This window comes from Lissotriton vulgaris, chromosome 7, assembly GCF_964263255.1.
Source record: "Lissotriton vulgaris chromosome 7, aLisVul1.2, whole genome shotgun sequence".
Taxonomy (NCBI): Eukaryota; Metazoa; Chordata; class Amphibia; order Caudata; family Salamandridae; genus Lissotriton; species Lissotriton vulgaris.
Genome location: NC_141695.1, coordinates 985,783,271 through 985,927,449, shown reverse-complemented (window position 1 = coordinate 985,927,449; position 144,179 = coordinate 985,783,271).

Here is a 144,179-nt window from a genome sequence, read left to right as displayed (position 1 = left end):
CGGGCACAGTGGGCAACTGGCGAGAATAAATGTGGAAACTGTTCCCTGAACGCCGTTTAAGATGTAATCTCCATTCTGGCATTTTAGTCACTGCTGGGAAATGAATGTTAACAAGATTCGGGGCTGGAAGGCTAGCTTTCAGCTCTGCCAGTCCTTGGAAGAATTTGCCATCTGGCTTTCACTTTGAAATGGAAGCTGCAGTCTACCCCTTCCAGCACGCGTAAAACTGGCATCTAATCACTCTTAGCTCAGCATATACTCCCCCAAAATATTTCACAATGCATTGCTTTGAGAATCTAGCACCTGCTAAACCTTTCTTTTTGTAGTGCGCTTTATAAACGAAGTTAGTAATAGTAATCAGTAGTAATTTAAGTAGCAGTATTAATGTAACATGAAGAGATAATAGTTGTGAAAGCAAAAGTCACAAATATAAGACAGCTAGGTTCTAATATTTGTCTTTATTAATTTGAGTTTTATAGAGCGCGAACCAGACCTGTGAAGGTATCAGATCACTACACAGGATTGACAGGTAAGATACTTGAACTTGTGATGGTTGGATACAGTTGGGGTAAAAACAGATAGGTGCAAAAGTAACAGGAAAGGGAACAATAACAGAAATAAATCATGGAAACAGTTGGGATAAGAGCATATAGCACCATTGTACAAATAAAGTAGTGTGAAGTCCAGGGAAGGATGTCCAGAAGAGCCTGGTGGGTACCATCCAGGTAGCCGTTGATAAAGCTTAATAGTATGAGAAAACAGTCGCTGAGGAGATTAATATGCGAGCATTAGCAGAGGAATTTGTATGAAACAAGGAAAAGAATAAGCAATAACACATTTTGGAAACATTTGGGATAAGAACAAATAGCACATTATACAAATTATACAAATGTAGCAATCTCAGTTCCAGGGAATGCTGCCCAGAGGTGCCGGGTGGGTATACTACGGAAGACTGCAGGTAAGGCCATAATGGTAAGAGAAAACAAAGACATTGAGGTTATTGAATGCGAGCATTCGGAGAGGAATTTGCCCATTAGGAAAGTCTTGACCTCCTTTTTAAAGTGTGCCAAGGACGAAAGTCTTCTAATGGTGGGCGGGAGTGAGTTCCAAATTCTTGGGGCGGCTCCAGAGAAGGCCCGATTGTACGTTTTTTTTTCTGCAAGCGTTGGAGCAACATGTCTCTGGCCGTGAGTTTCTAGCTCCTCTGGAAATCACGAGCTTTTGGGCGAGATATGCTGGGGAAATAGAGTATAGGGCCTTGTGTGTGATGCAAGCCAGTTTAAGTTGGATTCTGGCCGCAAGAGGGAGTCAATTTAGAGCTTTGGGGTGGGGAGAGATGTGGTCGAATTTCTTTGAGCCTGTTAGGAGTCTCGCAGCTGCGTTAGGCAGGCTTTCACTGTAGCCAGAGAGTTCTTAGGTAGACCTGCAAGGGTAGAGCAGCCATATTCCAGTCTGGAGATGACTAGTGCCTGGGTTGCCATTTTTAAGTCGGGAGTGTCAAGGAAAGGTTTCAGGTGTCTTAAGTAGTTCGGGTGAAATCTGGCGGTTTTGGCCATCAAGTTGATATGGGAACGCATATTCAGGTTGCAGTCAAGGGTTATTCCAAGGGATTTAGCAAAGCCTACAATGGTAGGAGGGCAGTTTAAGGCTGTAATTGCCGTGATCCATTCATGAATGTCCGGGTTGGTTTTAGGAGGGGAGATAAGAAGAAATTCATTTTTTTTTGCAATCAGTTTGAGCTGGTTAGAGATGACCCAGTGCACGGTCAGTTTCAAGGCTTAATTTAGGGAGCAGATTGCCTCAGGAGAAGAGATTTTAATGTAGATCTGTGTGTCGTCTGCATACATGTGGTAGGCGATGTTGGAGCTGAGTGTTACTTCTGTGAGCTGTTCAAGGTAAAGCTTAAAGAGGGTAGGGGACAGGGTTGATCCTTGGGGGACTCCAACCGTGATCGGCAAGGGAGCGGATAGGTTACCGTTGATCAGTATTATCTGTGAGCAATTCTGGAGGAAGGACCTGAACCACTCTAGGAATGTTGGTCAAATGGTCAAACCTAATACAAATGCTCAGGAGGATAGGGACATCAGTCACAGATGATTTTGAGTAGCACCAGGCTATGGAACAAATCCCATCAGCCCACCACTCTGGCGGAGCATCGTCATTTGGGAGATGATGGAATGAGATCTGTGTCACCAACCTACCAGTAAAATGGCAGTACAACACTAAACTTCTATCCAATAATTGGTTTGGCCAAAGTGTTCTCAAGACAGTAGTGCTGATGGTGTGCAGTGCAAAGTGAAAGTGGTAACTAAAAATTACTATAAGGACAAAAAATATGTTTATTCAGAATCGTCTAGATGCCAAGATTAAAAACAACCTGATAGTATGGAAAAATGACTATCTTTCAGCAATAGATGAAAGGTCAACATGTTTCAGCCATAAAGGTAACAATGACCGGCTTTCGTCAGGACCTAAAAAGAGTAATATGCTACTGCAAATATATGTAACAAAATTCAGAATGTCTAAAGGAATATTTTATACATCAGTGGTTGTGAACCACCCTACCAGGACCTGGTGTGAACAGTGGTGACCGGTAGGTACGTATGTAGTCTTCCTTCCTGTAAAAAAGAATTTTGATTTGTGACATGAACATACATCCTCAAGAGCAAAATGAGTAATTAGGTGCTTATCTGAAAAGATATATACAACCAGGCCCAAAAAGTGACCGAATAAATTTAAGGAAATGGTACTCACCCAGCTTTATGTGGGATTGTGCTTCACCTTACCAGGCAACTGCTCTGTAGATGAGGCCCGCTCTATTTGTGGGTAAAAAAAGGGGGAACACAGGTGAGAGACCCCAAGTGTGTTCCTTATTACACAACTACATCAAGTATAAAACCTTAAATTGTTTATTGAGTTCCTAGCAAACTGCCAGGGAGCTTTGAAATCAACAGGACCGCTATGAATTTTAGGTAACATAAGGGATGTTAGTATCATGCTCATCTATGCCTGTATTATTGGATCAATAAAGAGATTTAGAGCAACCAAATTGTCTCTTGTTTCACATGATCCAAGAAGAGAAGAAAAGAATTACAATACAGCATCTTTTGAGCATAATAGCGCTAAGAACACCAGTCTAAATCAGCAGAATTGTTAAAAGAATGTCAAAAAGTGCTAGCAAGCTGCTTACCTGTCCGTCGGTACCTCTGGATGAGATCCAATACGAACGGGAGGTACCAGACGGCAAGTCAGCTTGTCTTATATACTGTCTACGATTGATGGTAATTGACAAGCTAATTTGATTGGAAGCTCTTAACAAATAGGACTCTGAGTTTAGCAGTAAAATCAGCCTCCGATTCGGATACTAGGTGCATGCCCGCACTCTAGATTGGCACTGCTCATGCACGTGTCTCAAACAGTTCATCTGCATTAGCCGCGCATGTTTGAAGATCAGCGGACCAACGAGCACGCATGCGCGGCCGGCCAAATGCGTGCTGCTAAACAACAGAGACAGCACAAGTCGCCCAGTCACACAGTAACCACTCACAAGAGCATCTCAGGATGGGTTAGGTGAATTAACCTATTATCACACCTATACTCGAGGAGGTAGTATATTTCTTCCTGTGTCTCCGAACACAGTGAAACTTCTAATAGATGATATCATAGATAGGTTCTTTGAGAAAGTGGTGAACCTAAACAGAGTCTGAATATACAGAAGTAAGATTGTACCCAACTCACAGCGAGACCCACGAAATGCTGTCATTGAGACTGTGTGTGTCGCACTTTAGTTTAAAGATCCACTTTTGTTCTTTAATAAAGAGAAACCTTGAAATGTCACTTACATGTGGTGAAATGAAAGGACGTTCTAGCAAAAGCCACCGCATATCATCTGCTTTGTGTTTCAGCTTAAGGAAATGGTTGGTGAGACAAGTAGATTGCTTATTGCAGCGTACCGTGCTTTTATGTTTGCTGATTCGAAGTTTGATTTTAAATGTGGTATGGCCAATATATCTCAACGAACAGGGGCATGTGATCATGTAAATAACTCAATCTGAGTTACAGTTGGTATGGGTCTTCAAGATCCATGGCTTCCCTGTGCCAATGTCCACAGATTCAGTCTTGCATGTTTGGGGGCACACACTACACGAACCACATGGATGATGGCCTCGAACAGGGGGCAGATTCCATAATGTGTTAGTGTTGTCATGGAGCTATAGCCTTGTCCTGGTATGTACCAGGCTGTCTCGTAGACTAGGGCCCTTTCTGAAAGAGCACAATGGCATAGGGATATTCTCAGTTGCCACGTTCAAAATTCTACAATGTTTACGTACAGTCTTTTGCACTCTATTGGAGAGTGTAATAAAGGTATTAACAAAAGTAAGTCTCTCCATCGGTGGTTTATCAAGATTGTGATCAAGCAGGGCCTCACGGTTGTTGTTGGAGGCCATTTTCCATGACTGGTGAACTAGACGTTTCGGGTAGTCACGAACGATCTTGTAATTGTAATGACAATTCTTTGGCATGTTTATCAAAGAGAGGTTTCATTGAACAATTCCTATGGATCCTAAGGAAATGACCTACAGGCAAATTCTCACGTAGAGCTTTAGTATGATGACAATCAAATGCTAGTAGGGAGTTCCTGGTCATAGGTTTTCTGAATAACTCAGATTGTAGTTTACCATTCTCTGGAAAGATGAGAATATCGAGAAAAGGCAGTTTGATCTTACTGAATTCCACTGTGAATCTCAAAAATCTATTCTGTTGGTTCAACCATCTGTGGTTTTATATTTGATGTAGTTGTGTAATAAGGAACACACTTGGGGTCTCTCACCTGTGTTCCCCCTTTTTTTACCCACAAATAGAGCGGGGCCTCATCTACCGAGCAGTTGCCGGGTGAGGTGAGGCACAATCCCACATAAAGCTGGGTGAGTACCATTTCCTTAAATTTATTCGGTCACTTTTTGGGCCTGGTTGTATATATCTTTTCAGATAAGCACCTAATTACTCATTTTGTTCAGAAGGATGTATTTTCATGTCACAAATCAAAATTCTTTTTTACAGGAAGGAAGACTACATACGTACCTACCGGTCACCACTTTTCACACCAGGTCCTGGTAGGGTGGTTCACAACCACTGATGTATAAAATATCCTTTAGACATTCTGAATTTTGTTACATATTATTGCAGTAGCATATTACACTTTTTAGGTCCTGAAGAAAGCCTATCATTGTTACCTTTATGGCTGAAACATGTTGACCTTTCATCTATTGCAGAAAGATAGTCATTTTTCCATACTATCAGGTTGTTTTTAATCTTGGCATCTGGGCAATTCTGAATAAACATATTTTTTGTCCTTATAGTCATTTATAGTTACCTCTTTCTCTTTGCACTGCACACCATCAGCACTACTGTCTTGAGAACACTTTGGCTAAACCAATTATTGGATAGAATTCTAGTGTTGTACAGCCATTTTACTGGTAGGTTGGCGACACAGATCTCATTCCATCAACTCCCAAATGACGATGCTCTGCCAGAGTGGTGGGCTGATGTGATTTGTTCCATAGCCTGGTGCTACTCAAAATCATCTGTGACTGATGTGCCTATCCTCCTGAGCATTTGTATTAGGTTTGACCATTTGACCAGTAATCTCCTTTGTTGTTTTATATGTATTTGATCGGGGGTTTGGAGATTATTTGGTCGGTAAAAATTATCCCCTCGACCCTCCTTTATAAAATTGTTTTCATTTCCACTCTAGGAATCTGCCATCTTCCCCCATCCTAAATTTGAGGCGATCAAGGAGAGTTTTGTGGTTGACTGTATCGAAGGCTGAGGATAGGTCTAGGAGGATAGGAGACAGGTTTTGCCTTGGTCAAGGGCTTGGAGGGTATCCTCCACAATGTGGAAGAGCGTGGTTTCCATGCTGTGTCCAGGTATGAACCCGGATTGGAAGTCATCCAGTCGGTGGAAGTTGGTGATGTGTTGGCTCACCTGCTGTTGCACACATTTCTCCAGAACGTTCGCTAGAAGTGGGATGTTAGATATCGGTCAATAGTTGTCGGGAAGGCTGGATCTAGCGTAGGTGTTTTTAAGTTGGGGACACTTGGCCCGCTTTAAGGGGGTCAGTTATTGATCCCTGTAGGAGGGATGCATTGATTATAGCAGTCCAAGAGGGGATGATCACTTGAGAGATGGCAGTTAGGCAGTTGGAGGGGAGGGGATCTTTGTAGTGATTGTTCAGGTTTAAGGAGGATAGGATTTTCGAGTGTTCATCATAGATTTTAGAGTTGGACCAGTATGCTTTTTTGTTAAAGTCTGGTAGGGAAGCGAGGCGAGAAGATGTAGACCTGGTGTAGTAGTTTGGGGGTGTGTTGCAGAGATGAGTTTGTTTCCTAAGGCCGTGATTTTCTCTATGAAGAAGGAAGAAAATTCCTCCCATGAAATTGGTGATATAGAGGTTTCTTTGGATGTTTTAGCCAGCTTGTTAGATTGGTCTTTAACTAGCTTGCGACATCTGTTTTTTGCGTTCTCCAGTTCAGTTCGGAAGAATTCTCTTTTTGAGTTGAGGATTTTCCTATTGTAGGCGTTTCTGGACTGGCGGAGGCGTTATAGATGGGCTGCTGATGGGTGCTTTTTCCACTTACGTTCTGCCTGCCGGAGGGATCTCCTCTCATTGTTGAGGGATCCATTGAACCAGGGGTTTCTATCTTTGATTTAGTTTTAGCGGGGCAAGGTCATTGAGAATGTTGGAAATAGTTGTGGAATAATGATCAGTGAGGTTGTTGACTGTAGATATATGAGATGGAGGGGAGCTCAGTCTCACAGCGGGCAGCCCCTTTCCATTGATCAAGGTTCTTGGTGTCTCTAACCCAACATTTAGGAATCACAGGTTGTGGTGTCCAAGCTTTGTTGGAGCCAGGTAGAAGGAAGGTGATCCAGTCAAGAGTGGCACCTTTCATGTGAGTTAGGAGTGAGCAGGCTTGGGTAAGGGCTTGGTCGACCAAGAAATCTCTGATGGCGGTGACCTGAGGGTCCTTGGGATCGTTCCAGAGCAAGTTGAAGTTGCCAAGGAAAATGTCATTACAGTTGAGGGAGGTTTTATCTGTCATGATTTCCATGAGGAGGTCAGTGAAGGTGTCGTTCATGCCTGGGGGGTGGTAGTAGATGTTCAATCTGCACAGTTGGGTGGAGCTGTTGCATATGGAAAGTGCAAGGTATTCACAGGTGTCTGTAGGATCAGCCGAAAGTTCCGTAACAAGGAGGTTAGAGCGACAGATGCAGGCAATGCCTCCTCCTTATTTTGGGATGGCTGGTCCAGGCTTACGATGCTGTAATTGGGCGGTACTAGGTGGTCTAGTCTGGGCAAAGTAGACTAATTGAGCCAAGATTCGGTCAGGATTGCAAGGTCCGAGATTAGGCTCAGAATGAGCTCTGCAACATCAGAGGCATGCTTAACTGCAAAGCGGCAGTTGATTAGGAGGTCTGATAGAGGGGGGTCTTAGTGTGTGCCATGTGTAGGGGCAGAGATAGGAACTAGCGCTAGGTTACTCTGGATCAGTCTTATGTCACGGAGGGTGGTTGATCTGAATCGGTTGGTTGCAACCATGCAGATAGGGCGTTTGTCACTCAGATCTGAAGGGCATGGGGTTATCAGTGCCGACTCATATCTAATGAGGAGGTCCGCAACTTCTACCCCATGAGGTCTAGAGGGCTGGGCGTAGCAGGGGCAGGTGTGTAGGAAGTATGTAGTTCAGTTTCACTAATCGCACTTTAATAGCTGCATATGATACAATAAAAACAATTTAGGGCAGATTTACCAAAGATGCAGCTGATTTCTCTCCCTTATCCCGGGTGCAGTTTAGACTGACACGAACCAAGGCACACACCCTGTATGGTGCATGGGTGTGTGCAGTCTGTCAACCATATTTTTTGTACTGGTATGGGATATTTCCAGAAAAAAATATGCATGGAAAGGTTTCTGTGTTCTCCCCCTCCATGTTGTAGCGGACTTTGGCAGTGGTGTCCCAGTGTAGCTCTCTAAGAATGTCGATCAGACCTGGATCAATTCCCATGTTACTCATCATGATCCATAGCTTATTCATATTTACCTGGTCAAACGCAGCTGCTAGGTCCATGAACCCCAAGTAAATAGCTTCAATGCTGGCTTTGGTATATTTTGCTACCAGCAAATAGAGGTTAAGACACTGGTCACTAGTGGAACTTCCAGACCTGAAACCATACTGGGTGTCCGAGATGGTATGATGCTCTTCCGTCCAGTCCATGAGCCATTCCAAGATTACCCGGCCCAAGATTTTGTCTGAGACGTCAATCAGTGACATTGGTCCAGTCTTAATAGCCGCATTTAACACCCTCGTGAGGATGGGGGCCCATAGGTCTACATTACTCAAATACAGGCCTGGTTGAGTGCCATCAGGGCCTGGGGCTTTATTGCGGGTGAGGCCTTGGATCACCTTGGTTATTTCTTCAAGGAAAAATTCTACAACCGAGCTCCATTTTCTATCCCACCCCCCTCCTGGTCAGTATCCTGATTGTGATTATAAAGTCCCTCAAAGTGTGTCACCCACTGTTTGGGTAAGATATTCGTTCCAATCCCAGGGGCGCTACTATCCTGAAAACATGGCATGTTGATTATCCTCCAAAATTCTGTCGAGTCCCTTCATTCGCCAGCCTCTCTTAGGTCTGCCCACACTTCAGCTTGAAGGGAAACCTTTCTCTGCTTCAGCACAGTTTTGTATGTCTGTCTGCAAAGGGCTACTCTTAGTTTGTCCCTAGGGTTGGCTTTAAGGCTAGATTTTAGGTCTCTCAAAGCTCGTGAGCAGTTGGTATTGAACCATCTTGACTGTGTTGTATTTCCCATGGGGCCCTTTGTCTTCAATAGCCCCTCTACCAGGCTGGTTACTGACCCGAACGCCTTGACCATGGAACACCCCTCCATCGTCAGATCTAGGCATTCAGTGTCGAGCGTGGACTTGTATCCAGGCAGAATCCCAAGTCACTCTACAGCTATTTTTCCTTTTTGTAGGAAAAATAGCTGTAGCCGGATTAGACCACAATTCCCCCAGCCCCATGTCATAGAGGGAGGATCTTAGATCTCTCAACCAGCCTATCTTGTGGGAACCCTGGTGGTCCTTGACTTCAAGACATGCTTTTGCATAAAGCGAGAGTTCTGGCGTAATCCACAGACGGCGCCAGAACGCAATGGGTTTGTATCTTGCTATATCCTCCACTGGTTGACACCCTAAATCATAAAGGAGGGGTATACGTGGTGTGGATTGGGGTAGTCCTACTGCCTCCCTTAGATTTTTGTTTTGGGACACTTTTAAGGCATCTAATTTACTAAAACCCCATAACTCAGCACCGTACAGTACTGAGGGTAAGATTTTTGAACCATACATTTTCATAAGAGGAGACATAGGCCTTTTATAGGAGCTTTTGTATTCTTCAAGTAGAGCTCCACCAATTTGAGCATGTTTTAAAGCTAAAAGATCGAGCTGTGGGGCCCAGCTAAGATTCTCACTAAAGGTTACGCCGAGGTAGGTAAATAGAGAGATCTGTTCAAGGGTGGTTCCGCCCATTGTTACCCTGGCTGTGGCAGATTTCTTCCCACGTAAAACCAAGAACTTAGTTTCGGATACATTTACCTCTAACTCATGCTCGCGACAAAACAATTCAAACAGCTCGCGACAAAACAATTCAAAAAGGATGGGCAGTTCCGTAATGAAGGAGGCTGCAGATTGAAGATCGGGTCTCTGAGTCTTGGGGTTAGTCGGGGAAGAAGAGGATCCGAGGATGTCGGGAATAGGTGCAGAACCCTGCAGAAAACAGAACCCTCGGTGCGGAGCAGCAGAGGAATGATAATCAGGAATGAGGAATCACAAGGAGGGTCTGGCAAGAAAACCAAGCGTCGCCATCTTGGTAGGAGGGGTTTATGAACCTCCCTTCTTGTCTGTGATTGGTATTCATGCATCTCAAGACTGTATATCTTTTGCTGCCTACCGCAATGCATTCTGGGATATGTAGTGCAGGGGGGTTAAGTCAGAATGAGACAGCAAATTCTATCTCCCTGTTATGGCATTATGGGAGTCGTGGTGTAAGGAGGTCTACACGTTCCTATTCCTAACAGTACCCCCCCCCCCAAAGGCCTTCTAACTGGTCTGGGTTTGGAGGGGTTTAAAGCATGAAACCTCCAAATCAATCTGGGGGCGTTTACGTTTTCAGCTGGTTCCCAGGTTCTGTCTTCTGGAGGATAACCTACCCAATCAATCAAGTATTGCAGCTTCCCTCTGTATCGTCTTGAGTCCAATACTCTTTTGACTTCGTATTCCATTTCTTCCTCTACATTCACAGGAGGTGGTGGTGGCTCAGGGTGAACAGGATCTAAATAGGGCTTTTCCAGTGAAGTGTGGAAGACAGGATGTATCAGTATTTCTGGGGGGAGACAATTTGATGGCTACTGGGGATAGTACTTTCATGACTGCAAAAGGTCCTAGGAATCGTGGTTGTAGCTTACGGGGACCTTCTAATTTCAGGTTTTTGGACGATAGCCATACTTTATCCCCTACTTGATATTCGGGAGCGGGTCGTCTATGCTTATCAGCCTGTGTCTTCATGTCTTCCTTGGCCTGTAGTAACTCTCTCCTAGCTTGTTCCCAGATGTTTAGGAGATGTTTATGGTGATCTACTGCGGCTGGGGTGTGTGTGACAGAGGGAGGTAGTTCTAATGGGAGGAATTTGGGATGGTAACGTTCATAAAATAAAAGGGAGTGGACTTGGAGGCCGAGTGTGTAGAGTTGTTGTAGGCAAACTCCGCGAGGTGCAGAGCTTGTACCCAGTCTTGACAGGTGGTACTGATCAAACATCATAGGTACTGCTCTAGCATTTAATTGGTCCTCTCAGTTTGCCCATCAGTTTGGGGATGATATGCGGAGGACAATCGGTGGTTGTCAGAACACCAAATGCGATCTCCCCAGGAACAGACGCTAGTCCCCAACACCCCCTGACCAAACACAGGAGACAGTGATGAAAACACTCGTCCTCTGAATTCAACCAGAAGGGAAAGGGGAAGTGGAAGACAAACAAGAGAGACTTCACTGGTGAAGGTACCGACCAGAACTCGTCTTTCTTTGGTTATTTCTCCTGGAAGTACCTGTAACAATGACAACAATGTAATTCTATTCTAGACTAGTAAATTCTGACACAGTATTATTCTTTAGATATTACTCTCATTACCTTAATCACCAATGACTTTGCCCCTCTCTAACGTTTGCCTGAGCTGATTTTTGATCAGTTGAAAAGAGCTTCAGTCCCCGCTCAAGAACTGAAGATGAATTGGAAAATAATGTTCTTTCAAGCTTTCGTGAAATGAAGACTTTGAGCAGTTTTAAAATACAATTCTCACAAGAACTAAGAGCAGTCTCTGAATAGTACTCCAAGTCTCTTACGTGCTTCTGAGCATAAATATTTTTGGAAGCAAAGTCTTTGAACAGTCACTAAACAGTCTTTGTAATTGCGAAGCGCCCTTAAATCAGTCACATTGGATGGATCCTCACAGAATGCTGAGGTGGCGCTGTATTCTACTAGTAACGGAATTCCTTACTTGGTTCTGAAGAATGGAAACCCTCTCTTCACAGAAGGTGTTCCTCCAAATGATTACGCATATCTCAAATCCTCGACTCCTTCTTCTCTTGAACTTGACAGACGAAAGTTCTCTGACGGCAAATGAACTCTGAAGATGAATTCGTGAAAGAAACAAATTACCACACGCACTCGGTGGAAACACAAGAAATAGCTCTGAATACTTTCCTAAGACACTACTGCTCTGAAACTCTGAAGAAGCGCACTCAAACTCATGCGCGCTGAGGAAACGCTGCTCTCTCCGTCGATCTTTTCCGTTGAAGTGCGCAGTTACCAGAGCGCGCGTGCGCTGAATAGACGTTACTGGTCTCGCGCTCCAGAAGACTAGAGCGAGTACCTTTGTTTTCTCGCAATGGCATAGCGGGTGCAAATGAAGACAGACTCAAAACCCTGAGAATGGTTTTCAGAGTGGTCTTCCAGGTAGGAACTTGCCGCAACCAGTGTGGATATTTATTGAATGACCTCTGGTTTTTGCAAATTCGTTTCTTGACCTTGCCGAATGTAGGACTAAGCACTGGGGTCATGACAGTGGTCTATGTGAAGAGCTTGACACAGTCCCTGCCAGAATCTAGAGATGAATTGCGGACCTCTGTCCGAAATGATCTTGGAGGGTAGGCCATGAAGGCGCACAATGTTTTGGATAAAAGCATCCGCTAGTTCCATTGCCGTAGGTGTCTTTTTAAGGGGTATGAAATGGGCCATCTTTGATAGTAGATCAACCACCACCATTATAGTGGTGTATCCGCTTGTCATCGGTAAGTCAGTAATGAAGTCCATGCTGACAGAGGTCCATGGACTATTGGGTACAGGGGGGTGTTGTAATAACCCAGCCGGTGCAGCATGTGATGACTTTTGGCGGGCACAGGTGGGAAATTTTTTAACATAGTTAGTTATGTCCTGAGAAATTCCCTGCCATCAAAACCATCTCTGACACAGTTGTTTAGTCTTGACTTCCCCAGGATGCCCGCTAAAGGTAAGTCATGGCACCATTGTGTGATAAGCTGCTGTGTTTCTTTGGTGGGCAAAAACTGTTTCTGGTTATGGAACAACTGATTGTCCAGTATCGTATTGCTTGTATTCTGTAACCATTGTTCACGATCAATATCAGTATAGGATTGTTCAAGATGTACTAGGAAAGTGTGGGCATCTTCTTCAGCCTCTCCGACAGCAATGTTTTTATGCTCAGGGATGATAGGTAAAGGTTTGTCAATGACATGTTTTTGCTCTTTTCCCAATCTCGATAAGGCATCCACCTTTCCCTGCCTTATTCCAGGAAGAAAATGTATCTGGAAACCGTACTCGCTGAAGAACGAGACCCATCTTAGTTGACGTGGTGTCAAGGCTTTGGCCGTACGGAAAAATTGCAGATTCTGATGGTCTGAATAAACAGTGATCAAATGGGGTGATCCCAATAAATAATGACGCCACTCAGAAAAGGCCATTTTTATTGCTAGCAATTCTCTCTCTCCTATTGTATAATTTTGTTCAGCCTGGGACAGAGTCTTAGAATAGTAAGCGACGGGATGGCGTGTTCCCTTGTCACTTTTGCGTTAAGAGAGAAACCCTCCCACTCCATATTGAGACGCATCTACTTCTAGAAACTATGGTTGAGTTTCATCAGCATGTTTGATTACTGGAGCAGAAGTAAAACTGTTCTTCAGTGTCTGAAAGGCTTTTTCAGACTCGCTATCCCATTTGAACTCCACCCCCTTCTTTAGCAACCGGGTTATGGGGGACACAAGGTCTGAGAAGTGATGGACAAACCTCCTGTAGAAATTAGCAAATCCTAAGAAGGATTGGATCTCTTTGACAGAACTAGGACTAGCCCACTCGACAATAGCAGATATCTTTGCAGGATCCATATGGATTCCGTTGGGTGAGATGATAAAACCCAAGAATGCCACACTTTGAGTGTGGAAGATGCACTTATCTAATTTCGCAAACAAATGATGTTCATGTAGTTTGCTCAAGATGGTTTGTACATGAGTCATGTGTTCCTTCTCATCCTGGGAGTATATCAGTATATCGTCAATATATACTATGACGAATATATCTAAATACTCTCTCAGGATTTCATTAATGAAAAATTGAAATGCTGCGGGAGCATTGCATAAGCCGAATGGCATCACTGTGTATTCATAGAGGCCGAACTTGGTTCTAAAAGCCGTCTTCCACTCATCTCCCCCTCTGATGCGGATCAGGTGGTCGGCCCCTCTTAAGTCCAATTTGGTAAATATGGTGGCCTTCCTCACCTGATCCAACAGGGAAGAGATAAGTGGAAGAGGGTACTTGTTTTTGACTGTCACTTTATTCAAGGCACGATAGACCAGATACGCCCTGAGTCCTCCCTCCCGTTTAGGAATAAAAAAAATGGGGAATGAGACAGGAGATGTAGAATGTCTAATAAAGCCCTTTTTTAGCATGTCTTGCAGATAGCCACGAAGATACTGGGTTTCCATCTCTGTGAGGGCATATATGCGACTTACAGGTAACTCTGTACCCGGGACCAAGTCTATCCTACAATCGTAGGTTCTGTGGGGAGGTAAGGCCACAGCTTTCACCTCATCAAAGACGTCTGCATATTGTTGATACTCCTTAGGTAGGGAGGCACCATCAATAGTGGTAGATGCACAATACACCAGTGCATTGCAATGTGAGATATCTTGGTAACAGTGGGTCAAGCAATGTGGGGAACACAAGGTGACAGTTCGAGCTACCCAGTCTATGTGGGGATTATGTTTTTGGAGCCATGGAACTCCTAAGATGGCCCCAAAGTTCGGTGTATCTATTAGATCAAAAAATAGGCTCTCAGAGTGACCGTTGTCACACTTGACTATGATTTCAGGGGTATGATACACTATCATCCTGGACGACAGTTCCGACCCATCTACGGCTCTAACCTTTTCGGGGTTTTTCTTGGTTATAAATTCTAACCCCAAGGCTCTAGCCAATGTTATGTCCAGAAAGTTACCTGTCGCCCCTGAATCCAATAGTATAGCCATGGTGTGTCTAAATTGAGAAGGCAATACAAAGACAACATTGATAGTGGATGGCTGGGGAATAGGGGACCAAGCATTAGCTAGATATTGAGAGGTCTGTACAATGGATGGACTTGGAAGAGCGACTTCACTAGGGCATTTCGCAAAAGAGTGTCCAGTCAGGCCTAAAACACCTGTCCGGGATACACAGAGTAAGATTACAAAAAGCATGCCTTCGGGAAACTGAAAGACTTGGGGAGCCTCAATGTACTTTCATCGGATTCGCCCATTATGACGTTTTCCTCCATAACTATCTTCACTCGGGAGGAATAAAAAACTTGGGCTTGGTTTTCTGTCGACCGTGGACTTGTATCCAGGCAGAATCCCAAGTTCCTCGGAAGTGAATATAGTGTCACTCTCCTTCGATAAGATACCACTCTCTAGGTGACTCAAAGAACACCAAAGAGAAGGTAACTATGTCACCAAAAGAGAGAGACCAAACCAACAGGTCTACTCAGCAGGGAAGGGGTAGTGGAGACCGGGCTTCTAGTCAGCGCAGCTCACTGCAATGTGGAGAAACACAAACACAACATAACAGCTATTAGTGGCAGGGATAATAAACAAACTTCTACACTTCTATGCAATAATGTGCTGTCTCAAACTCACCAGACCAGTAGACTCACGAAGCCTCAAAAGGATCCAAATTGTTCCAAAAAATATAAACGAACAGATCAAAGAAATTCGTTTGGTCTCTCAGAATGCAGTAAACATATTTATATGAGGATATCTCCTGGAATCTTTTTTGTAGTTCAGGCTCCCAAAAAACAGAGAACAATTATACTCGTAACAAAAAAGAAATGAAGAACGCAATCTCGCGTCTTGAAATAATCAGTGACATCGTCCAGGAGTCTTTTTGGCGCCAAACATCACTTCCCGGTGTCACTTTCTTCGAATGCTTTGCAAAAACGCTTCCTCGCGTTTTTCCGAAACCGGAGATTAAATTTAATCACCCAAAAAATAAAACATGTCCTCGCGTTAACAAAAAAGGTTTGTTTGCACAATATTCCTGATGTGCTGTGCCACAGAAGTTCCAGGAAGGGAAACAATAGGGTGGGAATCAAAAAAAGGACAGTCGTTCGCCTGACTCACTACGGCGTTGTCAATAAAGTTTTTGTTTCACAAAGGACGGGTTATTCCGTAATGAAGTAGGCTGCAGATCGAAGATCGGGTCTCTGAGTCCTGGGGTTAGTCGGGGAAGAAGAGGATCCGAGGATGTCGGGAATAGGTGCAGCACCCTGCAGAAAATGGAACACTCGGTGCGGAGCAGCAGAGGAACGGTAATCAGGAACGGGGAATCACGAGGAGGGTCTGGAAAGAAAACAAGGCGTCGCCATCTTGGTAGGAGGGGTTTATGAACCTCCCTTCATGTCTGTAATTGGTATTCATGCAACACGAGACTGTGTATCTTTTGCTGCCTACCGCAATGCATTCTGGGATGTGTAGTGCAGGGGGGGTAAGTCAGAATGAGACAGCACATTCTATCTCCCTATAATGGCATTATGGGAGTCGTGGTGTAAGGAGGTCTACACTTTCATATTCCTAACAGTCATCAATCAGTTCTTTCCCCTTAGCTATTAATGATTTATAAAATGCCTCACCGTCAATTTTCGACCACCTGAACCGTCTTCCCTGATCGGTTGCCCTCAGCTCAGTGTCTGGCTGTAGACTCTTCTTGGGTCGACCTCGGTATAGGAGTTCCAGAACTAAAAGATTGTGGTCAATAAATATACACCATTCAATCCTTACCGAGCTAATCCAGTTTTTTAAAATACTGGACACTAGAATGTAATCTATAAAGGAAGAGCATCCTCTTCCTATAAAGGTTGGTGTAAGAGACCTATCTTTTTCCAAACTAGCCAAGTCAATGGTATGTTCTAGGACATGAGTTCTTAAGAGCTTGCTAAAGGCTGTTCCCTCAGTGGTATGTTCGAAATGTGGACCCTTCTCGATTGGGCAACAGGACCAGTCTCTATTTAAGGGATACAAGCTTTGGCATAGGTCGCAATTTAGGTCACCCATAACTAGTACAGTGGGTTCTACAGCCCCTTTCCAATAGGCTATCTCCTGACTAAGCCTGTGATCTAGTTCCTGGAGTGCAAAATTGTTTCCTTTCGCAAACCCTGTGTTATAAATGTTGAACATGATCACCCTCATCCCGCTACCCGAAAATCTTGCCGCCTGGAGAGTGTGCGATGACCAGGATGGAAGTGTCCAGACTCCTTCCAGATTTAGATCTACATGTAATGCTAATCCTCCAATTGCTCTTCCTGATCTAGCATCTTGTGCTGGTACAAAAAAACACTTGTAACCTGCTATTTGATTGATTGATTGATAGGCTTTATTTCGATATAAAAATATCATAAAAGCTTGTTAGAAAACACAACATTTACAACAATCATTTCTCAATTACACAGAAAGGGAGAAAAGGGAGTAAAGTGTTAAAACAGTTAAAACAAGAATTAAATTAACAAGGACAGCCTTCTTGCACGGGTCAACCATGACCACTTTAAAAATTTTGAAACACCGCAAACAACCAAAGCGGATGTGTCAAACATTAAAATGTGTAGCGCCACTGTGTGCTGGCGGGTGCCTAAAAGTCTACATAAGGGTTTGAGCAAGCGCCTCCTAGGTGCACAGTAATCTGAACATTCAAAAAGAAAGTGGGCTACCGACTCTACTCGAGTGGGACAACGCGCACAAAAGGGGGAGGACTGGTGAGAGGATTTCCATCAGGCAATCAGTTCACCTACAGGTAGGGTCCCCACTCTGAACTTAAAATACAGGGCCCGGTCAAAAGGGATAGAGATCATATCTAGATATCGTTCATAAGCCACCACATCTTTTACCCTCACAAAGGCTACAGTGGAATTACAATGACGTGGATCTATAGATAGTTTGGAAGAGACCCAATTCCAATACAATTTCTTTATCATGGCTTTAGGTGGGGCAGTTCTCGATGCCCACGCATCACCAAGCCCTAACTCCAATAATAGCCATTTTACATCCCTCAACCATTTAATCCTGGACCAGCCTTCCATGGCCATGACCTCTGATAGCGCCTCTGCATAGGAAGCTAATTTGGGCACCCGCCACAACCGAGCCCAAAGAAGCAAGGGGCGGAGTTGTGCTTGGTCCTTAATCGACCTGCAACCTAGGTCCAATAGCACGGGTACTGTACTCACGGGTACTGTGCTCAGCGGGAGAGCCATCAGATCTTTCAGAAATTTACTCTCCGATTTTGCTAATGCGTCCAGGTTGCAAGTACCCCACAACTCCGCCCCGTACAAGGCAGCACTAACCCCTCTAGCTTTGTATATCTCCACTACTGGGGCGATAGGTTTGCTTGTGGAGGAGCGTTGCTCCTTAAGTAGTACACCACCCACCCTTTTGTGGCTAAGGAGCATTTTTTGGATGTGCGGGTTCCAGCTCAATGCATCGTTAAGGCGAATGCCCAGATAATCAAACTCAGATACCCTCTCCAATGGGACACAATTCAGAGCCGGAGGACGCCCAGGTTTTTAAGGCGGATTCATAATCAAATACTTGGTTTTATCAGTATTGATTACCAATCCCCTTAATGAGCAGAACTCCTGAAAGCTATTCAGGAGACTCTGAAGGCCCATGGGGGTCTTTGAGAGAAGAAGGTCATCATCTGCAAAGAGCAATGTTGGGATCCGTTTACCTGCCAGGGACGGAGCATCCGAGGGATTTCTTAACAGATGCTCACCACTCCTTTCATGTAGAGAGTGACCAAAGTGGGAGCTAGCACACATCCCTGGCGGACGCCCCTTCCCACAGGGATCCTGTCAGTTTTTTCACCATTTGTGCCCCATCGCACCTGCGCAAAATTGCCGGCATGTAGTCTCACAAGGAGGGACAGGATGTACGGAGGCAGCCCCAGTTCTAGCAAGACCTTCCACAACTCCTCCCTTGGTACCAGGTGAAAGGCAGTCTTAAGGTCTATAAAGGCCAAATGCAGACTGCCTTTGACCAGCACCACCACCTTCCAATACAAGAGAGCCAGTCTAAAGGGCTGTTCAATGGTCCTGGTTCCAGAGCGAAATCCAGCTTGGAAGTCCGACAAGATGTTGTTGTTGTCCACCCACTGAGGCAACCTCCCCAGGATCACCTTCCCTGCCACTTTTTGTGATGAGTCAATGAGACTTATGGGCCTGTAGTTGGCGGGGTTGTCCCGACACCCTTTTTTGAATATCGGAGCAACCTCCGCGCCTTCCAGGATTCAGGTACAGGCGCACCGCTATTGATAGCGTTGAGCAATGACGAAACCAGCTTCCCCCATTCCTTGGGGTTTGCGCGTAGCAGGTCACCCGGTATCCCATCAGGCCCAGCTGCTTTTAGGGGCACCAATGATTCAATTACACCTTCCACCTCTCTAGCAATGAAGGGAATACCCTCAGTATCCCCTATGCAGTCAGCTAGGGAAAAGGTGGTATGGGAAGCCACCTCAATAGGGGTATAGAGGGCCAAGAAGTGGTTGAACCAGTTCTGGGCTGGGATGTTACACGTCATCAGGGTGCTGACTGGCCTATCCCTAGATCTTATAAGGTTCCAAAAACCTCTGGCATCCCTGCCCGCACTTGCTTCCATGAGATCCGCCCAGAACCCATCCTCCCATTCTCTCTTTGCTGCAATAGTTGTCTGGGTGTACTCTTTCCTAGCCAGCCTCATTGCAGCCTGGGATTTACTTTTGACAGCACCTATCAGGGCGTTTTTCTTCCCCCTGCATTTTTTAATAAAACAGCCCGGCGGTTTGGATGGCTTCTTACTCTTACCAGCTCGGGAGGCCTTGCTTGGGAGAATGAAAAGGTTACTGAAAGCCTTCATGCCCATGGCGTAAATATTAATAATGTCCAAGATCAGCCCTCTCCGCGGTCCCTTAATTGATATACTGAGTAGATCGGGTGAATTTGTCGCATGCTGAACAACTTGGTAGCCGAGTGAGATAGCGACCCATATGAGGAGGCCTCCTGAGGGGCGGCCCTTTCCCGAAAGGGGGGACATTGCTGGTACAAAAAAGGATGAATAGCCTACCTTGTGACAAGGCGCCCTACTCCAAGTTTCTTGGAAGATGCAAATAGAGTAGCCTTCCACAAGGGTGTTCCAGTCGGGTAGAGCCAGCTTCCTAGAGATACCCGCAACGTTCCAGTTGAGAATCCTTAGGCCTGGATCCGCCACAGCAGGCTCCCTGCGGGGTTCAGAGCTGGATACCCCCTCCCTCTCAGGGGTTGTCCATGGTGCACTATCTCCTTGTTGAGTCCCGACAACCAGGTTGGGATACTGATCTAGGGGGCTACATGCAACTGGTGAAAATGGTAGATTAACATTACTTGGGCCTCGGACATGAGACTCAAACACAAATCCCGGACTCAGAAGCAGCGGAGAAAAGGGGTGCTGTCGACCGCCCAAGTCTCCTGCAAACTTATTATCTAAAACTCACTGATATACTTTCGCCATTCTTTATTATCAAATTTCCCTGCCAAGCCCGCTATGTTCCAGCATAATATTTTTAGCCCTCCCTCAGTAGGTTGTTCCCTGAGTGAAGCTTTTCCACTCAGGTTCTCAATAATTGGCCCGTCCTCAGATCGTAAAAGCACCAATTGTACCCCTGTCCCTTCGAAGATGGAAGTGCTCAAGCCACCCTCGGCTGGTGTTTCCCTGGTGTTTCCTGTGAATTAATTTTATCACCCTCCTTCTCAGTTGAATTGTCTGGATGATCCGACGACCTACTTAGTCAGTCGTTCTCATCAAGGGACAATAAGGGGCTAAATCTATTTGTCCAGTCCGCTAGACCCTGTTCTTTTGTCGCCAGGCCATCCAAGGTGTAATTCCTAGCCCTGGGGCCATTTAGACCCGTTCCCGTTCTACCAAAAGTGTACCTTGGGTCGTGAGTGACACGTTGTACAGGGTAAAAATATCCCAGTGGCAGCGGTCTTACAGTACTTGTCTAATTTATATTGCCCCTATTTAATATGTACTCCACTAAACTGGTATCCCTGATTTTCACAATAATGCAGTTGCCCGCCGTATCTTTACTTCTACTGCCCAACCAGTTCACCCTTCTAACATGTAAGATCTCCCCACTTTTCTTGTCAGGTAGTGGCCTGTTCTGGTATAGCCAATTTATTATCTTGTTTTTTAGTTCTGTATGTGTCTCTTTCTGTTCAGGCTTCAGTTCCGGTACCCCCACAAGTACAACTACATAGGGGCATGCTTCAGGTGGTAAATTTATGGTTGGCACAGGACTGATAGTTCTTCCATTAATCTCCCGACTTGTATGATGTGTCTCTACCAGTTAAGGAGTTGGGAGCTTTTTGTTTTGCAGTTGTGATTTTGGCTGACTCTGCCCTCTATCTGAGCCCATGATCCCTGCTCCCGGCCTATTATCAGCAGCCACTTGTATTGGGGGGTTGAAGTGAGTTGGTGCCTGTTTGACAATTTGTTGCTTATTACTGACACAATTATTTTGTGTGGGGGGCTGAGGGCCCGAAATAATGTCCACCATGGCAGTATTGCCTAATGCTCTGGTATTTGGAGTGGTGCCCTGTGTCCTTCCCTGCTTATTTAGTTCATTTATAATTGTATCTAGCCTGCTAACTAATGGTTTAATCTGGCTAGTAATAAGCAGTTCTAGGTGATTTTGTAGATCTATGACTACTTGGGCCATCCAGCTCGGCGGGGCTGGGTGCTGTGATACTTGTACTTCGATAACCTCATCCTCTATACTTCTTGTTTGGGGGAAGGGGGGGCTTGATTTTGTTTTCTTGGTGCAGGACTTCTTAGGGCACGCTCTTCTTTTTCTGCTAATGGGGGCTTTCTTATCAAACAAGGGTGTAGTCTTTTCTGTAACAACAGCCAACTGTGCGCAGGGGATGTCATGAACAGGTGACTCCAGGATGACATGTGGGGAAACAGCCATTATCTCATTATCATTATCCAGTGGGGGGGGGGTAAATAGATCAGTTGTTTGCTTTAGAGATAGGCGTCTCTCCGTGCGCTCGATTTCACTGGAGACTGCTCCAATGGCTTTCCTCAACATGAGGTCAATTGCAGTGGGCTGTACATTTAGGAGAAGCGATACATTAGGCTCGAGCACTGTTATCCGGGGTGTGAGAGGGATATGAGGTTTTCCCTTTGTTGAATGAGTTTTCGCTTTACTGGCCATACTGTAAGCGATCAGTCTAATGTGCCATGGGTACCCCAATTGCCACACTTAAACACACCCGTACAATGCCAATGCCCCCAAACTCTAACCATAGAGCATAGAACTCAAACCCCCTTCCAGCCCTCACTATTAGTTTACGTTTTAGAGACCCAGTGTCCCAGTCCAAAGTTTCTTTTACTCCGGGTCGTCTTGCTTTCTGTAATATCTTGACTGCAGCAAGATGTGGAGGTTTCAGTACCACGTTGGGCCAAGGGGGGAGGCCCAGCCCGGCCTCAATCAGCCTCGGACAGCCACAGACTGCACGCCTTTTGTCCGGGCTTCGCCCGGCATGACCCGTGCGCGATCCCGGGACTCGGGGGCTGTCCTCAGTTTAACGTGCCTCCGGGTGTGGAAATGGCGGTGGCGGCTTCTGCCGCAAAGGAGCCTTGGAGGTGTAGTTCCCCTCTGCACTGAGGCCGCAAGATGTAGAGCTGCGGCGGCGGGAGGGAGACCAGGACGACCAGCGGAAAAGGCAGGGAACAGGTAAGTTTGAAAAATTCCACCACAAGTGTCCAGACAGCGCCCGCTCCACCGGGGCTGTCCTCAGTTTAAAGCACCTCCGGGCACGGAAATGGCGGTGGCGGCATCCGCCGCAAAGGAGCCTGGGAGGTGTAGTCTCCCTCCGCACTGTGGCCGCAAGATGTAGAGCTGCGGTGGCGGGAGGGAGACCAGGACAACCAGCGGGAAACGCAGGGAACTGGTAAGTTTGAAAAATTCCCCCACGAGTGTCCAGACAGCGCCCGCTCAACCGGGGCTGTCCTCAGTTTAAAGAACCTCCGGGCGCGGAAATAGCAGTGGCGACTTCCACCGCAAAGGAGCCTGGGAGGTTTAGTCCCCCTCTGCACTGCGGCCGCAATATGTAGAGCTGCGGTGGGGGGAGGGAGACCAGGACGACCAGCGGGAAAGGAAGGGAACAGGTAAGTTTGAAAAATTCCCCCACGAGTGTCCTGACAGTGCTCCCATTTGAAGTCCCATGGTGAGGTGTTCTTATTGATGATAACAACTTCTGTTGTTTTGAATTTTGAGACAGTTTTCTTTCATCCAGTTTGCAACTTCGTTCGTACAGGTGGTGAACTTGTTTCTGTTCTGTGTCATCCACATAGGAGAGGAGGTTGATGTTGTGTGAGTGTTTGTGAAAGCGTAAAAACTTTATCAGTTTGCAGTTCATTTGGGAATCGGTTGAGTCCAGATTACTCTTATAATAGCAGTTCTACACGATTTTATGCCGCTGTCCAAGAACGCTCTCAGTAGTAATGTAATTTGCGCTGGTTGCAGTATTTTACAGGGGCATACAAGATTAACCAAATCTTCCTTTTTGTTGCCACAAAGCCGGCATTTTTGGTTCTCCATATGCTTGCATTGCGGAGCGTCCGCAAGAGTAGGGAACTTTCAGACCTGTAATGCCTTTAATTCTCTTTTTTCATGAATAGAAAAAGTGGTGTCCAAACGGCCGCTTGTTTCAGTATTTTATAGCCATTGATCACTGTCCAAGAATGAGATATTTTAGAAAAAAGACCTTTGTCAACCAGTAACGAATGGAACTTTGCGTCTTAGTTTAGTACCACCTTGAATGTTGGGTTGGGCAATTTTTGGTCCAGAGATGAATAGTACAAGTAGCCTTTAGGGCGTGTTCCAAGAATTTATAGGCTGGCACATTTTTATCCTGTTTCAATTCCCATAGGGATTTGTTAAGACTATTTTCCTCTACATTTTGGGGCATATTACCAAGCAATAGCGATAATTAACGCTATTGCTTGGTTAGAGACAAAAAATTACCGCTGAGCTGCGGCGATTTTTATCGCAAATAAACCTTGGTATTACCAAGGTTTATTGCAAATGCGATAAAAATCGGCCACAATGCATGAATATCGCTGAAAAGTCAGCGATAGTCATGCATTAGCGAGCTAATGCTCTTAGCCATGTTATCCACCTCCCATTGGATAACATGGCTAAGAACTGCTCAGGGCAGGTGTTAGCTTTTGGAGATATTCGCGCTTAGCGCGAATATCTCCAAAAGTTGGTAATAGGAGAAAGCGATGTTAGCGACTATTTCCAGTCGCTAACATCTTGGCACGCCCACTTTGCATGTCATTAGTGATAAATATCACTGACATGCAAAGTGGGGCCCAAGACGGTCGCTATCTCCTACTAGCTGTCGCTAACTGGTGTTAGTGACAGCTAGGTAATAGGGAGATAATTTTATCTCCGCTTTCTTGGCTTTCAAAGCCAAAAAAGCGGAGATAAACCCCCTTGATAATATGCCCCTTTGTTTTATCTGATACCACACATTTATGTATGTGTAGATTCTTCCCAATGTTTCATTCAATAGCCCAAACTCTAAGCACATTTGCGCTGGTGAGGCGGGCTTGGGGAGCTGTAGAACCTATTTATAAATACTTGTTATTAGCTTGTTTTAAGTTTCTGAATCCTTACCAAGCATAGCGGCACTGGTGTATGAAAGTGTAGGCAGTACTTTAGCAGAGATAGTCATTGGTAGTGGTATTAACGAAGGTATCTCCAGTTTCTTTGCAAGTGTTTTAAGGGCAAATGTTAGGGCCCCCACTCGCTGGGTCATATATTTTTTCTGGTGATGAAAGGATAGTTTGTCATCAACTTAAAATCCCAAATACTTGTAGCATGATACATTCTCTAATAAGTTGCCTTTTAGCCTGGTGTTATAATTAGAGGCTATTCGGTTTGTAATCAGCATTGATTTCGTTTTGGATAAATTGAGTTCCAATATATTTATAGACAGAAATTCAGAGAATTTGTTTAATAGTCTTGTCAAAAGAACAAAATTGTCTGCGTAGGCAAGATGCAACAATTGTAATGTGCCCAACTTCGGTGAATGTGAGTTAATTCCATCAAGCTTTTTGATAAGTCTGAGATGAATAAATTAAATAGGTGTGGGGCAAAAATGCACCCCTGTTTTAGACCCATGTTTGTATACACCTTTATGGTTTGTTGTGTGAGTAGATGACGTTAGACAGTGGGATCATGGAAGTGCTGAAGATGATGAGATCGAGAGATGATCCTTGGAAAAACTCCACAGATGAATTTGCAGGTTTCTGAGAAGTGGGATACCAGGCTGACAGCTTGTGTTCTGCCCATTAACAAGGAACACATCTAGAGGAGGGGAGGTCCAAGGATGCCGATCTTATATAGGTGTCTCATGAGGATGGGGTGTGAAATCATGTTGAATAGCTCTGTTAGTTCCATGAGGAAGAGGGAACAGTGTCTTCTCTGTCCAAGAGCATAACGATGTTGTCCATTGCAATGATGAGTACTGTTTTAGTAATGTGGTTGGGCTTGGATCCGGATTGCAAGCTGTCAAGGAGCTGATGGTTACTGAGTTGGCTGGAGAGACATTGGTTGATTAACTTTTCTAAGACCCTGGCCTGGTAGAGTAGCAGGGAGGTTGATCTATGTGATTGGACTAGCTGGGTCCAATAATGATTTGGTGTGTAGGAAAGGGGAAAATGGCATATTTCTGGGTGTCCTGGAGGATTTCTGAGTGATTTGAGAGATTGATAATGTATTTCAGTGTTTGCTGATCAGTAGGAGTCTTTTGGCGAATGTGTGGTGGGCAGGGGTCATTCTTTTAAGAGCTTCTAAGTGAATAGTCTTTATCATTGCTGATGTTTCTTCCATGGTGTTGATGGGCCATGAGGTTAGGATTCAATCCTTGTCCATGCTGGGAAGTTGAGATGCAAGTGTGATGGGATCCAGTTGTGAGTTAAAGTTGCTGTATACTGAAGTGATTTTGTAACAGAAGAATTATGAGAGCTTGTGGCAGAGGACATGTGAGTGGGCGATGTTGCTGTAGGTGGCTGGGGTATGGTGAAGTCTTTGATCATGATGATAATTTCCTTGCTGTTGTTAGAGCTGGCATCAATGTTGTCTGAAAGGGCTACAAACTGGGTGTTCCAGGTTTGCTGGCAGTTGTGCCTTACAGCGGATCTGAAGGTGTCTTTGCCTATGTTGTCCTGGCTTGTTCTCCACTTACATGCCAACTTCTCGAAGTGGTGTTTTGTCGTCTTAGGTTCCTCTGTGTAGCAGCTGTCTTGTGGTTGGATTGTTGGTGTTGGAATGCACTTGAGGAGAGCTAAGGTGTTGGTTTAGTTGGTTATCCCGCTGTTGGAGCTCTTGATGGCTTTCAACAGGTTGTTGCTGGGCTCAGGCTGATATGTTGAGAGGGCAGAGCTCAAACCATGTCTGTGATCTTTTTCAAACTAGGGCAGGTGAGTCTGGATTTGTGCTGGAGCAAGACTGGAATTTTGAAACTGAGGAGGTCATGTTCTCTTTAGGTTATTGTTGTTGGCTTGTTGGTTGTGATGATGATAAGGGAGGTGAAAACCTGGTCCATTAGGTGTCTTAGATGTTGTATATTTTCTGTAATGGTCTAGAGTACGGGTCAGTTTGGTCTTCCAAGTGAAAGTTGTGGTCTCTGAGGAGGATGAAGGAGGAGAATGACACACAGTTTCTTTGCACACATTGGTTTTGCAAAATAGACCACAATCTCTGATAATAATTATACTAGCACACTTTCTGCAGTTGTGTATTTTTTCTAGCTGGTGCAACTCATTTATACAGAATAGAGCACATCACAAGCAAGCCTCTTCTCATGAGCAACAATAGCTTTAATATCCTCAGTATGAGCTTACTCGTGCACACTACTCAAGGGGACTGCAATTATTCGACCCTACTCTTGTAGTATAAAGACTGTGTTTTCTATGAGGATGACTTTTAAGCATGGACGAATTTTGCGAATCTGGCGTTCGCGAATTTTGCGAATTTGCGAACTCGCAATCCGCAAAATCCGGGAATTCTCGCAAATTTGCGGATTTTTTTTTTGTGTGTTCGCAAGGATTTCTGCCAGTTCGCGAGGGTTTTGTACCAGTTCGCAATTGCGAACTTACATGTCGGCTCGCAACGGTCGCGATTACGTTGTTTCTACTTCTGGTTCATCATCACAGGTTCCCAGCACCCTCTGTTTCACCCCTGCCACCCTCTGGTACATCAATGCCACCCTCTGGTTCATCATCACTGCAGATTATGGGGGGAAAAAGCAAGCACACCTGCCCTGCTTCAACTGACATGAATTAATTTGGGGTTGATTTATTAATGTGTCACTGTTTTAAAATTCCAGTCTAGCACCTGCTTCCTTATCTGTAATTTGCTTTCTGTTGCAGTGCAATTTTTTTTTCCAGGACCTTTGTGGCCTACTTGTAGCGATTCTATGATCCGGCTGTGAGGGTCAGGGCAGGGTCATACAATTGTTGCAACTAGCAACTGAACTCTGGAGGGGCCCCAGTCAGGAAGCACTACAGGGAATGGTTACTAATGATGAATTTGAACTTTTGCACCTGCTGCTGAGTGCTTTCAGCTTAGCAAAACTCGTTTTTCTGCAGAACAGCATTACAGCAACTGTAATTCCCCAAACAAGCTTACTTGTGAAAGTTGATTTCTAATCCAAAAGTGATCCAAAGAAAGTCAAAAGGCCTCAAATCCAAAAAAGAGCAGGCAAATGTCAACCTGAGGAGTTATTCTCATAAAAATCATCATTTTCAGAAGGTCTATGCTGCTTGCTCGTGGATTTCTTGTGCAGAATTGCAATTTTTGTAATTTCACGAGTGCGAGATTGTTGCTGCCTGCCGCACCTACATGTTCACAATTGCGAACTTACACTGCACGCCGCAAAATTGTATCACCAAGAAAAAAAAATCCGCTGCGTGCGAATTTGCGGATTTTCGGTAAATTCGCGAGCGTTCGCGGATTGCGAATTTACCGAAAATCGAAAAATCCGCGAGCGGAACGGATTTTCCGCCCATACTTAATGACTTTAATGGGGTGGGACGAATTGATGTATGCAATACACCCATCAGGTTCTCTTCAGCAAGTCAGAATTATGAGGTACTACTCCTTGTAATGATCAACGGAGTGTCCCAAGAAGACACTTTGAGTATCAGCCTTGGCCACAGCTCCAAATGTTTGCAGGAGTGCACTGCCAACCAAACCTTTGACTTGTCCCTTTTCATGGAGATCCTGTGTCCTCATTGCATGCACCTGTGTGCCTCTTGGACCACATCATCCGGATTCTAGTCTAGGCCACAGCATTCAGAATGTATGCCAGTGATGTATCTGTGCATCACAGATTGCAAAAGTGTGAGACGGTTCCATACACAACCACAAAGTTTGAACAAAAGGCACACATTTTAACCAATCAAATCTGGTTTATGTTTGATAAAATTATACACCTCATCAAAGTAGACTTTACATACTCCTAAGAACGACATGACCGCTATGGGAAGAGCAGTTATTCTCGTTTGTCGCACACTGAGATTTTGACCATTGGTTTGGCTACCATATGACCGCATTAAAGAGATATCCAACTTTGGGGACCATGCTAGGCCAGAGTGTGAAACCTGTTGAATAGTTTTGGTTTCCAGAGATAATTTAAAGCCTGAGAGTAAAACTAAACATAAAGGTGGCAGCTTTTACTGAAGGGAACACAATAGTTTATAAGCATAATGTCACAGCAGTAAGCAAAACCAAAATATATTGCTGGGGAGTTAGGGAAATTGTCAAAGCAAAGAGTAGACTGAGAAAACAGGATGTTCTTTATCAGACAGATCCACATTAGATAATGTTTAAATGATCAGATTAACTTTTCAACAGTGTTGCAAAAGCCCTTCTGTAATACATTGACATAATAACATAGATTGGCTTGACATGAGCTTTACCTTGCCTGCTACTTGATTGCATGAATTGGTTTGATGTCTGATTAGACTGAATAACTGTTACTTGTTTGGAAGTTGTGAATCAGCTTTGAGAGAGTGAGTGATTCTTCTCTGATGACAGAAGCTACAATCTGAGCTTCTTTTTCTTCCGGTCAGCCTAGTGCTGAATTCTCTGCAGACTTTACTTGCTTATTGTTGTTTTGGCCTAATGCTGAAGGGATTACAAGTACACATGCTTTTCTATTTGAGATTGGTATACCAAACATGTCTTCTGATTTCTCACACTTGGTTCTCTCTCGTAGGAGAGAGAAGAATGAGTGGAAAGAGATTTAGCTCTCAGAAGCTAATAGTAGATTTGAGATGCCCTCCAAGCCAGCATAAAATACATTCTATCATAGTGCGTAGAGCTATTTTTGAAATATCCCTATGTGTTAATGAGGATTATGTTCTCTTTCCAAAGTAGTTTACCTTGAACTGGTATGTGTTTCTTACTTTCAGATCAGGGCATTGGGCAGGTGTTGGAAAAGGCCCTCTTTTGTAATGTAGTTCTAAAGGTTTTTGTCTTATTTTACTGAACCCATTTTTATTAGGCACTGTACTCTGTGCAATTTACTACTACTAGCCAGTCAAAAAGTGCTTGTGCACTCCCTCTTAAACATGGTAGAATTGGCCCACACCGAATCAGCATATGTCATTTACTTATAATTCACTAGCATATGGTACTACTTCATGTACCTAGAACCTGTAAATAAATGCTGCACTTGGGCTGCAGAACTAACTGTGACACCAACTAAAGAAATACTGTACACATGTCTCTAGACCTGCCTTTGCAGTCTGTGTGTAGTTTTACATTGCTATTTTGGTCTGATAAGATAAACCTTTTGCTAGGCTAAACCTCCCTTTTAGTACATATCGGTCACCCCTAAAGTAAGCCTTTAAATGCCCTAGAACAGTGTTCATGGTATTTGAAATGTTGGACATGTGTATGTATTGTTTTACATGTCATAGCAGTGGAAACACCAAAGGTAATTTTTCCCAGTAGCAAGGCTGGTTCTCAATTAGGAAAACACTGGGTTACATTACAACAAATTATAATGCTTACTTTGAGTTTGGAAGCAGCTAGAAAACTAATTCAAGGATTCATTTCAATAGTTATTTAAAATCCTACTCAATGGTAAAATTGGATTTTATATTACTATTTTGAAAATGACACTTTTGGAAAGATGCCATTTTCTTGCCCAACCCAAGCATGCCTTTCTGTCAGTGTCGCCAGACTATTAAAGCGAAAATCATTGGTGGGATGTGTATTGCTTCCATACAGGGAACAAAAGGATTGGACGTGGAGAGGTGATTTTCATCCTTGCTGGATTGCTCAGGGCTATGCCCAACCCCTTTCTGGGCTTCGAAGGGTGCCTACCCTGTCCGTGGCAGCTTTAGCTCTCACCTATGCCTGCTTCCCTTTGTCTTCCAAGTCAGCTTCACTCCAAATACAGTGGAGGGGTAATCTACCCCAGAACTAGTTTTAAGTGGCCATAAGCAAGGGTCTGTCCATTTCCATAGCCACACCCCTGGGTGGGCATAGGGAGATCTGAACAGGGAAAGAAGGGTTCTGTCATGTTGGTTTTAGAGGAAGAGGGATGTTATGGGATAGCTTATAATAAAAGACACATTAAGTGCTGTACAAGTAGAGAAGGTCACCCCTGGGAACTGTTACCTAATTGGTTAGGAAGTAGCCAGGAGTTTCCCCCACCCACAGGTTAGCACTTGGCTGAAACGTGGAAACCTCAGTACCCCCTCAGAACACTCCTGGATCTGTGAAGATTTAGAAATATGAATTCCCTGCTGCCTGAAGAACATGAAGGAAGACCGAACCCGCTTACCTTGAATGCAGGATGGCAGAATTTACTCCCAGGGTTAGCTGTCTGACCTCCTGTTTGAGCTGCAGGACACACCAAGGTTCGAGAGACCTTCCCTGTAACTGACCAGCTGAACAGTTCCAACCAGTCTTTCCCTGCGTCCTGCTACTGGCCTCTGCTGAAGAGAAACTTGACCCCCAAGTGATGTCCCCAATGTCCAGGACCCTTGGCTGCTGTCAAAGTATAATCCTCCTGAAGTTTCCTGAAACCTGGAACTTAGAAACCTTTTGCTGACTTTTCACTCAGAGAACCGACAGGGAGTGGGAAGAACTGGCCAAGCTAACCCGACAAGGTGCAATGTCACAGGGTCAAAGATTCACATTGTTCCTGATACAGCCTTTTCTTCTGCAAAAATAACAGTTGATGGACAGAATGCAGAACAATGTCATACATTCACCCCAGTACAGAGATCTTGGCCAAAATCCATCGTTGTTTTTGCACTCCACACCACCCCAGTTCAGGCATGGCCATATGCAAATCAGCCTTGACCCTGTGCCTCATGGGAACAGTCCAGCCCGAACTGCCAAGCCATGTCTTTCCTGGACTGGAATCATGCATCCTAGGACCGGTTTCTGGCTATCAGCCGTCTTCAGCCAGGATAGCTTGACTCCAGTGGTGTGGAGAGCATGGGACTCACGTCTGAGCATACCCATCCAACTCGGGGTGACAAATGCAAAAATAACAGTTGATGGACAGAATGCAGAACAATGTCATACATTCACCCCCCAGATCTCTGTACTGGGGTGAATGTATGACATTGTTATGCATTCTGTCGACCAATTGTTGTTTTTACATTCTATTCTTCAACAGCGAATCCAATCCAGGAGTACTTTGCTGATAAGGTGTCCAGCCTTGTGGAACCCCCATTGGCTGCAGTCTGCAGACTTGCCCCTTTTAAAGGATTCGGTCTCCAAAAATGTGACTAATTTTGAAGGCAGAAACCTCCACTAGGCGAAGGTGAAAAAAGTATGCAGCCAGTGAGGGACCTTTTCTCAGTGTGAAATCCAAATATCTCCCACTTTGAGCTTTCCCGCCAAAAGTCAATGGCTTCATTGGGACATCATGCAGTGGCCATCTGATGACATGGAGCCCACTTCGGTAGTAGCCATGGCCCACTGCTGATTTTTTAAAAGATAAGACTAGCCCTTTTGTTTGACGTGTGCTCCATCGTCATCAACCTTAAACCTTCCTCATGTTCCAGTCAAGCACAGCCAGATTACAGTGGTTGGCGCTTAATGCTTTATTATGCCTAATGCTTTTTGGTGCTATTCTGAACTATAAAATTAAAAAATTCATGAATCCAGTTCTACTGATTGGATTTTTGTCATTTTGGTGTTATCAATTAAAATATTCTATTTTCGTCTACATTGGGTTGGGATATGTTAGACCCAGGATCCCTGGTTGGCTGAGGTAGGTACCTTAGGCCAAATAGGGACCCATGATTCTACGTCAGGGAAAGGAAGGTCACCTTCTGAGATAGCCCCGCTCACCCCCTTGGTAGCTTGGCAAAAGCAGCCAGGCTTATCTTCAAGGCAAATGTGTAAAGTATTTGCAACCACGCTCACAGCAACCCAATGATGGCACCACAAATAGACTCCACACGAGTTGTATAAAAACGAGTATACTTTTTATATAAAAAGTTATATGATAAGACCACACAATTTAAATACAACATAGGAATATGTGTACTATCTCTCCTGGCCGGTTGTTAGGTCAGCCAGCCCTTGTAAGTTCTGGTGGTATTAATGAGGACTTCTAAAAATTCTCTTGTAATCCTAATATCATGTCATACAGTTCGTAATACTAGAATCAGGCAGTTTTGAAATGTAGAAATATTGTAAGGCATAATGCAGCAATCAGGAACTTTGCAAGGTAAAAATAATGCAATGCATAATACAACCACCAGGTAGTTTGTTATGCATAAATAAGTCAATGCGTCGTCTGACAATCAGATAGTTTGTTATGCAGAAATTATGCCATGCGTCATACACTAATCAGGTAGTTCATTATGCAGGAATAATGCAATGTGTAATACTCTAATCAGGTACTCCGTTATGCAGAAATGATGCAATGTGTACTAGGACAGTCAGGTACTCAGTTATGCAGAAAGGGAATAATGCGTAATACGCTCAGGCATCGATCACTGCACCTTAGGCGGTCTCTTTTCCACTCCTTCTGACTTGTAGTCAGCCTCTCAACAGTTGCCCCCAACACGGGTATGGTGTAATCAAAAAGTGCAGCTCCGCACTTCGGCACCTATACTGCCACTCCCTTGGCAATACAGGCCGAAATACGAGCCAAAGCAGAGGCGTGCGCTGCCGGAATGAGAGAGAGGCCGAGAGCGTCTCCCTCCAAACCCACACCCTGTCCCAGGAGTCGACACACATTACCTGGGGGACGCAAACTCACTCTCCTCATCCAGCAGCTGGGCCTCCAATGCAATCCTTGTGAATTTGCAACTGTGGGCTAGAGCCAGCGGCTCAGCTCCTCCAGAGCTGCGGGTCTGGGCTGCTCCGGTTACGAAGATCTCAGGCTGCCACAGGACACACACCCATAACGTTGCTGAGACTTCCTTGAACTCCGATCACTCCACACAAAGGTCTCAGGCTGCATGAAGATCACGCGCCCAGCATAGCTGAGACTCACTTAAACTCCGGGTGTACATTAACAAGGCAAATACTCACGATGGTCTCACAGTGCAACAAGCACAGGCAGACAGCATCAATGAGACTCACTTGGATTCCGGTGCACATAGAATGAAAAAAAAAACCTTTATAAAAAGATGTGTTATTACATTGTGAGTTCAGGCATACTAAACTTCACCTTTCCATCTTTAACCTTTAGGAAGATAGGCTCGAAAACATTTTACCCAGCCTTCCCACTCTATCCTATGGGCAAGATGGCCTTTCAACAGTGAAAAACGAAACTGTCAGGACATGGTACACACCTTAGTACATATTCTACCTTTCACATGCACTGCAACCTGCTCAGGGGGTACCCTGGACCTACCATAGGGGCTTCTGATGTGCATTGAACTGGAAGGGTAAGGTCTGGCAAGTGAGTGCACTTGTCAGAACAACATGGCAGTTTAACAAACTGCACTCAGGCCCTGCAATGGCAGACCTGTGTTCCCTTTTTAAGGCTACTTGTGTGGGTGGCACAATTAGTGCTGCAGGCCCACTAGTTTGAAGAAGTGGGGAGTTAGGTCCTGGGACGTGGGGTCGGCTGGACCATGGGTTATATTTTGTAAAAAACAATGTGCCAACCACACACTTAATTTTGATCCTCTCCTTTTGAGGAAGAAACCAAGAGAAAACTTCAAGGTTTATCTGGGTATTCAACTTTTACCCTTTTACTTTTTTTTGTTTTCAAATTCTCAATTTCATGTATGAGAAGAACACTTTTTCGTTTTTTTGAAATCACATCAAAAGACAATTATTCACAACACAAAACATTTTTAAACATACAAACAACTAATTGTATATACATGCTAGATCGCTTTGATATATATACACATATATTTTACAAAAGGCCAGAGTTTTGGTTTATATAAATCAGAGATTTTCAATAGACCATTGTTAAAAGTCAGAAAAAATTAATAGAAACAACTTAATCAAGTTCACAGTTCATTTTACAACCATAGACCAAATGTGAATTTCTTTGGTCTATCAACAGACTACTATCTGATCTCTTTTTATGCCAACGCGTTTCGAATCCGGTGTGTTCACTCAAGGGATTCTCATCAGGGCTCTGTCTTTCAAGAACGTATCTGCAAGGTGTATAAAACAAAGCTAGTTTTAGCTTCTTAATCTAGAGCTAGTTTGCTACCTTCTATGCAGGTTCAACGTTACTACTCTTACCTGTACACCAGCTGTTGTTGTTCCTCAGGAAGAATATAGTTTTGACTGGAATTCTTAGCTGTATATCTACAAGCAAAATGAAGGTGTTATCACTTTTCTGACTTCACTACTATTATTTAACGGGGCACAAGTTTTTTGACATACCTTTCGGCATCAAATCTTTATTCCCTCTGATATGTCAATGTTCCTTTTCGGTATTATGAGTTGGAGCCTGCAATTTGCAAAACATAATTTGTGAAACTCTGTATTTGCACAGACCAAAGAGAAAAGGCACTCACTGCTTATCAGGGCATACCTGGTTATGTTTATTTATTTACTTCGGCTCTCCTCATAAGTAGTGGGCACCACCCAAAGCTGTTCGCTTCCCCCTTGCCGGTTGTTACCCTGCATAAATTATAAATATGTTTCAATTTCCCTGTCGATTACATCCGTTAGTAAAATCGTTTGTGAAATCGTTTATAACTTACACATTTTCCGCTGGCGGCGGAGGACCTAAGTCTTTGAATACAACGGGAGAATCTGTTGTCGCGCTGTGAGCGCGTTCCGATTACGAATTAATAATCGTCTCTCTGCAGGGAGAAAACGTGAATTTTTTACTATCTCGCGTAGCAAATTATGAACATCAAACCCTCTAAGAGTCACTCGACTTACTTGTGCTCGTGGCAGACCGGCACTGGAACTCAGTCACTAGTGGCGGCTGAGTTCCAGTGCCGGTCTGCCACGAGCACAAGTAAGTCGAGTGACTCTTAGAGGGTTTGATGTTCATAATTTGCTACGCGAGATAGTAAAAAATACACGTTTTCTCACTGCAGAGAGACGATTGTTAATTCGTAATCGGAACGCGCTCACAGCGCGACAACAGATTCTCCCGTTGTATTCAAAGACTGAGGTCCTCCGCCGCCAGCGGAAAATGTGTAAGTTATAAACGATTTCACAAACGATTTCACTAACGGATGTAATTGACAGGGAAACTGAAACATATTTATAATTTATGGAGGGTAACAACCGGCAAGGGGGAAGCTAACAGCATTGGGTGGTGCCCACTACTTATGAGGAGAGCCGAAGTAAATAAATAAACATAACCAGGTATGCCTTGATAAGCAGTGAGTGCCTTTTCTCTTTGGTCTGTGCAAATACAGAGTTTCACAAATTATGTTTTGCAAATTGCAGGCTCCAACTCATAATACCAAAAAGGAACATTGACATATCAGAGGGAATAAAGATTTGATCCCGAAAGGTATGTCAAAAAACTTGTGCCCCGTTAAATAATAGTAGTGAAGTCAGAAAAGTGATAACACCTTCATTTTGCTTGTAGATATACAGCTAAGAATTCCAGTCAAAACTATATTCTTCCTGAGGAACGGCAACAGCTGGTGTACAGGTAAGAGTAGTGACGTTGAACCTGCATAGAAGGTAGCAAACTAGCTCTAGATTAAGAAGCTAAAACTAGCTTTGTTTTATACACCTTGCAGATACGTTCTTGAAAGACAGAGCCCTGATGAGAATCCCTTGAGTGAACACACCGGATTCAAAACGCGTTGGCATAAAAAGAGATCAGATAGTAGTCTGTTGATAGACCAAAGAAATTCACATTTGGTCTATGGTTGTAAAATGAACTGTGAACTTGATTAAGTTGTTTCTATTAATTTTTTCTGACTTTTAACAATGGTCTATTGAAAATCTCTGATTTATATAAACCAAAACTCTGGCCTTTTGTAAAATATATGTGTATATATATCAAAGCGATCTAGCATGTATATACAATTAGTAGTTTGTATGTCTAAAAATGTTTTGTGTTGTGAATAATTGTCTTTTGATGTGATTTCAAAAAAACAAAAACGTGTTCTTCTCATACATGAAATTGAGAATTTGATAACAATAAAAAGTAAAAGGGTAAAAGTTGAATACCCAGATAAACCTTGAAGTTTTCTCTTGGTTTCTTCCTCAAAAGGAGAGGATCAAAATTAAGTGTGTGGTTGGCACATTGTTTTTTACAAAAAAAGCAGGCCCACTAGTAGCATTTGCATTACCAGCCCTAGCACACATAATGCACTTTACTAGGGACTTTACTAGTAAGGCAAATATACCAATCATGGACAACCAATTACCATTACACTTTACACAGGGAGCACTTGCACTGTGACTCTGTTTAGCAGTGGCAAAGTGTCTAAAGCATATGAGTTGGCAACACCATGTCAGAAAAAAAGGTCTAGTGGGTAAGCAAAAAGTTTAGTGACTTTAGCCAAAAGGGGCCCAGTCCTACAGGACTCTTTTGTATTGTGTTTACATTTTTTTACTGTTTTAGTACTGCATAAATACTTCAACAATTGCCTGTAAATTAAGCCTGACTGCTTTTGTTCCAAGCTACCAGAGAGTTAAGTACAAGTCATTTAGTGACTTTTGTGGTGTCCATGTCTCTCATAAATACAGGTTAGAGAATCAAAGTCCGAATGGGGCATAGTGTTATTAAAATTTTCCATTTGGGTGGGATTGTTTGTCTGTATTTAAACACAAAGATTATGTTTCTCATCTTCACATTTTATTTCTCAAGTTGATAAGGGATTCAAGTGTTGTTGCTTTCTTTTATTGTTTGGCTTTCTTAATTAGCATTGTTTTCTGCTATCCGAGGCTTGAAAATGCCATATCAAAAGTGGGTCTGAGTACTATTATGCTAACTGCATTAGGCTTTCCTCAGGATTAGTTGGACTAGATGTGTTTTTTTCTTTTTAGCTTAAACAATGTGTCACCTCATCAAGTGTTTATTTATTTATTTGTGTTCTTGTATAGCGCCGGACTCGACCCCTGTAGGGGTATCTCCGCGCTTGTGCTTCTACCAAATAGAGTCTGACATAATGTTTACACTATAATCTAGCTGATCTTTTCATTTCCTTCTTCTTTTAGGGTGTGGAGAATAGATGGGTTTTTAGAAGTTTCCTAAAGGACAGATGGTTGATGGTTTGTTTCAGGGCGAGAGGGAGTGTGTTCCAAAGAATGGGGCCTTTATAAGAGAGAGCTCGGCCTCCTTCTCTGGCTCTCTTTATTCTAGGAACCTCTAGTAACTGCTGATTGCTGGAGCGCAAAGAGCGTCCTGGGCAGTAGAGGTTGAATTTTTTGGTCAAGTATTTGGGACCGGAGCCGAACAAACACCTATGTATTGTGCAATAGATTTTGAATTGGATACGTTTCCTAATCGGTAGCCAGTGGAGCTTGGTTAGGAGTGGACGTGATGGGGTCCTGGGCAGGGCATTGAGGACAAGTCTCGCCGCAGTATTTTGCACCACTTGTAATGTATTTAGTTGTTCTTCATTGGCTGAGATGTACAAGCCATTGCAATAATCACGTCTACTGATGACTAAGGTCTGGACCAGTGTCTTCCTGTAGTTGTCAGGCAGGAATGGGAAGACCCGACGTAGGAGTCCAATGACACGGAAGCAAGATCCAGCAACTTGATCAGTGTGTTCTTTCAGCAGTAGTGCCTGGTCTAACCGTACTCCAAGGTTTTTTACTGATTGTTTGGGTTTTGGTGCCGGTCCAAGATCTGTGGGCCACCATTCTGGAGACCATAAAAGAGTGGCCTCTCCGAACAGCATCACCTCAGTCTTGTTTACGTTGCACTGGAGGCAATTTAATGCCATCCAGTCCGCAACTGCCCTCATGCCATCTGCGAAAGATTTTTGTAGTGCGGGGGTGAGGGTCTGGAAAGGGAACAGGAGTTGGGTGTCGTCGGCATACGAGATCGGGGTGAACCCATAGGCTCTCACGATGTTTGCCAAGGGGGCCACATACACATTGAATAGTGTCAGGCTTAGACATGAGCCTTGTGGCACTCCCTTGGTGAGCTCCCTTGAGGTGGAGTAGAGGGAGCCCAGTCTGACACCTTGCAGACGACCTGAGAGGAAACTCTCAATCCAGGACAGAGCCATGCCTCCTAGGCCCACCTCTCTCAGACGCCCGAGAAGTATCTCATGTGACACCGTATCGAAGGCAGCGGATAAATCCAACAGCACCAGAATCGTGGTTTTAAGGCGACGGTTAATAAGGCTACAGTTTTTCCACAGCTTAGGCCACTAAATGCAGGTATGCATCTTTTAATCTTAAATTAGGTTCAAGAAATCTATTGTACACTTCTCTTTCTACCTCAGTTTAGGGAACCAGGAAGTGCAGACAACGATATTGAAGATGAAACTACCTATATCCATAGCAGAAGAAATATTTTTATATTTAATAGAACATATTTTTAATGGGGAATATTTCTCACTGTGTACTAGTTTCATATATCAGTGAAAAGAATAAAATGAATTGAACGAGTAGCTGGAAAAGACAGATGAAAAGTAATGAAGTTAAAAAATATGGATTAAAAAGACGACAATTTAATGGAATTTAATTCATTTGATTCTTTCAGTAAGGAGGCTGTGCGGCTTGATGGAATCCGATGTGGTTCCCCCCGTGCTAAGCAGAAAATGATAACAGGATAAAGGCTCAGACCATCTTGAATTGGGACTTCAGGAAACAAACACTGTAGAGATGACGATCTAGGAATGACACAGATAAAAAGCTAATAACACCTACACTTCCAGGAGAATCGAATTTCCAATGAAGGAAGAACTCTTCCAAGAAATCGCCAGTGAAGGAAGACCAACTCCGTATTTGACGTCCTTTTTGTTTCTACTCACTAAAAATAACCCAACGCTCCATTGCATGCAACACTCCCCACCCAGTGATCATTTTCGTGGTGGTGCTGGTGACATTTAACTGTTAAATCAGAAAATTCCCTACTACTTGTAAGAATCATGGATGCCCTGTTTTCCTCTTGAAATGCATAGGTTCAACAGAACACCCTATTGTCTCTAGTGAGTATTAAAGACGCACTATCATCCTCTTGAAAAGTTCGAACCCAAGAGAACTTTCGACAATCTCCAGTGAGTCTTGCTCTGGGAAGTAACATCTATCTCACTTGAAACTCAGCGCTGTTTGACGGCTTCAGACTGAAATAAGCCACTTCTTCCACTCAGAGCATGGAGTACAGGACTACGGCTGAGTTTTTCCTTTAGTATTGATATGTGGTCAGTACGGTCTTTTTATAACACAACAGCCCACTTAAAACCTACACCTAAGGGTTTTCTCTTAATCATTCACATGGGGCGCTGCGTATAAAAGCAGTAGCAGGAGTTTCACTTTCTCAGCTAGTATGAGAGTTAGGCAGTTAGAGCCCTTCTAACATAGTAAGATTATGGGGCATATTACCAACAACTAGCGATAATTATCGCTATGTTGGCTTAGCGGCAATATTTTTATCGCCGAGCTGCGGCGATTTTTATCGCTTAGGAACCTTGCTATTATCAAGGTTTATCTCCTAAGCAATAAAAATCGGCCGAAATGCATGAATATCGCTGAAAAGTCAGCGATATTCATGCATTACCGAGCTAATGCTATCAGCCATGTTATATACCTACCATTGGATAACATGGCTAAGAACTGCTCTGGGGCAGGTGTTAGCTTTTGGAGATATTCGCGCTTAGCGCGAATATCTCCATAAGTTGGTAATAGGAGATAGCGATGTTAGCGACCGTTTCCACTCGCTAACATCTGGGCACGCCCACTTTGCATGTCATTAGTGATAAATTTCACTGACATGCAAAGCGGGGCCCAAGATGGTCACTATCTCCTACTAGCTGTCGCTAACTGGTGTTAGCGACAGCTAGGTAATAGGGAGATAATTTTATCTCTGCTTTCTTGGCTTTTAAAGCCAAAAAAGTGGAGATAAACCCCCTTGATAATATGCCCCTATGTTTTCTATGCATGTGGCCTGAGTGAGTGTAAAACAATATTGCGATATTAATTACCTCAATGTGGAGCATTCTTTCAGTTGTATCCTTTACATATATACACACACTTATGAAAGCAATATGGAAATATTAGCATATACAATTCTGTTTAAACTTGTATACATCTTTAATATGCGTGTATACAGTAATCTAAAACTTAAATAATGCAAGACAAGCATAATAGTTAAATTTAACACAATTAATACACATATTTAAATATTTCACTTCACCAACCTACATACATGAAAATAAATGATTCACTTTTCAAACACTGAAAGATGCTCTAAATACTCTCTATGCTATCTATTAATTGTGCCAGGTATTAGATAAATAAATAGTTCTCTGTATATAATTTACCAAAGTTCAGGTGCTGATTTGAGTACCTTTAATGTACATCATATATATTTTCTTGGTGCAGGATAAATAAGGCCCATAATTGAGTTCTTACAACTGGAAAATGCCATGCTGTCCATGAAATATGACTTTTAACTAAACTGCAGAGAGTTAGCTGATTAACATCACTTATAACTCAAAACATCTTTTTTTTTCAAATACCATCATATGTGTTCATGAAAAATTATTTCTTTAGACACTTCCACTATTTATCTAACTAGAAAGCACTAAATCCTACTGTTTTCACAAATCTAATGATGGTTAATACAATTAAATTATTTTCTAAATGGAGCATTCAAAAAAGCATGTTGAAAAATGGTCAGTTTGCTCTGGCACACTGGGAACATAAGTGTATAGCATTAACGAGTCATGGCACTCTGACCTTTGTTCAGCTTGCTAGGGCAGATCAATCATGGCAGCTTCTACACTGACATATTGGAATTGACCAACGCGGAGATACTATGCTTTGACGCTTTCTGTGAAGTAATTACTAATGGTCAATGAAACAAAAAACAAAAAAAGAATCTCAGAAATAAAACGAAAACAGTTTAATAGAAAAAGAACAGAAAGGAAAGAGAAAAAGTTATAATTAAACAGAGCACTCCCCCACAGTGCATCATTGTACCTCTCTGAAAATAGCATTTGGCATCTTACAAGAAGTATGAAGCAAAAGTAATTACAATTACAGTTACTGTTACACAAGTAGACCGTGGCATGGTTTCCTGTAGCTTTTTGTCTTCAGAACTCCTGTTTTTGCTGACTTCTTTATTGCTGGCGGTACTATTCTGCAAATTGTACCACAGCTGACGAGTGCAAAAGTGCTTGTGCTCTTTCCCTAAAATGTGGTAACATTGGCTTATACACAGTTGGCATACTTAATTTACTTATAAATCACTAGTAAAGTATGCAACATGTCCAGTGCCTGTAAATTAAATGCCACTAGGGGGCCTGCAGCACTGATTGCGCCACCCACTTAAGTAGATCTTTAAAAATGTCTCCGGCCTGCCATCGTAGAGCCAGTTTGCTCAGTTTTAAACTGCCATGCCAACCTGGCAAGTTAAACCTCTAACCAGGCCTAAACCTGTTTTCTAATACATATAAGTAACCATAGGGTAGCCCCTGGGCAGCCCAAGGACAGGGTGCAATGCATTTAAAAAGCAGGACATGCACTTTTTAGTTTTAAAACACCTGGTAGTGAAAAGCTTCTAAACTAGTTTTTCACTATTGCACTGCCTAATTTTCCCATAGCATAACATTGGGATTATCTCATTACAATCCATAAGTGTCATTTCCAAATGGGAAGATATGACTGATCAAGTTTTGTGTCTCTCCAATCCTATTTCAAAATCCTAACTTATGGTGAAGACGGAATTTATATTACAATTCTGAAAATGCCACTTTTAGAAAGTGGGCATTTTCTTGCTTCAGTCATTTGGTACCTGCAGCCTGCCACTGATCACATGACTAGATGTGAATCGTACTTGCGTTTGGGTATTCTACCTAGACAGCCACACACAATGGGACCTTAGGGGTGTCTTGATGGAGAAGCTGGGCACAGCCTCACTTATACTTGAATAGGCACAGTCATTCATACTCGTATAGGCTGTGCCCTGTCCTCAACAAGGGGCTACATAACCCAGCTGTTGTGTGTCTGGAGGCAAGGCAGGAAGGGAGGACATCTGTGCACTTCAAAGGCATCTCTTTGAAGTCTTCCCCACTTCAAAGGCACTACTGAGTATAAGTACTGGACCTCAGACACCACCACTTAAGTACACTTCTGAACCTGTGGATGCTCTGCCAGGAAGGACTACTGTGCTGCTGATAGGACTGCTGCTCTACTGGACTGTGACCCCTGGACTCTGGCTTTGCTGTGCTGAATTGCTGCCTCCTACCCACTTACCAGGGTTAGAAGATCTAGATCTGCATCTTTTGAACACAGAACCCACAGTAACTCAAAGGGAAGTTGGCTGGCAACCTGATCCGTAGTGTCAGGGACATAATAGGCTTCCAACAACATTGCAACTGCACCTAGACTTTGTCATCTGTTAGTCTATCCAGCTGAGTGGGCCACCCCTGTCCTGAACCCTTGGAAGTGGACCTAAGGTGCTTAACAGTGGAACCAATGCATCTCCTCTGCAAGAGGACACATCCTGGAGCCAAACTGATGCATCTCCTCTGTTGAGCCGTGCATCCTCAAGCAGAACCAACACATCGCTACTCTTGCGTGGATTGGGCTCAGTGCAGAAGTTCCACATCAACCTTGCATCTGCAGCACCAATGCATCGCCGAAGGCATTGCGCATCTCTGACCCAGGTCCTTGCATCTCTTGTCGAGGGCAGCAAAATGGCGATGTCAACCTCAGCATTGCAGCCGCACTGCTCCTCGCTACTGACACATTGCCTCAGCTGGCCACCACATTCTCTATGCCAAGACTGCATCGCAAGCGCCATCAATGGAATCCTTGACGATGATACAACAGTACCTCAGACCGCAGCCTCATCTCTTCTCGAAATCGATGCATTACTTTCACCTCAGATCCACACAATGCTCTGCAACCAGGATTTAAGGAATTCTCTTCGGCAGACCTAACTTAGTCCTGGTAGCTGACCCGCACTACATCGTGGTCAGCCTGAACTTGTGACTTGATTCCTGTCCAGCATGACCATATATCTCTTGCTGGTGCTTTGTGCTTTTTGGCACTATTTTACCTTAAATCGAGAAATATTTCAAGTTTTGCAAATTGGATTTTTGTCATTTTGGTCTCGTTTCATTGACTAAAATCTACTTTATCTCTATAAACTAGAATGGGAACTTTTTGTGTGGTGTTTTTACTGTTTGAAGTGTTTCACAAATTGCCTTCAAGTTAAGCATGACTACTTTGTGCCAAAATACCAGCGGTGAGCCCAGGTTAATTTGGGGTTTGCATGTGCCCTACACTGACTGATTGTGGTAGCTGCTTGACCAGGGCTCACACCCAGTCAACCAGTAACCTAATTTCTAACATTGGGGATCAGCTGTGAGGAACAGACTTGTGTTTGTGCAGTGCCATACAGTAATTTGGTGAACACTACCATCCCATATCTAAGATCAATTCGAGTAATTTCTCACTGATTGGCATATTTGATTTTTCCAAATGTATTCTCTATCTACTTGACTGTGACCTATCCTGAAAAGATGGAATTTAATCTGGGCAACCCGGAGAGCTACACTGTGGCCCAGCTCAAGCAGTTTTGTAAAGGAGAGGGTGTTGCCCACCAAGAGCAGTACTAAATAAGGAGAACTCCAGAAAGCTTTAAGGGCATGGTCAGAGGCCCCTCAATTCCCAACCACAGCAGATGACCAATGAGATGAGGAGGGGTTAGAGTAGGACCCACAGGAGGGCTTGGCCTGCAACCTGTTAAGGAGGGGGGTAACATCCTTCCAGGACTGGAGACCTATTCACGTGCAGGGAGCAGTGCGTCATCCCGCATCCTATTTCAGCAGAGTTGGCAGAGATGGAGTATAAGCTGGGAATAGCTAAGCTTATAATGCAAGGAAAGAAGCTGGCCATGGAGGCAGAGCAAAAGAAAATGGCACTGGAAACAGAGGAAAAGAAATTGGCTATGGGTGAGAGAATTTGCCTTGGAGTGTTTGGCTCAGAGAGACGCCTAAGGAGCTGGACATTATGGCCAGACAGGCAGAGTCCAGCAGTGATGATGGCATCATTTCTCCAGTGCCCTCTGGAGACAAGAGGGTCCACATTCCCAATGGCATGGTGCCTGAATTTGTTGTGGGAGATGATATTGATAAGTGATTTACTGCTTATTAGATTATCCTGCAGATGCACAAAATCCCTGAGAGGAGTTAGGGGACTAGTGTGTGGAGGCATATCCCTGGTGAGGGGAGGGACACCCTACTGGCCCTAGAGGAGAACAGAATGAGGTATCCCATATATCAGAAAATATGGCCTGACCCCAGAAAAGTACAGCCTCAAGTTCAGGGATAGCCAAAATATGCTCCAGCAGTCCTGAGTGGATTTCTTTTGTAAGGCACTAGACGTTGAGTAAAGGACAGTGAGGTGAATGATTACAAAGGGCTGTATGATCTGTTTGCAAGATAGCAGATGTTCAGCAGCCAGGGTGGGTAGTGGGAGTACCTGCTGTGCGGTGATGTGGGGAGGGGCATGGTGGGGGGTAGTAAACTATGGATTAAGGAGGTTTGCAGGTAAGTAAACATATAAATTACATCCCCAAATGAGATGCAGTGTGCGCAACGAAATTCATTTTATTTATTTATATGTTTACTTACCTGTAAAACTCTGTAATCCACAGTTTACTATCCCCCACCATGCCCCTCCCCACGTCACCGCCCAGCAGGCACGCCCACTACTGACCGTGGCTGATGTTCAGTAATAGTTTCCAAATCTTCAGCAGCACCTGATTAATAGTAAGCTCACTGACCCAGGGAGCTTGCTAAGGAGGCAGTCCACTTGGAGCAGCACCACGGTCCACAAGAAGGTATATGCGGGATTACCACAGGGGTAGGCTAGGTCCCATCAGAAGAAATATGGTGAGATAAAAATGAATACAAAGAATTCTCTCAAGGGCCTCAAACTAGTTCTTCAGGTCAGGGCTTCCATCCCCAACTGAAAAGACAAAGAGATGGTTCCCTGACAGTAAGTCATCAGGGATGACACCCTAAAGTGCTCTGAGTGCCAACAGGAAGGCCACTTCAAGGTGGATGCCAAGTACCCCAAGCAGGCACAGCCCTCCCATCAGTGAGCAGTCATTTAGATTGGCTAGTGTAGCACATGGGAAGGAGATTGTCTCAGATAGTGTGTGGGACAGAAGAGAGGTTACCCTAGTGTCCCTGGACGGTGGAGAGACTGTGCAGAGAACTTACATGCCTAGTAATTATAGGAAATACAGGCACTGGATCACCATCAATAGGCGGAGGGTGAAATCTCTGAGAATCACTGGATCCTGCATGGCAACTGTCAGATGTCATCTGTTGACCTTAGAGCAGGTAGTCCCTAATGTATTCCAAGAAGATTTTGCAGCTGACAACCGCGAGAGTCACTATCCAGTGGCTCTGGCTCCCTTTGGAAGGGTGGGAGGGTTTCAAGTTCCTTGAGAGTAGCTGTGAGTCCATCCATGTCGGTGGATTTTCTTCTTGGCAATGGCCTGGCTCATACTGCCTGGAAGGAGATGGAGCTCAGGTTCTACTTGGAGATGCTAGGGCTGCCTGAGTGGGTGTGCCTGACAACACAGTCCATTGCATCCAGAGAGGGTAGTCAGGACGACCTGAAGCCTGGAAGAATGGCCCAGGTGCGCGTGTGTGGAGGAAGGGCAAGGGGCGCAGGAACCCTGCCCCTGAGAATGCCACAGTTTGGGAAGAGGCTCAGCCCGAAGGGGACATCCTGGAGGCTACAGGGAAGGATGCAGCCAATCTGTGGAAACTGCCTGAGCTTTCCAACTGGCAGCAGGAATGGGGTACCACCAGGGAGGAGTTCTGCAAGGTGCAGAAGGAATGCCCTACTCTTGTGGGTCTTCGACAGGAGACTGAGACCCAGGCGGCTGGTGACATCTCTTGTGCTCACCTGATTTACTGGGGGAATGGACTCCTGTATAGTGAGCTTAGGGTTCCTGAGCCTGGTTTAACCTCTATGGTGCCCCAGTGCTGCAGGGCCGTCCTACTGGAGCTGGCTCATGATGTACCCTTGGCAGGTAATTTGGGGATGAACTCGGCCTTTGACAGGCTTGTTACCCACGTTTACTGATCTGAAATGAAGAAGGCCTCAGATGCGTTCTGCAGGCCTTGCCCCACCTGCCAGGCTAGTGTTAAATCAGGAGGGAAGTGCAAGGCTCCCCTGCAACCATTTCCTGTCACTGGCATGTCCTTTGAAAGGGTGGGCATTGACAGGGTTGGGCTTCTGGACCACAAGACAGTTAGGTACACCAGGTTTGTCCTAGTCTTGGTGGCCATTCCACCCGGTACCCAGAGGCCATCCCTCTTAGGACTGTGACGGTATCCACGATGGCCAGAGCACTGAGGGGGATCTTTACCCATGTGGAATTACCCAAGGATGTCTTATTCGACTGTGATAGAAACCTCATGTCAGGATACATGAAGACTATGTGAAAGGAGTGTGAGTTCACCTACATGTGATCCACTCCTTACCACCCACAAGCCGATGGACTAGTTGAAAGATTCAACATTCTCCTGCCATGCCTTTTGTTTGCCTCCCGGGAAGTACTGCAGAAGGTGGGTAACTTTAGCCTTTTGAATTTTGTTATGGGCACTCTGTGAGAGAACCTCTCAGTTTGTTGAAGGAGGTCGGGGAGCAAGCTACCGGAAAGGACCCTCAGGATGTAGTTGGCTATATGCTGCCATTCCACAGCCATACAGCATACTTGCAGAAGATCGCACAGGAGAAGCTGAAAGCCAGCCAGGAGGCCATGAAACAGGATTATGACCAGAATGCCACTGGACAAGTTTCAGCCTGGTCGATAAGTGTGGGTGATGGCGCTCAGGGCCCTGCACAGGTTCAGTGTTGACTACTGTGGGCTTTATATCATCACCAAAATTGCTGCACACCACATCCCTGAGCTAATGATCTCATTTATCAGCTAGGAGCTGCAAAGTTCCACAGCATGTTTGGCTTAACATCTGGGTACTGGCAGATTGCCTTGTCCCGTAGTGGCCAAAGAGAGGTCTGCACTCTCTCCGCCTGAAGGGCACTTCCTGTTCTGGGCCTTTGGGTTGAAGAATGCCTATGCCACCTTCCAGAGATTGGTAAATTAGGTCCTGGCTGGGTTGGAGAACTTTAGTGCCTCCTACCTAGATGACATTGCTATCTTCAGTTCTAGCTGGGAGGACCACCTGTGCCTCCTCAAGGAATTGCGTCAGGCTCTGCAGAGGGCAGGCCTGACTATCAAGGTCAGTAAGTTGCAGATAGAGCAAAATTCAGGGGAGTACTTGGGCCCAGTAGCGGCTTCTCAAGGGAGTACTGCGGGGTGTTGGGTTGGGGCAGGGTGGGGGGTAGTAAACTTTGGCATATGGCTGAACAGAGGTAAATAAAGAAATAAAGAAACAAATTGCATTGTGCTCGCTGTATTGCCGCTTGGCGTTGCAACTTGCACAATGTAATTAATTGTATTTATTTATTTATTTACCTACCTTCGTTTGGCCGTTTGCCAGGGTTTACTACCCCTCACCCCTCCCCTGCCCTGCCCCATAGCACTCTCTCAAGGAGCCGCTACTGCTTGGGCCACCAAGTGGGAGGAGGCGGGTTGCAGTCCCAACAGCCCATAATTGAAACCATTCTGGCTTTGGAACCCCCAAAGAACCAGACAGAGGTGAGAGCCTTCTTAGACCTCACTGGCTATTACAGCAGATTTGTCAACGAATATGACACTATTGTTGCCCCTTTGACAAAGCTGGCATCCACAAAGCTTCCCCATCAGATGATCTGTACTGAGGCATGTGTAACGACCGGATTCTCGAACCAGATGGGATCAGATCCTGAGAGCCCCTCCAACCCAGTCGGAACGTAATCACCTCCCTCCTTAGAACGTATTTACAATGGGTATATGTATATGTATGTACATCTCGTACCTAAGGATGGGGAAAATAGCAATACACATGCATAGGTTTTCTACAATATCCCATTCATACCAACTAGTCTCACGGCCACTTAGTCCCAGACTAATCTACCCTGGGGCAGTTCTGATTATCTACCATTACACACTGATCACCCTCAGTGCTCACTCGACACACAATCCGGCGTGCCATACACACTGAGCTGCAGCCCCAGTGCTCTCTTTTTATCCGGTCCACAATCCGGCGGACCTACACACTGGTTTCCCTCCCAGTGCTCGCTTACTTACAACCCGATCCGCAATCCGGCGGATCTAAGCACCAGTCTCCCACCTGGTGTTCTCATTAACTCCGCTTACCAAGGACGATCACTCTCCTATGAATACCTTTGGAAGGAATCTCTCATTGGCTACTCGGGATAATACTACAGTAACATGAATTAGCACAGCTTTCCAAATTGAATCATGTACCTTCTGCTCTCAGCATCAAATGGTCCCTCTCTCCCTCATTATTCAGTCACCTCTTACCTGACCGGGACTTACATCCGTTCATGAAAACGATGTCTGACTAGAAGACCAGGTTACCCTGATTGAACAAGAATACAAGGCACATGTCGGTTCACTAAGAACTGGGGTATTTTATTACAATAATTATAAACACAGCACTATACTATAACATATATTCTGCAAAGGAAAGTGAAAGGTTAGAATGTGCACACTATAAGCACTGGTCAGACATCACCTTGTGGACACGAAGTCGGGGTTCAACAGTCATCTAGGTTCCCTTCTCGTCTGTGCCTTGGCTCGTCTCGGAATCACACCTCAGCAGTCACGAGTACACGTCAGCACTGCTATGCTCTGTCTCCTCTGCTTCCCTCCAAGTCACTGGAACCTTCCTCTTTATTAGCTGCTGTCTCTCTCTGTCTCTGATCGCTCTGCGCTACTTCTCCTTCTCCTTCAATCTTTCTCAGAGAGTATCAGCTTCATGATCTTTCTCAGACTTCAAGATGGCGACTGTCTGCCTGGAAATAATTAATGAGTTTGCAAAAACAACAGGTGATGGACCGAATGAGGATCAATGTCACACATTCAACCCAGTCAAAAGATCTGGGTCCTAATCCATCGTTTTTTTGCACTCCACACCACCCTGGGTTAGACAATGGCGATATGCAAATCAGCTCTGACCCTGTCCCCCATGGGAACAGTCCAGTCCGAACTACAAAAGCCATGTCCTTCCCAGAACGGAATCAAGCATCCGAGGACCGGACCGGTTTCGAGGCAACACCTCTCATCAGCCATTGTCTAACCCAGGGTGGTGTGGAGTGCAAAAAAACGATGGATTTGGGCCCAGATCTTTGGACTGGGGTGAATGTGTGACATTGATCCACATTCGGTCCATCACCTGTTTTGGTTGGAAATAATTAATGGCATTGATGCTAACGGCTAGCTGCCGCCTACAGACTGACTGACTCATTGCCTAACACTTTCGCTAATATGGAAGCTTGTCCTTTCATGGAAAGTTACGGCCAGTAACCTGCCGCCCACCAAATTCTTGTACCTCCCCGTACCAAGGACACGTTCCCAGCCGGCCGGCCTGATGTTGTGTCTTCGGAGTGGAGAAAAATACAGTCTTTCGATAAGGGCCAGCCTGAGCCGGTTCTCTCCAAGCGAACAACACTTCGAAACCAAAACATTACACTTGGCCTAGAAGCATCTCAAGCTGCCGGGGCAGAAAGCAAGATGGAGTCTCTCCCGTTCGAGGCCTACAAGGCCCAAAATAAGCATAACTCCATAGAAGGTATACTAACACTCTTGCAAAAGGACGGATTAACACTAATACTAATGAATCTATCCCCTAGCTTAAGTTTATAAGCCCTGATCTAAGGAAAAGGGTACGAAAATGCACTACTGGGCCTTATGAATAGGCCCTGTTTATAGTTCTAATCCCTGCACTAGGAGGGTAATAGGCTGGAGTCACCTTCAATCATTCTCCCTCCAAGGAGGGCCGAAAAAGTCGGTCAGAACACTTCACCCTTGACTCCAGTCTATTAACCATTCTCTATATGGAACTAACATCTGTGGAAGAATAATAGGAAACAAAACTAACTGATCTATTCCTCTTGCCAAATCTACAATATTGGAGTAGAGAAGGAAGGCACTGAATAAAGCAGCAAATAGCTACTAGAATATAAATAGAAATCATAATACCCCCTAATATCTGTCGTAAGGAATGTAAGTCAGGTAACCAATTGAAGAGCCAGTCAAACCAGCCCTGATCAATATGTTCTCTAACCTCTGCAGTCAAGTCATGGAGTTTGTCAATATGGGCCTGGATCGACTTGGTGTGGTCAGACAAATTAAAACAGCAAAGACCCTCAAAGTCAGAACAGTCATGCCCATGCTTTAACAGGAGGTAGTCGATAGCTGCGCGGTTCTGCAGAATTGCTCTGCGTTCACCCTGGGCATCTAATAACATGTCAGATAAAATGGTAGAGGTTTGGTTAATCGCCAGGGCCAGGAGGAATTGCCGCAGGAGAAGAGCCAACCAGAAGGTAACAACATTGTACGGTAATGGCTAGGAGCAACTACTATACTTTTACAGGTCATGTTATTTTTAACAGAAACACATGATTTTGGGAGTCTTCGTAAGCGTAAGCGTTCATGAGTCGAAAAAGAAATGGCGGCTCTCAATTTTAACTTTACACATTCAGTAATTGCCTTAGGATCACAAGTCAAGAAAAAGCACAAATCACCCTGCGTGATATTATACGTAGTGATCTGAGAATGAATTGGGGGAATGGACTCTGAGAGAATAGTACATAAGGGACAAAATTCATGGGCTGCGAAATCGCCCAGAATAACATTGGGTCGGGCATTTGATATATTAAAAATATGCTTCAAAGTCTCCACAGAGGCAGGGACAGCAACCAAAAGGGTCGCTAAAATGTCAGTTACGGAACGCGTAGGTGTCAGGCAAAAATGCGGAGAATTAGTAACTCGTTTGGCTAGGGTGGTCCAAAAGTTTGATGATGAATCCCACGCAGCGAAGGAACGCGGTACTCGGGTACTCAAATCAACCAAAGTCTGTGGGTTCTCTCCTCTCCCGACGTAGCAGACCAAAAGGAGTCCAACGCCGGCACATCCTGCAGCAGCAGTCCAGAGATTGATCTGAAAGAAAATCAAATACAGGCATTATTCATTCTCGTAAATAACATTTGTCAGCCGGGACAGCTTCCCAGCTATCTTTCCCTGGTCTCATCACAAAAATGGTGTTGTCATGACCGGTTGCAATAATTTCAGCTTGTTCAGGGGGATGTTTAGGCGATTGCACCCATATTCTCGCTCCAGGGTTGTCAGAGGAACCAAATCCTTTTTGGCCTCGCACAGTTAGTAAAGTTGGGGCAGTGCCTTTCTGAATCTCACCACTGAAAACAGGCATGATTAGTAATTGAGCAACTCGGTCAGTCTCTTGAATCGATAAATCAACCTCACTGCTGTTCAGCAGGAGAACCTTATTCTCTCCCTGATAATCACTATCAATCACTCCTCCGAGTACTTGAACACCTTTTAAGGCAAGGCCCGATCTAGGGGCGATCAGACCAAAACTTCCAGCTGGTATACAGACACCAACGCCAGTCTCGACAATGATTCGGTCTTTACTCTTAAGTACAGTGTCATTCATGGCATGCAGGTCCAAGCCTGCGGAACCTGGGGTTGCTCTGCATGGAGCCAAAGCTCCGGGGGAAATTTCCCAGTACATTACAGTATTGCCAATGGTGTTGGGTTTGCATCAACATTTGGGGGAAACAAACGCATCAAAGGAGATTCAGCATGTAACAAAGGACGATTATTCAGAATTAACAATGCTTGAAATAAATAATCCCGCCAGTTTTTGTATCGGTCGTCAGTTAACTTTCGCAACTGTTCTTTAAGCAAACCATTCATCCTTTCAATCAGGCCTGATGCCTGTGGATAATAAGGAATATGAAACACCCATTATATATTGTTTTCCGCACAAAATTCCTGTACCAATCTTCCACGAAAGTGGGATGCATTATCAGATTGAATTTGAAATGGAACACCATAATATAATATGATTAATTCCAATGTTTTAATGGTATTTATTTGGGTAGCTTGTTTGCAGGGAAAGGCCACCAAAAGGCCACTGTAAGTATCGACAATTGTACAAACATATTGACAATTTTTGCTCATAGGGAGCGGGCCAATATAATCCATCTGCCAAATTTGAGCGGGCAATTTTCCTCGATGTAAATGACCTTTAACAATTTGTGGTACTTTTCGTTGTCTGGAATGTTGACAGATGGGACAATGCAGAATGGCATCTTTAATGTAATTTAAAGGAATATAAATTCCTCGATCGGCGGCCCACCTGCTAGTGGCTCTCTCTCCAAAATGTCCTGCTTTCTGGTGGGCCCATTTCGCCAATTCCGCCAAATCAGAATCTTGCATGTCCACCACTGCCTCAGCAGTTTTAGATTTCTCATCTGCAATGTTATGAAAGAATTTGTCAAGGGAGTCTATCGGGGTATGAGCATCCACATGAAAGATTGTCACAGTACTCTGTGGGAGCATTTCCCAAATTTCTTGCCATAATTCTTTTCCCCACAATTCTTTTGAATGCAACTCCCAATTATGAGAATGCCAAGTTGGTAACCATACCGCCAGTCCATTAGCTGTGGACCAGGAATCAGTGAAAATATGACATGTGCCAGGTAGTTCCTGTTTCAAAACCTGGTAAACTGCGTATAATTCAGCATATTGGCTACTCTTTCCTTCACCAGTTGTACTCAGCAATTTATGTGTGATAGGATTATAGGACACTGCCTTCCAATGCCGTTTATCTCCAATGAACCTCGCTGAACCATCCGTAAACCACACATGGTTTCTGTCCTCCGCGGACAAATCATCAAATGGCTTACCCCACTTGACAGGAGATTCCTGTACTACAGGTACGGAGCAATCACTCCCAGTCTCATTCGATGGCGCCTGCGCCACTTGCTCATGTAATGCGGCCACACCCTTCGGACCCACACGTGCCCTGTCCTGAATGTACCATTTCCATTTAATCACACTCGCCTCTAGAGCATGTCCAATTCGATGAGTTTTCGGCGAACTCAAAACCCACTGCATGATAGGAATTTCAGGTCTCAAAATCACATCATGACCTAAAGTCAATTGCTCGGTATCCACCAGAGCCCAATAACACGCAAGTAACTGTTTCTCAAAAGGTGTATAACGCTCACCAGCCTCAGGTAACTTTTTAGTCCAAAAACCTAACGGCACTTTTTGTCTGCCTTGCTTTTGCCACAGACTCCAATTTGCATACAGACCTTGTACAGACACATTCAAATCCACATCACCCTCGCCCACAGGCCACAGATCCAAGGCGTACTGAATCGCTTCTTTTGCCAAATCAAATGCATTCTGTTGTGGTTCACCCCATTCAAACGCATGTTTTTTGCGAGTGACTCGATATAAAGGAGCCAATATCTGACTCAAATGGGGAATATGTTGACGCCAAAAACCAAACAAGCCAATGAAGCTCTGAGCTTCTTTTCTATTCCTCAGAACTGCAAAATCTAGAATTTTTTGTTTAACCTGCGGGATCACCTCTCTGTGACCTTCATGCCAATTGATACCTAAAAACTTAACATTTTGGGATGGACCTTGTAACTTATCAGGATTAATTTCCCAACCTTTTTCACGTAAGCAGTCAAGGGTTTGATCTAATTGAGTCTGAACTTGATCTTGTGTTTCACCTTGAATTAAAATGTCATCAATATAATGGCACACTTGAATTTGCGGGTGTATAATTACTTCGGACAAATGCTCCACCACCAGCCAGTGACAGATCGTAGGACTATGTACATAACCTTGAGGAAGACTTCTAAACGTCATTTGACGCCCATTCCAGGTAAAACTGAATTGTTCCTGACACTCGGGGGAAATCGGAATTGAAAAGAAAGCATTAGCAATATCAATAGACGCATACTATGTACCTGGATGCTTTTGGATTCTTTCAACTAAAGTAACAATGTCTGGTACTGCAACAGTCAAAGGGGGTGTGTGTTTGTTCAGTTCTCGATAATCAACAGTCATGCGCCAAGAATTATCGCTCTTGCGCACGGGCCAAACGGGATTATTCCAAGCAGAAGTAAACGGAGTTATAACTCCTGCATCAACCAAATCCTGAATTGTGGCACTGATCTCTTCATGGCCACCTGGAATACGATATTGTTTCTGAGAAACCACTTTTATAGCTTGGGGAATTTTTATGGGGGGCATTCGTAAACGGCCAACCCGTACGGGTCTGGACGATATGTAATGTTTAGTTCCAAATTGATAACAACCGTCATCCAAATGCAAAGTCATTCCTTTTAAAATATCAATTCCAATTATATACTCCAAGAGTGGTACAACTAACACAGAATATTCTCTTCGGGGAATTCTACCTATTCTCATTTCAAGTGTAGTTTGCACTGCGGGAGTCTCCTTTCCACCTAAACCAGTAATTGGGAAAAATTGTCCTTTAAATTTCTTTGATTTACCATGAATTAAAGTGGCCTCCGCTCCTGTATCTACCAATGCTCGGGCCCTTTGGATATTACGATGTTTCCAAAAAATTTCAATATCTACATAGGGTCTATTGTCTTTGTGAGCCCACCTGCGTACTGGAGTTTGACCTATTTCCTAGTCATTTTTACTGCGTTCTGTCAACCAAGATAAATCAGGGTAAATGCTCTCAGGTTTCTTGGGTATCAAAATATCCTGTTCATATCTATCTCCATTACGAAATGGATTTTTGTCATTTTCATAGTACTGTGAATTACGATCAGAAAGCCTGTGACGATCCTCCCTTCTCCTCAACTCAGGGGATTGATCCCTTTCATCTCTGTATCTGTTGTAAACACGATCATCTCTCCCCCTTTCTTTTTCCCCCTCTCTCCCCCTTACTTTTTCACGACGAGGGGAATCATCACGCTCATAGCGCCGTCCTTCATGGCGATCAGAATCCACACGACGCCTGTCGTCACCACTATCATCAGAATAACCACGATCACAATCATTCTTTCGCAAACGACGGGCACCATCCTTTCGATCCAAACCATGCTTACGAAACATGTCCCATAAGCGAGTATTAGGTTCACCGTCAATGTCCTCCTTTTTCATACCATCAGCCAACAGTGCAAGAAACATATCACGTCTAGAGAATTTATAATCTCCAGCAGTACGACCCTCCGGTCTGGACTGTCTCTCAGGTTTAAACCAGTCACCCAACTCACCAAGCTGACGGACAGATTCAAGCACCATAGACAGAGGATTGCCAGTTTGATTAATCAACAAAGTCATCATAACCTGCTTATAAGCAACAGGGGAAGAACGGATAATGCGATTCCGCACAGAAGATGTCAATAAGCCATCCAACAACCTGTCAGCAGTACTGAGAAAAATCGCAGTTTTCATCACTTCTTCTTTCAAACGCTGTGACGCATCTCGCAAAGTATACCACGGCTTGTCATTGACAGGCCAATCAGACTCAGTAGGGTATTTATTGTTACAGCCATCAGTCGCAAGCTGGAGTAGACTAATTTGGCCAGCACCATTAAAATTCCGAAAATGATCTTGTGCAGTAGAATCAGAACTCAAAGAGCAAAAACGCAAACAATCACCTGCATCTAGCATGATACCCGCAGCACCTAATTCATAAAGGCGCACCATCCACGTAAGCAAAGCCTCACCAGACCGTTGTTGAAATCGTTGAAAAATGTCACTAACTTCCTGTTGAGTAAAATCTTCAATACTATCCATATGAATACCATTAGGATTACCAGGAGCCTGTTGTAATTTACGTCGAAAAACCGGATGCGCAGAAACCTCCGGACGAGCATCCGAAGAAGCCCGGTCCATAGATTTAGAGGAAGAATCAAGATTAGGTACGTCACCAGAACGGGAAGAGCGACCACGGTCGCTAGAACCATCGTCTTTGTCACAAGAAGCAGATTTACAATCACGTCCAGGGCGAGAAGACTCGCGCTTGTCACTCTCCTCAGCCGAGGAGCCAGAATCATTTGAATCCCAGATATTACCATCCCACTCGTCGGGGTTCCAATCCAGTCCGGCTTTCGCCACGACCAGACGCACTTTCCGTTTAGAAACACGACCACGACGGTTTCTATATTTGTATTTCGCAATTCGAACAGCAGCCCTTTCGGCTATAGTCTGATACGTCTAAAGTTTGTCGGCGAGCAATTTATTTTGACATCGTAAAAGAGTATGCGCATTCTGCACCTCAACAAACCTTTCTTCCATATCCACATATCGCTTCTGTAATTTTACAAATTTCTCATGAAGTATCCTGTATGCAGTCAGCACAATCCAACCTCTGCGTCCCAAAATAGGAAGCTCATCACCCTTCACTACTGGAGCTTTTTGCAAGCAAGAAACCACATCAGCAGGCTCCGCCTGCTCCAAACAAGAAGTCCAATTCTCGCTCAAACCAGTAGAATCGGCCCACTCACGGGCCAAGGACTCATAAGGCGTTGATTCCCAGCCGGGAATTTTAACAGGCAATTTGAAAGTAGATTTCGATTTACGCGAAAACATTTTGACACACAAAAAATATATACACAATTATCAACAAAGAAAATACGTACGAGCCGAGCTCAAACAAACAAGATGAAAACAATACAGCGCACACAGGCTTCGTAAACAGTTTGTGACGCCAGATGTAACGACCAGATTCTCGAACCAGATGGGATCAGCTCCTGAGAGCCCCTCCAACCCAGTCGGAACGTAATCACCTCCCTCCTTAGAAAGTATTTACAATGGGTATATGTATATGTGTGTACATCTCGTACCTAAGGATGGGGAAAATAGCAATACACATGCATAGGTTTTCTACAATATCCCATTCATACCAACTAGTCTCACGGCCACTTAGGCCCAGACTAATCTACCCTGGGGCAGTTCTGATTATGTACCATTACACACTGATCACCCTCAGTGCTCACTCGACACGCAATCCGGCGTGCCATACACACTGAGCTGCAGCCCCAGTGCTCTCTTTTTATCCGGTCCACAATCCGGCGGACCTACACACTGGTTTCCCTCCCAGTGCTCGCTTACTTACAACCCGATCCGCAATCCGGCGGATCTAAGCACCAGTCTCCCACCTGGTGTTCTCATTAACGCCGCTTACCAACGACGATCACTCTCCTATGAATTCCTATGGAAGGAATCACTCATTGGCTACTCGGGATAATACTACAGTAACATGAATTAGCACAGCTTTCCAAATTGAATCATGTACCTTCTGCTCTCAGCATCAAATGGTCCCTCTCTCCCTCATTATTCAGTCACCTCTTACCTGACCGGGACTTACATCCGTTCATGAAAACGATGTCTGACTAGAAGACCAGGTTACCCTGATTGAACAAGAATACAAGGCACATGTCGGTTCACTAAGAACTGGGGTATTTTATTACAATAATTTTAAACACAGCACTATACTATAACATATATTCTGCAAAGGAAAGTGAAAGGTTAGAATGTGCACACTATAAGCACTGGTCAGACATCACCTTGTGGACACGAAGTCGGGGTCCAACAGTCATCTAGGTTCCCTTCTCGTCTGTGCCTTGGCTCGTCTCGGAATCACACCTCAGCAGTCACGAGTACACGTCTGCACCGCTATGCTCTGTCTCCTCTGCTTCCCTCCAAGTCACTGGAACCTTCCTCTTTATTAGCTGCTGTCTCTCTCTGTCTCTAATCGCTCTGCGCTACTTCTCCTTCTCCTTCAATCTTTCTCAGAGAGTATCAGCTTCATGATCTCTCTCTGACTTCAAGATGGCGACTGTCTGCCTGGAAATAATTAATGGCATTGATGCTAACGGCTAGCTGCCGCCTACAGACTGACTGACTCATTGCCTAACACTTTCGCTAATATGGAAGCTTGTCCTTTCATGGAAAGTTACGGCCAGTAACCTGCCGCCCACCAAATTCTTGTACCTCCCCGTACCAAGGACACGTTCCCAGCCGGCCGGCCTGATGTTGTGTCTTCGGAGTGGAGAAAAATACAGTCTTTCGATAAGGGCCAGCCTGAGCCGGTTCTCTCCAAGCGAACAACACTTCGAAACCAAAACATTACACTTGGCCTAGAAGCATCTCAAGCTGCAGGGACAGAAAGCAAGATGGAGTCTCTCCTGTTTGAGGCCTACAAGGCCCGAAATAAGCATAACTCCATAGAAGGTATACTAACACTCTTGCAAAAGTACGGATTAACACTAATACTAATGAATCTATCCCCTAGCTTAAGTTTATAAGCCCTGATCTAAGGAAAAGGGTACGAAAATGCACTACTGGGCCTTATAAATAGGCCCTGTTTATAGTTCTAATCCCTGCACTAGGAGGGTAATAGGCTGGAGTCACCTTCAATCATTCTCCCTCCAAGGAGGGCCGAAAAAGTCGGTCAGAACAGCATGCCAGAAAGCTGTTGACATCCTGAAGGAGGCAATGTGTATAGCACCCATGCTCAAGGCTCCTGACTTCTCCAAAAAAAATGACACATACAGACACCTCAGAGCATGGCATAGGGACTGTGCTCTCACAGCTAAACAAAGAGGGCCTAATGCAGCCTACATCAGTAGGATGTTACTTCCCAGGGAACAGAGGTGGAATGAAATAAAAAGGGAAACCTTTGCTGTGGTCTGGGTGCTGAAGAAGCTGAGAGCATACCTGTTTGGCACTCACTTCTAGGTTCAGACAGACCACAGACCCCTCAGCTGGTCAATGCAGAGGAGGGGTTTGAACCCAAACTGATGGGGTGGTTCATCTCTATACAGGGAATAGACTTTATGGTGGAACATCGTCTTGGAACAGATCACACCAATTCTGATGGTCTCTCAAGGTTCTTTTGCCTTAGTGAAGAGAACTCTCAAGGGGTAGTTAACTCTCCGCACTTTCAACTGGGGGGCACGAGTTAGACCTCGCAAAATGATGTGGTTTATCCAAACCCTTTGCCTTCAGCCCTCCTGTTTTTGCTGACTTCTTTCAGGATTCGTGACCAGTGATAAAGTGCTTGTGCTCTTTCCCTAAAACGTTTTAACGGTGACTTATCCACAACTGGCATATTTAATTTACTTAAATCAATAGTAAGTGAATTGCATATGCCCAGGGCCTGAAAATAAAACATGCAGCGCTGATTCTGTCACCCACTTAAGTAGCCCTTTAAACATAACTAAGGCCTGCCATCGCAGAGCCTGTGTGTGCAGTTTTGAACTTAAACCTCTTGCCAGGCCCAAACGTTCCTTTTTAATACATATCAGACACCCCTAGTGTAGGCCTTGGACTGCCAAGAAGACATAGTGCAATGTGTTGAAAAAATAGGATTTACTTTTTAGTTTTACATGTCTTGGTAGAGAAAAACTCTTAAATTCATTTTGTTTGCTTTTGCAAGTCTTATATCTTCCATAGGGTACCATTGGGATTACCTTATTAAATTCTGTCAGTGAAATTTCCAAATGGGAAGATATGACTTGATAAAGTTTGGTGTCCTTTGCAATCCTAATTTAAAATCCTAATTTAGGGCACAGTCAGATTTTAATTTAAAATTCTGAATATGCCACTTTTAGAAAGTGGTTGTTTTCTTGATTTAGGCATGTAGTGCCTGCAGCCTGGCTCTGATCACATGACTGGGTGTAGTTGGTAGTTGGGCTCTCTGTATTCCACCTGGACAGCAGCAAACATTGGGATCATAGGTGTGACTTGATGGGCCTTCCTAGCAGAATGGGAGGGAGGAGCTGGTCACAGCCTCACTTACACCTGAATAGGCGGTGTCCTGGCCCCACACAAAGGGCTGCATAACTCCTTGCTGTGAGTCTGCAGCCGGAGCAGCAGGGAGGACATATGTGCACTTCAAAGGCATCTCTTTGAGGTCTCACTCACTTCAAAGGCACCACTGAGTATAAGTGCTGGACCTCATACACCACCTCATCAGTACTCTTCTGGTACTTTAAATACTCTGCCAGAAAGAAGGAACACTGTGCTGCTGAAAGGACTGCCACTCTGCTGGACTATTACTCTTCTGGACTCCTGATTTGCTGTGCTGATTTGCAGCCCCTTGCTTGGATGAGAAGGACTAGACCTGCAACTCTTGAAACCAGGACCCATAGTGAATCTAATGGATAGTTGGCGGGCTACCTCATCTGAAGCATGGGGGACATAACATACTTCCAACAACTTTGCAACTGCACCTAGACTCCAAGCTATCTGTGAGTCTACCCTGCCAAGTGGTGCCACCCAGTTCTGGACACTAGGAAGTGGACCTAAGGTGCTTACCAGCAGAACTGATGCTTCTCTTCTGCTGAGCGGCGCATCCTTAAGCTGAACTGAGGCATCTCCTCACCAGAGAGGCGCATCCTCAAGCAGAACTGATGCATCACTATTGATGTGTGTATTGGGCCCTGCACAGAAGGTACGCAGCAACCTCGCATCTTCAGAACAAACACAACCCAGGTCCTCGCATCGCTTATCGATGACAGCTCATCAATGATGCGGACTTCTACTTTTCATCCTTGTAACTACTCAGAACTGATGCATCACCTTAGCTTCTCTCCACATCCTCAATGCCAATACTTCGCATCACAAGCCACGTCAATGGTATCCTCGACGATTACGCAACAGGACCTCACATCAAAGTCTCATTGCATCTTGAAACTGATGCATTGCTTTAGCTGTGTGATGCTTGTTCATCTCAGATCCACACAAGGCACCACAACCAGGATTGAAGATACTTTGTTTTGCAGGCCTAATGGGGTCCGGGTTAACCCTGGTCGTAGTTTGCCAAGTAGCGCTATGCGTAGCTACGCGAAGTGCATTCGCTCAACGCGAGCCACACGTAGCGCTATGTGAACTGCGTAGAGCACTGTTCGTGATGATTGCACAGTGCCAGATGCTTGTCCACACTGTGCAGTATTTGAAAATGGCATCTTGCACAGTGCGAGCTGTCTTTTACTGCTGCTCGAGTAGATTTTTACTCGAGCAGCAGCTTTCTCAACGCGTATTGGTAGTTTCTCATCACAAGAAGACGTGACCACTCGCAATGAGAAACCTGACCTCCCCGCTTTGAGAATTTCGCCGGGAGGTTTATTTTCCCCATCTCGCGAATGGCAACTTGATGTTGCTGATCACGAATGAGGAAAACGTCTCGCCAGGATGTCATTTTGCTTGCTCGCGGTCGCCAACTTGACGTTGAGGACCGCTAACAAGCAAAAAATGGCTGCTGCACTATGCTACGCATGTTTGCACTGTGCTATGTTCAATTTGCGTAGTGCGAAGTAGCGCAAACTTCGCAAACTACAGGAGCGTGGCGTAGTGCTTTGTCCAGGCTTAGTCCCGGTTGGTGGCCCGTGCTCCTTTACACCTGGGCTGAACTTGTGACTTTGTCCCAGCCAGACACAACCAGATATTCCTTGTTGATAATTTGTACTTTTGGTGCAATTTTACCTTAAAACTTTGAAATTCATTACCTCCATATTCCTGATTACATTTTTGTCATTTTATTCTTGTTTTATTAAATTCAGCTTCATTTTTCCCTTCTTGTGAGTGATCTTTTTGTGTGGGGTTTTTATTTTATTATTTTTTGAAGTGTTGCACAAATACTTAACACATTTCCTTCAAGTTAAACCTGACTACCTGACTACCAGAGGGCGAGCTCAGGCTAATTTGGGGCATTTCTTGTGACTTACCCTGACTAAGCTTGTTGTTGCTTTTCGGCCAGGACTCACACCAAAGTCAACCAGTAACCCAATTTCTATCACTATCCATTTTGTTGCAGTACACACAAACATGAACAGACGTATACCTTCACATTGTCATACTGACACACTGACTGGAAAGTGAGACCTCTCCAAACAACTTATTCTGGGGATCCCCAGCCTACTATCAATATTTCACCCTTCCTTTCCACAATTAATTGAAAGCGGATTGACAAGGCAACTTTAAGGATATACACAGCAGAATTAATTCCTCAGCGATAGTCAATCAGAATTTAAACTGCAATAAATATGGAATTAGCACTAGCCAACTTCATAATAGCTTTCTCTCCATGAATGATGATTATGAAATAGTCGTAATGGAGCATTGCCTTTATATTGCCTACAACATGGTGGAACCTAAAATCTTCCTAGAAACATTGAAAAACTAGAAAGGCACATTTGGCGCTGTGTTGTCAGAGATAACCATACTCACTAAATAATAATGGATACGGTGAAATCATCATCACACATAGTGTTATGGAGCATAACTCATGGACTACTGCTATCTTCCTTTCACTTCAACATCTACATGTGGGCTCTGGGACAGCTCTTTGAACAATGCCATATTCACTTCAAAATATATGCCCCCGACTTTTAGTCTGTTCTGTTAAAAAGTATAATGGAGACCTTAGATTGCGTAGAGACCTGGCGTGTGTACCAAACTATGGAGTACAGAGGTCTTTATGGTGAAAATAACAAAGTAGAGAACATTCCTTAGGTTTTACAAAGCTCTTTGTATTACTCAAAACACAAACCATAAACAATTAAATTCAAGTTCAGTGAATAATTAGTGAGGTGAAAAGGTGCTCAGTGTTCCAGCTTTTGTGGCACAATTGTGAGGAGTGTATAAGACAGGTATCATCAATTGTAGACACTGTGGGTACACATAGTTGCAATCAACACAAGTATTGTACAATAGTTGATGGTGCATCAATCCCATCTAAATAATGACACATCATCAGGACTGAGATAAATATTTGCCCAAGACTGAGCAAACAATACACCCCTGCATTGGTAAACCATGCAAAAATCAAGGCCAGAAAGTGCTTAAAGGGACTCAGTGCTGATGTGTCTCGGAATTTGCTCCACAATGGGCAGAATCATTTAATGAGAGGCGATATCAGGTTCAAGAATATGCGCACCAAGGAGGTAGAATAATCTAAGGGGCGGGTGGGGGTGTTCCTATCGAACACCAGTCAGAATGGTTCAATACCATTGGTAATTGTCAGGCCAGAAAATGTATGGCCTTTGCACTTTCCTTCTGAATTACTTTGGAGAATCATATAGAAAAAAGTACCAGAGTAACCAGGTTGAAACATTTCTTCCAGATGAATGAGAGCCTCCTCAATGAAGTGGACACAACAACTTGGGGCACCTCACCAATGAATAATAACTTGTTGAACAGTTTTAATGATGAGCTCTCCTTTGTGCTCTCAAATCATTGTAGTGTTCAAGTGACTTAATGTGATACTGTTCTGCCCTCCAAAGGTTCTTCCAAACCAGTCATCACATGGATGCCATTTGTACTATTCATTTAACATCTTCAATATTGTGACATAAAGTTGTCCGGTCTCCATATGAATATCAACAATGGAGTCTATTGCTTGCAAAATCAGACAGCCATAATATGCCTAATCCACCACAAATGTGAAACAACAAGGAAAAACACTTCAATAGCTCTATGCAGAAATAAGTTCCTAGTTCAGTATTCACAAACTCCTTCCCCAAAGCCTACAGGGGCATTGGCCCAAAAGAAGTACCTTATGGTCCCTTAGTATTCACGAATGAGGATCCTTTGCTCAGCCACTACACACTTCATCTCTTATAATCCTTCAAGGGGCTCAAAGAGGCAGGTGAACTGCATCTCAGGGCTCTAAGCTGTGAATTGCCTTGAATCAAAATTCAAACTCATATAAGTTAAACTCTTCTCCAAAGACGTCACAGTCGAAGAACACCCAAAGGTCCTGCCTAACAACCAGGCTCTAAATAACTTAAAATGATGGCTTTTTATTCACATCTTTGGTTTTCTGAAGCAACCAAAATATAACTTCTGCTGTGGAAATGGATGTACAGGCTTCTGCAAAATTAAGTGGCATTTATCCTTCACAACACAGTAGCGCACCCTTGAGAACCCTGCATGTATATTGGTGCTTGTTAGACTTAGCCCTCTCTGCAGGGACACCCCAAACATTTTTACTTCACCACACCTATTTGTCTGAATTCGTTTTTGTTGACTTTATGACTCTGTGCACTCTACCACTGCTAACCAGTGCTAAAGTGCTTGTGCTCACTCCCTGAAACATGATAATATTGGCTTATACCTGATAGGCATATTTAATATATGTATAACTCCCTAGCAAAGTGCTATACCATATACCCAGAACCTGTAAATTAAATGTTATCTAATGTGTATGTAGCACATACTGTGCACCCACTTAAGTTGCCCTTAAACCCATGTGCCAGGTCTGCAAAGAGAGGACTGTTCCTGTGGTGGCTGATTTGAGGAAAATGTACTCCCGAGCCCCAGACAGAAGAGGTGAACGCCAAGAGTCTCTTGGCTGACTTCCTCTTACAGCTCCACAGCAACAAAAGCTGAAGAAGTCCACTTTGGGTGCTCTGAGTACAGAGAGAAGACTGGGACCTAATTGCCTGTTCATCAGCCCAAGGTGCATCACGGGTCAGCCTGACTTCGCACAAGCTCTATCTATGTTCTCTGCAGCAGCAAATATTGTTCAGCAGTCCTTCTCTGTAGGGTTACCCAGGCACGCTCATCATCTGCAGCTTGAGCTTCATTCCACAGGTTTTCAAGTTCCAAAAAAAGAGACTAAGGGCCAGATGTAGGAAGCCTAATACCGGTTGGTAATGGCCGGAATTACCGAAATTCGGAAGTTACCGACCGGTATTAGGCATTTGAGATGTAGGGGCCTAATTTAAGGATTCGGTAATTTACTGAATCTGTAATTTAAGGAATCAGTAAATTGTCCATTCGGTAAATTACCGAATCCTTTATGTAGGGAGCACAAAAGTGAGTTCTTTTCACTTGTAAGGATTCGTTATTCACCACCAACTACAAGTTGGTGGTAAATAACGAAAACCGTTAAAAAAGCAATTTTGTGCTTTTTTAACAGTGCCATGTGGCAGACGTACATGCCCTTAGGGCATGTATGTGGGCCACATGTGCACCCATGCACTATTCAGAGGTGCAACAGGGTGTCAATGTGACATCCTGCCACCCTTGTAGATCTTCCCCCTCTTACCGATTCAGTATTTCCCAGTCATTCCTATGGGCCTCCAGGCCCATAGGAATGAACGGGGAATACCAAATCGGTAAACACCGAATCGGTATTTACCGAATTTTACCGATGCGGTAAAAATTACCGAATGAATACCTACATACCATTTACCCATTCTAAAATACTGAATCCTTAAAATTTGGTATTTTAGAATCGGTAAATGGTATTTACCTATATCTGGCCCTAAATCTTTACATGGAAATCTTCACCGCAACCTCATCCAAGGGCTCCCCAATGGCGATTCCTCTTCCTTGGATAGCAACTGCAGCCTTGCCCCACTGACATATACCTTCTCAGGCACCTTTTGTTGAAAGTCTAGAGGTAAGCGCCGACCAGGCGCAATCACTTATTGTAACTGACCCGTTTCTATTGTGGTTGGCCATATTTTTATATTTCAACTGGGCTCATGCGACTAGATGTCCACAGTTGGGGTTTTGATCTTTTAGGCAGTAGTTTTTACCAAAAAAGCTACAAATTCATAACTCTGCTTCTATGACTTAAATTTGTATTTTTTTTGGTGTCAAATAATTTATTAAAATTTACTCTATCCTTCTAAATTTGTGTGGTATTTTTTCAGGGGCATCTTCTCCCTTGAAGTGGAGGAGCATCCCTTACTTAAAATCCCCCAAAACGCCAGAAATAAAAAATAAAATGGTAACTTATTACCATTTTATTTTTCATCTCCCCTCCCGAACAGAGCATCAAGCTGGGGGTGGAGCAGCTGCTGAGTGACAGCAGCAGGGAGGAGGGTAGGATGATTATGCACTGTTTAAAGTGAGCATGTCTTTTTGGGCGACCATCTTGCGATCGCTAGCCACACATGCGCACTTTAAACATCTTTAACCCAGCTGTCTTAAGACAGCTGGGTTACAGTAAGTGCAGTTTCCAGAGTGCTGTGTAGAGCTGAGTGAGGCTGCTCTCTCGAATCAGGGCACTACTCTCACCAGCATGAGAGCAGTGTCAAGATTGGTCATCCAATTCCTGTGGAAAGACGAGGATAGGAGTTCTGGTAAGTTTTTACTTATTTAAATTTTATTTTGTGTGCTATTTATTTTAATTTTATTTTGTGCACGTGCAAACCCGCCACCCCTCTCCCTAAATGTCAGCCGCCACTAGGTTGTGTTTTCACTTTATTGCAGTTTGTGTGCTGCATGAATGCTTTAGACATTGCCTCTAAGTTAAGACTTTCTGCTTTTGTGCCAAGCTACCAGAGAGTTAAGCACAGGATAATTTAGTAACTTTATTGTTTCACCCTGACAGGGATTGTGGCTGTTGCTTGAGTAAGTTTGAGACACCGCTCAAACAATGCCAGGCTACAATGATTCTGAGTTGCAGTGACAAAAGCACAAGATATTCCTGCTCTTTACTCTGTGTCTGACTGTGGTTTTCCTTTGTGAGCCATTACATATTATGAGGAAGCTGAAGGTTCTTGCCAGCTGCATAAAATAGATTTGTGATGCCGAACAGTGTGTTGCCAACATTAGCTCAATCTGACTGTATCTGCCTGCAGAAGCTTCAGTGCAACAACCACTGAAGAAAGGCACCTGACTTGTTAATGAAAAATGAGTGCTAAAACTCCTTTAGTTCATTCATACCTCTCTTCTCTGAATGCCAAGAAGTCTGAATCTCCATGTAGTCCTAAGCTCTCATGGTGTCAACATTACAGTGTTCTTCATATGTACAGTTGAGGCCAATCACTGTGACTTTGCTCTGTGTGAAGCCTTACTTACTCTTCAAGCCCCAAGAAGAGGACTACTTCTGCCCCCAGGTACTTATTTGAGTGTAGCTATTTTGATTGTTTCCTGTAAAGAACCCCTGCCCACTGCTCCTTGGAATTAGTGTGCCCCACTTTGGTTTAGAACAAACATCTTCATCTGGATCTCTAGTGTGTGTGTGAGAGTACCGTTATCCATGCTTAACTTGTACTGCATGCAAGGGACTAATGATGCCCATTAGGACTCTGCTGTCATACGGGGTCACCATGAAGATTTTGGTTGAGTTCAATGCTGACCGGCTGAGAGCAGATGTCTATCTCATTCCTCTGCTTTAGCTGCTATGTGGGTGCAAACATGAATTTTAACAACTGACAATACCTTTTAATTTGGTGCTTGTTTTTTTCCAAAGTTTAAATTGCTAAAGGACCATGTTGTAACTTTTCTATTTGTGTGCAAGGGAAGTGTGATATGGCAATGTCCACATGTCACTTACTCTCTGTGATCGAACTGGAAGCATGCACTGCTGATGCCCATGTGTACTTGTTGTCTGTTTGTAAGAGAATTTCATAGTGCTGATCCTGTTTGTTTTGTGCACTCATCTTACACAATACATTCCTCCTTTCACAGTGCTTCCCCCATGCGTTAGAATAGACCAGTGAATGCTTATGCAGTGCTCTATATTAGTTAGCATTCCTAGCACCATTTTCTGTTCAGACGCCATTTTGAATGATGATCAAAACGAATCCTTTACTGTTTCTGAAAAAAAGCTTCTGTTGAGTTTTGTTTCTGCAATAATGAACTGCTAGTGCCAGTGCATAGCTTTCCCACTAGATAGAGACCCTCTCCCACTTGTCTGGTGGTGGGCGAAGGGTGATATTTCACTGTCTAGCTGCATCTGCCTAGAAAGTTACACTCGGGTATGAAATGCACATAATGTATTGTTTTGCTTGATGATCTTAAGTTTCCTCTGTACCACCCTCTTGAGTGAATCTGAATAAAACAATTATTGGTATATTCTCCACTGTCCTCCGATTCTTCATTTGGTATGGACGGATGAGAGGTGGTCTGAGGTGACCCGGGTGGCCCCAAGTGGGTCACTTCCTTCACATGTGCCCTGCACTTGTAGGAAATTGACATTTTTTCACATGGTTTCCACCAATTTTTGTCCTATGTGTTTTGCTGGCATGTAAACTATGATCACTTTACTGTTGCTGAAAGGAGTAAAGTGCCTGTGATCCTCCTTAAACAAGTTGAAATTGGCTCAACCCTGTTTGACTCAAAGTTCCTACAAGGACATAGTAAATGTTGCAGAAATATATCCCTGCATGGGACGTTAAATGCCACCTGTGGACTACAGCATCTATTGTACCATCCATTACAATGGCAGAGAAAATCTTACTTCAGACCTACACTGTGTAGCATCACAGCAGCAGCTCCAATCCCATTGAAAAGATATTTTTGACAGGTAGAAAAGCCTTATTTCAAACACTAAACAAGTCATCCCTAAGTGCACCTTGCTGCCCACTAGGTAGGGTACCTAATATTTAAGAAAGGACCATGTGTGGTGTTAGAAATTGCATATCCCCCTAGAGACTCATCCCAAAAAGACATTGTAACTGGACAAGCTGTGACTGCCATATCAGAAAAGTCAACATATAGACTATACACTTTATTCTATGCTGCTTTACATGTTCCATCTGTAGAATCCATTCACAGAAATTTCTATTTTTAATTAAAATACAATATAATGGTGAAACTGATTTTTTATTAAACATATTGATAATGTAACCTTTAGAAAGTTGCCTCTACCCTGTCTGAAGCTGTTGGAAGCTCATTTTTCATTCATTGGCCAGCATCTGGCCAGCTGGACTTCACCTTAATAAGGAATGAAAACTGTGCCCCGGACAAAGACAACAATATGGTCGTGGGGGCTGCTTTCCTCCCCCTGCAAGAAGATCATTTAAGGGAAACCTGGGAATGTCATTTATTGAAAGGGGATATGCCCTTTCACAAATAAATTCAAGGGGATACCAGGAGGAATTACCCTTTCCTGAAGGAAGTAGTCTTTTTCCTCCCAGTCAGGTTGGCAGCAAACTGATACAGGTTTTGAAAAAGTGTTCACTGTGAGATGTATTTTGCAATATGGCAAACAGTAACAGATGCAACAGTGGCTAGGGCTGCCCCTGGATACACTTACCTATATGGGTAGGGAGGAGCAGGAGTTACCCCACCCACTATCTGATGCAGAGCATAAATGTGGCACCCACTCATAATCAATCAATCAATCAATCAATAAATTTATTGAGCGTGCTACTCGCCCGCGAGGGTCTCAAGGCGTGAGGGGAGAGGGGGGGGGGGGCTGCTACTGCTCGAATAGCCAGGTCTTGAGGTTTTTCCTGAAGGTGAGATGATCCTGGGTTAGTCGTAGGTGTGCGGGGAGGGAATTCCAAGTCTTGGCGGCCAGGTAAGAGACTGATATTCCTCCGGTGGTGGCTCTGCAGATCCATGGGGTTGCGAGGGTGAGGTTGGTGGAGCGGAGCTAGTGGGTAGGAGTGTAGAACGAGAGGCGGTTGTTGAGGTATTCGGGCCCCATGTCGTGGAGCGCTTTGTGTGCGTGGGTGAGAAGTCTGAACATGATCCTCTTGCTGATGGGGAGCCAGTGCAGGTTTCTCAGGTGAGCAGATGTGTGGCTGTGGCAAGGAATGTTGAGGACTAGTCGTGCGGAGGCGTTCTGTATGCGCTGAAGTCGTTTCTGGAGTTTGGCTGTGGTTCCTGCGTAGAAGGGGTTCCGTAGTCCAGTCAGCTGCTGACGAGGGCCTGGGTGACCGTCTTTCTGGTTTCTGTGGGGATCCACCGGAAGATCTTTCGGGGCATGCACATGGTGTTGAAGCATGAGGATGAGATGGCGTTGACTTGTTTGGTCATCGTGAGGGAGGAGTCCAGGGTGCGTGCGTGGTCTGTGGGTGTCGGTGCGGTGCCCGGTGCTGTGGGCCACCAGGAGTCCTCCCAGGCTGATGGGGATTGTCCGAGGATGAGGACTTATGTCTTCTCTGAGTTCAGTTTCAGCCGACTGAGCTTCATCCATTCCGTGACATCTTTCATTCTTCCTGGAGGTTGGATTTGGCGGTGGATGGGTTATTGGTGAGGGAGAGTATCAGCTGGGTGTCGTCAGCGTAGGAGATGATGTTGAGGTTTAGTTGGTGTGCGATGGCGGCGAGGGGGCTCATGTAGATATTGAAGAGGGTTGGGCTGAGCGAGGAGCCTTGGGGTACGCCGCAGATGATCTTGGTGGCCGTGGAGCAGAATGGCGGGAGGCGGACTCTCTGGGTTCTGTCAGAGAGGAACGAGGTGATCCAGTCCAGTGTTTTTCCTTGGATCCCAGTGTTGTGGAGGCAGGTTATTAGGGTGTGGTGGCAGACGGTATCAAACGCGTCTGAGAGCTCTAGGAGGATGAGGGCGGTTCTCCCCGTTGTCCGTCAGGGTGCTGATGTCATTGGTGGCTGTGATGAGGGCTGTCTCGGTGCTGTGGTTGACTCAAAATCCGAACTGGGATGGGTCGAGGGAGTTGTTTGCCTCGAGGAATGCAGTCAGCTGTTTATTGACGGTCTTCTCAATGACTTTGGCCCGGAAAAGAAGAAGAGAGATGGGGCGGAAGTTCTTGAGGTCTTTGGGGTCAGCTGTGGGTTTTTTCAGAAGGGCGTTGATGTCTGCGTGCTTCCAGCTCTCTGGGAAGGTGGCTGATGCAAAGGAGTTGTTTATGACGTTCCGGAGGTGGGGTGCGATGATGGTGTTGGCTTTGTTGTAGATGTGATGGGGGCATGGTTCAGAGGGAGAGCCAGAGTGGATGGTGTTCATAACGTGGGTGGTGTCTTCTGTGCTGATGGAGGTCCAGTTGCTTAGGGTGGTGGTGGGGACCCCCTTTTGTACTGCTTTGTTCGCCGTACATTGGCAGGGTATGCTCATCAGACGTGAGTCTCTTGCTCACTTTGCCACTGGATTCAAGCAAGCCTGGCTGAAGACGGCTGTAATGCCAGAAACCGGTTCTAGGAAGTTTCTTTCTGGTCCCGGGAAGGCATGGCTTGGCAGTTTGGGCTGGACTGGTCCCATGAGGCACAGGGTCAGACTGATTTGCATATGGCCATGTCTGAACTGGGATGGCAGAGTGGGCTAAAGAACGGTGATGGATTAATCCCAGATCTGTTGACTGGGTGTTAGTGTTTGATTGGTTCAGTTGCTCGGTCCATCACCACCCCCTTTAGTACCGCTTCGTTCGGCAAAGTTGGCAGGGTATGCTCAGAGGTGAGTCCCTTGCTCACTTTGCCACTGGATTCAAGCAAGCCGGGCTGAAGACGGCTGTAATGCCAGAAACCGGTTCTAGGAAGTTTCTTTCCGGTCCAGGGAAGGCATGGCTTGGCAGTTTGGGCTGGAGTGTTCCCATGAGGCACAGGGTCAGACTAATTTGCATATGGCCATGTCTGAACTGGGATGGCAGAGTGGGCTAAAGAACGGTGATGGATTAATCCCAGATCTGTTGACTGGGTGTTAGTGTTTGATTGGTTCAGTTACTCGGTCCATCACCACCCCTTTAGTACCGCTTTGTTCGGCAAAGTTGGCAGGGTATGCTCAGAGGTGAGTCCCTTGCTCACTTTGCCACTGGATTCAACCAAGCCTGGCTGAAGACGGCTGGAATGCCAGAAACCGGTCCGATGAAGCTTGTTTCTGGTCCAGGGAAGGCATGGCTTGGCAGTTTGGGCTGGACTGTTCCAATGAGGCACAGGGTCAGGCTGATTTGCATATGGCCATGTCCTAACTGGGGTGGCAGAGTGGGCTAAAGAATGGTGATGGATTAAACCCAAATCAGTTGACTGGGTGTGAGTGTTTTATTGGTTCAGATGCTCCGTCCATCATACCTCCCTTTTGTACCCCTGTGGTTGATCGGGCACCAGAAAAAGGTCGGAAAAGTTTGGAAACTTTTTGAAAACATTTGCTCCAGAGCTCCTGATGGACCAACCAGAATAAAATATTCATCTTGAAGTTTACCAGTGTTAGACTGGATTTCAGACTGGTCTTACTCAAAGATCCCCACACATCCAAAAGAGTGACTAAGTTCCATTCCTCAATGAGTATTAGAAAGTTTTCATCGAGAAATCTTCAAAGATCAAGAGCACCAGTGGTACCAACCTACCTCAAGTATATGACCTTTGGTTTCACGGAGGGGACTACAGTTTCAGCAGGGACTGGTTCATGGAAGATTTTTCTTCACAACAAGTGACACAGTCCCTTTCTGAATTGGGACTTAGAAACTTTTTGGAAGCTTTGGGCTTTGGGACTTTAACTTGGACCAGTCCGGTTGGTGTATCTGACCTGGACGCCCTTGCGGTTAGCTTCATATCGGGACTAGGTCCTAGTCTGCCCCTTCAACAAACTTTAATTGGTTCTTGATGCTTTTTGGAGCTACTCTTACTTAAAAGTTTAAAAATTTCATATCTATGGTGTCCCTGCTTCGATTTTTCTTGTTTAATGTTACTTCATTTATTTTCACTCAATTTTTCTAGTTTGTTTGGGACTTTTATTTTTGGTGTTTTGAATTTATTACTGTTTTGTAACTGTTAGAATTGGAAATCCCATTTCTAACAGTAACTGCATAAAGACTTTACATATTGCTTAAGTTAAGCCTCTATGTTCTGTACCATAGTCACCAGGGGGTTGAGCTGAGGATAATTTAATGACTTTCGGGGTCACCATAGCAAGCAGTGTTACTATTCCTTGAAACTGGCAGGAATCCTCCCCTAGTATTAATCCAGTTTCTGAAAGCACCCCTCTAATATTTATGCATTTCATCTTTACACTTTGACTATCCTAGTGAACCCTGCATGTATCTTGCAACCAGGAATCTTTTGCATAAGGTGCACCCACTAAGCACTCTGAAGCAGCAGTATATGATTTCCTGTGTGGGAAAAATCTGCATCATCTGCTGCAGTTCATGTGATACTCATTTGTAAATATATTCTCAATATAAAAAAAGCTAAAACAAGGAACATTTCCAAATCTTGTGATGAAAAGGGTTGAACACTGTAAATAAATTAGCAATCACACCATGGAGGCAGTTTTATTATGTCTACAAGATTTATTCTACTTGAACTAAGTCCCCCATGAACATTTGTTATTCGGTTGGCATACATTTGAGGAAATAGCACGTGCTACCTTAACCCAATAATTGGGGTTTATGTGAGATTATGATTGTGCAATACAAAATGTGCACATGCCTTATGGTAACTGAGAAATTGGGTTGTTGATTAAGTAGAGTGTGAGTCCTGGTCTAGCAGCAACCACAATATTTGTCAGGGTAAGGCACAAGCAAACCCAAACTTAAACCTGTGCTCAACCCCCTGGTAGTTTGGAACATAGCAGCCAGGCTTAACTTGGAGGCAATGTGTAAAGTATTTGTGCAATACTTCAAACAGTAAAGCAGTGAAAACATCACTCAAAAAAATCCCACACCAAGATAGAAACAGAGCTGAATTTATTAAATACAGCAAGACCAAAATGACAAAAATCCACTTGGCACAACCGGAATTATTAATTTTTAAAGTATAAAGTGTAAAATAGAGTCTAAGGGCTAGATGTAGGTAATTTTATTTTACCACTTGTTAAATACCGAATTTTACCGATTCGGTATTTAAGAAGTGGTAAAATAGAGGGGGGGATGTAGGTATTACAGAATCGGTAAATACCGAATCGTTAAGATTCGGTATTTACCGATTCTGTAAATACCGATTCGGTAATGCCCATTGATACCTATGGGCATTGAAGCCCATAGGAATCAGTGGGCATTACCGAATCGGTATTTACCGATTCTGTAAATACCGATTCCAGCAAGGGTGCAGGGGGTGTCACTCTGACACCCTCTAGCACCCCAAATACAGGCATGTGTGCCATGTGGCACACAGACATGCCCTAAGGGCATGTCTGTCTGTCACATGGCATAGGTGTGCATGCACACCTGGATTCGGTATTTTACCACCCAATTTGATTGGGTGGTAAAACACTGAATCTGAAAGGCCTTTGGGACTCAGAAGAGTCCCACCTACATCTGGAAGTTACCGAATCGGTAAAAATACCGATTCTGTATTTTAGCGATTCGGTAAATTTACCGATTCGGTAAAATTGGCCCCCTACATCCCAAAAACCCATTTACCGGTCAGGAAACGGACGAAATCGGCCATTAATGGCCGGTAAATGGCCACCTACATCAGGCCCTAAAAGTGGAAAGCACCAACCACGGCTATCTGGTCACTCTGGTCCAGCTGAAAATGAAAGGTTTAGGCCATCGGCGATAGAGCACAGGTCGGCTATAGTGCCAGGTTAGTCCTGCTGAAGTTTTACCTTCCCAACTTTGTGCCAAGAGTCCCATCTGCATTGTTGAGGGGCATGAGGAACAGAGAGAGCATTGCAGGAGGCTGTCTGGGAAGCACGCCAAAACGGTCGACATCACTGGCAGGGAATTGGTCCAGGTTTCCACCCCCAGGCAAGAATGCAGCAGGCAATCACAGCAGGGTAGCAATTCCTTCAGAGCAGCAGTGCAGCAGAGTGTAAGCCTTTCAGCAACACAGCAGTACGTCTTCCTGGCAAAGTATCCACAGGTCCAGAAGAGTACTGAAGAGTTGGTATCTGAGGTCCAGTATGTATACACAGTTATGTCTTTGAAGTGTGTTGAAACTTCTAGAGGCATACCTTTGAAGTGTACAGATGCCCTGCCTTCCTGGCACTGGCACCAGACTAACTCCACGGGGTATACAGCCCTTTATGTGGTGACAGGACAAAGTCTATTCAAGTGTAAGCAGGCTGAGCTCAGTTCCTCCCACCCAACCTGCCAGAGATGGCCCATCCAGTCACCCCTAGGCTTCCACATGTCTGTGGCTGTCTAGGAGGAATGCACAAAGCCCAACTATCAGCTACACCCATTCATGAGAGTCAGCGACAGGCTGCAAGCACCAAGGGCCATGAGTATGACATTTCCATTTTGCATTTCCTAAATTGCGAATCCCCAGTAATCGCTATTAAGGAAATTCATAATGGATTAGAATAAAAATAGAGATTTCCTAATAACAATTGCTACAGATTAGGAATCACTATTAGGAAATTGCTATTTAGGAAAGCGAAAACAGTTGTACCTCTGGGCCTAGAGGCCTATAGACATGAATGGTTTTGCATTTCCAAATTTATGATTTTCTCATAGGGAATCACAAATTAGGAAATACAAAACCAAGGGTGCCCTTGGGCCTGAGGCTCCGCTGGATGCACCTCTAAAAAAAAGTGATACACATGTAAAGCGGACACATTCCCTAGGGGCAACTGCATGCTACATGGCACTTTAAAACTGCATTTTGGGTGCGTTTTCTACATTTGAACATGTTTGCCATTGACTTGGAGTCAATGGTAATAGCATTTCCTAAATGCCCATTTTGCATTTAGGAAATGCTTTGTACATGTGCTTAGGCACTCGCAACTAGGAAATCCCTATTCGCAACTTCCTATTTAGGGAATCCCAAAAGTGATTTCTACTGGGCAGAAATCACATTTTGCAGTTCCCTATCTTCCTTTGTACATATGAAAAGGGAATTTGGCATTTCTTAATGGACCAAAATTGCATATTATTCTGTTAAAAAATGCTAAATCCTTTCATAAGTATATCCCCAAATGGCTATGGTAAGAGAAAATGCCTACTTGAGTGACATTTTGAAAATTGTAACTTCAAATCCGCCTTTGACATAAGTTAGGATTTCAAAATTCCAATTCCAAAGACACCAAACATGAAGGGGATACCTGTTTCCATTTGGAAATTACACTTATAAAAATGTAATAAGCTAATTCCAATGTTACCCTATGGGAGAGGTATGCTATGCATTAGTGAAAAACAAATTAAAGAGATTTTCACTACCAGGACACGTAACACTTAAAAGTGCATGTCCTACCTTTTAAATACATTGAACGCTGCCCTCTGGGCTGTCCTGGGCCTACCTGAGGAGTGACTTATCTATGTATTAAAAAGGAAGGTTTGGTACTGACAAAGGTTTATTTTGCCAGGTAGATGGCCGTTCCAAATTGCACACACAGGCTGCAATGGCATGCCTGACACATGTTTTAAAGTGATACTCCACTGGTGGAGCAATCAATGCTGAAAGCCTGGCAGTCACATTTCATTTACAGGCACTGGGCACGGGTGGTGCCACTTTACTAGTGCCTACCTTAGGCATGACATATGTGTAAAAACAGTAGGTTAGGGCCTGGCGGAAGGTTTATTTTTTTCTGATAAGAATTGCAGTTTCAAACTGCACAAGCAGACTGCAATGGCAGGTCTGAGACATGTTTTAAAGTGCTACTGAAGTGGGTGGCGCAATCAGGCATACTAGCAGCATTTAATCTACAGGCCCTGGGCACAGATAGTGCCACTTTACTAGGTACTTACAAGTAAAGTAAAACTCCAATTAGGTATAAACCAATGTTGCCATGTTTTAAGCAGAGAGCACACGCACCTTAGCATTGGTTAGCAGTAGTACAGTGTGCAGACTCTTAAGGACAGCAAAAACAGGAGGTTGGAAGGCAAAAAGTAAGGGAAAACCAAGCTGCTAGAATTGGGGGTCTCTAATTGGCAGTTGCATGCACCCTGTCCAAGTAGGGACACATCCTTCTTGTCAGGGTAAGGGAGTTACATACCCAAGACAACCCCTGCTTTCCCACTTGGTAGCTTGGCATGAGCAGTCAACCCTATCTCAGATGCAATGTGTATAGTATTTGCACATAAAACCCACAGTAACCCAGTGAAAACACTACAAATGGACACCACACAAGTTTAGAAAATTAACCAATCTTAATCTAAACAAAACAAGATCAAAACACAAAAAAATCTACCATACACAACTCAAGACATCACTTTTTAAAGGTTTAAGACATTCAGTCCATAAAACTCTATGGATGCATTGCTTTTAGCATAAAGTACCTTTGATGTGTGAAAATCCAAGATGAAAAACAACCGCAAAGGAGGGAAGCATCACAAAACACATGCAATTCATTGATTTTTGAGTCGCAGGGGAATGGAGGCTTGAATTTGGCTGCACACAGGATAAGTGTTGCTTCGATTCCTTACTCCGGGAAGAACAGATGCATCGATTTCCAAAGGCAGATCCATTACTGTGGGGCTATGCGGTGGAAACTTAGCGCACAAGTGCGATGCGTGGAGAATCTAGGCGTGGTGGGTTGATGCTGCGGTGAAACATGCGCTGAGTCGATTCTTTTAGCTGCCGGCAGGTGATGCATCAATTCCATCAGTCACACAGCAGGTCGGAGCGGGAGTCCCAGAATTTGGAGACACGGTGCTCTGGACTCACAAACATGTGCTTTGTCGATTATTTTCAGCCACACCCCGGTGATGCATTGGTTTTTCTGCCACATAGCAAGCTTGTGGTGGGAAAAAAAGCACTGAAGGGCGAAGCATTGATTTTCAGCTCTTGAAGTAGCAAAACCACCTCAAAGGGCCCAGAAGGGGAGTTGGCACAACTTGGCAGGTCAGAACTCTAGCAGAAGAATTCAGGGGAGCTGCAGATGACATCTTTATTGGCCCTGAGACTTCCAACAGGACGCAAGCACACACAAACCCTTGGAGAACTAGGAAAGCCGGATTCCAGAAAGCAAAGCTCAAACCTTCCACTGCTCACAGACAGAAGCAGCAACTGCAGGCTAACCCAGCAAATCATCTCAGCAGAGGATTAATACTCCTCATGACATCTCTTTAGCTCTTCTTCCTAGAGGAGTCTTCAGTCCAGAAATCTCTAAAAATTTGGAGTTGCCTTTCTATCTCCCAAGTAGGCATACTTCAAAGGATAGCCTTTGAAGTGCACAGATCCTGCCTTGCCCTGTCCTGGCTCCAGACACACTACAGGGGGCATAGACAGCATTGTGAAAGGACAAGCACAAACCTACTCAGGTATCAGTGAAAATTCATCCCACCACTCTAGGTCAGGTAGATCCATCAACTTAGTGATTGGCAATCAGGACATGCAGGGCACAGCCCAGTCCAGCTCCCTTTTTGTGAATGCACACACAGCCCAATGTCAGTCTAAACCAGACAAGGATTCCACAAGCAGGCAGAGGCATGGAATGGTAAAGCAAGAAAATGCTCACTTTCTAAAGGGCATTTTCAAACACACAACTTAAAAACCACCTTCATGGAAAGATGTGTTTTTAAATCCTAAGTTCAGGGAACCCAAACTCTAAAACTTTAGACAAGCACATGTTCTACATTTCACATACACTGCACCCTGCCAATGGGGCTACCTTGAGACTACCGTACTGGTGACTTATATGTAGAAAAAGGGAAGATGTGGGCCATGGGTGCACTTGCCAGGTTGACATGGCAGTTTAAAACTGTACTTGCAGACACTGCAGTGGCAGGCCTGTGACTTGTTTGCAGGGCTACTCATGTGGGTGGCACAATCAGTGGTGCAGGCCCACTAGTAGCATTTAATGTACAGGCCCTGGCACACACAGTGCACTTTACTAGGGACTTACCAGTAAATCAAATATGCCAATCATGGATAACCAATCATAATCACAATGTACACAGGGAGCACTTGCACTTTAGCACTGGTCTGCAGTGGTAAAGTACCCAGAGTTCAAACATCAGCAAAAACAAAGCTCAGCATATAGTGAAAAATACAGGAGTTGGTGGCAAAAAGGCAAGGGAGACCACACCAAAGATGCCAGGTCTAACACACCAAGGATGGCAGTTTTTACAGTAACCTCAAAAAAGAAGGTGTACAGATGAGAAGATTGGCTGAGAAAAAAGCATGTATTACAATGAATTTCAAGATGAGGTGAACATTCAAATACAACAATCTGAAACATGGACGTAAATTCATGAAAATGCCAAGGGCGCCCTTAGTAAATTTGCACACCATTTAGTCACCGATACAACCACAGTGTGACCGAGTGACCCTCCTTTAGCGCCCCACCGAGGTACTCAGAATGAACAAGAAGAGCAAACGATACTCTCTCCTTGAACCAATACCCTCATAACTGCTAAGATCAGGGATAGCAATGGCAGTGCCAAGGATACCAACTGATAAGCCATCATGTGACACGGTGTCACATGAGATCATGACCTCCAGACTAGTTAACATCGGTCTGGGTGGCAAGGCGCTGGCATGGTTAAGGAGCTTCTTCCGCAAACGCACTCAGAGAGTAATACTGGGCCCCTACCAGTCAGAGGAGGTGGAGATCTCAAAGGGGGTGCCACAGGGCTCCTGCTTGAGCCCAACGTTATTTAACATCTATGTGGCACCCCTAGCTAACATCATGAGATCCCACGGGTTTATCCCTGTATCGTATGCAGACGATACACAACTCCTCTTCCCGTTTAAAATCATGACTCCTGAAGTGCGTCACTCCTTTGCCCAAGGGATGAAAGAAATAGCACATTGGATGGCAGCAAACCTCCTTCAGTGCAACGTCTCCAAGACGGAGGTGATGCTCTTTGGGGAAGCCAAACGACTGTGGACTCCGGACTGGTGGCCTTGTGATCTTGGCCCAGTCCCTGAGCCAAAAATGGTAGTGAAAGATCTGGGAGTCAAACTGGATCAGGAGCTCACCCTAAAAGATCATGCTACTCATGTAGTAAGCTCCTGTTTCCATGTTATTGGACTTCTCCGAAGGGTGTTCCCCTTGCTACCTGATTCCACCAGGAAAACTTTAGTTCAGTCGCTCGTGCTGAGTAGACTGGACTACTGTAATGGTCTGCTGCTAGCCGCCAATGAAGGGGTCATTGCTAGACTTCAAGTCGTGCAGAACACGGCTGCCCGCCTTGTTCTCAATGCCCCGGCCAGGACTCCTTCAAAGCCGCTTCTCAAAAAACTCCACTGGCTCACCATAAAACAAAGAGTGCTGTTTAAAACTTGCTGCACTATTCACAAGTGCCTGTCTGGTAGAGGCCCGGAGGACTTAAATAAGAAATTCATCCCATATATTCCCGCAAGAACCCTGAGATCCGGAGACCATGAACTATTATGTGTCCCCAGATTTTGGAAGACACGACAAGGTGGAAGAGCTCTGTCAGTGGCAGGCCCGAAACTTTGGAATGAACTTCCATTGGAAATCAGAGCATGCAGGGAACATTTTCCCTTCAGGAAAAAGCTAAAAACCTTCCTGTTTAACTATTGATACTGTTGAATATTAATAATACATGACAGGGCTATTTGCTTTCTGATGTTGCCAATGGCGCGGAGATACTCCCAAGGGAGTCGATTCCCAGCGCGGTATAAGTTTGCAAATAAATAAAATAAATAAATAAAATAAGTAGCAGCTGCTACCCCTGGTTACTACTAATTGACATCCATAGAACCATCTACAGATATTACCCGAGTCTTTAGACATGTTATGCTTCATTTGTCAGCTTTGCATACATCTGATATGTTCAGGTATGTTATGTTAGGTTATGATATGATTTATGTTATGTTTGGTTACGTTATGTTGGTTCATTTGGATAGCACAATTCTTCATTATGCAGGGTTCTGTGCATTTCAGAACCAGAATGCCACGGCTGAAAGAATATCCGCGTTGTGCATAAAAGTGTGTCCACGTGTTTGATTTAAAAAAATAAATTCCAGTAGGAAACATGAGAATCACCAAACTAAAATGGAGGAATGTCAAACTCTTCAGTCTAAAAGTTACTGAACAGAGCCTCACATGCTCCTCAGATGTATTTGGTATGAATCTACGAATCATTATAAAAGCAATAGCTAGACTCATTTGAATGTATTGTTGCCTCTGACCATAAGAGACCTATGATTTATTTCTATGGTTGTGATATCTGATTTATTTTATAGGGACATATATTAGGTGAATGAGACCAAATAGAAGAAGACTGGTTAACATATGAAACATTAATATAATCACAAGAGCTTGGTTTTAAAAGAAGGAGCTTTGTTGTGCATAAGCCAGAATGCCATTATTTCTGTGCAAACAGGTTTGCAGTCAAATGTGAATTGCAGGGTGGCGATATGATTTTTATATTCATCAATTTTCTTTCACATTCCAACAGTCTTCATGTGTTTGGCTTTACACTTAGACTGACCCTTTGGTCTAATTTTTTTCACATTACATACTTTATCCTGTGTGTCCTTAAAAAGCTGTGACTGCCCGACATATTCATTTGAAAAAGTATACTTACATATAAACTAACCGCCAATCTCTATTCTTACGTAAAATCTGTATTCTGCACCTCTGCATATATATCTTTCCCTTTTTTCATTTGGCCTTTTGTTCTTGTCTTAACCTGAATCCATTGGTAGTGCTAAAATCTTAAATGATAGCTGAAAGCAGAATATAAAACTGAACCTCCCATTAAATTTAATATATCCTTGGTTCCTAGTCTAGTGAAATTGGTGGTTAACTGCTTGCCACAGATAGCCGAGTGTCTTTAAAAAAAAACTCTCTTAGGCAGGACAGGGCAGCATAGGGCAAATAAAAAGACAGATGGCTGGCTTGGTTCACAGCCTATACTCAAGGGAGGCCGCTTCAGATCCTTTGAAGGTACTTTCTGAAAATTGGGAAGCTATTTTCTTTCATATGCAAAACCTCTGCTCTCGCTTCTTTTTTAGCAGTCTAGTCTTATTTTTCGAATTCCATTTCCTCTCTTTCATGATTATTCTGCAGCAGCAAAATAGAGCTTCTCTGACACAATTCAAACCATTAATTCCTGTGCACACTTGCTATCAGTACATACTGCTATTAGTCGTTAACTGATGCACATTATAAACAGAAGGGGTTATGATGAAAAGATAGCCAAATAAACGTTTTACAGTCTTCCAAAATTTTTAAAATTGTATTTTCCAAGTATCTAGCTAAGCAATCGAAAATGAAATTACACTTTTATGAAAAACGGAATTTCACAATGAAGGAAAACCCTTAATGAAATCTCATATTTTATATTTTTCTGAGTGCTCTGGTGAATGGGTGTTGCTGTCATGTGAGAGCTGGGCTGTGTTTATGTCTAGAGCTCAGGTAGTTAGCACGTTTTCAAGGTGATCTAAACCCTATTTTGCAGTCGTGACGTGATAACTAGAATTTTTTTTTTTCGGGATTGTCATACATTAAAAATGTAGAAGATGGGGGCGTGGCTTGCGCGTCACGGAGATGGGGGCGTAGACCGGGAGCTGCGGAGCCGACCTCCAGTATATCGCGTCTTTCAGCGGTATTTGGAAGTGTCCAACGATTCCAGGCACTGCAATGGAAACCGGAAGGTGAGGAGAGCCCAGCGCCCTCACTTGTTACAAACTTTGAGCAATTTTGACGATTTTGCTCGTTTCGGCCAGGCGAATCGGTCCCGGCCGCCATTTTGTGCATTTTGTGCGCGTTGCGCACTATGGTCTCCTGAGATGTCCGTGTCCCATGCGGATTTTACAGACTTGCTGTTAACTTCAATGTGCCTCCCTGGACATGCGGTGAGTCAAGCAAACAAAAGAAATGTCATCTAGTGGCTTGTCCCACCCTATTTCTACCGCGTTCTTTATTCATTCATCTGCAGCTGCCACCATTTTGTGACTGACTCTGCTCTTTTTTCCAATGCTGCGCACATCTGCTGTTTTACGTCTGCTTTGGGCTATTTGAATGAGTCTCAATATGGGAAAAGGTCTACATTCGCTTTTGTTCACTGCCGCATGCCTTGGTCTGTCGTCTCTTCAGCATTTTTGAGACCAGTAATTCCAACACCTGTTTTCTTTTGCCTGCCTGCGGCTTTTACCAATATACCTCCTCATATTCTTCACTTTGCTACATGATTTGACTCTGTTGTTTTAGTCCTCCTTACCATTTCACCAATTGGATGATGTTTTCTATGTTCTTTCAGCACATTTGCCCTCTCATTTTTGACTACACTGCTGTATTCATCAACAGTAAACTGTTCTAGCCTAGTTCACCCTGTTGGTAAGGGAATTTGGCCCACATGCATCAAGCATTTTTGTAGTCGCAAACGGTGCGATTACTTAAAATCGTCCGTTTGCGAATGCAAAAGTGCTTTTTGGGATGCATGAAGCAATTTTAGAATTCGTAACATTGTTGCGAGTTCTAAAATTGCGGGTGCTTTTAAGAAGTCGCAGATGTGCGATTTCTTAAAAGCAATGCATCATTACTTTCACAAGTGCAAAGTCGCAATTAGGGTGCCAAATTTACCGAGTGGTTGAACCACTCGGTAAATTTGGAAAAAGTGTTTAAAATGCTGCAAATGGTTTTTTTTCTACATTCATGTTTCACACACACATTTAGTTTAGTTTAGTTTAAAGGAGCTTGTAAAGCGCCTGGTGACGCCTCCCGGCGTGTCCCCGCGCTGTGGAGAGAGTGAGTTTTGAGGAGAAGGAGAAACTATCACGGATTAAAGAGGCAAGTTTTCAATTTCTTCCTAAAGGAGGTCTCATTCACCTCTACTCGGATGTCCATGGGCAGGAGGTTCCAGTGCTTCGCTGCCATTGTGCGGAAGGATCTGCCTCCCATTCTGGCCTTTTTAGGACGGGCAGTTCTGAGCAGACCTGTACCTTTGGATCTAAGGGTTCTGTTGGGTTCATATGGCGAAGCCAGATCCGACATATAGGCAGGTGCCTTGTTATGGAGGATCTTGTGATCCTTAGGACATGTGTGTGTGAAACATGATGCGAAAAATACATTTCAGGGGTGCATGGGGGGGTCCTTTGGACCCCCCCCTGCACCCATGAAATTTTCAAAGTGCCACTCGCAATTTGCTGATGCCTTCCCATTGACTCCTATGGGCCTTTTGGCCCATAGGAATCAATAGGAATTGCGAAAATGCACTTAAGAATTCGGTATTCATTTGGAATTCGGTAAAAATTGCGATTTTTACCGAATCCCAAATGAATACCGAAAACAATGATGCATAGCATTTTGCACTTCTTAATTTGCGATTCCTTATTTTTCGCAAATTAGGAAGTGCAAAATGTAACAACGATGCATGTGGGCCTTAATGCCTTTTACACTCTTCTCCAACACCTCCACTAGGTTTCTCCCATGTTTCTCCATTACTGAGCCTCTTGCCTTTTCGTTTCGCTCAGTCGCCTCTTCTCAACTGTTCTCTTTGAGTATTTACATGGGGAAAGTCCGCAACCTGAAGCTATCTACAGCCACTAAAGCGCTTAACGGCTCGGATTCTGACTCTCCTCTTCAGGATATGGTGGAAGCCACAGTGTCCAAATCTGACATCTCACATAGCGCTATCCCTAAATCTCAAAATGGCGGGAAAAAACAATCTTTCACCTTAGCTTCCATCAAACGTCTTAAAAAGGACCCTCCCTCTCCTGGGAATAAGTAAGTAAGTAAGTACATTTTTATTTGCACAGTTAATTAAAACCAATGCAATACAATACAAAACATAGATTGAAGTAAAACACAATATAAAATCACATATATTTTAAAACCATCATGGTGTGAACATTGTTATTCTGTTCATCCTAATTATAAAATCGTGTTGGCCTTTCATTTATCAGACAGTATTTACAGTAGGCATAATTTGTATTATAAAACAGGTTAAGATCAGATCGGTTCAAGATTCTAGTCCTGGCATTTTTTTCTCCATAGCCTTTAAAAATTTTACAAGGCTGCAGCTCAGTCGAGGGTCCTGAGATGAGAAGCAGGTAAGGACTGCACTCCTTCGTGTACGTGTCCCGTATTGAATAAAATGGTGTCTCAAAAGAAGTTTCCTCTCCTCTTGCATTTTCTCCCAAGAGCATAGCAGATGAAGCATATCTTCTTGCATGTTACCACATAGCCGGCATAGCGTACCTGCTTTCTTTTTTAGCCAATGTGGGAGATGCTGAATGCAGGGCAACAGACCTAGCCTGTATCTTAAGAAGCACATTTTGGTCTTTTTTCATAGCCCAGACCAAAATAGTTCTGGGGAGCTTCTGCGGAATATGATTTCAAGATCATCCAAGCGCGCGTTCTTTTTGAGAAATCAGCGTTATCTTGTACCCACGACTGTTGTTTGATAGATTTCTTTGCCAGTTTATTAAACGTATTGTGATCTGTGGAGGAAGCCCAGAGTTGTTCCAGCCCGGTGTTTACAAGACTTTTTGCTAAATATTTAGCTGCTGGCGAAGTCGGAGACTGCTCCATCTCCCTCCAGAGATATTCGTTCAGTGTTCCTTGTGCAGATTTCCTCACTTTGTCCCATACACAGATATAGGCCCCCTGACGTGCCAGGAGTTGTTGTTGAATCCCAAACTCCAGCCTAATCTGTGGTGGGGAGGTCCGCTTAGGAAGGCTAAATATAATTCTATATGCGCCTATGATTGTGCTGTCAAGTATTGTTGCATCTCTGCCTCGTAGGACCTCTCTTCCATAAGTTATTGTAGGCAGTAATTTTAAAGCAATTGCCAGAGCAAGTCCTTTGCCTTTAATGCTAGACCTTTGCACACTGAATCAACCGCCGTTATCAATCTTCACGCCTAGATATTTATATGTTGGCGTGTCTTTGATGCGAGAGTTGTTCCAAAACCACGAGAAGATTTTTCTTTTTCTTTTGCTAATAGTCATAGTTTTGGTTTTCTCGAGGTTTACAATTAGGTCATTTGCCTTGGAATAGCTCTGTGTGGTATTCAGGAGGTTTTGAAGCCCTACTTTAGTGTGGCTTATTAAAATAATGTTGTCCGCATATAAGAAGCATGGTAGATTAAGCCCTCCTAGTTTAGGGGCATGTGAATTGCAATTGATCAAAATTGGTGCCAGGTCGCCCAAAACAGATTAAACAGTGTTGGGGCCAAGACACAGCCCTGCTTGAGGCCATTGTTTGTCGGTATGCGCCTCGACAGCAGTGAGCCGCCCCCCACCTTTATCTGTATCCAGGTCTCCGTGTGCAAGTTTATTAACAGGTCCAACAGTAGTTTTGAGATCCCCCAGCCTTTTAATTTTGACCATAGAAGATTCTGGTTAATGTTGTCAAAAGCCGCTTTATAGTCTATGTAGCAGAGATGTAGGGGCAGTTTTTTCATCTCTGCCTTGTCTATTAGTAGGCCCATAGTTAGTATATTGGTCATCGTGCCCACTGATTTAACAAAGCCTGTCTGATAAACCGGTATCAGGGATTTCTTTGTAGCCCATGCCTGTAGTTCCTCCAGCAGTAGACCTGCGAAGTACTTCACCTCATTGTCGATTAGGGCTACTAGACGGTAGTTTTGAGGGAGAGCCCTGTCCCCTGCTTTATATATTGGGGTAATGATAGAGCCCTTCCAGGAGTCTGGCAAGATGTTCGAGCTCCTGATTTCCAAAAAAAGAGGTTCAAGAGCTGCTGCCCAGTAACCCGCATCTTGCTTGAAGAGGTTTGGTGGGATCCCGTTTGGTCCTGGAGCTCCTACCCTTCTGCCTTTTTTGATTTGGCATTTGATGTTATGTTGCAGTTTTGAGGGATTAATTAATTCATATTTGTCTTTAGTGTTTGTTGTGCGTTATCAACTTTGTGGTCTATTCTGATATTGGAGTTAAATAAGTCCCGGTTGTTGGGTGGGTCTTGATTGAAGTGCTTTCCAAGATAGAGTGCCCATGTTTCCTCTGTGATATTAGATGAAACCCCCAAGTTTGCCGGACATGTTAGCGCGTTAATGGTTTTCCAAAACCTTGCCCCATCATTCTGTTTAACATCTAAGTGGAGTTTTGGCCACAAGTTGTCCTCCATTGTTTTGGTTGCCTCCCATTTCAGCTTTTTTAGTTTGAATTTCAGTGTCCGAAGATGGTTTTGCTTTACTTTTTCATTAGGATCCAACTGTATTTCCCTCATTAAACGGTAAATCATGTTTTTTGCTTCCCTAATTTTTCCTCTGTACTCTCCAGATAGGTTGTCCATATTGCTGATCTTTATAAATGCTTTGGGACTCTCCTGGGAACACTACATCTTCTTCATCCATGGACCTTATCTTAGAGGAACTGAGGGCCCTTAAACCTTTCATGGAGGCTACTACTAAAAATGTGCAGGCCATGCAAGACAAATGGGTCTCCCTGGATTTCCGTGTCCTCATTCTGGAACAAGCAACGGAATCTCTCCAATCCTCCTGCTCTCCCTTCATTGGAAACTGAAGTACTTCTTCTTAAGAAACAGAGAGAGGATTTGCAAAATAGAAACCGCAGGAACAACCTCTGCTTGTATGGTCTTCCTGAACTCACGGAAGGGTCCAACCCTACTGCTTTCTTCCAAATGTTTCTCTCAAAGATCTTGGGTGCCCCAGCTTTAGCCTCCATCAATATCCAAAGGGCCCACCGCCTTGGTCCTAAAATCTCTGCTAAACCTAGGGGAGTCATCATGCTGTTCCTCCAATACACTGATCTCCTGCAGGTTCTTTCAGCCGCTAAGCTCAAAAAACAAATCCTATGGGAAGGCCATTGTCTGTATCTGTCTCAGGATGTCTACAAAGCCACTGCGGATAGGCGACAGATTGGATTTGCGACCGCAACTCAGAGCCCTCAATGCCCGATATGGACTTCTTCACCCTTGCCTTTTCAAAGTTACGTACAAAGACAAGACCACCACCTATGAAGATCCTGCCGCTCTTCAAGCTTTCCTTCGTCAACATGGTCCTGACACTATGGACGTTTCCAGACCGGGTTGATTGGACCTGATGACTCTTCACTTTTGCTGATGTTGTTCTTTATTTGTAATCCTTATCACTGTTGTTCTTTCACCCTCATATATTTTACCTTTGTTTAAATCCGTCCACATTTCATGTTTCCTCTTCTACTCATACACTTACACCCATTTATTTTCTTATGTTTACAGATGCTTCCCTCTATTTATCCTACCTGATGTAACCACTGTTTATCTATACTGCCCCTGGGAAATGTGTTCTTTGAGGTTCGGCGTCCGCTCTTGCTGTTGTCGCCGTCAGCTCTCGCTGCCTCTACCCTCATCTTTGTTTGTGTCTTCCGTTTTTCGTAAGTATGTCTTACAGTCGTTCTTTTTGGACTTGTACTGTCTTCTTGATCTTTTTTGTCCCTGTCTTTACTCTTCCCTCTTTCTTTCCTTTATCACTCTCTCTCTTTCCATTTCTGTCTGGACTAGTATTACCTTTGCAGTAACCGCTTCTTTCCTTACTTTTTTCTCATTCTTTTCTTCTTTCCTTTATCCTTCTAGCCTTTTTCTCACATTGCTATTTATTTATTCTACTTGTTTTACTTTGTTTTTGCAATTAATGAGCATGATATTGCTAGTTATTTTCTTTAACTGTTCCATTCCGTGTTACGCCATGGAACATTAAGGGATTAAATAATCCCATTAAAAGGCAACGGGTGTTATCTCACCTGGCCAGACTCAAAACTGATGTTGCCCTCCTTCAGGAGTCTCATCTCTCGGAGGCAGCGGCTTTAAAACGTAAACGTTGTTGGGTGGGTCATGTTTTTTGTTCTCCCACTGTTGATAAAATAAATGGTGTTGTAATTTTGTTGCACAAAAAGTTACATATTTACTCAGTTTCTCATGAATGTGATGTTAATGGTCGTTGGGTCATTGTTAACTTGCTTATTGACAACATCCCTCTTACTCTCTTTAATGTATATGCCCCTACTGGAATCGATAGATCTTTTTGGCCCTCTGTTTCTGACAAACTAGTTTCCGTTTCTGGGGATTACATTCTTCTTGGAGGAGATTGCAACCAAATTATGGACTCCTTCCTTGACCGCCACTCGAAAGTCAAATTTGTGCCCTCCAGGATGCATTCTCAATTTGTCAAAACTACTCAAAACAATGCGTTAGTTGATATCTGGAGATTGTGTAACCCCGATCTTAGGGAATATAGTTTCTTCTCCCCCCTCACCAATCCCAATCACGCATTGATTATATTTTCCCTAGCAAATCCCTCTCCCAACATGCCATCCGTTCTGAAATAGGCTCCAATCTCCTCTCCGACCATGCCCCTGTCTTTGTGGACTTAGATCTTCTTCCGTTTTCCCCTCACTCAGGCAGATGGAGATTCAATATCACTCTACTCCTTGACCCCACTTTCTGCTCTGCATTTGCTACCTTTGCTACTGAATTTTTCCTTCTTAACCGCATTCCTGGCTACCCCTTTTTTATGGTTTGGGATTCCTTCAAAGCTTCCTCTAGAGGTTTTATCATCAATTTTGTGGCAAGACGGAAAGAACTTAGTGAGGCCAAATCGGCTCAAATTCTGGCCGATATTAAGCTCTTGGAACTTGATTACCAAACTTCCAATTCAGTCTCTTCCCTTAAAAACTTATTGATGCAAAAGTCTCCTTCAACAAGTCTACGACTGAAGCTGCGTCTAACCTTCTAATAAAATGCAATTTCCGATACTATGGTAGTAAAAATAAAATGGGGAAGCTTCTTGCTAATTACTTAAAAATTAGGAAAGAACGCACAAAAATGGAATCTATTCGGACCTCCTCTGGTGAATCTCGGTTTAAGGATAAAGAAATTCTTGCCGAATTTGTCAAGTTCAACGATAATCTCTACACCCCTGAACAAGTTCCTTCTGCTACAGATCTTCTTTCTTATTTCCAATCTCTTCCTTCTCCCCCGACATCCCATGTCAATCTTAATTCACTGGATCGGGACATATCGCTTTCCGACATCTCTCATGCTGTCTCTAAATTACGACATGGAAAAGCCCCCGGCTCGGATGGCTCCACCATCGAATTTTATAGTCATTTTGCCTCCCTTCTTCTCCAAGCTTCTACTCTTATTTCAGTCCTTTCTTGCATCTGGGTCTTCGAGCGGTTCTTTTCAACAGGCCTTAATTTGTTTGATTCCTAGGGAGGATAAGACCATTCCCTTTGTAAGAATTATTGCCCGATTTCCCTAGTTGACACAGATTATAAAATATTGGCTGAGATTCTGGCTTTGCGTATGGATCCCTTCCTACCGGATCTAGTCGGTCCCGAGCAATCCGGGTTTGTTAAAGGTCATTTTTCTTCTGATAATTCGCGAGTCTTCCTTAACATTCTCAGTAGAGCTTCGTCGTTAGATCTCCCTCTTGCAGCAATCTCCTTAGATGCGGAGAAAGCTTTTGACAGGATAGGGTGGGATTTTATCTTTCAGGCTCTCCGTTGGATTGGCATTTCTCCCAAATTCATTTCCATTATCTCCTTACTTTATTCTAATCCCCAAGCTTCCATTTTTGTTAATGGCATGTCCTCGGATTACTTTTTTCTAAATAGAGGTGTCCGTCAAGGTTGCCCATTATCTCTTTTACTATTTGTTTTGGCCTTAGAGCGCTTTCTTACTAAGATCCGTCAAGACGATAATATATCTGGCTTTCACTTTGGTTCTCATCAGGTCAAGCTTTCGGTTTATGTGGACGATATCCATTTTTATTGCTCTGATCCTATCTCTTCTCTTCCCCTTTTTCTTCAACAAGTCTCTTCTTTCTCTGCTGTATCAGGCTATCATCTAAACGTTGATAAATGTGAAATCCTTCCTTTAAATTCTCTCTGCCAGAAACATCTTTTTGTGCAATCTGGCTCCTCCTGGCAACCATCTAAAATTAAATATTTGGGCGTTTGGTTTGCTTCCCTTCTTTCGGAAACTCTTAAGTTGAATTTTGATTACATTTCCAAGAAAATGGAAACAGCGTTCTCGCGTTGGCATCCGCTCTTTTTGTCCTGGTGGGGTCGGCTCAATTCCATAAAGATGATGCTTTCTCCCCTATATACTATTTCTGTGCTCCAATTGCGTATTCCGGTTTCTTATTTCAAGAAGATAGACTCTTTGCTCTTAAAATTCCTATGGAACGGTAAACGTCCTCGGATAGCTGTCGCCTCCTTTCGTAAAGACAAGGCTCAGGCCGGTGTTCACTTTCCTGATTTTAGAGAGTATCACCGAGCTTTCTCTCTGAAGCAAACAACTCGATGGCTTTCCTCTGATCTTTCCTTCTATCCTCTCATCTGGCTAACCATGGAATCCTCCTTTATTTCTCCTTCTAGTTTCCGTGAACTTATGTCATTTACGTCTTACCCGGCCCGCCTTCATACCCTTATTATCCCTCATTGTCGTACTCTCCTTCACCCTTTCTTATCCTCGTCGTATCCTTCCCTTCTATCCACTCACGAACAACCTATCTGGTATAATTCACTTCTTAAAATTCAAAATCGTACCATCTATTGGAAAGTCAATCAATCAATCAATCAATGACACTTGTAAAGCGCGCTACATACCCGTAGGGTCTCAAGGCGCTGGGGGGGGGGGTGCCGCTACTGCTCGAACAGCCAGGTCTTCAGCTTCTTCCTGAAGGAGAGGTGGTCTTGGGTCAGGCGCAGGTCGGTCGGAAGGGAGTTCCAGGTCTTGGCGGCCAGGTAGGAGAAGGACCTTCCTCCTGTAGTCGCTCTTCGGATGCGGGGGACGGCGGCAAGGGCGTGGTTGGCTGATCGGAGGTGGCGTTTGGGAGCATAGAAGTTGACTCGGCTGTTGAGGTAGCTCGGGCCTTGGTCGTGTAGGGCTTTGTGTGCGTGGGTGAGGAGGCAGAAGGTGATTCTTTTGTTGACGGGGAGCCAGTGAAGGTCTCTCAGATGTCCGGAGATGTGGCTGGTTCGTGGGATGTCGAGGATGAGTCTGGCTGAGGCGTTCTGGATCCGCTGGAGTCTCTTCTGGAGCTTGGCGGTGGTACCGGCGTAGAGGGCGTTGCCGTAGTCCAGTCGGCTGGTGACGAGGGCCTGGGTGACGGTCTTCCTGGTCTCGGTGGGGATCCACCAGAAGATCTTCCGTAGCATGCGTAGGGTGTTGAAGCACGCCGAGGAGACGTTGTTGACTTTCCTGGTCATGGAGAGGGAGGAGTCCAGGATGAAGCCCAGGTTGCGTGCATGGTCTGTCGGTTTGGGTGCGGTGCCCAGGGCGGGAGGCCACCAGGAGTCGTCCCAGGCGGAGGGTGAGGGGCCCAGGATGAGGACCTCCGTCTTGTCCGAGTTCAGTTTCAGGCGGCTGGTCGTCATCCACTCGGCTACCTCTTTCATCCCTTCGTGCAGGTTGGCTCTGGCGGCGGTGGGGTCGTTGGTCAGGGAGAGGATCAGCTGGGTGTCGTCGGCGTAGGAGATTATGCTGAGGTTGTGTTTGCGTACGATGGCCGCGAGGGGGCTCATGTAGACGTTGAAGAGGGTGGGGCTCAGAGATGATCCTTGAGGGACGCCGCAGATGACTTTGGAGGCCTCTGACTTGTACGGTGGTAGGCGGACTCTCTGAGTTCTTCCGTCGAGGAAGGAGATGATCCATTCCAGCGCCTTGTCCTGGATTCCGATGTTGCTGAGGCGCCGTACTAGGGTGCGGTGGCAGACCGTGTCGAATGCCGCGGAGAGGTCTAGGAGGATGAGGGCCGCTGTTTCTCCATTGTCCATCAGGGCTCGGATGTCATCGGTGGCGGCGATGAGGGCGGTCTCGGTGCTGTGATTGGCTCGGAAGCCGGACTGTGAGGGGTCGAGGGATCCGTTCGTCTCGAGGAAGGCGGCCATCTGCTTGTTGACGGTCTTCTCGATGACTTTGGCTGGAAACGGGAGGAGCGAGATGGGGCGGTAGTTCTTGAGGTCGGTGGGGTCCGATGTTGGTTTCTTGAGTAGAGCGCTGAGTTCGGCGTGTTTCCAGCTCTCAGGGAAGATGGTGGTGTCGAAGGATGTGTTGATGATGTCTCGCAGGTGGGGTGCGATGACAGCGTCGGCCTTGTTGAAGACGTGGTGAGGGCAGGGGTCGGTCGGTGATCCGGAGTGGATGGAGTTCATCGTGCGGATGGTGTCTTCGGCATTCTCGAGGATTGTGTTTGATTTCTCAACTGCTCTCACATGGTGTCCCTCTCTCTTTTTTGGAACTTAAATCCTCTTTCTCACTAGTGCCCGTTCACAACATGATCTACCTCGCCCTGCTCTCACTCTTTACCTCCAGTCACTACCGTCTTTTAGTGATATCCCTTTGGATCGTCAGTCCATTACTTCATTAATTGATTCTTCTCCTTCTCCTTCTGTGTCTTCCTTTTATAATTCTTTCCACTATACGATGGATAGAGTAAAATCCAAAATCGAAATCGCGTGGGAATCTAATCTTTCTCAGGATTGGCCGGTCCTTCTCTGGGATAAAGTCTGGTCTAAGACCTCTAGAGCTGCTTACAGTACCCTAACTTTATACTTTGTTTATACTAGAATTTTACTTACCCCTCTTGCTCTGTCCAGTTTCTCGCCAGAGATTTCCCCTACATGTTGGTCTTGCCCCTGTCCCTCTGCAAACCTAAAACACATGTTGTTCGACTGTCCAACTATATCCCAATTTTGTAATTCAGTCTGGACTCACATACAAAAGATTTTCCAGTTTAAGATTCCCCTCTCCCCTTCTCTCCTTTTTCTAGGTTCTCTTTCCACCGACCTCCCACACTCTCCCGGCCACTATCAACTCCTTGACCTATTGATAGCTGTAGCTTTCCACACTATCACGTCTAACTGGAAACAAGCTGTGAATGTTTCATACCGCTCCTGGTGGAATGCAATCTGTTTTAACCATCGCCTGGACACCAATTATGTATCCCCCATCTCCGTGGCAATTAAACGGGATCTTCTTTGGCTCCCTTTGGTAACTTATCTCTCCTCCTCTGCTCCAGTGAGCTCACCTCTAGATCCTGATACAGTTGAAGTACGCAAACTACTAGTGGAGAAGTGTGGCTCAATGATTAGAGCGGCAGACCCTGATGCAGAGGTCTAGCCCGGAACCAGGGTTCAATTCCCCGCCTCGGCGGGTCTTGGGCTCAAAATTCCATGGACCTGATAATTCTCGCCTCGGTGCCTATTCCAATCATGGAGTCCCACTCTGCAACTCTGGGCCATAGCTTGCTTAATCTCCACAACGGCCCCCACAACGCTAAGGATGCCTGGCCTCCACCTTGGGGGTGCCCAGGAGTGAACGCCTCACAGGGAAAGCCAGGATGGGTTCCACAGCGGTATTCGTACAAGCGCCTTGAGGCCCTTGCGGGTGAGTAGTGCGCTATACAAGTATCAATTTACATTTACAAACTACCATGAATCTCCTCTTGCCTTTACCCTCAAATTTCATCTTCATTGTTATTCTGCAGTGCTATGATTTCTATATATTTATTTTGTTCATGTAATTTTCATGCTCATTATATTTGCTTTGTACAAACTTACACTGCATTGCTTATTTGCCTTTATGTATTTATATTCACTAATGTTCTCCTTTAAGATGTATTTTATTGGCATTTCCATTTTCCTGTTTTTTCCTTTCTCTCCCCTCTCCCTTTCTTTCTTTCTTTCTTCAATAAAATCAAACTTAAAAAAATATAGAAGATAGGATTTAGCAAATACAAGTTCTGATACTGTAGCATTGTCCCAAGCTAATTTGGCGTATGCAGCCACGCTTAGGGATTGTTCTCCATCCATTTTCCTGTTTGTGAATCTGTACCTGTTTGTGTGAACCTGGATTGTGCATGCTCTATGTACCACAGGAATGTCTAAGGAAGGTTCATTTGGTATCAGTTATATGCCAAATGTTCGGAACATCCAGCTGAGAAACATACTAGAAATTTAAATGGAATTCATTTTCATAATTAGCGGCTATTCTGTAAATACTTTTTTGCACATTGCCTTCATAATCCTGCCTAACAAGACCTCATTGCTGAGGCCATTTCTACCCAATTCATAAAAACTTTTTGTGAGCAATGTCAAACAATGGACATCCCTTTCAAGAAACGAAGGGCCAGATGTACACCTCTTTTTAGCAGTCGCAGACGGAAAATCAGCCCGTTTACGCCGGCAAAAAGGGTTGTGGTATGTACAAACACTATTTTGCGAGGCCGTAACCTATTACTGACTCGCAAAATAGGTTTTGTGGGTCGCTATTTGTAAGGGGCGTGTCAAGGGTGTCCTTTCCCAATAGCGAGTCGCGCTGGTATGAACGATTGATTTGCGACCTCAACTACAGTCGCAAAACAATTGTAGTTACCACCTGCTTCAAGTTGGTGGAAAGCCAGTCACAAAGGTGAAGAGCTCTCCAGGAGAATGTATGCGAAAATATTTTTTAGGAGCAGGCAGTGGCCGCACGGCCACTGCCTGCCCTTAAAAAATTAAAAGAAATCATTTCATTTTTTTCTATCAAACACATCCTATTTTCCTTTAAGGAAAATGGGATGCGTTTGAAAAAGAAAATATGTTGCATTATTTAAATCTTTTAAAATACAGGCATGGTGGTCCGCTGTCCACAGCAGACCACCATCCCTGTGATATGTGAAATTCCTAAGGGGTCGAAAATTGTGACCTACCTCAATAATATTAATGAGGTAGGTCTTTAGCGACGCCATTAGGAATTACAAACAGTGTCTGAGATACTATTGTACATTCCATTTTGTGAGTCGCAAATTGCGGGTCGTAAAATAGACCAATTTGCGACTGACAAAATGGAATGGTCGTACATGTATCAGCCACCTTACAGGAGTGATTGGGGGCCACTGAGAGAGAGGTTCCTCCACAGAGCACTGCATGTTTTAGAGGGACGAGGCCACACATAATATATTGGAGTACAGGCAGTGTTGCCAACTTTCCTAGAGAAAAAGGTCAGTCCACTCTTCACATTGTAAGATCTCGCAAAGACCTACACACCATTGTTAAGTAACACTCTATATGAAATAATCTTTATTAATTTTATCCTTGCTTTTATGTCTTTGTTTACTTAAGTTATCCGTCAAAGTCAGTGAGACTGCTGTAGAACACGTTCAAATGTGTTTTCTTCATACATTAGCTGTGTAAAGTATGTACTGATAAGGGGAATATCATAAGGCCAGGATAGTAAATGCTAATCGTTGCAAATGATTTCACAATGTTGCTGTTAACCCCTACGCTGCGCCGAACGTTCCGCGCTGGTGCCGAATGTTCTATTGCGTGGGTGGAACGTTCAGTGGACCTGCGCAGCACTACCGAGGTAGTGCATGCGACGTCCGCTGAATGTGCGCCGCACAGAAGGGGTTAAAGGATCTAATGGAAACACAGAGTTCTTATTTCTTTCAGGCATGCTTTGAATGACTTTGATAAATGTGCCAGGCCAAACTTAAATGCTTATTATACTTCACAAAGATATACATGTGTTATGTACATATTTGCAACCCTACTTCTACGTCGAATATGGTTGCATCCTTTCACTCTTTGCAAAGTGTGAGAGTTACAGCTCAGATATTTGAAATACCTATAGTAATTGTATACATGAATAAAAGAACATTACCTTTATTATCTTTCCCTGGGGATGACCAAGGAGTGACTGAACAAGTAAAAAAGCATTTTTTTGCAGAGGTGCTAAAGCAAAGTAAAAAAATATATGTTTCACATTAGTTTTTCACAGTAACATATCTTAAAAGAGATTGTCTAAAATGCCCTTTTATTGTGGGCGTTATTATTGCATGCACCCAGTATCCCATGTTGGCAAGATACATTATAAAACATTTATCAATGCAGTAAGCCAACATTGAAGGGCATTGTTCACAAGGGAAACGATTGTCCCTCCTAAATCTGACTTCTAGAGCACTTTGCGTCATTTGCTGTCTTTGGGGTGGAGGGAATCCTTCTGGCTAGTTTCATTCTGTGAAACGTATGATAGCCTTATATCCCTCTACCTCGGAACAGCATGATGCCACAAAGAAAACCAGAGATTATAGCAGCATAAAACGTTTTATAATCTACTTTTGATACATTGTTGCACTCTTGATTTTGGGTAAATAACTTTTGTTGGCTCGTCTCTACAATGTACATGATGGGTGTCTTATACAATTCTACGGACGTTCTTGTGGCAGGGAATTAATGCATTATTTCATCAGTTCTGTGTGACCACCTATGTACTGATTGTCGTCCAGATACGCAGAGGTTTTGTAAAAAGTGTGTCCGACTACACCCAGGAAATCCATCGTCATCTCATCATGAAGGGTTGACAACAGATGCATATCCTGTGAACTTCATAACTAGTAGTTTTGTATATCTAATTGCCCATGTTTCATTCTTTCATAATTTAATGCAACCATGGAAACTGAAATATTTTTTTCTTATGGTTTATTGTGCCACATGCGAGAGTGTTGTTGGCAGGGATATTTTGTAATCATGACAGGTCTTTGGAACACTATTCTCAGCACTTCTTCTCATCCATGTCACTGTTTTCATTCAGGCACGGCCCTTGCCGGGCGTTATACTGGGGCGGTGACGTCAGGCAGGGGAGGGTCAGTGTGGGGGGTTGTAAAATGCGGGATATGGACCATTAGAGGTAAGTACCGAAAAAAAATAAAAACGAATTTCGTTGCCCACGCTGCATCACATTTGGTGATGCAGCGTGGGCAACACAATTCTTTTTTTTCGGTACTTACCTCTAATGGTCCATATCCCGCATTTTACAACCCCCCACCCTGACCCTCCCCTGCCTGACGTCACCACCCCAGTATAACACCCGGCACAGGCCGTGCCTGCTTTCATGTTTTCATACTACGCTTCTTATGTCAGTGGCCATCAACATTTCAACCCCCAATTAGCTTTGGATCTTTTTGCTATGTTCCAAATCACATCTAACATTTTGTTCAATTATGTTAAATTATAGCAGTATTTGTGGTAAGGGAGAAGATTTAGCTATAAATTAGGCAACAATAAATGTTCAAATTACCTTTTCTATATATTCTATTAACATTAATAAATACATTATTTCAAAAAATCTGTCTATTTACTTGTTTCAACCGTATGCATTTGGAGTGTTAGTGAGTATGGAAGGGGCACATACATTTGACAAGGAAGTAGGAAGGAACTGACCTGTGTATTTTTTGTGTGCATAAGTTTACTATGTGTGAAGAATGTTGCCTCTGATTGTGTGTGCCCTGGTAGGGCTGATGGATGTCGGTGTGGAGTGCTTTAAAAGAGTGTCATTCAGGATGTTGGTGTGGCTGAAGGTTTATGTGTGTGAGAAGGTTTTTTTTTTTAAATGAGGTAAATACTTTAACTGCTTTTGAGTGGTTCATTTCCCATATGTGAGCGCTTGTCTGGTTAGATTGTGTCATTAGAGGTCTGCTGATAGTTCAAAAACGTCAGCAGCATATGGGTTTATGAATGTGAGAAATTGGATTACTAGTTGCAAGTGTGGTAGGTGACAGCGTCTCAGCTCATTAACTCAGAGTGGCCCATCCTGCCAACTCCTATCTTCCCTTTGTCTCACTTTATGGGAGCAATGCACAAAGATCAACTTCCAGCTGTACCTAGCCTTCAACAGATTGCATGCACTAAATGGTTAGCACACGATAAGGGCAACTTTCTAAAAGTGGCATTTTTAGAACTATTAATAAAAATCCAACTTTACTAATAAAGAGGGCTTTCAATTCTAATTCATTAGACCCAGAACATGATCTGTTTATCTGTTCCCAATTGGAATTACAGCTGATCAAATGTAATAAGGAAATCCAATGTAATTCTATCAAAGAGGTAGACCTTGCATTATTGAAAAAACAAATTAACCACATCGATGCTAGCGTTATTTTTCTTTAATGCTGGATCTTCTCATTTCCCATTGTTCATGACGAGCTCAGCTCGTCATGAGTGTATGGAGGTGTACACCATGACGAGCTGAGCTCGTCATGAGCGTCCAAGGAGTTAAAGAGCTTTTCACTAACAGGAAATTTAAAGCATACAACTAAATGGCCACGTTTTTAAATACACAGCCCCCTGCTTTCTGATCTCTTCAGGGCCTACCTTAGGGGTGACCTATATGTATCAAACAGGAAGGTTTTGGCCTAGAAAGGGTTTTACTTTGCCAAGTCAAAATGGCAGTCTAAAACCTGCACACACAGGCTTCAATGGCAGGCCTGAGACATGTCTAACAGTTTGGCAAATATCGGTGCTACAGGCCCACTAGTGGCATTTAATTTATAGGTCTTGGGCACATGAAGCATCATTTTACTAGGAACGTTCAGGTAAATTAAAAATGCCAATTGGGTGTAAGCCAATTTTACCATGTTTAAAGGAGGGAGCACAAGTACTTCAGCACTGGTTAGCCGTGGTAAAGCAGGCAGCATCCTAATAGCCAGCAAAAACGCGTCAGAAAACAGAAGGGTGAAGGCAAAACATTTGGGAATGACCTTGCAGAAAGGGCCAAGTTGAACATGACCTCCCTTCAGCTAAAAGCCTGGGTAGACTAATCAATACCTTGATGGGCATCCCTGCTTAGGTGATAGAACATGGACAAAGCCTCTGTTATGCAGAGGCACATGTCAGTTATATGCCCTTATGAACTCAGTTAGATCCCTCTGTCTACACTCTGCTAAGCAACTGATCTGACCCATAGAGAATGCGTCCCCTACTCTGGGACCCTATCTGTGCAGCACCTAAACTGAATTGGCTCACAGATTCATCCTAGTAGGCAGACAGTACCACCATGGGCCAAAAAGGGATATGGCCCATTCCACTCCTTAAATCAGACACTTGTCCCCATCCTAAGGAAACCTCTGTCTGTAAGTGTAGGAAGCTAGCTCTGTATATAATACACTAATTTAAGGTATAGTGTGCACAGAGTCCAGTGGATCCCCAAAGGCTTACCAGGGTAAAAGTAGATAATACCTTACTCTCTATTTGTAGTAGTGTGGTTGAGCAGTATGGCTTTATCATAGGGTAGTGTTAAGCATTTATTGTACACACTCATCAAGAAATGATTTCACACACTCAAAGACTGAACTCTGACCAATTGTTTTATATAAAAATATATCTTAGTTGCATTTAGTTTTTAGAACCAATCCGGTTCAGGAACGTAATATAGTACTCTTCAGGAATAATACAGTTTAATGCAATTGCATGCAGTTGGCTTTGTTCAGAAACAGTTGAAACTACTTTGCAGTGACTTTGTGACTACTTTTTAGATTTCTTTTTCTACTCATTTTGATATGCGTGGATTTCACACTCGGACATTTCCTAGATAAAAGGTAGGTAAAACAGCTTTCATAAAAACACAGCTTCTCTTGTTTCTATACAAACACCCTCAACACTTTTTTCTGAGGAAAGCAGTCAATGCAATCATATGGAGGAAAATTAGATTATTGGTTTGCAGGTAAGTAAACCGTCTTTGGGGTTGAGATTCTGGGGTAAAAAAAGGGTTCCCCAGGGTGAGGGATGCACTAAAAAAATCACCCTCAGTGACACTAAGGTGGCCGTGTGCAGAGTGCAAAGGCCCAAATTTATTCAAATGAGGTAGGGAGCCTCAGGTTGGTGAATGCTCATGAGCACGTCACTTGGATGTGGAAGCAAAGCTCTTAGGGTTTAGCTCAGGGCAAGGGGGATCCTAGATAGCACACAAAGTGCACCCATAGCGGCACTGGGGCTGTCGGTTAGCAGGATGCTGGATTGATGTCGGGAGCCTCATTGGTTAGAATGGGGAAGTTCCGGTCAGAACAAACACTGCAGGCTCAGGCACAAAGATCTTTTGGAGGCGACCACCGGTTGAAGAGGTCATTTGGGATGTCATGATTTGCGGGGACACTGTCGGTTGGGTCACACAAGAATGTGGGGCTTCGGGTACAGGGGTGTCTTTTTGTGTCAGGTTTTCCTACCTGCTCGCATTGGGGGATCCTCCAGATATGGGTTGCAGGAGTCGTCTGGAGACTTGAGGTAGGTCAGGGATGACCAGATCCCAGGTCAGGATTGCTGTGGGGTCATTCCTTTTTGTGTTGGTCCACTCGAACTTGGGCCGTGGTTGTCCGGTGCAGAGTGGTGCAGACTCACAGATTTGGCAGGAGCCAGATTCTGTTGGGGAGCAAATCCAGTGCTCACAGGAGACAAAGTCTTTTCAGTGAATGCAGGGCAGGTCCTCTGGGTGTTTGGGGCCTGCTGTCTGCAGGACGCACCAGGATTCTGCTAGAGCAGGTCGAGATCGGGACAGGCCAGTAGGGCTTTGGCCAATACAGTTGGTGTCCTCCTCTTCTTCCTTCAGCACGGCTCTTCGGTTCTTCTTCTTCTTCTTCTTCTTCTTCTTCTTCTTCTTCTTCTTCTTCTTCTTCTTCTTCTTCTTCTTCTTCTTCTTCTTATCTCAGGAAGCAAGGTTTGGAGCTGCCCCTAAATACTAAGGGGCAGATTTATGTTAACTGGCGCATCCCCAGGGATGCGCCAGTTAACATGCGCCACAGTGCGCCACAGCTCCGCCAGCCATAGTGCGCCGCATTTATAATGCGGCGCACCATGGTGCAAAAACGGCACAGATGCGTGACGCATCTATGCCGGAAATGTGGCGCATTGCAGGAGTTGCGTCGCAAGCGCGACGCAGCTCCAGCAAGGCTCGGGGGTGCCCCACTTTAACAATGCTGCGTCAAGACCTTTGCCTGCTTCAAGCAGGCGCAGGCTTTTGACGCAGCATTGGCTTAAAAGTGACTTAGTGAAATCTCATAGATTTCACTCAGCCACTTTTGCGAGGTGCACCTGCCCCGGAACGCCCACCCTGCGCCGGAACGCCCACAAGCGGCGCAGGGCTTTACAACGTGACGCATCTGCCTAGATGCGTCACGTTGTAAATCGTTCGTAGGGATGCGCCATGTTTACGCCGCCTTACGTGACGCAACAGCGGCGTAAACGTGGCGCAAGGGCCTCATAAATCTGCCCCTAAATATAGGGGTGTTTCAGATAGGTCCAGATCCAGGTACAGGAACTAGCCAGCCGCTGGTTGGCTGGTTCCCCCATCTTCAAGATGGTGGGGACTGAGAGTTGTGCTTCACCTCACTTCCCCTACCTGAGGGGTGGGGTAAGCAAAGGTGGGCACACTGTTCCTCCTATCTTTGTTTTACCGCCGAGTCTCCCACCCAAGGAGGCAGTCAGAACCAGTGGGGGACTAATTGTTGGGAGTAGCAAATGGCTGGGACAGTTCACAAAGTTGGCAAACTTTGTTTCAGGACCCTGATAGCGAGAGGCTGTTAACCAGAAACATGCCTGGAGTTGCACCTGGCAAGCAGCCAGTCAGCCACAACACTAGAGTTAGGTCGTTTTTCAGGCGGCATCTATAAGATGCCGTCTGAGCGCATTTTGCATTAAATCCCACACTGGCATGAGTGTGAGTTTAATGTGCTTCAAAGTTTGTTATCAAACTTCCCAGATTTCAGTAAAGCCATTATGGTGCTGAGGAGTTCAAAATGACAACCTCCCAGACCATATATTCTTTATGTCTTTTCTGCACTTACAATGTACAAGAATTGACTTAGACACTGTAGAGGTATAGGGCTAATGCACCTTTACCCTCACCAGTGGTATAGTGCGCCCAGCTAGAGGGGTGGCTTACCTATGCCATAGCAGTAGATTGTCGGCCTGGCACACATGGATGTATGCCTTGAGACGTCTTCACTTTGCTCTGTACCAAAACACTCTGCCTGCAATGGCAGTGTGTGCGTGTTAGAGTACAGGGCCTCTAAGGGTGGGAAAATATGTGCGGCAGTCTTTAGAAGCCTTTCCTGATCACATTGCCCTTGGTGCCCATGGTACTTTTTACAAGGGACTTACATGTGGCCAGAGAGTTACCAATTGGGGGTGCAACAGTACAGTTTTGCACATCTGGTAGGAGTACTGCTTAGAGTCAACCAGCCTCTCCATTACCATGATCCCACTGCCCCCAGAGTCCCTCAGAGCAGTGACAGGGTCCCTTTTCACCTTAAACAGGTAGAAGTGACAATTCCCACCCCCTGGGATCAACAGTATACCCTATGAATTCACCTCCCTACTAAAGAAGGTTAGGACATGATCTAGCTCCAGCCCTTGGGTACTACTTACCCCCTAAGGCCACATTAGTTACCGATGTTGAAGCCCTGTAAGAAAGAACACTCTTTTTGCATGGTTGCCCCACTTTTTGCTGAACTGCTAATGTACATTGACTAAGTGTGCCCTGGGCTCCTGCCAAACAGGTACCCAGGTCTTATATTCTTTCCCTAAAACTGCATCAAAAACAAAACCCAGTTTGCACTCTCTGGCCACAGGTCAGCCCCTGGTAAATGGTACCACAGGTACCAAGGGCACTGTGCCCAAAGGAGGCCACTAAGGGCTGCAGCACTTATTGTACCACCCTTAGAGGCCCTGTACTTTTACATACACACACACACACTGTCTTTGCAGGCTGCATGTTTTTGTGCAGAACATAGTGAAGAGTCGACATGGCACCGATCTCTGTGAGCCATGCCTACAACCCACTGCCCTGGCATAGATCAGACACCCCTCTAGCTAGGTGCACTATACCAGTGGTGAGGGTACAAGTGTGTGCACATGACCCCTGTACCCCTAAAGTGTCTAAGCCAATTATTTGACATTGTGCAGTAATGCCATTAAGAGTATATGGTGCTGGGAGTTTGTCATTACGAACTCCACAGTACCATAATGACTTTGCTGAAAATTGGGAAGTTTGGTATCAAACTTCTCAGCACATTAAACCCACATTGATGCCAGTGAGGGATTTACTGAAAAATGCACACAGAGGGCATTATGCACCTCGAAAAATGGCCAAACACTAGTGTCCAGGCAGAGTGGCTGCTCAAAAGCTGCCACCACCATACATGTGTCTGGATCCCTAGATTGAGAGCCTGCTGATCTCAGGGGTCTGAAATAATGCCCATCCTGGGATGAGGTGTCAAGCCTTGTCCTTCAGGATGGGCAAGGTCCACAAAGAGCTTGGCACCTTTGTGAGCTTTCCCAGGCCTTTTGCTGCTTTCAGCAACTGGTCCCCACCCACAACATGGCCATAGTTGCTAGAGTGAGGAGGCCGCCACTTTTCCATAAATGCGGCTAAAAACTGGAACGCACTCCCTAGGTATATTCGGACTGAACCATGCCATCTTAAATTCCGAAAATTACTTAAAACTTTTCTTTTCCCTAAAACCCCTTAAATTCAGGATCCTTTAGAGTCTTCTGTTATTAGTTAGGTAGCGCTGGGGCGCTCTAGGGCAGCCATGCGCTTTACAAATCAAATTTCATTTCATTTAATTTCTGACCCCCACTTTGGGTGCGAGAACCAGCGGGAAAAACAAGTGAGGAAGGGAGGTGTGCCCACCTTTGCTAACCCCACCCTCAGGTGGGGGAGGCAAGGTGAAGCACAACTCTCAGTACCCTCCATCTTGCGGATGGGGGAACCCAGACAACCAGAGTGAGGCATATGCCTCCCTCCCACTCAGGGTGGCATGATATGGGTGTACCCGCCCCAAGGAAAGGACCCACTGGTCCCACCCTTTACTTACCTGTAACACCCCTAAATCTAGTATTTAGGGGAACCCCTGATCCTTGCCCCCTCAGACAAAAAAGACCAAGAAGAAAAGAAGAAGGACCAAACAGCCGTGCTGAAGCTAAGTAGAGGAGGACGCTTACAGACTTGGCCCGAGCCCTACCAGCCTGTCCCCACCTTGAACCAACAGAAGCGAGACTCTGGTGTATCCTTCAGCCAGCAACCTCAAGAACCCAGAGGACATAACCCTGCCTTCCAAAGAAAATAACTTCATAATATTTTTATACAAACAAAATTGGTCTTAGTTCAGTCTTTGTGTGTGTGACATCATTTGCTGATTGGGTGTGTACAACAAATGCTTAACACTACCCTCTGATAAAGCCCTACTGCTCACCCACACTACCACAAATAGAGAGTAAGGTGCTGTCTACTTTTACCGCTGCCTACCTTTGGGGTTTCATTGGACTCTCTGCACACTATACCTCATTTTGGTATAGCATATACAGAACCAGTTTCCTACAAGTCCCATCAGTCGGTTGTTTCTTAGAAAAGGCTTAGTCCACCTGCTTGTGTCGTGAGAACAATCAAAGCAGTGAGACTGGAAAAGAGCACCTTAGGCCACCACCCACAAGAACCCATTGCTATCCACTCACTCTGGGACTTGTCTATGCCACCTGTGGCCTCTATTTCAGTCTTCTGGGGGAAACCTTGGGGTCACTGCCAGGTACCCTTAAATAAACCATAGTGCTGAGCCAGTGATCCACCTTCTTACAAGCTCCAAGGAGTCTATGAGCTTACTGTCAATCAGGGGTTGGCCTAAACCGGCAGAACAAAAACTGAGCGCGTGCTCTCTTGCAATCAAATTGCACCCAACCATGCAGTGCCTTGCAAAAGGAATCCACACAACCCACCCAGGACTATTGGGGCAGCTTTTGTCCCTAAACCTCTGCCTGTCCTTCTCAGGGGTGAGGCCATATTTTCTGACAACGTTTTCCTTAATGGGGGACACCTCTTCATGTCCTTGTTCTCTAGGGCCAGTGGGGTGTCCCTCCCCTCACTAGGAATATGCTTCCAGAGGCTAGCCCCCAACTCCTCCTCAGGGATACTATGTATCTGTAAAGCCACCTCATAAGATCCAAACTGCTTGTCAATGTCATCCCCCACAACAGAAACATCATGCAGCTTACCTTTAGGAGTGTGGACCCTCTTGTCTCCAGAGAGCACTGTAGTTAAGCTGCCTAAGCTGCCACTCTCACTGATGGACCCCACTGACCTGGCCTTTATGCCAAGCTCCTTAAGGCTCCTCTGATGACCCAACCGCCCAAAAGAAATTTTCTCCTCCATGCCATTCTCTTTTCCACCATGGGTATTTTTCTCTCCTCCATTTTTAACTTTACCATCAGCAGCCTTAGCTCCATCTTCACCTTCATGTCTGTCAGCTCCTTTGGGGACAGGCCTAAAGAGGACTGCTGCATCTCATGGCTGCGAAGGGCAGCAAAGGAAATGATTACTCGCTTCCTGATTCTCACATGCATTGACTTTGCCAACGTTCTGTACATTGGCTTTGCCGGAATACTTATTGAGGAAGCTACAAACAATACAGAATGCAGCAGGCAGAACCCTGCTTAATGTTGCAAGAAGTGATAGCATATAAAATCATTTGCGTGATTTGCACTGGCTCCCCATGGCCCAAAGAGGCCAATTCAAGGCCCTGACCTTGGCCCATGCAGCCCTTTATGACTTTGGCCTGCTTTACCTCCAGAAAATGTTTATTATTGATATGCCAGGGAGACATCTGTGCTCAGCTTCACAGTGTCTGGCTGCGATCCCAGGCTTCCGTGTGACAGGGATGGGGGGTAGCTCCCTCTCTTTTAAAGCTGCAGAAGCTTGATACTCTCTTCCTTATGCACCGTGTAGCACCCAAGATGCTAGGCTGTTTAGGAAGCAACTTAAAACTCTACTGTTCAAATTAATTTGTAGTTTCTGCCTTCAGCTCTTGTTATCATTTGGCTGCCTCACCCGGACACTCTTGAGTAGCAGAGTTTGTTACAATGCTAATAACATAACATAACATAACATAACATAACATAACAAATCCAGGCCCTGCTCTGGCTCTTCAACATTATCCTCCCCATCCGGGTCCTCTGTTGTGACTGGCAACTATTGAGCCTCTGCCCATTCCCTCAGAGCCTTTTGGAGCTCTGCCTTTTTAGTGTTACTTTCGGCGGGCAGCCACCCTCCTTGCAAAGTTCCTTGAGCTCAGCCATTGTGTAGCTCTCCAAATTGAGAAGCTCAAATTCCCTCTCTATAGGCAAACTACAAGGCAGAAACAGCCATGTAGAGTAACGGTAAATATGAAAACAGCAAAAAGACCAGTCAGGGAGAATTTAAAGCTGCAATTGGTCACAGATTATTTATCTGAGATGTTTAGTGTAAAACAAAATTATTGTATGGCACTGCACAAACGCAAGTACTAATCCTCACAGCTAATCGACAATGTGAGAAATGGAGTTACTGGTTAAAGGGGATTAAACCCTACTCAAACAGTAACTACAGTCCTTGTCAGGATGAGACACAAGCAAACCCAAATTTAACCTATGCTCAACAGGGCTGGCATTAACACTGGTGGCGCCATGTGCGACAATGTTTGTTGGCGCCCCCCAATGACCACCTCTGCCATGGATTTCCTCAGCAACGCCCTTTAACAGTGCCCCTATAGTCTCCATAACTACTTTCTCTTAGATTAATTTAGTTTTATAACACCACTCATACCAGTGTAAGGTGTCAGAGCACTTTACATCACACACACATTGTACAGAGATAACCATTTGTGTAAATCAGTAAATAGGAAATGTTACATCAGACAGGACTATAAGGTGTAGTGTAGGAGTGACATGTCATCGATACTGGTAGGCAATATAGTTTAAGAGTCCTTATTGTGGAAAAGCACACATTCAGAATTTAAAACATAACATTATTGTTAGGGGTTCTCTTTAATAATAATAATTGTTTTCTATCCAATTGAACCCTTTTGGAAAGATTAGGATAATGAAAGCATGGGCAAAAAAACATATAGCGCTAAAATATACATTGCAGTTTGCATGCAACCCTTTGATGACAATTAATAGCTCACTGTTCTATATTAGGATTTTGACTTGCAAACGACAAGTAACAAAAGGAGCTCTCTTACAGAAGCAGTAACCCACTGTCCTATTTACATTGTAAGCTTTTCGTTATCCACATAGTACACATTCTTAGCAGCGGGCATTTTAACCCTCTGCACTACCTTAGATTAGTCAAAACTTCCAGCAAACAAACCTCTGATATTTTTCCAGGAAGACCATTAACCACCTGAGTTATCTTGACATTTGCACTGATGCCTGATAATTGCTGAAGGCCAGGAATGCTGCAGCAGGTGCTTTTAAAAGGAGAATATACTTGCGAAAATGATGCCCCCACCCCAAGTCAATGCCGGGTCCGGTGGCACCGATCGCACAGACCTAGAGCCAGCTCTGATGCTCAGCCTTCAGGTAGCTTCCCTGCAAGAAGTGATGTATAATTGTATGGCATGGTTTGAGGCAGTATAATTGAAGATGTCTGTGTAGCTGGAGCTTTATTTGTGTGTTCATTAGGTCGAGCTCTCTCGACCTATTGTCATCGAGTTGCTCCTCAAGGGAGCTAGACTGGTGCACGAGCGCCGATTGCACATCGTGGGCGCGCACGCCCAGCCCCTCCCCCCCAGCCGTGCACATCTCAGTCAGTCAGCCATGCCTCTCTCTCAGTCGCGCGCGCACACACACGCAGGCACACACACACACACACACACACACACGTGCCAAGCCCCCAAGCCCCACTTACCTCATCAGTGGCCTCAGCTGCCACTCCTTCTGCTGCCACCAGTCCCCTGGGCCATCCACTCCGTGGGCGCGGGCTTCTCCGAAAGACATAAGTCCCGCCCCACGACAGCCGTGAGCGTTCACATCCCGAAACTGGAAGTTCGGGAGTGTTCCCGAAACCGGAAGTTCAGGAGCGTGCACGCTCACGGCTTGTTTAACGGCTTCACCATTGAGGGAGACGTCGCTTCTCATCTTAGTCTGAGACGCTTTGGAAGTTGGCTTCTGGCTGAGTGTTCAATTGAACAATTCATTTACTTTCCCCCCCAAGAGTGCAAAATATTGAATGGAGCTGTAGGTATTCGTTTTATTTACACCCGCGAGGGGAGGCCTAGTGGAGATGCTTTTGTTGAACTGGAAGACGAAGAAGACGTGAAAATGGCACTGAAAAAGGACCGTGAAATAATGGGCCACCGATACGTTGAAGGTTGGTTTGGAGTGTCACATCAAAGTTCATAATCCTGTATTCCTCGACAACCATGTTCTCATAACCTGTTTCCCCCTCATTGTTTCAGTGTTTAGGTCGAATAACGTGGAATGGGTTTTAAAACACATAGGCCCTAACAGCACAGACACGGCGAACAATGGTTTTGCTCATCTTCGCGGTCTCCCGTTCGGGTGTAATAAAGAAGAGATAGTGCAATTCTTCTCGGGTATGTCGTGTTCCTGTGTAAAAGTGCCATTGATTAACTGTCATTTGTCCGATAGTATTGTACATACGCTCCCGCGCCGCACATTGACCTATTGTTTACGAGTTCGAATCTGTATAGTTTTAAAAATGGTTCTTATTTAAGTATCGCATGCGCCCAAATTCCGAATGTTTACGTTTGTCCTCATTACTGCCTTTAACTTGAGTGCTATACCTTAAAATCCATAACATGCAAATGTTTCTCTAAAACGTGTTTTTTCCGAATGAGTGTATACTCCACTACATCGTGCTATCGCATTTGTGTCATGCAATCAGCTGCTGTGCTTACGCTTTCAGGACCTATTTGAGGGTATACACTGGGACCACCAGCCCATTGTGTTCTAAGAGGTACTTATGCTTAATTAAAATCATGTGCACTACTAATATTGGTGTTCTAATAGTGACCACATCCGACAAGATCACATGTGCCCACCGTATGAAAGATTACCAGCAGTGATCACTTCACCTTGGGTGCATCAGGCAGTGATGTCAGCAGTAATGTGAAAATGGCTTTGCTAATTTCGAATGCCTCTCCCATGCCAATCCCACCTGCAGCACCTCAGCACGAAAATTTAGTAATTGGTCTTCCAACACGATTTCACTCTAAAATCTGCTTTAAATATATTTGGACGTTCAGCCATTTGTCTTTAGCGTATAAATTCTGAAACACACTTTCAGCTTGAATTCACAACTTTAGCCTGTTATTAATTCAAAAAATCAGAAAGTTCCAATTTAGTAGGTAGAGATGTACATGGTGCTATTTCTAGCTAGCCATTCTTAAACAATAATTTTAGTAGAATAGACGTGATCCACGTTATGCATCTTACCAACAACGTTCAGTGATTCGTTTTAGCATAAAGATCTCAATGAGTTGCATTTTATTTCTTTATGTGGGTGTCTGCTGTTAATTTGCTTATTGTCTGTTTGCGTTTTCACATGTTTTTATGAAAACACCCTGTTGTTTAGTTACTTTAACTTGAAGCGTGCGGGGTGTGTTATTTACCTTACAGTACCTTGATTTGTGAATGTTAAAAGTACAAGTGCTAAACTACCGCACAGTGTTTAAATGATTGTGGGGCATATTATCAAGGGGGTTTATCTCTGCTTTTTTGGCTTTAAAAGCCAAGAAAGCGGAGATAAAATTATCTCCCTATTACCTAGCTGCAGCTAACACCAGTTAGCAACAGCTAGTAGGAGATAGCGACCATCTTGGGCCCCACTTTGCATGTCAGTGATATTTATCACTAATGAGATGCAAAGTGGGCGTGCCAAGATGTTAGCGACTGAAAACAGTCGCTAACATCGCTATCTCCTATTACCAACTTTTGGAGATATTCGGGCTAAGCGGGAATATCTCCAAAAGCTAACACCTGCCCTGAGCAGTTCTTAGCCATGTTATCCAATGGGAGGTGGATAACATGGCTAAGAGCATTAGCTCGCTAATGCATGAATATCGCTGACTTTTCAGCGATATTCATGCTTTGCGGCGATTTTTACCGCATTTGCGTTAAACCTTGGTAATACCAAGGTTTATTTGCGGTACAAATCGCCGCAGCGCTGCGGTAAGTTTTTGTCTCTAACCAAGCAATAGCGATAATTATCGCTATTGCTTGGTAATATGCCCCTGTGTTTTTTAAAGCATTAAGATTTTTGGGCATGTGATGTTAATGTTGCCCCCCACTTGGGGCTATTTGTCCTTGGGTTGAACGGTTGTAAATTGTGCCAAATGGGATAACACACTATATTTTTCGCACAGCGCTCTGTATGTCCTCTAGGGTCACTGACGTACGGCTAACAAGGGAGAGTTTCACACCTACAGTATCAGCACGAGCAGTATGAACGTCTAGAGAAATTTTAGAACGGACAGACCGGCAGGCTGGCTTATAGAAAAAAAATGGCTGTGCCAGGGCAAGGAAGCGCGCGCACCTAGGAACCCGGTCAGACCCAAGAAACACACTTATTAAACTACGGACACCACAAGACCTGAAGAAAGCACTGGGACCACTGCACCTGTTGCAACATTGGTAGCTACACCCCTGCTCGATACTAGAGACAACTACTGCTGACCTATGGACATTACAGGAGATGGGGCACAGCAGGCGTGGTCCCCTTGAGACAGCAAAGAACAGGCACAGGCAGCCCTCACTAGGTACACAGCAGGGCAGGGTCACAGCTGGTGCTCTTTAGATGTCCCCGCCATGGTATGTAATGATGCTTGCTCTGTAATTTCCCAGGTTCTGCATCTACCTTCCTTCATAATCTCCGTTCCGCCTGGGTGGTCCCAGCTGTTAACTTCCGGGTTTATTTTGAATGTTGCAGATAGGGGAGGCTGCATAAGGAAACCAGTACTTAAGTATACCATCCAGGAAGGAGTCCGGTGCACATAGGCGCCCAGATCACCATCATCTTCAAACGTGGCAAAGTTTTATCATCATCGAGATGGGGCACAAATGTTAAAATGTTCAAAAACCTGACTGCCTGTGGCGTGTCGGTGAACAGGATTCAAGTGTCACCTATGCAATATTTGTGAAACCCTATGATGGTGCGAAAAGAGTGTGATCAGATTGCCCAGGAAACCTACATCTCTAGGGCAGTGTGCACCAGCAGAATGACATGGGTACCATGGTGTACTGATCTAGGATGGCAGAAGAAAATTATTTTTTAGACCAAAACCAAAACAAAAAAAAAGGAGATAATAGCGCGCAAGAAGAAAAAGCGGATAGGATGAGAGAAAGCAACACAAGTGGGGTGGTAAGCACTTGTGGGAGACAGCTAAAAAAGTATTGAAATTGCAATAGGTCTCGCCTTTGATTAAGTTAAAGCCATTTGCTTTGCTAAAGGTATTATATAGCAAAGCAAATGGCTTTAAATTAATCAAAGACGAGACCTATTGCATTTTTAATGCTTTTTTTTTTTACTTCCTCATTAGTTAATCGCCCCCACCTCCAATTTTGTCTAGTTGGGAGACTCAGCTGAGAGGCCAACAACTGAATGGGTGCGTGCGAAGAGTCAGGTAGCCTGTACTTCTGCCACGCACTTTTGTTTCTAATGCTGACGGAGCAGGCAGCGCTAGTCTCTCACTCGCCTCTCTGCATGCATGCTTAGCTCCCTTTTGTTAGTTTTCCTTGGCCGGACTTTGGAGGGCAGTGTGATGACCCACTTTGGGGGATAGGTCAGAGTCAGGTAGCATGCACTTCTGCCACGGTCTCACTAATTCAGAGAGCACTGTTTTTTTTTTTACTGCCTCATTAGCTAACCGCCCCACCGCCATGTTTTTGTCTAGTTGGCAGACTCAGCTGAGAGGCCAACATCTGAATGGGTGCGTGTGAAGAGTCAGGTAGCCTGTACTTCTGCCACACACTTTTCTTTCTAATGCTTACGGAGCAGGCAGCGCTAGTCTCTCACTCGCCTCTCTGCATGCATGCTTAGCTTCCTTTATTAGTTTTCCTTGACCGGACTCTACCGCCCTCACTCTACCGCCCTCACTCTACCACTCTACCACCCTTCCTCTACCACTCTACCGCCCTCACTCTACCACTCTACAGCCCTCACCCTACCACTCTACTGCCCTCACTCTACCACCCTCACTCTACCACTCTACCGCCCTCACTCTACCGACCTCACTCTACCGCCCTCACTCTACCGCCCTCACACCCTCACTCTACCTCCCTCACTCTACCACTCTACCGCCCTTCCTCTACCACTCTACCACCCTCACTCTACCACTCTACCGCCCTCCCTCTACCGCCCTCACTCTATCGCACTTCCGCCCTCACTCTACCGCACTCACTATACCACTCTACTGCCCTCACTCTACCACACTGCCGCCCTCACTCTACCGCCCTCACGCCTTCACTCTACCGCCCTCACTCTACCACTCTACCGCCCTTACTCTACCACTCTGCCGCCCTCACTCTACTGCCCTCACTCTACCATTCTACCACCCTCACTCTACCACCCTCACTCTACCACCCTCACTCTACCACCCTCACCCTACCACTCAACCGCCCTCACTCAACCACCCTCACTCTACCACCCTCACTCACTCTACCACCCTCACTCACTCTACCGCCCTCACTCACTCTACCGCCCTCACTCACTCTACCACCCTCACTCACTCTACCGCCCTCACTCACTCTACCGCCCTCACTCACTCTACCGCCCTCACTCACTCTACCGCCCTCACTCTACCACCCTCACTCACTCTACTGCCCTCACTCTACCACCCTCACTCACTCTACCGCCCTCACTCCCTCTATCGCCCTCCCTCCCTCTATCGCCCTCCATCCCTCTATCGCCCTCCCTCCCTCTATCGCCCTCCCTCCCTCTATCGCCCTCCCTCCCTCTATCGCCCTCCCTCACTCTATCTATCTATCGCACTCACTCTATCTATTGCATCACCATAGCATCACTCAGCACCACCACAGCATCACTCAGGGGCACAACATCACTATGCGCTACAACAGCATCACTGAACGCCACAGCATCACTTGTCGCCAAAACAACATCACTCATCGCCACCACAGCATCAATCTGTGCAACCATTCAACAACAACTAGTTCAAATATGTTCTGTCAATGTTTCAAGCTTTATTACAAATGTCATAAAAAGATGTTCAATGTTTTCGCTTCTGTTCTTGGATTTTCGTCACAATAAAATACACTGAACATAATCTTCACAAAAGTTATTTACAAAAGTTTAAGCTATTGCCATTATACATTACAATACCTTTTAGTTAAGTATTATTATTTAAAAAATTAAAAGCCATTGTTATTTGTAACATCAATACATCTAAGTCACGTAAATACAACACACATTGCATTACAAATGCTATAGGTGTCACATTTGCGAAAGTTAAAACTATTGGCATTGTAAATGACAAAGCTATTAATTTAGCTATTTTCAAAACCAACACATAAATACAAAATTTGTCATTTACAATACCAATAGCTCAAACATTCCTAATGCGAGACCTATTGCATTGCAAATGCTTGTTTTTCATATGTGAGTGCTTGTCTGGTAAGAGTGTGTGAGCAGTGGTGGGTTGCAAGTTCAAAATATCAGCTGTGCATGTGAGAAATTACATTGTTGGTTGAGTGGGATCTTTACCCTGCTCAAGTAACGGCCATAATTTCTATTAGGTTGAAACCATAAAGTCACTAATTTAACCTGTGCTTAACCATCTAATAGTTTGCCTCAGAAACAGAGAGGCTTAACTTAGAGGCATTGTGAAAAGTATTCATGCACCACTTCAAACAGTAATGAAGTGAAAACATAACACAAGAAAATAACAACACCAATTTAGTAAAACAGAGCAAATTTCAATACATAAAACAAGCACAAATACAACAAAAGTCCGACCGGTAGAAACGGAGATCTGCTTGTTTCAAGATTTTTGTGATAATTCCACCAAATAGTGCCATCCGTAGTTATCTGGTCATGCCGAACATGGACAAAGTCACAAGTTCAGGCTGACAACGATGGAGAATGAGCTGGCTACAGGGAAACAGTAAGGCCCGTTAAACAAGAGTACTGTAGGGCCTAACTGCGGAGCGCTGCTAGGTCCCGTACACATGATGTATCACGCAGCTGAGGCGATGCTTACGTTCAGAGGAGCTGCAATGCAAGTTCCTGCATCATCATCGAGAATCCTGTTGTTGAGGGCTCACGATGAGAAGTTTGGTGTCGATGCCTCAGAAAGCATTTATATGGCAGATGTGTGTGTTGGAAAGGATAATGGTGTTTTTAAAAAACTTTTGGGTGCATCTTATGCCTACCTGTGGATAAGTATAAGGAGCACCGTATGTGAGTGGTTGTAAGTGGTTGTGTAAGCACCAAAGAAATTGGATGTGAATGAGATGTGCGTATGAGCAACATTCTAGGCCGGGATGCTGTGCCTTGGGAGGCAGTGAACTACAATGCTTATGTATTTCTGTGTGTATGTTTATGTATGTGAGCATTTGTGCTTATTTGTGGTTGGGCTGAGTCAGAAATGTCTGTTTTAGGATATATATTTTTGTCTGTGTATGTGTGTGTGGGGATGCCTAAATATATTTGTCAAATGAGTGATGTGATTACGTGTAAACAGAAATCATAGTTTCTTTGTAGAACATTTTGAAAAAATATATAATAAGTAACAAAGGATATTTTTTCTAACATTTATAGTATAAAAACAAGCAGTACATATTTTCTTTTTTCCCATTTATTGCAGTGAAAAAGCAATCCTTTAAAAAAAAACAATTCTCCTATTTAAAAAAAAAAAATGCATACCATCCCTCTTCATTTAGGTCAGCCAATAACCCTGTCTGCCCGATCCTACACGAGCCCAAAATATCAGACTTAAATGCAGCCCCCTCACTCTTCACTTTTGTTTGCTGTTTTCTGCAATGAGAGAAAATGCCTCTGGCAGCCAGCCTGCCGGAAAACTCGATCTCTGAGAGATTGTTTCCGGTTACATGCCTGATGACTCATCTTTCTGACTGACATGTACTTCTGTCACACATGAGGCGGAAGGAATCAGATGCAGCTTGAAGGAGATTGAAGCGAACAACCCATCCTTTCACAGATCAGTCCCGTTTCACTAATGGCCTGCTTTGTGCCAAGGGGCTTATCTTCTTCTACTACCCATTTCTACTGAAAATTTATGATGCAATGTAAAACTATAATCAGGCTTCTCTGCTACACATCAGTGTCTTCTCACAAAAGTGTTCTCTGCTACATATCAAGTTTTCTTTTATGAATGGTTCGGTGTGCATAAGTGTCCAGACTTCCCTTAAACAGAAAGTAAACTCCTCCTTTAGAGACTTGGGGCCAGATGTAGGAGCCTTAATACCGGTCGGAAACCTCTGCCGTTTCCGACCGGTATTTGGCTTTTGAGATGTAGGGGGCATCTACTTTACAGAATCAGTAAATTTACCTATTCGGTAAATATACAGAATCGGTAAAATACCAAATCGGTAAATTTACCGATTCTGTAAATCAATATGTAGGTGGCACTCTGCCAAAGGCCCTTTAGGAGTCGGTATTTACCACCCAATCCTATTGGGTGGTAAAATACCGAATTCAGGTGTGCATGCACATCTGTGCATGGACACCTGTGCCATGTGACACAAAGACATGTCCTTAGGGCATGTATGTGTGCCACATGTCACACAAGCCTGTACTTGGGGTGCTAGTGGCTGTCAAAGTGACACCACCTGCAACCTTGCAGGATTCGGTATTTACCGATTCGGTAAATACAGAATCGGTATTTCCCATTGATTCCTATGGGCTTCAAGGACCATAGGAATCAATGGGCAATACTGATTCGGTATTTACCGAATCGGTAAATACCGAATATTACAGATTCAATAATTGTGTTTTCAAAATTACCTACATCTGCCTCCTTCTAATTTACCGATTCATAAGTACCGAATCGGTAAAATTCAGTATTTATGAATCAGTAATTTAGATTTACCTACATCTAGCCCTTGGTAGCTTGGTCAGCTTTATCTCCTTGTTTCATAGGGTGTACATTCTAGGTGAACATTTAGACTCCAAAAAAGGAAATTTACTCGAAAATGTGACAGAGAAGACTAGGCCAATAATATCAATGGCAACCCTTTTATGATATGTATATATCATAAGGGTTATTTAGGGAATTAGCTTTGGAAGCATAAGTTCTAAGTAAACACAAGAAGGGAGTGAAGAGGTAATGTAAGAGAATGGAGGAGAGGTGAATACATCCTCCTCAAGTTATATTGTCAAAAAGCGTAGGGATCCACCCTTATGGTAAAGTATAGTAGTGTTCCTCCAGACTACGTGTGTCTCCTACAATGGTGGAAAGCACACAGCTTTGTTTAAATACCCCTCACCCACCAAAAGGACCTTTGGTGGCATGCTTCATCATCTGGGTCTTCCCGCCCGCTGCGGGATGGGGCCTGATGCGACCTACAACTACATGTAAGCAATGGTTATGAAAAACAATACTATGTGTGGTGCAGGAGTGTTAGTGGAAGGGTCAGAAGTGAGTGAATGGTGAAAGGTGGAAAACTAACAAATAACTGGCTCAGTGGAAAAAGTAAATTTGAATATTCCTTTGAGCTGGTATCGTTAAAAGTGTGGAAAGAGATGGAGATAATATGCTTTAATGAGCAGGGTCTCCTGTGTCTTCGTGTTTCAAAGCCCTTCCCAGGCTTCTCATCAGGAGCTAGAAGAGATCCCTTCTACACTCAAATCAAAACAACTGTGCATTTACATATAATCCTATAAGACATTAATTTAATTTGCACAGTATACTATACCCCAGTAGGTATATTGCTGAATGGGTTCTGGAAGAATAAAAACAGAGTTAAAATAACATGACACATCCAAACTGCACCATATGTGGGGGTGACCTGAAAGAAAAGTGATATATTTCTGTAATATAATTTTCTTATCTTTATCTGTTATAATTGGTAATCCGTGCTGTATTATGCCGGTGAGATGGGACAATACAAAAACATACACACACTAAACATAAAACGCACACTCTGCATCTAAGGACTGCATAATGCGCATATCCATATGATAGGTATAACTGAGAGTATCTGTTAAATATATCTCTCCTTCAAAAAACTGTTTAATGACAAATAAAGAAGCCTCTAAAGTTTAGGCTGTTCACGTACTCTTATATCACCCACATATTGCCCCGTGAGCCTTCAAAACGGGAGGGGAGGGGTGGGGTACCTATAGTTACACACGGTTAAAAGAAATTGAAAAAAAGAAGAACTGTTGGTTTTGAGATCCTTCCTAATTGAGCAGTGTTTCACTGTTGCAAATCGGCTGTGCCGTACTTTCAATATCAAGGTTACCTCCTCACCAGGGCAATGCCTCGCCGTGGCTCATTGGAACATTGAGCCAGTGTGGGCAGTGCCCTTAAATACTTAGCATAATTGATAGTTTTGCTGCCAAAAAAACTGCACTAATTGGTACAAACAGTAAACAATCAGAGAATCCAAGATGGTGACCTAGAATGGCACCTCCCTCTGAATGTGTTCGTTCCTCACTTCCTGTTGCTCAAGGGTGTTTAGTCCTCACTTCCTGTTGCTCAAGGGTGCCTGTTGTATAGCTCTAGGAGCAAAAAAGACTAGTGCGCTAATTAAAGGACACTACCTCTTTCTAACTCTTTAAACTATCCGGGCATAAAATGTGGATCAGCAGGATAGCCTATACAGAGTGTAATAGACTGGAGCGCTCACTGAAAAAGCTTCTTGTTGTACGAGTGTATAATAAAAAAAATAATAATATTAAAAATAAAGTAAACCAGGTCTGAGCAAGTATTTACTAATGATACATGTAATTGCGTTTATGATAGACATTGTACCAAGTGAATGTGCAGCCAGACATGTGGGTTACTCCGAAGTGTTTTGTTTTTCATGTTTCATAATATGCACGAAAAAATTGGGGTATTGGCACCTCACAGCAGATGGGTGAACTCATGATGGCATAAACAAATAAATACAAGAGTGGCAAGTCTTGTGGCAAGGCCATGTTTCTGTTTGTCCCCTCAAGGTGCCATTGTTGAAGTTTTCATGTCGGACCCTAGTGTTTCTTTTTTTTTTTATTAGTCCTCAAATGACCTCTGTAGATGAAACAACCTCTTGATCTGTGCCACCCGTGTTGCTCTTATCTAAGGGGTCCACACTCAGCTGATGTTATTTATGCGAAGCCCAGCCACACCACACATTGGAAGCTGACCGAGAGGTATAATCATTGAATAGCATAAAATAGTTTAAACAGCATCGGTACAGTCTAACAGATTCCAAAATAACTCCGGATCTGATCTATCTCAATTCATATTAACATTTTGGTCGAAATACCTGAAATATCGTACCGCATTCCACCAAGCTCTCCATGTTGGGGGCACAGCTTGATGCCAGAACTTACAAATCTCTCTTCTTTCTAAAAGAACCAAGTAGAATACCAATTTACTTTGTAACCCCGAGAGGTCCAGCACCCCTTCGGGCTTCAGTACAATACCAAAAAGGATAAGAGAAGGGCTTACCCCAACCTCCGTGCCAAGAACATCGAACAAGGTCTTACCCACACTGCCCCAAAATTCTTGAATCACGGGGCAAGCCATAAAAATGCCATCCGCTTTGGGGACTCCGCACCTCATACACTTTGCTTCTCCATTACCCCTTATTTTGGCGAGCTTCAAAGGAGACCAGTATATCCTGTGGAGTGTGAAAAATTGGTTCTCCCAGAGTGCAGCAGATTTAATCAATGGGTATAAAATACCTAAGGATTCTTGCCTTAAACTTTCCAGATCTTCATTCGGTAAGCACCTCTCCCAGACCAGATATGGATGCTCCATTTTTCTATCATCTGCAGCAAGAAGGTAGTGTTACCACAGTCATACTTCCTTTTTTTTAACAGTTGGGTCTTGTAACTCATCTTCCATGGTGGTATCCTCAGGGGTAGACAAACATTGGCTCCTACACCATGAGGAGATTTGATAGTACTTCAATCTGAAGAGAGCTCCACTAGTGAGGTTCCTCCAGACTTCCCAGGGGTAGCATTTATTGCCATCCACTCGGTCCTGCCAATGTGAGACTCTAGCCTCCTTTAATGGCTGAGCTAAAGGGTCTAAGAGGCATTCTGGTGTTCATGGGGAATTCCACACTGAAGCCCATTCACTGTAATAGGACAGACCCCTACATACCCAGCAGTCAGAACATACCTTAGCCTCCATAGAGAAAGTTTTCATCCTAACCTTTTTAAAATATTTAGGGGCACCAAATTTGTACATTACGCGTACCTCATCTAGGTCTAAAAGCATAGCTTTGAACATACTGCCAATCAAGGAGCTGTCTGGCTTTAAAAGTAACCTCCTGCAGTTTTTTAATTGGTATGCCCAGCAATACAACTGAAGATCCGGCAGACCCATACCTCCCTGTGGCAATTTCGACCTTAGTTTCTTCCAGGACAGCCTGATCCCTTTAGATGCCCAGATAAATGAGGAGAACTTACTGTGCATCTTAAAAAGATCACTTTTATCAAATTCCAAGGGTATATTATTAAAAAGCTCGGCATACTTGGGGAGGACACACATTTTAATCAAATTGACTCGCCCATAATGGGATAACTTCAAACTCTGCCATCTCTTCAATAAGATCTCTCTCCACCTCCTTAGAAACGTTCTCTAGGTTTATTTTAGGGATCTTTCCTATGGTTGAGTTATAATTACTCCCAGGGATCTTAGATCCTTAGCAAGCCTCACCCACTGAGCTGGAGTATACCAAGTCATAATCTCAGTCTTGTTACTATTGACTTGATATGCCGACATTTTGCCATAAGCCTGAACTTCAACCAGTAACTCAGATAATGTAGGGTTAACATTTGATGACAATAAAATGAGGTTGTTCGCATACAATGCTCCCTTCCTAGTAAACCCTTTAATTTTAATGATGAGCATTTTATCATTCTGCCTTAAACTTTGGGCCAATGGCTCAATATACAGATCAAAAAGACTGGTGGATAATGGACACTCTTGCGTTGTGTCTTGCTGAATTGTTACTGCCGTAGTAAAACTTCCATTACCCAAGATGTGGGCCCCAGGGGTTTTATATATTTTTTAAAGATTCCCTAAAAATGTCTCCGAAATGAAAAGCCTTCAAGGTGTTATTTAGGTAATGCCAATTGATTGGTCGAAGGCCTTTTCTGCGTCAAGAGTAATGATGGAGAGGGGAACTCCTTGCATTGATTCAGGATCGAACAAGCCTATTAGGGAGTAAACCAAGTCCAGCATCTGCCTGCCCGGGAGGAAACCCTTTTGATCTTGATGGATTATCGACCCCACAATCTTACTAAGGAGAGCATTCAATATGCCTGCAAAGTTTTTATAATCACAGTTTAGTAATGATATGGATTGACACTGAGTTGGGTCCTTCCTGGGCTTCAAAATAAATTAAGCAGTCTCAGCTAGATCGGAATAATTTCATCAGATATTAACATATAGACTTCTATTGGGATTGCATTGGTCCTGCTGCTTTCCCTTTTGTTAGCTTTATTTGAAAAGGTAAGTATTTCACTCCTGTCTATATCTTGGGTGAGTATTTTTTGGCTAGCCAAATTCAATTTTGGTAGTTGTTTCTCAGTAAGTCACTGATCTATAACCTCATCCTCGTCCCTTAACTCCTCTCTATATAAGCCTTGAAAGAATTTCTCAAAAGCTTTCTCAAAAACCTCCACCATTTTGCAACCAGCCATAATCTTAATGATGTAATTATGAGTTCTATCAACTCTACTTTTGATGTCGAGTAGTTTACCACAATTCTCACCCTGGACAAAATCTCCCATTTTACTTGCCTCCCACTTTTGGAGCATCAATGCTTCAATTTTGAACCTAAACTTCAACTGTAGATCTTCGACCCTTGATGGCATAAACAAAGAAATACACGAGTGGCAAGTCTTGTGGCAAGGCAATGACTTCCCATGTTACTATTCGGCCCCTCAAGGCGACATTGTTGAAGTTTTAATGTCGGCCCCTAGAGTAAAAAACCCGGGTTTCTGCCCAGTTGCTTTAAAACATTTTTATGTAAAGGACATATAGTGGTAATGACACCTCTCTACAGATGGGTGAGCTCAAGGTGGCATAAGTGAATAGGAGTGGAAAAACGTGTGGCAGGACATTAACTTCCACACAGCAATGTACAGGCCACATTATTTCAGGGGTGTTTTCCTGCTGTCCCCAAGTGTTTATGAGAAGGTTGGCTAACATAAGCGTTCTGCCCAGTCATTTCAAGAGTTTCTATGCAGTGTATTTGCAATAGTTTTCTCTTCCCAGAGATAGTAGTGACAAAAGACACGGGGAGATATAGATCTGCTAAATTGTCCCCAGGGGATGTCATCATTCAGACCTGTAATGTGTGTCCCCAAGCTGAACACCCACTCCTGTTCCTTCTCGAGATGATCATGTTCACTGTTCAGATGTTCTATAATGGTCCACTGTAGGTCTTCCATTACTGGTTGGGTTGTCAAGTAGTGGGTAGCCAATTTCCTAGTGCTTCTTTTGCAACATACGTTGCTCCTGTGCTCTATTGCATGTCTTAAAAGGTCTAGTTGTCATTCCGACATATTCCATTCGCATGGGCAAGTGATGATATAAACCACATTCTTTGTGGTTGCAGTTCGTAAATCTGCTCTGCTCCCATTCCGTACCATTTCTGAATTTTATACCACAAGTATAATGGCCATTCACTGGGGGTTCCAACAGTGTTTCCCTGTTGTTGTTACGTGCCCCCTTCATGGCTCTGTCAATGATTTGTGTAGGGTAGTTGTCTTTCTTTAGTTTCTCTTGTAGATTTGTAACCTGCCTCTTGAAGTGTTTAATCTCCATACAGTTCCTCTGCAAGCGGAGGAGCTGCCTGTATCGGAGATTGACCCAAAGGCGGCGGGGATGAAAGCAGACAGTTCTTTGCTGTAACTTTAAAGTGAGTGGTAGTCTTTATAGTGCCCTTGATGGAGCGGATTAATGAACAATATTTTGTTTAGGCTTGTGGAGTCAGACTTCCATAATGTTTGTTAAAACTAATATGTTTGCTGCATGTTATTAAATCAACCTAGAATAAACTGTGCAACATAAAACACCAACACCCCCAAAAGAAATAAATTTTAATGAAAATTTGATTCCCAAATCAGCAAATCTAAATGATAAACCTGTCAGAGTAAAATGTATTGATCAGTGTAGAAATGATGTCGTAAATACAGATCAGGACAGAAATTCAAGCAGACCCCCAGAACAGATTAATTTAACGCCAGGAGTCCCAGTTCAGATTAATATAACAGAAAGGTATGATGAGATGCCTAGTATTTCTGGAATCAATATTCCTGGTCATGTAAATTCTACAAATGGTTTAATTGAACAGTTAACAAGAAACATGGAAGCAGTGACAGTTCTTGTGACAATTTGACCTGTTCTCCCAGTGCTTAGAAAAGATGAAACTAGTCCCACAGTTTCAACGGTCCCATTGAATTCTGAAATTCAAATGTTTGCTGAAAAACATTATTCTAATGTATCTGAAAGTCAGCTAGTAATGATTCCAACTCAGCAAGAGAGAGTGATGACTCTAGCTTCAGCTAATGAGGACTCTGATGTTGACCTGATTGACCTGACACAGCCTGATGAGTACAAACTACTGGATGTTGCAAAATTAAAGGTTGTTTTAGAAAAATTAATAAATGGTACAATCAGTACAGACAGATTAAAAACATATCAGGATGATGAGGACATTGAAAGCTTGAACAATACAGGTAGAATTGCCCATATAAAAGATTTAATTTGGACTTTGAGAAAAAGGGGTAATCTGAATAAATGGAAAACAAAATGGACAACGAAAAAGGAGAGGGAAAAAGCAAACTTAGCTTTTGTAAGAGAGTGTAAAAATCCACAGATGCAGAATGAGATAAATCAGCAACAGCTACAAATTCAGCGACAGATGGTTAAGCATGGGCGAATTTTGCGAATCTCGCGTTCGCGAATTTTGCGGATTTGCGAACTCGCAATCCGCAAAATCCGCGAATTCTCGCGAATTTGCGGGTTTTTTTTGTGTGTTCGCGCGGGTTTCTGCCAGTTCGTGAGGGTTTTTGTACAATTTCGCAAACGCGAACTTACCTGTCGGGTCGCAAGTTTTGCAAACTTGTTGTTTCTACGTGTCCAGCCTGTTTGGGACACTCTTCTTCATCACTGCCACCCTCTGTCACCACTGCCACTCTCTGGTTCACCCATGCCACCCTCTGGCTCACCCATGCCACCCTCTGTTTCATCACAGCACCCTCTGGTTGTCCAGTGTACATTATTGTGGCAAAGCAAAGCACACCTTCCCTGCCTCAAGTGACCTGAATTAATTTGGGGCTGATTAATATGTCACAGAGTATTTTTTTAGCTGGCACCTGCTTTCTTAGTGCTTCCTGATTAGTGATCTTTTGCACTTGCTAAGTGCTTTCATTGTTGCAAAATTAGTTACAACACCTGCCCTGCCCCAACTGACAATAATGAATTAGGGGCTGATTAATGTGTCACTGGATTTGAACTTCCAGCCTGGCTCCTGCTTGTCTCCCTTAGCTGTAATTCAGGACCTTTGTGGCATATGTGTAACTATTCTGAGGGTCAGAGCAGGGTCACATAATAGTTGCAAGTAGGCAACTGAACTCTGGAGGGGCCCCTCAGGAAGCACTACAGGAAATGGCTACTAATGATGAGCTTGAACTTTTGAACCTGGTAAGTAGTTTCAGTTTTGCTAAGATCGTATTTCTGCAATTTAGCGCTAATTCGCGGGGCGCGAAGTTGAACTGGGAAGCCGCGAACTCACGCGAACAGTGTGAGCAAGCCATAAAATCCGCTGCTCGCGGATTTGCGGATTTTGCGGGAAATTCGCGAATCTCGCGGATTGCGAATTTACCGAAAATCCGCAAAATCCGCGAGCGGAACGGATTTTCCGCCCATACTTAGTGGTGATTCAGCAGAATCAGATACCTCCGCCGCTCCCTCTCTCAAGAGACAGCAGTCCTGTAAATCTGTTAGAAAAAGACTTCTTGTGTAAATTGAACTGTACAATCTATAATTCACCAGATGAAATTGAATTTCAAACTCAAGAGGATGGCCTTTACAAGTTGGCAATGTCAATGTTTGAAGCAGAAGAAATCAAATTATTTCCTATACTTGAGAAAAAAGATTTACCTGAAGAGTTGAAAGAGACAGTCAATGTTAAAATTAGGGATTTTACAGGTAATGAAATGGGTTTAATGAAAAACAGACCAGATCCAGTTAAAATTGCAATCACGCAGGGAATAGAATTTCCTAATGTTCCACAGTACAAAATGAAACCAGAAACAATTGAAAGAGTTATTCCTGTTATTGAAAAATTCATTAAACAGATTGCGAACAGTCCTTGTAACTCACCAATTATGGGTATTAGAAAGCCAGATGAAACTTACAGAATAATACAGGACCTGAGAAAGGTTAGCGAGATAGTTATCCCTTGTTGTCCTATTGTGCCCAACCCAGCAGAGATCCTTTGTCAGATACCACATGATGCTGAGTTGTATTCGGTCCCAATGCACCCAGAGAGCCAACCAATTTTTGCTTTCAGGTTCCAAGAGAGAATTTTAGCATGGTGTTGCTTTCCTCAAGAGTTCACTGAGAGTCCTTCTATTTTTAATGAATTGACCTTAAAAGATTTAGAAGTACTTGGTAAATCAACATTAGTCCAGTGTATAGATAATTTGCTTGTAGCAGCAAAAACAAAAGACAACTGTGTAACAGATACCATAACCCGTTTGAATCATTTGGCAGAAGAGGGTCACAAAGTGTCACCTGCAAAATTGCAGTTTTGTAAAGAAGAGGTTAAATACCTTGGACATAGAATTGCAATAGGAACCAGATAGGTAACTATTGAGAGAATTAAAATGATTCAGGCAATGGAACCCCCAAAGACACAAAAACAGGTAAGAATGTTCCTGGGCATGGTTGGTTAGTGTTGTCAATGGATTAGTGGTTTCTCAGTAATTGCAAAACTATTGCAGAGACTGACAAAAGCAGATATGAAAGACCCAATTGTCCTGACAAAAACTGAACTTGAGGCCTTTGAGCAGTTAAATGGGAGTTTATGTGAAGCTCCTGCTCTGGGCATGCCTGACTACAACAAGGAGTTTGAGCTTTACTGCAGTGAGAAAGAAGGATGTGCATTGTCAGTTCTCATTCAGAGATATGGTGAATTAAGGAAGCCTATCGCCCATTTCTCAGCAGTTCTTTTATTGCCAGATATTTTTGGAACAGAAATTATTATCCCTGAAAATGATCATGAGTGTCAAGATGTATTAGATTTTTGCACAAAGCCCAGATAAGAGAGGTTGATAGATGAAATCGAGATTCTTGACCAAATAGCAGTGATAAAATATGTTGCAAATGGAGAGAAAAATAATTATGTCTCAAAAGGCAATGAGTACGCAGGTACCAGTGTTAAGTTCTGTGCTCAGGAGAGGGTTGCAATCAATTGGGAAAAATTTAATGAACATGTTTCAAGCATTCTCATATTAATCTTTGTAATTCAGACATGGCAAAAATTAAAACTATTACAAGATGAGGCAAATGATGAGGAGAAAAACACATGGCTCAAAGAAGGTTGCAGACAGCGAGAGGAAGATGAAATTTGGGTTTTCAAAGATGGCAGACCTGTTATGCCCAATTGCATGATCGCTAACATGGCACGAATGTACCATGGTCCAGGTCATTTAGGAAGAGACTCAATGATTTGACTTTTCAGAAAGACATGGTACAATCCGAAGTTCAGATTAGTTGCGGAGTCACTTTGTCAAAGATGTCTGACATGCCAGAAATACAATCCAGGTCAAAAGACAATTGAGAGTTTGGGTGGTCCATTTACAAGTATTGAAATAGATTTCATTGAAATGCCCGAACATAACACATTGAGATATGTCCTAGTCATCATTTGTTTATTTTCAAAATGGGTAGAAGCTTTTTCAACAAGAAAAAATGACACAATTACTGTGGGAATAGATGTGATTTCAAAAGAAAAGGAGCAGGATCATGATCTATTGCCAGGAGACTGGGTCGGAGATAGTGACGACCCTACAACTGATTCAGACTCAGAAGGAGAACCTGAAGATCCAGATTCTGAAGATCGACAGGAAAGTCGACATCTGGAAAATTCTGATGCGGATCAACCATCAAATGAAAAAGATCTAGATATTGTCGTTGTTGATTCAGGAAAATATGAAGATGTTCTAGAAAAGAGAACTGAAAAAGAAACTCTGTCAGAAGAGATTCAAGATCAGGAGAGTATTGAAAAGCAGATTGGAAGCTCTGAAAGCAGGACCGGAAAATCTGGAACTGGGAAGCTAGAAGTAATTCCAGAATTAGAGGACAAATTGCCAAGTACCAGCTACAGAGATGTTGTTCCTAACGGAGTGAAGCTGCTGAGTAAAGAAGTTCCTAGATACAGTATTGAAATCTCTGAAACTGACTCGGATGAAAATGATGAAGAGTCTGAAATAAGAAAATTCAGAAAAAGAGCTTGGAAAGCTGAATGTAATGAAATCGAGCCTAAGAAGAAACTCTTGAGAAAAGGTGATGTCTGGCCAAAAGAAGACTTGAAGTTCAAGTTGGTGAAAAAATCAAAAGAACAGATTAACGAGATATCAAGTCAAAAGAGTGAATCAGACAAAAAAGAACAAGTTGAAAAGAAAATTGAAGTAATTACTAGAAAAAGCAAAAGACCATTGAGGCCAAATCAGAAGTACAAGTCTCGAGAGTGGGCCTATATATTAATTCCCCCAGTAGTTGAGGTTAGCAGTAGCAGCCAAGAAGATTTGGAAGAAAATAGTGACAACGATTAGGTTTAGCTTTCTTTAAGGTTGAGGTTTGTTTTTGGCATAAGGCTGAAGAAATTGTGTTAGGTGACACAAGGTCGAAGAAATTGTGTTAGCTGGAAACACTTTTATGTAAGATGCAAGTTCGAAGAAAACATGTTTTAGAATTTGAAAAAAAAAGAGGGGGTATAAACTAGATACATACTAATTTTTATTTTTCAAAATTTAATTTTTTTTGTTTTGTTTTATAGTAGTAGTAGTTGTTTTATAATACTCAGATTGATATTTGTTTTGTTGGTGCAATTCAAAATGTAGATACCTATAAATTCATTGGGGGTTGGGGATTAAAAGGTGGAAAAGATCCAACTTAGCATTTTGTAGGACTTAATATGAGAGTTGCAAAAATATAGATGAAATTAGAGTTTAAATACTAATCCTGAGCAAGCCTGAAACATGTTCAATGGATAAAATTTGTGAAATTTTTGGGTGATGTTTGGTGATTATTAAAATCACCAGATGAGGGAGTTGATGGAGCGGGTTAATGAACAATATTTTGTTCCGGCTTGTGAAGTCAGACTTCCATAATGTTTAATACAACTAATATGTTTGCTGCATGTTATTAAATCAACCTAGAATAAACTGTGCAACATGAACATATGGAACTAACATTATGCTTATTTGTGCAAAATGCAAAAGAAATAATACAATAATTATTGTTTATTGTCTTTGTCGTATACTAACTGCTGCTGTTAAAAATAATAGCATGTGCTTTTAAATGTGCTTTTGTCTTGTCTTTTCTGTGACAAATGCAGTTTCAGATCGGATTGGTATATCAAAGGTAATATATGCTGCTTAAATGTGCTTCTGCTAGGTAACATAATTAATGGGTTAACATTTAGCAAAGGGGGGTGGGTAACAGAACAAATGTCAATTCTTTAATTAATTGATGTTTTGTGTTTGTTTAAATAATAGTTTTCCAAATGAAGCTTAGAGTTGGCTGCAGAAAAATAATGCATTCTAAAAAAAAGTGATGCAAGAAAAAGTGGCGCAGAAAATTGACGCTTTCTGAAAAAGAGGCCTGCTGATGAAAAGCCACAAGAGAAAAACTTATTTTGAAAAAGATGAGAAGCCTATAAACTTTTATTGGGAAAAGTTTTGAAAAGAACTGCCAAAGGCGACTCTGTGGAGAGGTTTGCTATTGTGCCACGGGAAGCTCAGAACGGACAGGCTCAAGGCCAAGATGTGAGTCGCGGCATTTTTGTGCACTACATGAACATCTTTGCTACAAAATGTAGCAGCCTAAGGAAGTGCCGCCAGGACTTTGTGCATGAACAATGGGTTAGTGAAAAAGCCCGGAACTGAGGTGGAAGATGTTACAATTTACTGTGGCATGAGGTGGTTCAGCCAATGGGGAGCCAGAATTCAGCTGTTGGAATGTGAAAATAGTTAGTTTAGACTTAGTTTTAGGGTATAAGAATTGGCTCAAGGAGCAGACTTTTGCCTACACTTCTTGATTCCAGAGTGTGGTGTTCTGCTGATTGACGAACGCACGTAAGGAAAGGAGACTTTTAAAATACTTTGTTTTCAGGCGATGAGGGTAGAGACAGGGAATTAGTTAGAGTTTGGAAATGCTATTTTTCATTTATTTCTGTTAATGAATAATATTTCTTGAATCAAGCTCTCTTTATAAATGCTGAATAAACTTTTCTTTAATGACATTTTTCTAATACTTGTTTAATAAAGTTCCAAAGCCTTAGTTTTCATGAATATGTTTGAATAAACTTACTAAATGACAAGCTGGTCTTGTTTATTGTAGATAGTTTAAACAAAATATTAGATTAATTCACCTCATGATTCAACTGCTCTGTTATTTTAATGGGCCTGGTATTGAATGGTAAGTTTGATGGTAGATGGTGACATCATTTATGCAGAATTTTGGTAGGAGCGCTGGATCACCCTCATCTGGGTAGATATTCAAATCCAGGAAACCAAGTTGGTCCGTGAGGTTGTGCTGGTGAATTTCAGATAGATGATTTGTTTGTTGAGCCAGGTCACAAAGATTTTAGTTGATGTAATATCTCCTTCCCATATAACCAACACATCATCTATGTAACGTTGCCATGCTTTTATGTTGTTGATAAACTGGTTACTGTGGTGTAGGATCTACTTCGCTTCTAGGTGGTAGATGTACAGCAAAAAAGTTTTTTGTGAGTGCCAGGAACACACATGCTATAACCATGTTGCATGGTATGTGGTATCCCCAATCTGTGGTGAAGAGTACCTCCTCAATGATAGTTAGTGTCTCATCATCTGGGAGGTTGGTATACATCCACTCCCATCAGGAGGTGTCTGTTGGGGTCAAAGTCAATTCCTTGGAGTAGCTGTAGGACTTCCTTTGTATCCTTCAGGTATGTATCCATTTTTTGGACCAGTAGGCGAAGGAAAGCGTCCGCAAACGTAGATAGTGGTTCTAGTATGGAATTAATGCCCAATACTATGGGGCAGCCTGGAGGTTGCACAAGGTCCTTGTGGATCTTGCGAATGGTGTAGAAGTAAGGGGTCCTTGGTGATTTTTTGGTGAAGAACCCAGTTTCCTTTTTGGCGATCTAGGTGTGTGCTGTTGCTTCATCCACCATGGAGGCTATCCAAATCCTGATGGATTCTGTTGTGTCTTCTCGTAGAACTTCATAGTTCCTGCGGTCTTTAAGCAGTCTTCTGCATTCATTGTCATAAGCAGTGGCGGTTTGTCTGACAATTGCCCCGCTTTTGTCTGCTAGCTTGATCACGATGTCACTGTTGGATGAGAGTTTTTGTATTGCTTCTTTTTCTCTCTTAATTTGTGTTATGAAAGGTATGGTTATTCATGGTGGTGATGTTCTCCACTTCTTTCATCACGCTTTCTTGAAAGTTAGTAGTTTGATAGGGAGTGTTGAATCAGGAGGGGTGAAGGAGGATTTTACTTGTAGTTCTGTGTCCTATCCCTTTTACTCGGGTGGTGTTTTTTCTTTACAGAAAGCGCCTAACTTGAGTTTTCAAATGAATCCCTTCATTTTGGCACAGAGTTAGAATCTGTCCAGGTTGTTGGTTGGAACAAAATCCAAACCTTGTTCTAGAGAAATCCTCTGTGCTGGCGTCAATTCATGGTCTGTTAAGTTGACCAATAAGTTATCTTCCGGCGTGTTGATGGTTGGTTGGGCAGTGCGCCTGTCATGCTCCTGGTGTAGATGCGTAACGCCTCGTTTTCTATGGTTGACCAGTGGACATTGCTGCACCTTTGGTACCAACCCCTTCATGGTCCAGGGCGTGCCCCTAAAAATGTGGTGATCCATAATAATTATAGTCATACTCCTGAGGTAACCACAGCCGCGGCCGGTAGTGGGAGTACCGGCCGGGCGGTGACTTGTGGAGGGGGAGGGGCAGGGTGGGGGGTAGTAATGTATGGATTACGGAGTTTAACAGCTAAGTAAACATATAAATAAATAAAACAAATTTCGTTGCGTGCACTGCATCACCAAATGCGATGCAGTGCGTGCAACAAAATTTGTTTTATTTATTTATATGTTTACTTAGCTGTTAAACTCATAATCCATACATTAGTACCCCCCACCCTGCCCTTCCCCCTCCCCACTTCACCGTCATTGGGAAAACCCTAATGAGGAAGCATGCCTCCAAGGGTCTGTTTGGTGGGTGAGGGGTATATAAACAAAGCTGTGTGCTTTCCACCATTGCAGGAGACACACGTAGTCTGGACGAATACTTCTATTCTTTCCCATAAGGGTGGAGCCCTTTGTTTTTTGACAATATATCTTGAAGAGAATGTATCCACCTCTACTGCTCTTTTGAACATTACCTCTTCACTCTATCTTGTGTTTACTTTGAAATAACAACAGCGTGCAGCTGTGGGAGCGATCCAGTATTTCTGGCTATTAGGTATCGGAAATATCATCAATACTATAGGAAGGCATTGAACCCTTTAAAATCTCAGATACAATCATAACACACACTTCTATCATCTATATTTTTCAAGTACCAGAGTCCCAATAATTTCACCATGGCTGAAGCAACCAGCCTCACTTTTTTAGAGGAAGAAGTGGCTAGAATCCTGGCTTCCATCAATCCCTTTGAGGGGTTAAATACCTCTGAACCCGGTCCACATAATGGGGATTGGGATGAGTTGGCAACTTTCAGGAGAACTCAGATCAGGACAGCACTTAATGGTTTGCTGATGACAGAGTATCTCAGGGAAAGGCAGCACCACAGGACCTAATCGTCCGCAATGATTCCTTCATAATTCAGCACGATAAGATGTTTAAGAAGGATTGGTCATTGATATCATGGCATTGAACTTGTAACTGGTTCATCCTAATCAATAAAACGGCCACATGGCTTACCCAGGAACTCAAGATTCAGATCCAGGATTTGGAAGTATAACTGAAGAGTTACCTACCCCAAGCGTTCTCAAAAAACGCCAGGAAGAATTAAACCAGTAAATTAACTAATTTGAGATAACACTAAAACAAAGCAAATACAACAAGCTGAAGAAAGACCTAGCGTGTTTCAGTCACGAAAAGGTATACCCATACATTTGTGACAACTACTTATCTAGGAATTCAAACCAAGATCAGAGCTCAGAAGGAGATTTATTGGACTCAGGGTTGAATAGTTCCAGTTCCAGCAGAGGGAGCGGTCCAAGATACCAACGAGGGGACGGACAACACCAAAGACCCCTCAACTGAGGACGAAGAGGATGCGGCACTATCAAGGGCCACCAGCATATCCGCCATATCCCTATGGCCCACCACCAATAGGAGGGTCTACCCACACTGGTCAGCCCCACCACAAGAGTATGACTATAAGTATTATGGACCACCACCTTTTTTATGGACACGCCCTGGACCACAAATGGGTCGGAACGGGAGGGGCAACAATGTCCAATGGTCAACCCTATAAGACGAGACGTATTGCATCTCCACGAGGAGCATGACCGGTGCACTGCCCAACCAACCATCAACAAGCCGGAAGATAACTTTGTGGTCAACCTAACAGACCATGAATTGACACGAGCACAGAGGATTGTTCTAGAACGAGATTTGGGTTTTGTTCCAACTAACAACATGGACAGATTCCAACTCTGTGCCGAAATGAAGGAATTCATTCAAAAACTCAAGTTACGCGCTTTCTTCAAAGAAAAAGAATCATCTGAGGAAGAGCAAGAGTACACAGAACTACGAGTAAATCCTCCTTCACCCCTCCTGATTCTACACTCCTTATCGAACTACTAACTTTCAAGAAAGCGTTGATGAAAGAAGTGGAGAACATAACCACAATAAATAACCATACCTTCCATAACACAACCAAGAAAGAAAAAAAAGCAATATGACAACTGTCATCCAACAGTGACATTGTGATCAAGCCAGCAGACAAAGGCGGGGCATGTCTCATACTAACCACCACTGCTTATGTCAACGAATGCAGAAGACTGCTTGAAACCACAGGAACTATGAAGTTCTACGAGAAGAGCTCTTAGAATCCATCAGGATTCGGATAGCCTCCATGGTGGAAGAACAACAGCATACAACTAGATCTCCAAAAAGGAAGCTGGTTTCCTCAACAAAAAATCACCAAGGAGCCCTTACTTCTACACCATTTCAAAGATCCACAAGGACCTTGTGCAACCTCCAGGCCGCCCCATAGTATCAGGCATTGATTCCATACTAGAACCACTATCTAAGTTTGCGGATGCTTTCCTTTGCCCACTGGTCCAAAAAACTGATACATACCTGAAGGATACAAATGAAGTCCTACAGGTACTCCATGGAATTTACTTTGGCCCCAACAGACTCCTCCTGTATGCCAGTCTGCCACATGATGTGACACTATCATTGAGGAGGTACTTTTCAACACCGATTGGGGATACCACACACCACGCAACATGGCTATGGGATGTGTGTTCCAGGCACTTACAAAAAACATCTTTGCTTACAAGAATACCATCCACCTACAGAAGCATCAGACCAACATGGGGAGAACATTTGCTCCCAGTATAGCTGGCCTGAATGTCTACCACCTAGAAGGGAAGAAGATCCTAAACCCCAGTAACCCGTTTGTCAACAACATTAAAACTTGGAAATGTTACATTAATCATGTGTTGGTTATATGGGAAGGAGACATTACATCAACTTAAAACTTTATGACCTGGCTGACCCAATTAAACATCTATCTGAAATTCACCAGCATAACCCTTTTGGACTAACTTGGTCTTCCAGGATTTGAATTTCTACCCAGTTGACGGCACTTTAAAGACTACCACTCACTTTAAACTTACAGCAAACAACGGTCTGCTGTTATATAACAGCTTCCATCCCCGCCACCTTTGGGACATCCTCCCACATGGACAGTTCCTCCGCTTGCCGAAGAACTGTACAGAGATTAAAGACTTCAAGAGGCAGACTACTGATCTATATGAGAAACTAAAGAAACGCAACTACCATACTCAAATCATTGACAGAGCCATGAAGAGGGCATGTAACAACAATAGGGAAGCACTGCTGGACATGAGAGTACCTAAGGACCCAGAAGAGATTGTCACTACTTACAATACCAACTCCAATCAAGTGACAAAAATTTGTAAACAAACATTGGAGACTCCTGGCATGCGGAAACCTCAACCTCCCCAAACTGATGTTTGCACACAAACGAGAAAGGAGCCTAAAGAGCATGCTGGTCCACACAAGACCATGACACACCTTAGCAATTGAGGCAGAAAATATCCTCCTTCCCCAAGTAAAGGGCCATTATCCTGATGGTAATTCCAGCACTTGCCACCTGACGAAGAAAAGGAAAAGTATAAAATTCAGGAATGGTTCGGATTGAGAGCAGAGGAGATTTACGAACTGCAACAGCAAGAATGTGGTTTATATCCACACTTGCCCATGCAGAAATGAATATGTCGGAATGACAACTAGACCTGTCAAGACATGGATAGGAGAGGACAGGAGCCATATACGTTGCAAAAGAAGCACTACGAAAATGGCAACCCACTACTTGACAACCCAACACACAATGGAAGACCTACGAGGGAACCAATATAGAACAACTGAACAGTGAAGATGATCTTCTCGAGAAATACAGCGGTGGGTGTTCAGCTTTGGGACACACATTACAGGTCTGAACGATGACATCCTCTGGGGACAATTTAGCTGATTTGTATCTCACAGTGACTTTTGTCACTATCTCTGGGAAGAGAAAACTACTGTAAATACACTGAATAGAAACTCTTGAAATGACTAGGCAGAACACTTATGTTAGCCAACCTTCTCTTAAACACTTGGGGCCAGCAGAAAAACACCCCTGTAATAATATGGCCTGTATGTTGCCATGTGGAATGTAATGCCCTGACACACGTTTTTCTACTCCTATTCACTTATGCCATCTTGAGCTCACCCTTCTGTAGAAAGTTGTCATTACCACTATATGTCCTCTACATAAAAATCTTTTGAAGCAACTAGGCAGAAACCCGGTTTTATTCACACCCTTTTTTAAGAAACACCATGGGCCGACATTAAAACTTCAACAATGTGCCTTGAGGGGCCGAATAGAAACATGGGAAGTCATACCCTTGCCGCAAGACTTGCCAGTCTTATATTTATTTGTTTATGCAATCATGAATTCACCCCTCTACTGTGAGGTGCCAATAACCCCATTTTGTCATGCATATTATGAAACATGGAAAAAAAAAACACTTTGGAGTAACCCGCATGTCTGGCTGCACACACCCTTAGTACAATGTCTACCATAAACGCGATTACATGTATCATTAGTAAATACTTGCCCAGACCTGGTTTACTTTTTTTAAATATTATTATTTTTTTCATTATACGCTCGTACAACAGGAAGCTTTTTCGGTGTGCGCTCCAGTCTATCACGCTCTGTATACTCTATCCGGCTGGTCCACATTTTACATCCGGAGAGTTTAAAGAGTTAGGAAGAGGTAGTGTCCTTTTAGTTAGCGCACTAGTCTTTTTCACTCCTAGGGCTATATAACAGGCACCCTTGAGTAACAGGAAATGATAAACAAAAACCCTTGAGCAACAGGAAGTGAGGAATAAACACATTCAGCCGGAGGTGCCATTCTAGGTCACCATCTTGTATTTTATGATGGTCTAGGGTTTGTACCAATTAGTGCAGTTTCTTGGTGGCAAAACTACCAATTATGCTCAGTATTTAGGGACATTGCCCACACTGGCTCAAGGTTCCATGGAGCCTCGGCGAGACATTGTCCTGGTGAGGAGGAAACCTTGATATTGTAAGTACGGCACAGCCGATTTGCAACAGTGAAATGGTGCTCAATTAGGAAGGATCTCAAAACCAACAGTTCTTCTTCTTTTTAATTTCTTTTAACAGTGTGTGTCTATAGGTACCCCTTCCCTCCCGTTTTGAAGGCTAATGGGGAATTATCTTGGCGATATAAGAGTACATGAAGAGCCTAAACTTTGGAGGCTTCTTTATCTGTCACTAAACTGTTTTTGAAGGAGAGATCTGTTTAACAGATACTCTCAGTTATACTTATCATATGGATATGCACACCACGCGGTCCATAGATATAGAGTGGGTGTTTTATGTTTTGTGTGCATATGTTTTTCTATTGTCCCATCTCGCCGGCATAACACATCACTGATTACCAATTATAACGGGTAAAGATAAGAAAAATATATCACAGAAATATATCACTTTTCTTTACAGGTCAACACCACATAGGGTGCAGTTTGGATGTGTTATGTTTTTTTAACTCTTTTTTTTATTCTTCCAGAACCCATTCAGCAATATACCTATTGGGGTAAAGTATACTGTGCTTGTTAAATTGATGTGCACCACTTAGTTAGGATTATTTGTAAATACACCGTTGTTTGGATTTGAGTGTAGAAGGGATCTCTTCTAGGTCCTGATGAGAAGCCAGGTAAGGGCTTCGAAACATGTTGACACTGCTCATTAAAGCATTTTATCTCCATCTCATTCCCCACTTTTAACGATACCAGCTCCAAAGAACATTAACATTTACTATTTCCACTGAGCCAGGTATTTTCTAATTGTTCACCATTCACCATTCACTCACTACTGACACTTCCACTCACACTCCTACACCACATATAGTATTGTTTTTCATAACCAGTGCTCCCACGCAGTTGTAGGTCGCAGCACGCCCCGTCCCGCTGCGGGCCGGAAGAACCCGATGATGAAGCATGCCACCAAGAGTCCTTTTGGTAGTTGAGGGATATTTACAAAAAGCTGTGTGCTTTCTACCATTGTAGGAGACACATGTAGTGGGGAGGAACACTTCTATACTTTACCATAAGGGTGGATCCCTTTGTTTTTTTGACAGGGAAGCATACGTTCTACCAGCCATTCCTTCAAGTATTTGCTGGCTGATAAGGAGTATTAATCCGAAACTGGTCCCAGGATGCTTGTTTCCGGTCCAGGGAAGACATGGCTTGGCAGTTCGGGCTGGACTTTTCCCATGAGCCAGAGGGTCAGACTGATTTGCATATGGCCATGTCTGAACTGGGGTAGTAGAGTGAGCTAAAGAAGGATGATGGATTAAATCCAGATCATGTGACTGGGGGTGAGTGTTTAATGTTCTCAAGCACTCCGTCCATCATCCCCTTTGGTATCACCTTGATAGCAAAATTATAGTATAGACATATGCCGCAACTACTAGTAGATGTGCAGTATGCGTGAGTCTCCACTGGTCCATATCCCAGTTCCTATCAAGGTCTTTCAATTGTGTGGGTTGTAAACAATGACAGCATGCCTGGTATCAGACAAGTACTGCCACTGCATATTTATTGGATTCTTTATTGTGAGGTGTGACAGTGCTAAAAACGTTTATTACCTTGATTTTTCGAAACATATTTCTTTGGAAGAGATATTTTGTTTAGCTCTTATCCATAACATTGTTTCTTTCTGCAGAAGGGGAGCGCACTCTTGATTCTTCATCTTTCCCATCCTCATTTTTGTATAACATAATGGCATTATATCACCTTTGTCCATACCCATAATATTTCACTGTTGTCCTTAAGGTACACATTACACTATTTATTTAAATATTATCATATCATGTCAGGGCAAACTATTTTATGTATTCCTCCTAAATTAAAAGGGATATTGTGTCTCTAAAAAGTGAGAATTGTCGATTTTCCTTTGCATTCACTTGTGTATTTGTTTATCTTTTCCATAAATAGAGACGTCTGAGGAATGATGCATACAATTAATGTTTTTACTAGAGGAGGATTAGTAGTCCATAAGCAGTTTCTGACAAAGCTTTACTTGAATACTGGATTTTAAAAAGCGTTTAGTGACTAAAAAACAATTACAAATAATTTATGGCAAGGTCAATCTTAAAATTCCCTGGTTCCTGCCCCTTGTGACCAGCTAACCTCTTAAATCGTAATTTACTGTTCTCTACATACTGCTTGCATATCTTTAGGGTTGAGCTTTCAAAAAACATCAATAATCTACACTGACCCAATAGTTAACAGTGGACTACTCTTCTCGTGTTGTTGTAAAATGTACTGAAAGATTCGGTGTTTGGGTCAGGTTGTCTCCACCTAAAATATCCTTCTTGCTAAACTTCCACTTTATTAATTTGACAATTTAAAACAATATAACCATTCATTATGTTTGTGGTGTACACAATGTTCTGATTATAGCATTATGTGTAAACCACATTATATCTACACTTTTACGTAATGTATGTCCCCTCCACTTGCTAAGAAGAGTATGATTATAGGATTATTGGGAAATATATACTCAACTTCCTGACTTCCTTCACACAAAACACATCTGTTTTTCGACCACTGGTGCTTCTTTCTATTACTTTTTCCAAATATAAAATAAATTACCTGGTGTTCTGTAATACAGCCCCACCACCCCTCTCTGCATTATATATTCTTCCCCTCCAGAGTATTCAAAAATACCACATGGAAAGCAACTCCTTAACCATAAGGATTTCCCTCCACCCAGACCAAAACCTATCACCCAAACCACCAACCTCTCATCAATTGCTCACCCTCCCCTCATGTAAATATAGATAATAATAAACCTTATCTCTTGAGTCTCAACCCCACCACCCTTTATGCCATGCCACCCCTACTCCAGAAGCCACACTTCCATCGCTTATTGAATTGACCCGGAATTGCACTGTCTGAAAGCCTTTACAGCACAGCTTAAAGCATATCAACCTGGTCAGAAGAAAAACGCAATTGAGGTGGAAGGTAGGGCAGGTGCAGGTGGTGCATCATTTACATTCCCAAACTTCCCTCTGATCTGTGAATTCATGAGAGAGGTGGATGAAGGCAGGTTAGACAGCCAACCACCATTTGCCACGTCACTTGGGGTCTCTGGAGTTTTGCCTCCGGTGGGGAAACACAAGGGAGGCAACCAATGTCCTTATAAAGTATCAACAGTGGGAAATGTTGCTTCCCACTTTTGATATACCACAGTGCTAAATATTCAAATTTCGAATCTACTTATTAATGGGAATGGCTTTCCATGATAGCTGTACTTAATGGAGGAAAATCACAATATGGAGCAGACTGAACGCGTCATATGTCTTTCTAACTTGATTTGAACTCTAGGCCTAGGTCTGCATTTTGATACCCTGTGCACAGATTCTTATAGCGACGTCAACTAGATTGGCATTCTGTCTTTGTTCTTTTTCTTACTTTCTCTGCATTATGTGGAATACAATACATAAAACACTACAACGCTTAATACTGTCATTACAGCTGCAATTTGCAGGTACAGAAAGGTTTGTTGCCATTTTACCTATTTGTGATTAATTTACAAGTGTACCCTGGTATCCTGCAAATAATCAGAAGAGGATCAAAAACCTGAAGCCTCCATGAGTGCACAAATGAAGTCTCCTGGAACCCAACAGCTGGAGCTGGTCTCATTATTTTGGCCTATTTTGATGAGCTTCTCGGCCTAATATCTCTGAAAATTACCTGCAGAATTAGCTTAGAAAAAAATTCGAATCACACAATACACATCACAGCTTCCAACAGAGATAAATACAGTTGAAGAGATCTCAATTTGCAAAAAAAGTAAAGTAGATATTCCCCAGTTTGCCTTCTTGTGGACACACATTTCAGTAAACAGCAGGGCTAGAAATTGCCTTCATGTATTCAGGGAATTGGCCCGGGGCCGAAAGATTTTACAAGCTCATCCATCATGCTTATGTTATGTGATGAATTTGATAATTCATTTTGCGTAGTTATATATGGAGAAAAATGTGGCCTCTCTCGGGGGGATCGGTTGCAATTTCACACCTGTGGCCTCTGAGATTTAGATAGACTTCTTCATAATCGTTTCAATTTCAGTAGCATTGCAGCTCTCCAGTCTGTTAAAACACATAGTAATTTAATTTCAGACGCACCGGAACATTTGCATCTCCATTAATGTGTCTCTGGACCGTGATTTGAGGGAGGCTAGTCAGAGATATTGAAAGTGTTAGCTACAATATTTTGCTCAGGCGCTTTCAGTGAAGGAATCAAACACTTTTTTTTCCCCTGCATATCTGTTAATGGGAACAGATGCAGTCATGTTACTGTATAATGGCTGTTGATTGCCAGCCGTAGTTGATTCCGCAGCCATTCAATGGTGATAATTAGAGATAACTTTGTACACTGCATTGTGATAATTAAAGATAGCTTTCCGCACAATATCGTGTAAGTACCAGAGATTAGGAAAAGATCCTTCAAGGCTTAATATGCATTTCACATATCTAAATCAAAGCAGACAGGAACATTATTGAATATATAAAATGATACTCGAGGAGACACATGACGTTATCCGGGCTCGTTCTATTATTGTCCTCGCTGTGTTTAGTCAGGTATATTGAAATAATAAGCTCCTAATGAATTTTAATTGCGCTGAATAGAGAATGTGTTTTAATACAAACATTCCTGCTGTCCTGCTGTTTTGTCGAAGGTGTGTCCAACAGGCATTTTCAACCGAAGGACCATCACCATGTCGCCTTTTTGCCATCAGAATGACTTGTTGTTGCTGATGCTTGCACCTCGCGATAGAAGAGGCAAGCAGTGTTGCTGTTTTCTTTTGGTCTTTCAAGAAAACTGATGAGCAGTTTAGGTCCAATATAAGGTCATGAATGTTATTGCATCATTTTAAAGGTTTCTACATCCAAGTGCTTTTAAAATGACGCAGCTCGCTACACCATAATGGCTTGCAGAGCTGCACTGTGTAATTTTTTTTGTAAAATGAGGCCCAAAGGGGCTTATTTACAAGCTTCTTGCGCCATCGGTGCGTCACTTTTTCCCATATTTAAAGTGATGCCCCTAGGTTTCTAGCCTACAACACCTCCCTGGATCAGCTTTAGACTTCTCTGCCTCAGTACATCCTGTGTGCGATTTTACATAATGAACTTTTTTGATAAACCTGATAGGAAGGGTGTTTTTATTGTGAAAATGAAAGAAGAAAGTATTTTACGTTGAGTAGTACTTTGTTGCAGTTACAATAAAAGGAGCATTCGCGTGTGAACACCTTAATGGACACCATAGGGACCTTCTCACACAGCTCTTGAATTTAGGTGGTAGGTGCTAGAGAGGTATCACTGTGTCCAACTTTCGGTTTAGTAATTACTTCTGTGTGAGTTAAAATATTATTTTCTAAAAACAATGAACATTGATACATTAAGAATTGTTTATTTGATCCCACTAATTCCTTGAATTTTCAATTCCGGATTTACTTTTATTAAACAACACTGCTGAGACTCAGCGCCTGATACAAAATGGTAAGCAACTCTGAGTTTCCCCTTAAACTTTAGGAATGTCTTCTTCCAGTCAGATGCTTGATGACCAGTAACCTTTTGATGATCAAAGCGGTGGCGGCTCCTCCACAAAGGCGGAGGAGCGTCACCCCACTGCCTGGCTCATAGCCAGGAAATGAAAGAGAAAATTATGTAATTGTATTCATTTTCATTTACTGGCTCTAAGCCAGCTTGCGCAGGGAGGGATGGGCATTAGGAGGAGGAGTGCTACGCGCACTCCTTAAGTGCGCCTATGTGTTTTGGCCGGCCGGCTCAGGCCGATCAAAACACACATATGCACTTAGGTTTGTCCAGCCCGGCTCAGTTGAGCAGTAGGGCCGGAGAAACTCCACAGACTCCCTGGTCTTTCCAGCCTGCTCAGACCGATCCCCAAGCTGCTCTCACATGTGAGCTGCGCAAGGATTGCAGTGAGTCTGTGACATGGCCCAAGTGCTTGCTGGGACCTGGAAGGATGAGGGCGAGCAAAACGCGGAAGGCGGTGGCAGCTCCAGGTAAGTTTCTTTTTAATTTTGGTTTTATTATAACCCCTCTCCGCGTGCGCTCTCTCTCTCACACTCCCCTCCACCCACCGCAACAGCTCTTGATTGTGGCTGACTCCACTTGAAGAAAGCGTAAAAAAAGAGGTTTTTGTTCTATGGAATCATCATTATAACTGCACCTCTGTTTGGTAGCCACTGTTTTTTGGCTTGTCCCTACCTCTGTCTGCATGGCAACAAAATTACTGGTACGTTATTCCCTTTTGAAGAGCTTTAAGGATTTTTTTTTGCCAAATCCGTGTTGAAGGGAGAAGGTTAGTGATCGAGGCAGATGGATTACCTGAATATCTTATCTGCCATCTTCAGATTATTCAAAATAAAGCTGTAATGTCTGTTACTTAATTTTCCTCAAAGCCCTTCTTTAATTCCCAGTTGGACATCCCCCACAGTAAATAAACAGGCATCATTTAAACATATTCATTGGTGTACAAGAAGTTTGTTGGCACATGTCTGGAGTATATACTCTCTCGTATTCAGCCCTGCATGTCCTCTCAAATGGGTTGTTCCTTTATTTTTAATTTATTTTGAGAGTTTTATATAGCGCTGGCTAGACCCGGAGGTATCAGAGCGCTTTACATAAGGTTCACAGAAATTACATCAGTTACACGTTACATCAGCTACTAGAATTCTTTTTTTTTTTCAAGAGAGTAGAAGACGAAATAAATGGAGCTTAGAAGGGTAAGGGGGTGTAGATAAATATACGCGACACATTAAAGAGTGAGAAGGGGAGACGAATAGCGCGGATAGGGGGAGAGGAGGAGTGAGAAGGGAGAGGAGAGGTAGACGGTAGGAGAGACGAAGGAAAAATCTGGGGGGTGGAGCTAGCCCGCAAGCGTAATGACGTCTGAGCCCGGAGCTCCATGCGGCCATCCAAAGATCCTACAAATATCCTTCAGCTTAGGCGGTGTTGCGTGCTGCCGATTTGCCCCCTCGGCAACTAAAGGGGCCCGGAGGCGAAGGGGACGCTCGTTCCATTTCCACAGCGCTTGGAGGAGTGAGCACAGGTGACGTGGAATTTTCCGGCGCTGGGCAGCTGATCCTCAGCGTATAGTGCTCCCGGAGGCCGGGATGCGTCATACGACGTGCAGCGCACAGTTGACCTCGGCCCGGGGGGGGCGGGGGGATGGGCTGGTGCGGAACGCTCCCGGCGGGAGCAACGAAAGTAGTGGCTGAAGAGGGCGCAGTACACTGAGCGAGTGCTGTGGCTGAGGAGAGGCTGTTGGTGGACACCCGACAGAGCACACATGGAGGAAGAGAGAGGTGAGCCCCCTGTGGCTGGCAGTTGCATTGTGCGCAGGGGAACACGAGGCAGCTAGACATCTGTGGCCTTGCACCCCCTGGGGATTGACAAGTGAGGGAGCGGAACGAGCGGGGTTTATTCACGGCCATCCAAACCTTATATATATACCAGGCTGACCAGATTGGGGTAGAGAGCTGAGCCCTGCGAGTGACCTGGTTCCCCCATAGTGGACCCGGAGAGTGGAAGGACAGAGATTACCGGGCTCACCTGCATATGCTGTGGGATCGGACTGGGCAAGAGAAGGCCTAGAGGGTTCTGCGGTAACCAGTCAGCTGCAGAATTATGTCGGGGCAGTGAGAAACACTGCAGACAAGCAGGGACTGCAGGAAGTGAGAAGTTGCACTGGGGGATCAGTGAGAACAGCGCTGGAGTGGCATCTACCTTCAGGCACACAGGATATCGGAAGTGCTAGTGCCTTGTTTGTGTGTGTCAGGCGCCCAAGGCCACAATGGGCAAAGGAGATAAAACTCAATCTAAGTTGGCGTTTGAGCAAAGAAGATCCAAATCGTAAGGCCCTGAACCCGGTGGGAGAGCCGGGGCACTGCCGTCAACGCAGGAGGATACAGACGATGACATACGATCCATACCTAAATCCATGGAACATTCACTGCAGAGCGGCATCACCACTTTGGGAACTAAAATAGATGCTTTAACTTATAGGATGGACAGAATGGCGGAGCGTCTAGACAAGCACCCCGAGCGGCTGGACATGTCCGACAGGCGCCTGACGGAGGTCGAAGAGGCGCATACTACACTGGATGCTGATCATAAGCAATTGTTGAAAGTCATGCGTATCCTGCAGTAGAAGACGGAAGACTTAGAAGCGCTTTCCCGGTGCTGCAACCTACAAATCGTTGGCCTTCCTGAATCGACAGCCACGGGCAATATGGAACAGTTCATTGAAAAGTTGCTTGTCCAGCTGCTGGGAGAAGACGTTTTCTCTGCGATGTTTGTGGTGGAGAGGGCGCATAGAGCACTGGGACCCCGGCCGCCGCCAGGAGCGCCCCACGCCCGATCATAGCTAAACTGCTTAACTATCGCGATCGTGATGCGGCCCTCCGTGTTGCTCGAGACAAGAGGAGTCTGAGGTATGAGGGGTTGGAAGTATCTTTATATCCAGATTTTACAGCTAGAGTGCAGGAGGCCCGCAAGAACATTGGGCCGCTGAAGAGGCAACTCCGGGAGATGGAGGTTGACTACGCCATGTTGTATCCTGCGAAGCTACGGGTAAATTAGCAGGGGAGATCTCACATCTTTACAGATTCTAAAGCCCTACAGCA